The 131,170-nt window shown below is 38.1% G+C and overlaps 2 protein-coding genes and 14 non-coding genes across 16 annotated transcripts in view; 14 read left to right on the top strand and 2 right to left on the bottom strand.

Moving 5' to 3' along the window:
• Nucleotides 1-20,831, bottom strand: part of LOC149283966 (complement component C6-like) — a 32,324-nt gene extending 11,493 nt beyond the window's left edge. The window contains exons 1-9 of the mRNA XM_089497307.1: nt 20,796-20,831; nt 19,414-19,568; nt 17,784-17,940; nt 14,936-15,080; nt 11,690-11,828; nt 11,142-11,289; nt 10,084-10,284; nt 3,847-4,087; nt 491-613 (exon numbers count right to left, since the gene is read on the bottom strand). Coding sequence (XP_089353433.1) covers nt 491-613; nt 3,847-4,087; nt 10,084-10,284; nt 11,142-11,289; nt 11,690-11,828; nt 14,936-15,080; nt 17,784-17,940; nt 19,414-19,568; nt 20,796-20,831 — 1,345 coding nt within the window. The remainder of the gene's footprint in view (nt 1-490; nt 614-3,846; nt 4,088-10,083; nt 10,285-11,141; nt 11,290-11,689; nt 11,829-14,935; nt 15,081-17,783; nt 17,941-19,413; nt 19,569-20,795) is intronic.
• An 18,426-nt stretch (nt 20,832-39,257) lies between these two features.
• On the bottom strand, nt 39,258-84,444 carry LOC149283967 (PI-PLC X domain-containing protein 3-like). Its single transcript, XM_089497326.1, has 3 exons — nt 84,342-84,444; nt 52,565-53,273; nt 39,258-39,411 (listed from the first exon to the last, which is right to left on the bottom strand). Exons 1-3 carry the CDS (start codon nt 84,442-84,444, stop codon nt 39,258-39,260), a joined length of 966 nt encoding a protein of 321 aa, XP_089353452.1.
• Nucleotides 84,445-108,862: 24,418 nt separating this feature from the next.
• On the top strand, nt 108,863-108,934 carry TRNAQ-CUG (transfer RNA glutamine (anticodon CUG)). The gene has a single exon. It is a non-coding gene; the product is annotated as a tRNA-Gln (tRNA).
• Nucleotides 108,935-109,651: 717 nt separating this feature from the next.
• Nucleotides 109,652-109,723, top strand: TRNAQ-UUG (transfer RNA glutamine (anticodon UUG)). Its single transcript has one exon. It is a non-coding gene; the product is annotated as a tRNA-Gln (tRNA).
• A 220-nt stretch (nt 109,724-109,943) lies between these two features.
• On the top strand, nt 109,944-110,015 carry TRNAQ-CUG (transfer RNA glutamine (anticodon CUG)). Its single transcript has one exon. It is a non-coding gene; the product is annotated as a tRNA-Gln (tRNA).
• Nucleotides 110,016-110,139: 124 nt separating this feature from the next.
• On the top strand, nt 110,140-110,211 carry TRNAQ-CUG (transfer RNA glutamine (anticodon CUG)). The gene has a single exon. It is a non-coding gene; the product is annotated as a tRNA-Gln (tRNA).
• Nucleotides 110,212-110,691: 480 nt separating this feature from the next.
• Nucleotides 110,692-110,763, top strand: TRNAQ-UUG (transfer RNA glutamine (anticodon UUG)). Its single transcript has one exon. It is a non-coding gene; the product is annotated as a tRNA-Gln (tRNA).
• Nucleotides 110,764-111,608: 845 nt separating this feature from the next.
• On the top strand, nt 111,609-111,680 carry TRNAQ-UUG (transfer RNA glutamine (anticodon UUG)). Its single transcript has one exon. It is a non-coding gene; the product is annotated as a tRNA-Gln (tRNA).
• A 480-nt stretch (nt 111,681-112,160) lies between these two features.
• On the top strand, nt 112,161-112,232 carry TRNAQ-UUG (transfer RNA glutamine (anticodon UUG)). Its single transcript has one exon. It is a non-coding gene; the product is annotated as a tRNA-Gln (tRNA).
• Nucleotides 112,233-112,452: 220 nt separating this feature from the next.
• TRNAQ-CUG (transfer RNA glutamine (anticodon CUG)) lies at nt 112,453-112,524 on the top strand. The gene has a single exon. It is a non-coding gene; the product is annotated as a tRNA-Gln (tRNA).
• A 124-nt stretch (nt 112,525-112,648) lies between these two features.
• On the top strand, nt 112,649-112,720 carry TRNAQ-UUG (transfer RNA glutamine (anticodon UUG)). Its single transcript has one exon. It is a non-coding gene; the product is annotated as a tRNA-Gln (tRNA).
• Nucleotides 112,721-113,544: 824 nt separating this feature from the next.
• Nucleotides 113,545-113,616, top strand: TRNAQ-CUG (transfer RNA glutamine (anticodon CUG)). Its single transcript has one exon. It is a non-coding gene; the product is annotated as a tRNA-Gln (tRNA).
• Nucleotides 113,617-115,740: 2,124 nt separating this feature from the next.
• TRNAQ-CUG (transfer RNA glutamine (anticodon CUG)) lies at nt 115,741-115,812 on the top strand. The gene has a single exon. It is a non-coding gene; the product is annotated as a tRNA-Gln (tRNA).
• Nucleotides 115,813-116,292: 480 nt separating this feature from the next.
• Nucleotides 116,293-116,364, top strand: TRNAQ-UUG (transfer RNA glutamine (anticodon UUG)). Its single transcript has one exon. It is a non-coding gene; the product is annotated as a tRNA-Gln (tRNA).
• Nucleotides 116,365-117,129: 765 nt separating this feature from the next.
• On the top strand, nt 117,130-117,201 carry TRNAQ-UUG (transfer RNA glutamine (anticodon UUG)). The gene has a single exon. It is a non-coding gene; the product is annotated as a tRNA-Gln (tRNA).
• Nucleotides 117,202-118,045: 844 nt separating this feature from the next.
• On the top strand, nt 118,046-118,117 carry TRNAQ-CUG (transfer RNA glutamine (anticodon CUG)). Its single transcript has one exon. It is a non-coding gene; the product is annotated as a tRNA-Gln (tRNA).
• The last annotated feature ends 13,053 nt before the right edge of the window (nt 118,118-131,170 follow it).

A 131,170-nucleotide genomic window follows, 5' to 3' on the forward strand; every position in this document is an offset into this window, starting at 1 on the left:
CTGTAACTTCTAGCTAATCATGTGTGCTGATCACCATTTGAAGGATTGGGTTGTTACTTTATCCCAGGCACACATCTCAATCACATGCTGCTGATCATCACTTGCTTTATTTAGCCACAGAAGCCTAGTTAAGCATATAATTGATTCCCTCCTGTTAGCATATACATATTCTTCATACTGTCTGGCAGCACTTTCAATGTGCTGCAAACTGTAAGCGTCCATGACAAATGATGAAGGTCATGAAGGTGGCAACCATAAAATAAGAGTTTTAGTTCATTAACAACAGATAATCTCCCCGTTGCCTGTCTTTTTTTTATAGATAATGAAGAATGGAGAACCTGATTTGGAAAATATAAAAAAACATATTAATACACCAGCATTCGGGATTACAGTGATCAGAGATGCACTCTAATGCCCGTTTTCAGGACCTCAACACAAAATCAGAGTTAACATATATATAGAAAGATAGAAATATTTTATATTTTCCTACCTTCATAACGCTCCGACATCTTATTTGTTATACATATCTCTTTAACCTTTTTCTTTTTAAAAAAAAGAATACGATAAGTTGTTTCTGTTCTGCTACATTCAACTGATTCTTTCTGGGTTAATCCTATTAAAAATGAGCAAACGTTATTATTTATAAATACAATTTTAAAGACTATTAAAGTTTAAAATATTAAAAACTATTATCTGCATAGTGCACAATTGAAGGTCAGCAATCCACCAAGAAAACAATTAAAATCTGTCTGACTGTGAAAATTGAATTATGTATTTTTTCAAAGATCTTTGTATACAAGGGCCGGGACTCCCTGTTTTTAGGGAACTGTTCCCTAAGTGAGACTTCTACTGCTCATTTCTGTTGATCTTGCCAGATCTAATGAATATCTACCAAAATCAATTTAAAAAATCCAAATTTCAGTTGAGGAGGGGCCAGCCCCCCTCATTAAATATGCAATATCTCAGTATTTACACTAGATCTAACAAAAATTTTGTCTGATCAAACCTGATCTAACGCGGTGCTATCATAATCAATAACAGTTTGTTGGATTTATTGTTGAGTGGGGGCTGGCTACGGGTTAGCCCCCCCTGAAAAAGATTGTCAATATTGCATATTTTAGAATATATCTAATGAAAAAACAGTTGATCTAACCTGATCTAACAAAGATCTAAAAAATTGAATGATCGTTTGTTAAAATTCTTAATATGGGGGAGCTAACCTGGGGGAGGTAAGAGAGCAGGGGAATTTAAACATGTATCGGATTAGCATAAAGCTATCCTCAATCGAAGAGGAAACAAGGACTGATTAATGTTTGAGCCTATACAGCAGATAAAACTGGGAGAGTAGATGGGCCAAATGTGGCGTATCTGCTGTTTGTTTTTTTGTTATACTTTCTACAGAAAAAGAAAGAATAAGGAAAATATCCAGGGATGCTTTGCCACCAGGCAGGAACATCTTTACATAATACTGGCTAAACAAATGTTATGAATCCAATAAATCTTATAAAAACTAATTATAAGATAATTAATATGCAAATGGCAATTAACCATTTTAGTACCTGTAAGGAAACCTGTACATTAATTTACCTCTACAGCCAAGCAAGGATTATATTATACTGTGTTTGCTAGATTATAAGACTAGGGTTATTTTCCAGAAAAAAAATCACCTGAAAAAAACAACCTTGTCAATCAAGGTCATCTTGTATTCAGATCTCAGATCTGTGCTGTCAATCCTCCAATATAGCACTTCCACCAGTCCGCTTAATTAGCACTTCAATTGCCTCTGAACTGCAAGCCAATATGCGGACAGGCGCGGGTCAAGTGAGTTACGCATTATTCCACCACTAAGGAACAAGCTTTATGAAGTATATGATCTCCCACAGTCCTTCATCAGTTTGTGCTTCTCTGCACATATTATGGAAAGGAGCTGGTTTAAATAGGGGCATATCTTTACGGAATACATATCCCATGATTCTCAGGCTGCATTAAGGTTGATGGAACTTCATGGGACATGTTGTTCCTAATGATGTTCTACTCATCACTGTGCCACTGACAGATACCGGCACGTGAGTATACAAGATTTTGTACTCATAAAATATGGACTAAATTACCACCCCACATTATTATCCCCAGTTCTATGCCTAGTCCTACCTCCACACTACTGTAGATAAATGTGTGCATAAATGAGTCTTAGAGTGTAAGCGTGCATATGAGTGAGTGACGCAGGAATCCAACGGAGTCACATTATGTACGTCACGTACGTCACATGACCCTGCTGCACGTTTGCTTCCCCTGTGCAGTAGAACAGGTTGTCAGCGGAATATCTGAATGAGTGAATAATTATCTGTGAATAACGAGTGAATGAATATGTGTGTGTGATAGCATGGATGTGTAAGTGGGGGGCAAAGATGCCACAGGCAGGCTCTTTTGGTGGCAACGATGCCACAGGCAGGCTCTTTTGGTGGCAAAGATGCCACAGGCAAGCTGTTTTGGGGGCAAACATGCCACAGGCAAGCTGTTTTGGGGGCAAACATGCCACAGGCAGGCTGTTTTGGGGGCAGCGACCATCACAAAGTGTCTGTGGAAACCGTCAGTGTGGCAGAGCCTGTCCTGTTGTGTGTGTGTTTGGGTGTCGGTGTGGCAGAGCCTGTCCTGGTGTGTGTGTGTGGGTGTCAGTGTAGCAGAGCCTGTCCTGATGTGTGTGTGTGTGTGTGGTTATCTGTTTCCTTAATTTACAGTAGGAACTATTTAATTTTTACTTATCCAGAGATAAAATGCCCTCTTGAAATCAAGGCCTTGAAATAATTTAGTGGAAAAGATAAGGTATTGTGTTATTTACGCTATAATATTTATTTCAAGGATTAGTCACACTAAATTGTGGCTTCAGGCTTCCTATGTTGAATGACCAAGTATTATGTATGTGTATGTACATATATGTATTTTCCTAAAAATGGGCTACTCAGTCTGAAATGCCTGGGCCTATTTTTTGTCCCAGTCTGGGCCTGCAAGGAGGGCAGAGAAGGCAGTGGAAAATGGATAACGAGAGCACTAACAATTGCTGAACGTCTCCACTCTGAACAACTCCCCAAAAGGAATGCTGCTCAGTAAACCAAGGGGCTGGATTCAGACCACAAATAAAGCCACAATTGATTTCTGCAAATAAAGCTAGTCCACTCTAGCGGTAATAATATAAATGTCTTTATTTTCAAACATTTCAAAGGACGCGTGTCTGGCTCAGCATCTTTTTAAATGTTTGACAAAGAATAAAGAAATTTATATTATTAGAGTGGACTAGCTTTATTTGACAGAAATCACCTTTGTAGACTGAAAGGGTAGAGTGTGTTCTAGGGCGATATGTGCAGGGGGCACAGACAGTGCTAGGGGAGAGGGCAGGGGGTCAGAGAGAGAGAGATACTTGTTTTTGGGCAACAAATTTTGTTTCCCAATAATTTCTTCCAGATTTACTCTGAACGTGATTTTGGGCCTCATATATATCAAACTTAACATTGCTGCATGGTCAGCAGAGGGCTTCTTATAGAGGAAACTTGCCAACATTTGTCTTTGATAATGCATAATGAAGGAGGTGAGTTGAAACTACAACACACCCTCAAAGTCATAGTTTTGTGAATTACACCTTTTTTTTTTTAACAAGTTCAGTGTTGCAATTTATTTTGGGTGGACATGTTGCATTCATAAATAAAGCTTTATGTTCTGTTTGCACACTATTAATTAGAAAGGTTACATGAAACTATGTAACCAGCCAACTTTATTTTCTAGCACACTTACTTTTTAACGTGGAAACGAGTTAATTGATTTACATATTTAAATGTGCAACTGAGTATTTACCTGAGTTTTTCAGATCTTCTGAGCTAAACTGATAAAGAAGGTCATATGAACCACCCATGGAGCCTGATGTGATGTAATGGGTACCAAAGTCATCAAATATTCTGCTATACAGAGGATAATTGTACTCCAAGGGAAGGTGGTTAAGGGCCTTTAGGAAAATATCCGACAGCCAGAGATCACTCTTTATTGTTTTAAATTTTGAAACCGATATCACTTTATTGATCCTGATAAAATTTGAACTCTAAAAGAAAACAGATTATGTTAATTATGTAAACAATGCTATAGCTTGCATAGAGGTAACACTAATAGTCATTTTGTTAAAGAGCCACCACTCTAGGAATGCAAAATTCAAATCCTAATGTTGGTTCTATTTGCTATATTAAAAAATAATACGGATCATCTCTAATTCATGTCAAGTGGTGCCCAGTGACATTTTAGGTTGGTGAAGGTTATGTTTTGAGGGAAATGTTTTTTGGTTCTAATCATATGCCAAAGCAAACTTAAAGCAACACTAATAGTTTGGATCCGGAAATATTTGGATTTTAATGTGGGAAAGGAAAGCTACTGTATTACCTCTTATTCAATACTTCGTAACTCTAGTAAACATAATGTATAATATAAATTATAGAGACAGTATTGTGCAGGTATGAACAAATGTTTTGAAGAATGCTTTAAAAAATAGACATGTTAATAGATTATATTTATCAATTAACAAATTCAAAGTGAGTGAACAGAAGACATCTAAGTCAAATCAATATTTGGTGTGACCACCCTTGGCCTTCAAAAGAGCATCAGTTCCAAAGACTCAATGATTTGAGATCAGGGCTCTGTAGGAGCCATACCATCACTTCCAGGACTCATTTTTTTAAATGCTGAAGATGGTTTATAATAAATTTGGCTTTATGCAGTGGTGTATTCACTTTGGAGGCTGCCCTAGGCCCGACCTAGGGCAGCTGCCCCAGTCGCCTCTGTCTCTGTGGTCCGATATCCAGTACACTAAAAGGGAACGTGTGTCTTCAAGAAACGGAGAGCTGGGATATGGCATCAATTCACCGCGTGCTGTATCTTAAAGGCACACTGTGGCTTTTAGTGAAGTCTGTGAAGGCTGTGGTAACCTGGCCTCCATAGCGTAAATAAGTTGGTTGGGGAAATCAAAGATCTTCCTTGTAACTAGCCAATTGTTTGGTTGGACACTGGGATAGCTTGATTGCCCCTGGGTCTTAGACAGCCTAGGCTGGGATACATCACTGACTGTATGTTTGGGGGCATTGTCATGCTGCAGGATAATCAGATGCTTTCTTGATGGTATTCCACAAAGACAACTTCTGACCAGACATCTCTTCAGAGTAGATGGGTGTTCCAGAGTCCCACTGATTGCACTGCTGGACATCTTCTGATTGCGAAGGGAAGTAAGCATGATGTGTCTTTCATCTGCTGCACTAAGTTTCCTTGACCAACCAGTGCTTCTACGGTCCTCAACTTTGCCTGTTTATTTGTGTTTCTTCAAAAGAGCTTGTAGAACACAACTGGAAACACCTGTCTGCCTTATAATTTCTGTGTGCAAGTGACCTCCTACACACCTGTTTCTGTTTTAGTTAATGATTGTGTTTTAACCTACAAATTAAATTGATCATCATTGGCACCTGTTTTGTAGAATTGTTTAACCCCTTAATGACAATTGCCGGTCCTGGCACGGCACGGAAAAGCATGTGCTTTAAGACAATTGACGTGCCAGGACCGGCACGTCTTTAAACGGGTGCAGAAAGCGATCTACTATCGCTTTCTGCACCCAAAAAGCGTTGCTGAATGCCTCGACCTCGAGGCATTCAGCAACGCCGCGATCGGCACGAAGGGGCCATCTCTGGCCCCTCCACGGGGCGTCAACATCCGCCATACTTTGTATGGCGGCGGACGCCCGTTTTAAAAGCGTTTAGGAGGCGATCGCCGATCGCCTCCTAAACTTAAATGGTGTCGCTGGAATGCCTCGATCAGGAGGCATCCAGCGACACCAAACACTAACCTTTTGATGGGCTGTGACCGCTCCGGAGAGCGGTCACAGCCGCAGCTGCCGGCAATCTTCGCCATCAAGGAAGATGGCCGCCGTCCTGTAACAGGAACCACAAATTTTAAAAGTTCGCTAGATAGTCCAGACCATCTAGAGAACTTTGGCTCCACTTGCAGGTTGAATACAGGTACTGCATTCACCATGCAAGTCAATGGAGCCCAGCTTTCTAATCACAGTGTGATTAGTAAAAATAAATAAAAAAATAAAATAAAATTAATAATAATTAGAAAAAAATAGTAAAAAAACAGTAAAATGTAAAAATCATTTCCCACTGATGTCACTATCAGGGGAACCTCCAAGTTGAAAAAAAATGTTAAATTTTTTTAAAAAAAAAATAAAAAAAATATATATATATATAAAAAATATATTTTTGTGAGCAAGTCCTAAAATTAGCATATTAGCTTAAAACAATTCTCGCATGGAAAGAGTTAAAATACTGGCATATTAAATGCCCGTGGGGTGTCTACTTTTAAAAAATGTATGATTTGATGGGGTAAATTGAATGGGCCAGGTTCAACAACGTCCCAATTAACACGGGGGGAAGGATGGCCACACATCTAATTTCCAATTAGAAAAATGCACACGTACCAAATGTGGCCTTTTAGTTCCCCCAAAAAATGACACACCCATGCATGTGGGGTATCACTGCACTCAGGAGATGTTGCTGAACACATTATGGGGTGTCGTGTGACAGCGGCATATACCAGGAGCTGTAAATTCATACATAAAGTAGGTGTGTGTGGGAAAAATACACACACAAAAATATTACTGCAAACTTTGAAAAAATGCTGGTGGTAAAATATGTGCATGCAAAGAGTTAAAATACCAGCATTTAAAATACCCTGTGGTGTCTAGTTTTGAAAAATATATGGTTTTGTTGGGCACACTGAAATGGCCTGGCTCAAAGATGTACCAAATAGGGCATGGGCAGTGGATCCCAAATGCCAAAGTTCAACATTGAAAAAAGCGCATGCCCCAAATGTGGCCCTTTTGCCCCAAAACAGCCAGGCAAAATCATTCATGTGAGGTATCGCTGTACTCAGGAGATGTTGCTGAACACATATTGGGGTGTTTTGTGATAGTGACATATACGAGAACATTTTAATTCATACCTGAATTAAAATGTGTGTGGAAAACCAAATGCAAAAAAATGACTACCACAAAGTTTGACAAAGACTGGTGGTAGATATGGTGCATGGAAAGAGTTAAAATACTAGCATTTGAAATACCCTGGGGTGTCTAGTTTTCAAAAATATATGGGTTTATTGGGCACACTGAAATGGCCCGGCTCAAAGATGTACCAAATAGGGCATGGGCAGTGGATCCCCAAATGCCAAAGTTCAACATTGAAAAATGCGCATGCCCCAAATGTGGCCCTTTTGCCCCCAAACAGCCAGGCAAAATCATTCATGTGGGGTATCGCTGCGCTCAGGAGATGTTGCTGAACACATATTGGGGTGTTTTGTGATAGTGACATAAACTAGAACATTTTAATTCATACCTGAAGTAAAATGTGTATGACAAAACAAATGCAAAAAAATGACTACCATAAAGTTTGACAAAGACTGGTGGTAGATATGGTGCATGGAAAGAGTTAAAATACTAGCATTTGGAATACCCTGGGCTGTCTAGTTTTCAAAAATATATGACTTGATGGGGTAAATTGCATTGGCCGGGTTCAAAGATACCCGAAATGGCACATGGGGGGAAGAATTACCAGATTTGGAAAAAATGGCTTTGAAATAGCAAAACGCTACCTGTACTTATTGCCCCATAATGGGTAGAAAAAAGCAAAAAAACATAAAAACATTGGGTATTTCTAAACTCAGGACAAATAGTAGAATCTATTTAGCAGGTTTTTTCATTACCTTTTATAGATGAGTAAAAGATTTTTCAACTAAAAGTTAGAAACAGTCATTTTTTTCTAAATTTTTCACCATATTTTATAATTTTTTTAATAGTAAATAATATGATACAATCAAAACAATGTCATCTAAAGAAAGCCCTTCTTGTCCTGAAAAAAACAATATCTAATGTGTGTGGGTTCAGTAAACGGGAAAGAAGAAAATTACAGCTAAACACAAGCAGCGCAGAAATGTTAAAAAGGCCATTGTCACAAAGGGTACAAAAAGTAAAATCAGCCTTTGTCTCGAAGGGGTTAATCATCCACCTATGTCCCTACAAAATCCATGACTTTCTGCAAGTGTACATAGAAGAAAAAATGCTGTTTTGAGAAGAAGAGCAAAGAAAGGCTGGTCACACCGAACATTGATTTTTATTTTACATTTTGTGAAATGCTAAAAATAAAATGTTAACATGTCTATTCTCGAAAACATTCTTACTTTACTGGATTCTTCACACCTCCATAAAACGTTTGCACAGCGCTGTATATATATATATATATATATATATATATATATATATATATATATATATATATGTGTGTGTGTGTGTATATATATATACACATACTTATATATAGTTATTAGTGGGTCATTATAGATTATTTTAATAGAATTTACTGTTAGTAAGCGTTTATCCAGTTTGTGCCAAAAGAATCAAATTTGTCTGAGCTGACCTGTCTTAACCCCTTCAATCCCAGGGGTTTTTGGTACCTCAAAGCCCAGAGCAATTTTGCCATTTTTGCGGTATGTCGGTTTAGCAATTATTCTCTTTTCCTGTACATAGTGTACCCATATAAACTATATATTGTTTTTTCAAGGAGAAATTAGAAATTTAGTAAAAACTAGCGAAGATTAGAAAAATATACTAGTTTTTTTTACATTTTCCCTCTGAATCCTCACAAAATTAGGTAAAGTGATGGAAAATCCCCTCCAAGTTTATCAATTCAGGTGTCCTGATTTTAGAAATACCTAATTTATATAGATTTTCCAGACTTTCCCAGCACCAGGGAGCATACTATAAGGTGTACAATTTTGTATAATTTTTATGCCTATGGCTTAACGGGTTTGGGGGTTGTGAACGGGGGCAGAAGGGTTATACTGGCTAGATGTTATGCTAGGGCAATGGGATGTAAGGTTTTTTTAAGAATTTTTGATTATCTTTTTTTATATATATATATATATTTTTTTTTTTTATTTCTTATATTTTGTTTTTTACACAGTAATGGTTAGAGGTCCTCCTAGGGACCTCCTGAACATGCCAGTGATGTCACAGTGACATCACAGCTCACATTATATATTTTTTTAGTATTATTTATATTATTATTTTAATGATTTATTTAATATTTTTAAATGACTAACCGTTTTTTTTCTCCAGCTTTTCTGTTACAGGACGGGAGGGGGAGTGAGAGGGATGGTTTCTCACTCCCCTCCCCGCGATCCCCCTGCACCGATCACACTGTGATCTCAATGCAGGTCCTCACAGACCTGCATAGAGATCGCAGCGTCTCTGTGCCTCATCGGAGGGCAGGATATCCCCGCAGGGATGACCTTCCGGGTTACGTCAGCAGTGACGCAACCCGGAAGGGAACGCCCAATCGTGCGTTTGAAACCGCGCGATCGGGCAGTTTACAGTTTACCGGCTTTCATGCCGGAAGCTGTTACAGGCGATCGGACAGCAGAAAGCCGGCAAAGCCGGCTTCTGCTGTCAGTGGGGAGTCCAGGCTGTCAGACGACAGCCTGGTCTCCCGTGCAGCGGCAGGGATGTGTCCCTGACGCTGCACGAAGGGCTGGACGTACCGGGACGTCCATAGGGGTTTCTTAGTGGGCGTTTTTTGGACGTCCCGGTACGTCTATAGGGGATTGAAGGGGTTAATGCCAGCAGCTTAGGATACATGCAGTTTAGAACAAGAACCCTTTGCTACACTCACCCTCTGCAAATAATCAGAACTACAAACAACTCACACCTGTAAAACATAAATCACTTCAGCCATTGCACATTTATGAAGGTTTAAATATAATTTAGCATGTTGTTGTAACTATATATATATATATATATATTTAAAAATTTGCCAGGCAAAAACATTGACATGATTTTTAGAGATTGAATTGCTTTTAAATAATTGACAAGGGTTTTTGAGAAACTTTTAGGTTCTGAGTCTAAGTGTTCACCATGAAAGAATAATACATATCACATATGGTGGTGCTTGCCTTGCTGGGCGCCTTGTTTTTGGGGAGTTCTAATGTATCTAATGTATCTTCTGCATTTACCTTTTTTTGTGAGGCTTTTATAGCTTCCCGAAATGATGAAGAGTAAGTTAATTTGGTATTACTTTTTGCATGAAAAAGAAAAGGGATACCAGCAGAGCCCCCGCGAGACCCGCTGTGTGAGTCCTTCAAGTCTTTGTCATCTTTGAAATCCTTCAAACTATTGTAGAATTCTGATACTACATCATCTTCTTTGTTTTCTAGCTATAAGAAAAGAACGAAAATCAAAATGTAATTTGTTTACATACAATAATTTGAATTCTATGAATAGATCATTTGTGACTTCAGCAGACTTACATAAAACTTAACAATATTAAACATAGGGGTTCCATTTGCCCATCCAGTGGGAAGTTCTCAACTTGGACAAAAATTATTCTAACATAAAATACAAGAAGACAAAGTAAAACAACGCACAGGCAAATCCTACCATTTGTATTGGGTACATCATGCATTTATTTTATTTGTGATGTTTAATACATGTTTCTGTTTTTATAGTTAAAATACCTGTCTACTTTCCTAGAAATAAGTAACTAGTATTTTTACCATTATAACTGTCCAGGGTTCATAAATGGTGTCCTTGATACACAAGTGAACCTTCCTCTAAGACTCTTCAAATATTAACCCTTTAAAAGTCCACCAATAAGATTGTATTATTCTGAGACCAAATGGTTCAAATTATGCTCTCATTGGGGTGTAGAAATTCTAAATTTATTGATGTCATTAAATCAGAGTAAAATATGAGCCAGTTCCAGACTAAATAACCCTGAGAATCTAAGATTGAAGTAAAAACCCTAAGACTCAGGGTTAAACCATTAGAGCCACAGTCTGCTAAGGGCCCCTGTGGTTCTAAGGTCCCCAACAGATAATGTGCAAGGGATGAAGCACAGATTGTTCTTAAAATGTATATCACTATAATTTGTATTGTTTCTGAACAAACTTGTGATCATAACTATTATGTTCCTTCTTTTATGTATTTGTTTTCAGAAATTGTGCTTGAGATAGGGCTCTTAAAGCTGATTGTTTTGGGGGCATAGATACCTGGAACTACCCCTGTAGTTTACCTGAAATTTGATGCTTTCTATATTTGCTGGGATGCGGTATAACTTTCTGTTTAGTCCGGTTCCATTCCCCAATGCCGTAACTTGCTTTCCACCATAAAATGTGTTATCAAGAACTTCTCCTAGGCTTTCGCCAGATAGGTAATTAAACCTACAAACAAGTTAAAACAAAAATGTTGTTATTATTATTTGGATATGTGTTATGAATATAAAAATACTCTATATATCCAGAAGTAGATAAACTTATTACCAGGGACAATTCTTAACCGGAATATGACAGTGAAGGCTGGTTGTAGTTTTATTACCAAATGTTTAGTTTATATACATTATATACTTTATCTAAATGGTAGATAGGATAGGAATATGTCAAGTTATAGTAGGGCACTGTCACACTCTGTTGCTCAACAATTTGTTTCATTATGGAGGCTCAGGATTCCTAATGGAATCATGCAAATTAAAATACCAAGGAGATTAGGCACAAAGTAGAAGGAGCTGCACATATTGGGGCTCCATCTGGTGGATCTGAAATATTAAGATTATAATGAATATACCCATTCCCCATCAGTTGAGATCCGGGTATGTTCTCAAAGTTTCTTTTTATCTCTGGCTTTTTCCTACAATTTCTCTCATCAGAATTATCACCACAGTCATTATCTCCGTTACACTTGAGATTTAAGGCAATACATCGACCTGAAAATAGGGAGAAAAATTCAGTTAAGTAAATAAGTGAAGCAGCCTCCCAGCAGAAATGCTAGATGTTTACAGAGTAAAGGAAAGGCATACGGCTGTCATAAATCTAAGAGAAGACCAAGGACTAATTAAGCTTTCCATTTTTAAAGCAGGAAAAATGGGCAGACTAGATGAGACAAATTGTTTTTATTTGAGGAAATTCTGTGTTTCTAATTGCATATTTTTTTAACTCTTACATTCTCTGTTAGACTACAACACTTCTTTTTTAACTCGAAGGAAATACATTTTTACTGAATTAAACCCATACACCATCAGTGACACAGAGCCCCTACAATATTCTTGAAAACAATTTCCTTTTTTTTTTACATCAAAATTCTGTTCCTCTAACACTGGGGTCCTCAAACTACGGCCCGCGGGCCACATGCGGCCCGCAGAGCGCATTTACCCGGCCCGCCGGGTGTTTTTGCCTCAGGACATCCATGTGTTCCGAAAGATGCTTTCAGAACACAAGGATGCCTCTGTGAAGTCCCTGCGGCACGCGTTTACTTTAAAAACGTGGGGACCGCCGGGAGCAGGCGCACGCAGCGACGTCACTGACGTCCCATGCGTGCACCCATGGCAACCGAGCGCGGAGGAGCGGAGAAGCGGAGAAGAAGCGAAGAAGCAAGGACGCGCGCTGGAGGTAAGTGTTTACCAGCGGCGCGTCCCTACGGTGTTCTGACCACCGATCCTCCAGTCCTGCTATGGCCGGAGCGGTGGTTGGAACACTGAAATGGGGCAGTACACAGGCATACAGCCTCCAGCCATACTGTATGGCTGGAGGCTGTATGCCTGTGGGGGAACATACTGCCAGCCCATATAGTCCGGCCCTCCAACGGTCTGAGGGACCGTGAACTGGCCCCCTGTTTAAAAAGTTTGAGGACCCCTGCTCTAACACATGCCACAGTTTACCATATCCGTGTACATGTGTAACAATGTCAAGGTTTCATAGCATCCTTAAACCAAAGGCATTCATCTGTTTGTATTGACTATGTCTCTATATAATCTTTCATGTTTTGTGAACCTGAAAGTAAATTGAAAAAATATTGCGTTGCCCTTGCTTTGATTGAAGTTTTTTTTTTAAATCCACTATAGGGTTTAGGACAGATGTTCTTAGGGTCAATAAGTCAGGAGAAAACTTCATAATGTAATTTTTGTTGGACCTTCCCAATAGCTCACATCATGAATGGAATTACATTTGTCAGTTTAGGCATCACGCTCCAATCAAGCAAAGTTTTGGCCTGGCGCCATTTTATTTAATGTGAGTTCTTGCTTCCAGTAAAGTACCTTGTGTGGGTGATGGGGTATTTAGAAAAGAAAGAAAGCAAGAAAGAAACAGCAAATTTATCTAAACAAGATGTTACAGGAATTGTACATTTCCAAATTTGTGTTTTTTCTAACTTTTATTTCACAATCACTAATAGCTATACATTCTTTCATGTTGACACAAAAATTGGTGTTGCTGTTTTGGTCCTAGAGAAGATACTTCAAACATTTGGTGAATGTTGGGCCACTGGAAGGTATGACTCATTTCTTTGGACTTACAATATATTAAATGGGGACCTATTTCTTAAATAAAGTGGAAAAAATCCATAATAGACACTGAAAAATGCCCTGTAAAATAATGCATAAATGTTTTAAAACTCCCTCCCCACAATGAGATGTGTTAAATGTGTTATATTGAAATAAAAAGTCCTTTCTGGCAGTCAAAATTAATCCTATGAACTTCTTAATTCTCCACTCAATGTCACCGAACTACCAGAGTCACTTCCCTTACTATGTCCTTTAAAAAAAAAAAAAAAATCGGTGAAAACCAAGGAATTGTCCGTCCTGCAACTCCACATTATTGGACAACTGTGGAGAAGCGCTGAAAGGTGGTGAATATTTAGATTTAAACATTTTTTTCTAAAGAAACAAATATATTTTTGTAAAGAAACAAATATTTATCATTCTAAACATGTTATAAAGTAACTTTACTAAGATATATTAAATAATTATTGTGGCTTTATTCAGGTGTGATGAGAATATTCAGTTGGGAACAGTTGCATGCAGGTATTGCATTGTACAAAGCAAAGTATTGCTCACCCGTCAGACACGTGACATGCTGGGTTATTCTTGTTCTAACGTATAATACACCCGGATGGTTGTATGTATTGTTATAAACATTTTAAGCTAGAAACCCTAATCTAAAACAAGCTTACATTAGACTGTTGTGTGCAAATGTTTTATTTTTACTAACAATTATTGAGGTTTTTTAAGAAGACAATGCAATTTTCACATTGATTTAGTTTAATATAAAAAATATGAAGTTATCTCACTTTTCAAGTTCTCTGCAGAAGGTTCTATTAGACACTTAATTGCTAAACCATTTACTGCTCCAGGCAACCCAAATTGCTTTGCAGGGTATGGTATAAACAATTTCACAGTATGACACTGGTGGGATAAACACTGAAACCAAATGCAAACCTTTTGAGTGATGTTAGAAACCACTGGGTTAGTAATGAATGACCACTTTTAAAGGGGAATTGTCACAATGACTATATCCTGTGTTTTTTATTAGAAATCAGCAAATAGTTTAAAAATGTACGTAGGGAATTGAAGATCTTTGAATTAATTGTCCCTGTTTTCTCACTTCCCCTCCCCAAAAAACTAATAGGAGAGAGATAACTAGAAGGAAAGCTTGTTACTTCCTCATTATAAAAATGTGTCTTTAAGGCATATAGTGTATATAGCTTATTTTAATCTTATCTAGTCAGGAACTGTAAACTGTTCTACAGACATAAAGGAATACCCTGAAATTTTTTCCAATGAGCTGACCCTTAACATTTCAAATATTAACTCCATAACAAATTTTATTGTAGATCAATATTCTACTGAGAACCTGCCCATTCACCCTGTGATCACTTTAGGACCAACATTAAAATATACATATAACAGCATATATCATTAGTTCAAATAATATCAAATGGTCCCAAAAGTCTCAGGAAAAACCCATGTCTACCAGCCACACCAACTAAAAAGACCAATTCAATATTGGGAAGGTACGCATCATGCTTTTGAGACGTTACCTGAGTTACATTTAAATTTTCTTTCACAGTCAAGTTCTTCAATGTTGCAAATCTTTGATGGGATGCATTCTCGGGAATCAACCAACTGTCCTGTACAGATTTCTCCACCAAACTGAGCAGGGCGTTCTAGAGCACGTGTGCGGAACTGAAAGTAATTGACACATAATAAATATGTTTGCGTAACGAGTTGCTTGTTTTGGGGCAATGCCTTTTCACCATTTTTCGTTATTTATAAAAAGTGTCATTTAAGTATACACATTCTTTTAAAATATTAACAATTGTTGTTCACTAAACTATGAGTTTTCACACAACATGCTATGGAATATGAAGTATCAACTCCAGCGGTTCTCCTGGATGACTGGGTAGGGGCTGTAAAATTGCCAGTTAATGTCATGGAGCTTTCCTTAAAGTTCTCATGCCAAAGAAAAATGACAAGGTGTCACTTTATTGGGGGTAACGTTCCACCTATACAGTGTGGTATCCAGTTGGCTAAGAAATGTTTTTTTAAATTAAACCCCCTTCCATTATCTCTGTTCTGCTAATAAGGTTACAAATTACAAATATGGCTGCTTGGCATGGCATGCATATACACGCATAATTACCGTATATACTGTAAATATATCCCTTGTCTTATATTCAAGGTCATCTTATAATCAGACCTCAAATAGAGGTCTGACTACATGACTAAGATCCAGATCTCTTGCAGCGCTGCAGGGAACCTGGATCCTCCACTCTGGCAGCCAGTGGACATCTGTGCGATGCGCACAGAGAACCTCTGCTACTGCCAGCACTTACTCTAGGGCTGCTAGTCTGCATCACATGACCTTCCGGTGCTCCACCATAGAAGCCCCGGCGGAAATGCCGGCAGCAGCAGATGTTGTCATCCAGCAGCCGATGAACATTTGCGGGAATTCGCACAGACAACCTCCGCTGCTGCCTGCACTTCCGCCGGGGCTTCTATGACAGAGCACCGGCATGACATGACCTTCCGGTGCTCAGTCATAGAAGCCCTGGCAGAAGTGCCGTCCAGCAGCAGCGGAGGTTGTCTGGGAGTATCACACAGACATCCACCGGCAGCCCCCACTAGACACCAGGGAGTCTGAAGCACAGGGGACAAGTCTAGGGATGCATCGGTAAGTCGGGGCATGTGGGGGTATAATGGTTTTCTGGAGCCAGAGTGGTATACAGGGGTTAAAAGGCATATCAGGAAGGCAAAGTGGCATATAGGGGTTAAAAGGCATATCAGGGAGGCAGAGTGGCATATAGGGGTTATATAAGGAATATCTGGGGGCAGAGTGGCAAATAGAAGGTTAAAAGGCATGTCAGGGAGGCAGAGTGGCATAAAGGGGTGTATAAGGCATATCAGGGTGGCAAATGGGAGGTTAAAAGGCACACCTCAATCTCAATCACAGTTTGTATTAAATATGAAAAAATAGTTTACATGTGAAATAATATTTACTAGTAAAACTTTTTTTATATTGAGTAGTTTTATATTGAGGCTTTTTCTTTTTTTCCTAAATTAATATTAAAAAATTTTTGGGGGGGTCGTCTTATAATCGGGGTTGTCTTATAATTTAGCAAATACGGTACTAATTCAGCTGCTATTGACTACTACTCCCATTCGATAGCAAGTTCAAAATAAATGCTTACAGCAGCTCAGCTGCCATGAGTTACTTGTCCATAATTGATCAATGAAATTACTGTAATTTATACCGCAACTTGAATTTCTCCTATAGCGTTATTGAGGTCAAAATCTGAATGAAACTGAATGAAATATGTATAATTGCATTTAAACTAATGTATAATTACACAGATAAGAATTATTGCCTTGTTTGAACTTGTTCTTGATTGCTATGAAATAGCTAGTGCTGCAAAAAAATTTTAATTAATCCCTTTTTACCTTTCATTTCAAATTTACTTCACACATTGCTAATGTGAGCCTAGGGAGTTGAACTTGCAAAATAAATTTAGCCTGTATGCAGAGTAATAGAGAACAGTTTAAGACAAATTAAACATTGATATATCACATTGCTGGCATTGTATTGAAATATACGCTCTTGCAAATAATAAGTATTTTTTAGTGTTATGGAAAAAATTACAGACCATGCGTACAGGACCACACATACAAAGTCCACAAATGGAGTCTCCAAATAATTATACCTGTGTACTTGTGGGCTCTGGCCACCCCGAGTCTACCCTTGTGGAACATGGCCAGGATGTCGATGGGTGGTCCCACTGACCACATTCCTGCTGACGTTAGTGGGAATTCTCTCTGACATAGCGGGAAACACCCCCATCTATGGCCAGGGAAATTGGCAGGGAGTGGGGGGTGCCAGGACCCCCTTCCCGTGACCTTGAGGATTCAGATTTTGACCAGCCAAACCCGGAGGGTTTTATTCAATAAATAAGCAGCATGACAACAAGCACCAAATCAATGTTTCGGACCACATCGTGACCCTTTATCGGCCATGAAGCGGTAGACCTCGCACATTCAAAGGATAGGGATGCCTAGTGGTGAAGCCTGTCCTAGCATCACTCATTACAGAGTTCCAAACTGCATCTGGTGCAACATCAGCACAAGCGCTGTGTTAGGAGCTTCATGAAATGGGTTTCCATGGCTGAGCAGCTGCACACGAGCCAAAGCTTCTTACGCTGGCCCTCCATACCTTAAAGACATATAGCTCGTTTCAGTGCAGTCTATAGAGGCTGTACCAGCTCGGGCATGTAACTGGCCCATTAAGGAGCAGCAAACCAAGGTGATGTACCTAGTCGGCCTAAGTTAGGATACCTCACTATTAATATGCTTGCTAAAAATATTTACAATTTACCTACATTTAAATGTATTTACCTGTTTTCTGAGGCAAGGATCACAATCAGACCATGGTCCAAAATCACCAATTCTGCAATTGATTGGACATGGCTGCTCATTGCAGGATCGAGTCTCACGCTTGGTACACAATTGATCACAATTGTTTTTGTGGAAGTATTCATCGTAGACTATATGTCTGGGAACAAAATAAAAAAAAAACCATTAACAAATATTATAGCAGGTTTCAAACAGTGATTTGAGGCTATTATAGTTCACAACAACTGAGTACAGCATACTGTACTTGCTTAATGCGCTGGCTTTTCTGTTAATATAATACAGTATTTTCCAGAATATAAAGCACTTTTTATTTTCAGATACTCTAGCCAGGTTGGTCTTCAAAACTATTCCTTTTTTATATGATTTCTATATCTATGGTAGTAAGAAAGAAAGAAAAAAAGAAAGAGAGAGAGAGAGAGAAAGAAAGAATTCCATCCACAGTCCTCACTGTGGAGAGCTAGGAGCTCTGCTTTTTAAAGGCATGCAGGATATTTTACTTTATTTATGGCTGCATCAGGGTGACTGCCACCCCATGGGACCTAGGCCAGAGTATGTTGCGGCATCCAGTAACATAGACGTTGCTATTAGACAGGAAAATTCATGAAAATAGGGAAAGCTATTACATTTTTTGAAAATGGTGTTTTCTGGCGTTTCTCCTAAGATCTAATAAAACAAATGCAAACATGTTTACTTTTCTATGATTTTTCATAGTATGGGCCATGTTTAAAAAAGTTTGCTGGCTGTTTCAAACTGCTGCATTCCACAGAGATATAATCAGAAATCATGGGAAATGCAATTTACAGAAAATAACCTAGAAAAGTGGACTGAAGTGGTATGCTCTTGCATGCTAACATTTTGAAACCCACTCACTAAAATGTGAATCCGTGAGTTGCTTGCTCTTTTTTGAACTCACATCCAATGTTTAATACTTAAAAACTTTAAATGGACAACTTAACGTCCCTAGAACCTCTACAATAGAAGCATAAATATTAAAGTACTTTATGATCAGAACTCTATGGTCCGATTACTCTTGACACTAGCTTGCTGCTTGACGTGACAGTAAAGTGTTTCCATTAAAATCAATGGGAGTGCTTTCCACGCATGTCCCGAGCCAGGACTGGAGCTGACTGGTGGTAGATATGTCATGTGTGTCTGGTAGAACACATCACATCAACATTCAGCTGTGGGGTGGAGAAAGGAGCAAAGGCAAACGGGGATTCTGCAGAATCCGCCTATGCATTTGCAAAACAGACGTGAGAATTTAAAGGGACTGCACAGCTATCATATATATTAAAGTGCATATGATGGCTGGAGTGTCCCTTTGATAACATTAAAATAAAAATCATAATAATTAAGCGATGACTTTTCAGTGCTGGATTCAGTTATGGTTTATCTCAAAGGTTCCCCATGAAGAAAGTCTGAGGAACACATTACATAGCTATATGGAAGTACACAGTTGTATAAGCAATTATATATTTTGTGTTCTTTCTATACAATTGGATATATAACAGAATATGTCTTGTGCAATTGTAGTTGAAGGTTTCTCTGTATCACCAATATATTTAAAATGTCAGTAAAGCATAATGTTTGGACTGTTAAATATTCAACTTACCGTGATCTGCTCTGTGTCCCATGTTCACATGTTTTCGAACAGCTTGACCAAGATGACCATGGATAATGTTCACAAAAACATGATGATGCTTTTCCAAGCACAGAACTTATCACAAAAAATGCAAAATAAGCATGATAGCCCATTGGTCTTGAGACCTAAAAACAAAAATGAGAAATGTACAGTAAACACATACAACATTTGAAAACATAATAAATATTATCTATTAGACTTGTGCATTTGTATTCGGGTGAACATGAAAACAAACACGAAGGGTGCATTTTCGTTGTTCAGCTCGAATACTGAACATACGAACATGGCAGCTGCAAAACGTATACGAAGACACACAACACGAAGAATTTTAGTGTTCGTCTTCATCTTCGTTTACTAATCTCCCTGGCCCCTTCCCCTACCTTATCTGTGCAGCATCGCAGGGGTTAATGGGAGAAGAAATACATAGGTTCTCCCTCAGGAGTTAAAGGGCTGTGCGAGTGACTCTATTGGTCTCCCCCGGCCAAGTTGCTGGACCAACATTGGTTGATGGCAGAGGAGGCCACTGCCGGTGACCAATAAAGTAGCTTGTAAAGGACCTTTAAAATTCTGGCGCCAAAGTTGCTGTGTAGTGCGTACCGCGTTAACCCCATATGAACCACTTATACAAAAAACATAAAAAAACGAACACAAAGAATGTACATGAATATTCGCCCAAACCGAACACAGGAACAGCCAAATATTCGTGGAATACGAAGATTTTTTTTCACCACGAAGACGAACTCAAAGAGTTGCCCGGCGCCCAAGTCTATTATCTAAGCCTAACAGATAGGCCTTCAAGGTACACATAGTAAAAAAAATATGAATGCTCTTTAAATACACCCAGAACTCTATTCAATAATCCATGTTAAAAGTAGACGTTACAAGAAAATGCAGATAACATGCTAAAATCAGACTCACTAGGGCACTTCAACTCCCAGGGAACAAATCTGAATAACAATCACTAACTGCTCAGATACTCCTAGAGCCATAACCCCGCTGCTTTCTCTAGCCTTAAAGCTCTTACTCATCGTATTCACCATGTACTGTTTTGTAACTAAGAATATTTGCCATAAAAGTGCATTTATATTTTTCCTTGCGCCACTATGTACATAAAAAGTCAGGGAGACTCACAAGTATGTTGCTGGTGTGAAAACTGGAAAAAAAATTACACAAAAAGATGTGTCCAAAATGTAAATCTGTGAATGAAAAGAAACACAATTAATACATAAAATAATAATAATATTTGTTGAACTTTTGTGCAAAAAAAATGACTTCTGCTTTGGAAGTGACCATATTGCATCCACAATGACAAAGCCCTTATAACATGGGTAACAAATCAAAAAGTAACATACCGTTTGTCTTTGTGTGCACGTCTTAGGCATGTCCATACTGGCATAAGTATATTTCATTTGCTTGATCTGAAGCATCTATTAATTCTGTTTTCAGATATCATGATCTCACATTCATTGTGCCATTCATGCACTTCTGACACCTTTATATATCACCTCACACCTCATCCTTGTGTTATTGCATCCAGGACGACTGCTTTTATTTGTCATGTTATGTTGGTTATTATGTCATTGCGGAATATGGCAGCATTGACAGTAGTTTATATAATTTGCATTCGTGCATGACAAACAGAGTTGGGAAATAAATCTGAATTAATGTAAGAGTCCAGTGCCCAGCGAGGTGGTTCAGGTAGGTTTAAAAAAATATAAAAAGTTCCACAAACCTTTAGAAACGACATGAAACTGCTTGTTCCACTGGCCTTGACTTTTGAAACCAGGAAATATGTTGCATTTAACAACTACACAGACACATTTTATTTATTCACAAATGATTTTAACCTTTTTTCATTTTGTACTATGTATAGCGTCATTACATACGTTGCTCCTCTGAGATACCACATAGCACAAAGTTGTACATTTTTTTCGGGGATCATAGGGATAACTGACTGCACTGTATTTTAGAAAAGCAAGCAATGTTTCCCTTGCAAGCTCTGCTTATTTGGTTTCCTGAAGACTTCTAGTTGGCCCAGGACCAGATATGTATGTGCATTGGGAATATTTACTGAATCTAGCATAAGCCTGCCATGGTAGCCTGTAGACAACCAAGATTGATAGCTCATGAAGAGACCTGGCAAATAAATAATTCACATAGAAACAATTCGAATATGTGACTCAAACATTTTGAGTTTTTTCACATTTGTGGATTGTGAAGTCAAATACAACATTTAATATAACCTTCTGGATCACTAAACTCTAATGCAGAAATATAGTAAAATTAGATTTACTACACAGAAACATGGAATTTGAGAGCAGATAACAACCATTCGGCCCATCTTGTCTTAGATTTAGGATAGCTTAAAACTATCCTATGAATGTTTAAATTCCTTCACTGTATTAGACTCTACCACTACTGATAGGAGGCCATTTCAGTTATCTAATACCTCTCAGTAAAGCAAAATAAAATATTATACCCAAAAGAAAAAAATGCAAAAGCTAAATGGTTTAACACAATTCTATTTTGTTTGCTCAATCATGCAGAAGGGTAACATAAAATGGTAGGGCTCCATTCCAAGCTATCTTGAAAGTCACATTTCTCAATTAATTTTCCTGATTTTGAGTTAAATGGTTGCTTGTCATCCATGTCACAATGCATGTGTGAAACCAGCACTCATTTATGCACCCATATAATGGAGCACATAAACACCAATTTTGCAAGAAAATAACTCAGTATTAAGAGAACAAACACCTGACTTGCAACTGATAATAAATTATAACAAAAGCCATTAGCCGCATATGTAGTTAGTGCCAACTTCAACATTCCTCTTGTTCCAGAAATTGAAGTAATAGATAAATAGCTCTGACATGAACATTAATGAAATAGAAACAATATAAAAAAGTACTGATGCATATGAACATGCCTTACATACCTTAATGTCTCATATTCTTGTAAACACTTTGCTGAAGGGTGCCGTAGCAGGGATTCTATCCGTTCCCAAGTTTGAAGACTATATTCTCCTAAATGTGACTCTCTCTATAGGTGACCTACCGTCAGATTTGGAAATAAAAGTCCAGGGTTTCTATTTGCGCTGGTTAATCTTACACTAATCCCCCATCTAACCCACTCCCATTTGCTAAAAGCAAATATATTGTACACAAAGACAATGGTTTATTTATGTAACATAAATATAGTAGGTATAGGTAGAACATTAACTGTGTGATGGCTGTTTATTTAGCGGTGATGATTTTTTTTAACCTCAACTACAAATTTGTGAAATGAATTGCATAGGAAGCCAAAATAAATCTTTATTCAACCCTAAAACAACAAAAGGTTAACCGGAAGAGTTGAAACAGGATATGATGGGAAATCATATTACCCTTTTCAAGATTCAGTCTAAAATCTAAAATTTACTTCATAATCTCACTACACGCATGGGTTTATCTGTATCTGGAATTCTTTAATGACTCTTCTATATTTTAAAATACCATATTTTAAGATATGTTAAACATTCTGTGCATACGCCAGTGACTGTTCAGATCAAATTCTATGCACACATTCCTCTATATTTGGGCACGTTTTAGGGTTCTACTCACTAAAGGGAAAGCTGATACAAAAGTTGTAATTTCTACTTTTTCACTTATTGTGATTAATAGGCAATCCCAGTGAGCGAGTTCAAACTACAACTCTAGAGCAAACCCTCCTTCCAACTTTCCTTTTAGTGAATAATCCCAATCTCTTATTTGTTAGCTGATTTTATTATTGCAGCCCAGACTTTTCAGGGAACAATGTTTGGTCTTCAAGCAATTGGGTCTTCAATTGCGTACTCTGAGATTTAAACAATGCCTCTTTGGTTCTATGGATACATGATTGTATCCTGGCCTAGGTCTATGGTGGCAGGTATCTTGGGTGATCAGGCCACCCAGTGTGCAGCACCTCAACAGGACAGTTACAGGGGAAATCTCTGATCTACCCAGCCAGCCCATATATACTACGGCTTGGCACAGCCTTCTTACACTACACTAAAACCGAGATATGATGTTGAGGTATGCCGAGATATATAAAAAGGAGATGGCGGCGACAGAGAGAGAGATGTTGTCCTAGACGAGGCCTAGGGCACTGCAGTGCCAAATGTAAATACACTACTGTATGGATAGATAGGTGAACTAAAGCAATATCATATCTATCTATCTATCATCTATCTATCTATCTATCTATATATATTGTGTCTTTGTGTCTGTGTTGCTGCCTGTATTTGTGTGTAGTTAAATTAAAACCTGCAAAAGAAGACCTGGCCTTGTGCCCCCTCTATTAAATCCAAGGCTAAAATAAAACTGTTGGCTTTCATCTGGTAAGTCCGCTGAGTATATAAACAAGGGTTTATTTGCCTTCTCCTTGTCTGCAATGTTTACTCGAACTGTCCTGGTGTTCATCCAGCTGGATTCCTGTATGATTTCAGTAACTGATCAACAGCATTGGAAAACATTTACCGTGTATTTCTCAAAGGTTGGGGAAATGTCTGAAAAGCAAATTAATAGAGCCATCTATTAATGAGTTAGAAGAACTGCAGTAATGAGCTAGGTAAGCCTAGTATAATAATTACTCAAGAGTAATCTCGGTTTAATGTACATGTTGAGATTTTTTTACCTACAGTATATTAACTCCACTACCTTCTTCAGTAATTGTATGGAAACTGTGCATAGTAGAATAGGGAAGTGCACCACAATGGGCTTTTAATTGAGTCAGTTAAAACAAATCTATAATTTTTCTAGTTATTTTTTAGTTATTATAAAATATAAGTAATTGTTCCATAAAGAGGATGTTTTTAATTACACTCCAGTTGTTAAAATATGTTCTGTATGCCTGTCTGTAGAAATCCAAATTGTTTGGGATAGGACCAGGGGAGGGCTGGCAGCCTAAGGCCTGGGGGCAAGTCAAGTGAAGTGGCTCCGCCCCCTCGCACTCACCTTTCACCCCTCACGCTGCTCCCATCACTATGCGGCCATCAGACTGCTGGAAAACTTATCTAAACGGCTGCTGGGTGCTGATGCCACCGGCCAGAGGTACTTTAATCCTTTTTTTTATTTATTTAATATGCCGGATCGGCTTGCCATATTAAAAATAAATAAAGTATTAAAGTAGCACCGGCTGGCAGCATCAGCATGCAGCGGCCGTTTAGATTCGATTTCCAACAATCTGATGGCCGCATAGTGATGGGAGCAGCGTGAGGGGTGAAAGGTGAGTGCGAGGGGGCGGAGCTTTCACCCCTCACGCTGCTCCCATCACTTGGCGGCCATCGCATACGGCCGCTGGGTGCTGATGCCGCCTGCCGGCGCTGCTTTAATACTATTTTTTTTCATTTAATAGCCGATCCGGCTTGCCATATTCAATTTGAAAAAAAAAGTATTAAAGTTGCGCCGGCCGGCGGCATCAGCACCCAGCGGCCGTTTAGATTATATTTCGGGCGGCCTGGGGGACAATTGACCCCCTGCCCCCCGGCCCAGCCCGCCCCTGGATAGGACTAATGTAATTATAAAGTCAAGTAATCCCATGTCAAATTATTTTTGTGGTGCTGGACTCTGGTACTTACTTTTAAGCAAAACGGGAACGAGAGACTTTGTTTAAAATGAAACTTAGACCCCTGAATTATAGTTTTACTTTTGATGCATATTGAAATCTATTTTGTATGGATACCAATACATTTAAATGCATGCAAATAAGGATTAGAAACTGAGATGCTCTGTCATACAATACAAGTTGCTAAAAGTGGTGTGAAGATCAGACCACCTCTGGAGCTACAACATTTTCTAAAGGTAAACATCTCTTTTTAAAGCTAAAGAATAAATATGTGCAAATCATTTTAAGATCAAGTCTTCATTGGTGGGGATGCATAGGAGGACCAGAGTTTTGGTTGCTTCCATTGAAAGCAGGAAGTATCAGTTTGTAATTATGACAGGCGCATAGTCGAACTGTGGGCCCTCTGGCAAAAAGCCAACCAGAATACCCAACCCCCCAAATAAGACACAGACACCAGAATTGCAGTGAAAAATTATTTATAAGTCCACAGCTTAAAAAACCTAATTTACAAAAATCATTGTCATACAAAAAACAATAGAATAATAATAGCCCGACACCACCCACACCATGACAATGACCCAAACAATAAATTAACAGTGACCAAAAACATAACAATAAAGTGCCAGATACCCGTACACCCCCAGGTTCTGAGCCACAGACCAGCTCGAAACCTACAAAACATAACAACCAACAACCTTTCATTAACTTTTTCCATGAAAACTCCCATTCAAAACTCTCCAAACTTGCCTCTCCACCCCGCCGCTGTGACAAAACGGGAAACCCCCCCGAAATCAGAAATAGGGAGGGAGGGAGGGAGGGACAACAACACGTCTGACAAGCAGATTATAAATGTTATAACCAAAATGTCTACCACCTGTTTATATAACCCAGCCCCTAATCTAACTAACCAATAAAATTAAAACAAAACCCTATAGGCCCACCTCCTAGCACTGTCAGGGCCCCCTCCGCTAAGCTGCGCTTGCTCCAGTGGCTTCATTATTTGCTTGCCTATGCTGTACTTGACATTTGAACTCAAGGGTTGATTATTCATTTCGTATTAGTTTTAGTATGTAATTATTATTATGATGATTATTATTATTTATTGATTTATGCAGTCCCGTCATATTCTGCAGCTTTGTACAATGGGGAACAGGACATAACAAGTAATGTAGCACATAACAATTATGACTTACAAAATAAGATATGGAGGGCAGTGCTCAGACAAGCTTACAATCTAATTTAAGCATTAGCAAAACCATTGTTCAGATATCATACATGTGATTGACTGCTGCTACTCCCATTGCTTTTAATGGATTGTTGTTGTTTTTTTACTAAGGTATGCTCCTTGCCTTCAGTAGAGGCAGCTGGAGGAGTAGTTAAACAAGACAAAAGTCTTATTTCCCAACTCCAGTAACTCTAGAATGGCTCCACTGATTTGCATTCAGTAACATGCACTGTATTTCATGCCACATTGACTCAAATATGCATTTAGCATGGAAATATCGATATGACACAGAGGTCCTAGAACATTATTAATACCAATTCTGGGAATTTCAACCCCTTAAGGATCAAAGCTATTTTACGCTTCAGGAGAAATTTATGTCGACTTTAATTTCCCTCTTTCTCGTTTTATGTACTGATATAATTATAGTGTCTACCATAATTTTAAATATAAAAAGGTAATACTATGCTATATTAAGCAATGTCATTCACCAAGTACTGTAATATTCCAGATACAGATGTTTTGTTGGGCCAATCACCATTTAGGTTTCTACATCTTACTAAAATTCACCACAAATGTTACCGTATAGCAAATAAACCAATTTGACAGTGTTTCATTTATAAAAAAACCAAAACTTTACTTTTCCTACAGGCAGATGTTTATTTAACTCGTTCAGATGTCAGAATAAGATCTAGAATCATCAGAAGAGCTAATTATCGCCTGAAGATCAGTTTTCTATGTTGGTAGAGACCCTTCACATCCATATTTGTCTTTTGACTTCTTTTATAAGGATAGTTTAGGCTTCATTATATAACTGACACATTTCCTAAATTATTCTCAGCCTGGCTTCTTCTCTCTAGCTCAACGTATTCCCGTCTGTTAATGTATTCATTAATTAATGTCGAGAGACACCTTTTCACTCCTGAGACACTTTTGAAATATGAATTAGAAAAGGTTAACAACCCATTGAGACATTTAGACTTCTCACTCAATCATGTCAAACTACACTTTGGACGCACACAAATACTGTTAATGCTGTGTTACTTAGTAACGCCCAACTTTAGAAGAATAAAACAATATAAAATAGATGCACAAAGACATAACAAGATAATGCCAACAATTTGTAAAAATGTTAAATATTTAAGAAAGCCATAAAAGGAATATGTTTAAAATGTTCAATTGTAAATATAGAATTAAGGAAATATTTGAATGATAACTGCGATTTACAAGAATTCTGGAATTGTCAACAGTGATCAAGATGTTAGGAATTTTGGCCAGAAGTGTCGGCGCTTCAGATAATGGGATGCATGGTGTGTGCATCCATGATGCATTAGAGAAAGACAGTTGGTAAGGCGAGTAAGAAGACAGGGTTAACGGTCAGGAAAGGAAATATAGATTAGAATGTCGTATGTGTATAGGTAGTACTGAGTACCAAAGGTAGCTATTAGTTGTTCAATAGAGCAGGTGTACATGGAGAAAACTAGCCCTAGAATGGAGGTCTTAGGGATACCAATAGATAAGTATAGTGGAGGGAAAGTTCCATAAAAGGAAACACGGGAGGTACAGTTAGAGAGGTATGATTTGATCCAAGAAAAAGTCACATCATGGACGCCATGAGCTGAAGGACGAGGTTGATCAACAGTGCGGGCTGTCTTAATAAAGACAGAAACCATCTATAAACATGGATGTTGAGCTGTGATTACTGAGGTGCATACAATGAAACACCCCTGCCTGAGGAAGAAACAGGTGACGTGAGGGTTGTAACTGTGTTAAAGATGCTAGACCTTATCACACAAACATGAGAGCATGGAGCTGCTATGAAGACATTATTTTAGCCTTCTCCTCAAGGACTAAAGGCAACACACCCATGCAGCAACAGGTACTGTTGGAATATATCTTCAGTGCAGTACGACTTTATACCTAACTGACCGTTACTTGTAATGTGTGATTTTACTGATCTTCTTAGCTAAATTGAGGTACTGCCAAACTCTGGGGCTGTGGATCTCCAGATGGATGTAACGTCAGATTAAGTTAGTCACAGGGCTAGAGTAAAACATTTCGACACCAAGTTTGTCACAAGACCAAACACTAAAACATATCATACGTATTGCACCATGTTCATTCTTTTTGTGACAATTGACCTGGTTTAGGATTTCTGTCTAGCCAAAGATGTAGCAAGTATTGATGACATTAAATGTTATGTTGAGTGATATTAAATGAATAATGAAAAGAAATTATGCAATGGATAACGTGGCAGCGCATGTATTTTGATAAGAGCAATGGTAAGATACAGTATTAAATACAAGTATCGGGAAGACATATGGAAAGCATATATGGACACCTTTTACAAGGGGGTGACCCCAAAAGGTATTTCATAGTTCGGGACCTTGGTATAACCAGGTATTGTGACTTTATCAACCTTACTATATTTGAGTGGCAGTTTTTAACCACTTTTAATCATTTTTTATGATGAATAAATTGTACATTGGGGAACATTTATGCATGGAAAGACAGACAACATGTAATCTTGTTTTGTACACTTAGAAAATCACTATTACATTACATATGAAAAGGCCAACTAGAATGGACACAGCTGACCCCAATGTCCTTTATTTAAGCAAACAAACCAACCAGTGCTGTGTACAGATACCATAACACTAGCTTTTCACTTTATAATCAAAAGAAGTATAATTAATTTGGGAGGATGAACTGGGCAAAAAAACCCAATGATTTTAGTATCATGTGCTGTTAACTAGACCTGCCAGTCTTCAATCCTACATTTTATAATTCTGTGCAGATTTAAATAGTACAGATGTATTAAACCCCCCACTTATGTGTATGCCATGGCAGCATGCATCTCATTTTATTATTCTTGCATATGTTACTACTGTCCTTTAGTGCAAGCCAACTGATGTTCACATCCGCTGTAATGATGGAAAGAGAAATCAGCTAATTTCAATTAAAGAAACCAATTCTTATGTTGTGATTTCTTTGCCATGGATCTCAGCATTTGTAAAATTAAATTGCACCAAAATTTTAAACTATTCCCATAACTAACACACCAATTTTCAAAAAAGCATGAGCTATAGCTAGGTGTAGTTACATTAGGTACATTAGTTTAGCAACTCTAAAAACTGTGTCATGCCCCCCTCACCCTTACCTGCTCTCCCCAGCTGTCCTCCATTACTGCAGGTCGTCCAAAAGCTCCTCGATAGCGTTAGCCTGGAAGCGGTAGAGCGGTAGGCCAAAACCACGGCCTAAGCATTAACTATTCACCAATAGTGCTCACACACATAAACAGTGAACCAGGTGCTGTGGAATCAGTTCTCTCTGACAACCAATCCAGTGAGGAGCTTGTTCAACACAGGGGAGGAGTAGATACCTGCAGCACTATAAAAACCCCTCAGACTGTGACGACTTTACTCCAGTGTTTCAGAACTTTGGTTCCTGTATGTCAGTGGACTCCAGATTCCTGTTCTTCTCTGCTCGCCTTGCTACAGACCCTTTTTTGGATTCTCTGGTATTTGACCTTTGGCTCTCCTATTGGACTACCCCACTTGTCTATTTCCTAACCCTAGCTTGGACTACCGTTTTCTCTGAACGCCACTGCCCCCTGACCTATTGGACTGTTCCTGACATGGACTGCCCTCTGCTCTTGCGCTCCAAACCCAATCCTGACACTATGTGAAAGTTCCCCTTTAAAGTGTATTTCTCCCAAATCCTACATGTCGCAGGTTCCTGATAAACCCATATAGTGCTGTTCATTGGCTACAACGTTCAAGATACCATGGGAGAAGTTTGGGAGTTCTCTAGCTTTTTTCTCTGTACTACATACAGTATACTGTTGATTACATTTTTTGTCAGTCCTCTTTGCCAAATACCACATAATTACATGAAAGAAATAGGAAATTTGAATTTTTAGACGCACCACGGGTTAAATATGGTTGCTTTCTATTGTGTTTGCATCGACTTTTTATCAAGACAAAAGTCTGTATTATATGCTTGGGTAAAAGCATTTTCCATATGTAGCTGTTGGTTTATGACATCATTATTTCCAATCTATTTTCAGATTGTTTCAGGTTGTTTGGAATAACCAACCATGTAAGGTATGGGTATGATATCAAAGTATTTTTCTAAAATAATGCTGGCCAGATTGCCATGCCCTCACTAAATTCCTGACATCATACTGGTTGATTGGCCAAAAAGTTCAGTAGAGAAAGTATGTGTTTGAGCCCAAAATAGGCATATCTGGAAACTCCCTAGGGCCTTTCCTTTCGTGGATGACCTATGGAAGGAAAATGGGCAGGGAGTAGGCAGAACATAAGGTGGGTACAAGAGGTGGCCACATACCATTTTCCTGCGCAAAGAAGAAACGGATCCCCTGAAGCAGTGCTCCACATGGAGAGATCCCAAGGATAATAGGTCTTACCTTACCAAACACCCCACCACAAACAATACTACCCCACACACATACATTATACATGTACCACACATATATTTCATACACACATTAAACATTCCATTAATACATTCCACACCCAATAAACGCATATTATAACTTCGCAAGAAGGGCTTTCTCTAAAATAACAGAAAATAATTCAAAAGTACGTGCAAAACATAAATAAGCAATAAATAAGGTTGATGGAGAGATGGCTTAGATTTCACTTAAGCAAAGTCATTTAGAAAAAACCTGGGCCTACAGAGGGACAAGAAAAACAAAATATGTGAGCTCAGGGCTAGGATAGATCATTTTGGAGATTCAGAATTTTCCTCTTTCAAATCCACAGCCTGTTTTCGGTTTTGTCCATTAGGCAAAATGCAGCATTGTCTTGTTAATAAGTGAGGGATAATATAGCTGAAAAGACCGTGATTTTCAATCTACAACAATAACATTTTGTTTAAAGACATGCGACACATCAACCGAAATTTACAAGTACCAGTTTTAATAGACGTTCCACTGAATACAAATTTTTACATTTAATGCACATTCTTGTCATATAAATTCACATGTACTTTATACAACAGCGGCATTTTTACATATACAGTACCACTGACTTGATCCTAAAGGAACAGTCTTGATCACCAAAGGAAATACCATTTCATCCAATGGTGAACGCATAGCAACATTTTAGCATAATATTTATCGCACTTCACAATTTCTCAGAAAGACAAACACATTACCATAAATAGCAAACATTTCACTCTTACTCTGTACCACTATAAAAAAAACACGTACAAATCAAACCTGGTTACAAAATAGTTTAAATTAACTGAATTATTATGTATGTTTTCTATTCTTAATTTCCACGTGCTAGCTTTTTAAATGTTGTGATCTGATTATGAACAATTACATTAGCAGTAATCTTGTATTTGAGGCATAATTGTGCTTTTTAGTGCTGTCCACTGTATCTATTTAAAACATTTTGGGTAATATACTCTTTGCACCAAAATTTGCAAAGCTATAATTTTACTTGAAAAATATATTTTAATAGTAAAGGTACTCTGAACACGTACAATGAAAGGTTATTACAATTAAATGGAAAATATACATGATCCTTTGTGTTACTTAAAGCATTCAGTTTTGTACCATCAATTTATGGTTTATCTTAAAAAAAAAATTAATAAACTTTTAACAGGGACAACGTGCACAAGCATAATGCAGTATTCATAAGCAGTAATTTCAACTACATATATGAAGTTATAGAGAGGCGTTCCAATGTATTTTATAGGGACAGTATATAATTTGGAGGAGATTCATAGTGCTTATACTAATTTGCATCCCGTGAAAGTCAAGATTCTTTAGATTTCAGTGCAAGGCACCCATTATTTTTGCTGCTAATTAAAATGCCAACTTGGAACCCGTCAGTTATTCTAAGACCACAATTTCCAGCACCCACCACAGCATAGACCAAACGGACCACAGTTTTCTTGTCTTTGTTTTTTATGGACCTGTTTCTTTGAACAGTTCCCCATAAGATGTATGTACTTTCATATTGTGTGCATACATGCTACTAATATGAATTGACTTTAATGCAAGGAGCAGGTAACAAACTACTTTTCAGGGTATGTATGGTGGAAAGAGACACAAATCTAAAGCTTTATCCAGATTAACATTTAAAGCACCTAATAACATATAGTAAAGGACTTACAAAAATAAGGAAAGCAATAAATAATAGGTTTTTGGAGAGTCCAAAACAGGATTGTTGTGGGCCATATACATAAATGTGAAGGTCATGTAAAAGACATACTTAAGCATGCCCAACTCTTAGCTACGCTTACTTAACTTCTAATACTCCCCAAAGTAATGCAACAGGACAAAGTAAGCTGTTGGTAATTGTAGTAGAAGAACCAGCAAAGGATTTCAAGTTGGCCAAGATTTGGAATTATATAAACAAGACGTTAGTCCACTGAAAAGTGTAAATAAAATGGACTTTGTGGGTAATAAGAACCAATTGAATATCCACTCTGTTTAAGAATGACTTGGTATATGGCCCCCATCATATTCTTGTGGGTTGGGGTATTCCAATAAAGGGTATTTGATATGCTTTAGTAAACTGTTTCATGATGATGGGTAATGCTAGCAACATACTGGTACTGATAACACATTCTTAAATGTTTGTAGCTTTGAGACAATTACTATACATGTGCAGTGTGAGGAATAGATTCACTTCCTAATTTAAGGCATGGTATAACAAGACTAAGCTTCTTAATTAGGATTTATTTCATTTCCTTTCTCAAACAGACATACAGCATATTGCCAATAATTACAAAACAACACAGTCAACTAAACTCACATAACTCCACAGACTGCATAAAATTTCCTGACCATGGAAACAAGGTAAGTGGAAGGTCTCAACGTTAAAAAACAATCAGTCACGTATTCTGACTTTATTAACATTACTGCAAATTAACTGAATATAAAGCGTTATTGTTTAAAAACAAGCATTGAATGAGCTCTCTTATTGAAATAAGAAAACTGTTATCATATATAATAAGTAAAAAGCAATAATGAAGCCGTTTGCACTTAAAAATACAGAGCATATTTTTTTATTTTTCGATATTGTAAGTTAATTTTAATTTATGATAGATAAAATTGTAGGCAGGAGCAGCAAAATTCAATTGGTGAAGCAAAGGCTTTACTTTTTTGACCAAATTTATGTTAATTTGGTGGCTAGTGAGCCTTTTAGAATTTTTATCAACATGCACAACAAATCCAAAATATATTTATATATATTTACAAATGACAATGCAAAAATAATTTACATTTTTTTCAACATATCAGAAGAAAGGCAAACTATTGACATTTTTTTTTAAGATAAGCGATACAATCCATACAACGATGTAAAAAATTGAAAGGTATGCTCGCCAACATTTTTTTAACTCTTAGTTGCTTTAACCATACAATTCACATGGTGTTGGATGGCTAATTTTGAGGAGCGTGAGTATAATAACAGTTTAGGGAACAGAGATTCATCCCAGATGGCCGTGATACTAATTCAATACAGACACTGACTTTGTGGGTGATACTTGGATTCAAAGGGTTAAAATGTAGGAGAGAATAGCAAAAATGGAGATGAAAACAGAGAGGAAAGTTAGAAGTAGAGAATCTTAGCAATTCACATTTCCATTCACCTCCTTACAATGCCATTAGACAAGTGCTGTTCTAGTACCGAGCCTGCGCTTTGGGGATTTTTACTGATTTTTTACTGAATAATGAAACATAATTATAAACAGAAACATAGATGACAAAGGAACCAACTTGTTCTGTTTTTTTTTTAAACTGGTAAAAATAAATATTGTAGTAGGAAACAATAAAATGGTTTTCACTGCATTAACGTGATATGGAATTCGGCTCATCCATTTGGCAAAATTGGTAGAAATAACATAGCTGCAGTTGAACGTTATTTCACATGCAAAAACAAAACAGCGAGATAAATATACATTTACTTAAATGTATGCATAAACATGGCTAAATTAAAATGTTACATTCACAAAGTACATAATGAAATAGAATGTTATCTGTTTTTATGCATTGAACCCACTGAGACACAGAAGGCATTTATTATTCAAACCTATGTCACGGAAATGGTTAATCAGTATGCATCAATGAATAACATACATTTTAACTAATTTTATGTTTATTACCACTGATTGCATTCCTGCTTGTCTTCCAAGTTAAGGCAAGTTTAGTTACCCACAATCAAGGGGTAAAAGTTATGTTTTTCTCTTTCTAGTTTACCAAGCCACAGCTAAATTACTAGTACTAAGCTAAATAAAATAAGAATAGTTTCCAAAGCAGAGTTAAAGGGGAAGATTGATTTGTGTATTATTTTAAAACACCTTATCAAGAGTGTAAATTTAATGTGTTGCATACAATTTTAAAGATTACATACAATACCAGGCATTTTAATTGCTATAGGGAAATGTACCAACACAAGGTGCTCTGTTGTTCCAGAATTGAAAAATCCTTATCTAATCCTAGATATTTGGAAACTACACACTTTAAATATCGTCCATCAAAAAACTGTCAATTTGCCAGTAAGAATTTTAGCTATAATAATTAATGTTGCCAACTAAAACTACACAAATAAACATTTAACGAAATAATATGTTGTCTTTGGTGTCAAGTGTAAGTAGTACATAATTAACGTAAGAACACGCTAACATTTTCAACTCCTGTTATAATCAAAGTACTTTGGGTAAATGATCTAGTGGGGAACTGGATAGATAAATGACACATAAGGAAAAATGACTCATTCTCTGACTCAGACTCTGTAACATTCTTAGAATCAACAAGCCGTGTCAAGTTTGACATTTGGTAAACCTCTTTATCAAATAACCAGAATCTTGTATATAAAAAAAAAACTAAATTACTCAGCTCCCTATGGTAAGCTTCCTACAATCATAATTAGATACAATAAAAGACAATTTCCTATCAATCAAAATGACACTTCCATGTCACCGTGGAGTTGTTAAAGAATATTTGTCATTTTACTCAGATCCTACTTTTTACAGTTCTATACACTAAAAACTCACGTAATGACACTTACAGATTTTGTAATGCTCCAAAACAATTATACAGAACACAAAAAGCTTAAGATATATGTTGTTTTAACTAAGATTGTACGCTCGTTTGAGCCGGGCTCTCTTTACCTGTCATTTCTGTAAGTCCAAATTGTTTAAGTGATGCACCACATCTAATTTCCTCTTTATCCATCCTACAGTGCTGTGGAATATGATGGTTCTATATAAATTAAATAATATTAATATCAGTATTTAAGAGTGAGCTTTTTTGAAATGTATTGTTAATATGATAACGCCTTCTCATTAGACTGACATGATGTATATTACAATATGTCAATCTTCATCCAAAATGACATGTGCTTTAAGTTTAATATGTGTATGCCTTATACACTCTTTAGTTTGTGTGCTCCCCTTTCTTTCTCTGTCTCTCTCTCGCTGAATTCTTGCATTGTTTTGTGTATTTATTGGTCATTTTTATTCTAGCAGCAACATGGGAATCTGAATGTGTATGTCTTTTTATGCCTTTTAGGTTGTGCACTCCCCTTTCTGTGTGTATATATATATATATATATATATATATATATAATTTATATATAGAAATTTTTATTTTTATTTTTTTGCTGTGCATATAAGTTTGCCATTCTGCTTCACGTCAGGTGTCGTTGGTCATCCAGAGCCAATCAAAGGCTGATTCTTGTTAGTGTTTAAGAATATATCTGGTATGTTGCATGTCAGTACGGAAATGCCATGTTATATACCCAATAAAAGTATAATGAAATGTTGCAGATCTAATTCCTTGCAGGGAAGAGCTGGTAATCTTTATACCAGAGTCAAGCCTAGCCGAGCGGCCTAATAATACAGTAGCTGAAAACAAATTAAGAGCACAAGCCATACACACTACTCTATGGTTTACAAACTACAAGGATCAGAAAAATGATCCAGTTATTTTTGGCACATGTGTTGCCTAAAGTCCATTTTACTCTAGTCAGTCTAGAACTGGAAGTTTAACAAAAAAAATCCTCTGGACAGATTGAGCTTGAGCTGTCACAAAACCAGACTAATGAAAAAGAAATTAAAAAAGAACATTAGTTCAGACTCATTCGTATGTGATTGATCTCTAAATGTTACAACATTTAGCAGGCATTAATTTCACCAATTAAGGCAAAATTCTACTGGCATAAAACCCAGACAATCTAATCTACCTAACAATCGCCTTGATAACTTTGCAACACTGTAACAAGTTGAACAATAACATTATTATTTATTTATTTATTATTGTCATTCTGTTGGCATGATGCCCAGAAGATAATTAAGAAAAGACATATTTTAGCGAATGCCATAAAAGAGTTTTGAAAATAACCCTTGCAATGCTGCTACAGGATCAAATGTGGTTCAAAATTAAACCCTTGCAATGCTGGTACACATTTAAATTAAGAGTTAAAACACACGTACCAACGTGTATTTAGACTTTTTTGTGCATTTGCTGGGTTTTACCTTTTGAAAATATATGAAATACATTTACAAATTTCTAGACTAGGTTTTTGAGTGTCTGACTAAACTGTACCAATTTAACATACATTATTTGTCTACAGGCCTCATTGAAGTGCCAAAGTGCAGATATTCCCATTAGATTTAATTGGAGCATTTTTACCGGTCGTTGTCTAGTCTTTACTCATGAGGGTTTCATTTTAGAAAAGTACTTAAATTGCAAACCATTCATTATTCATTTCTGTTAAAACCAATAAAGGTTTAGACAGGTCATTCAATCAGGCCCATTATCTTCAAATTACCAGTCCTCCCTTGATTCAAATCATAAATTGTGAGCTCCTAAAAAATACAGATTATATCAAACAAAAAACTATCTCTATAATAAAATAGACTTGGCTAACTGAGTAACAGGAGGCAAAGCCAATAAGCGGGGCTAACGCGGGGCCAAGGAAGGGACAGGGGCAGTATGTCATTGCATTGTGTCAAATGGAAGAGCTCAGTTACAGCTTCAAAGGCTCTTTAAAGTTACATTAATGGCAAAACACCCACTTACCTTCACAGTAAAATACATTTCTTGATAATTGATTGACAACCAAAAAAAACTTTGGTTGTCAGTACATGCATTGTTCCAAATGCCAGGTAATCTAAATGATACAGAACCTGTGGCCGACGACACTGTTTACAGTAGCATGTATACCATGTTGATTTAGCTCCTCAGATTTTGATTTTGAAACAACGGCAACTTCCAATACATTTCAGTTTGCAACAAGCAGAAACAAAAGTCAGCGTCAGACTTTAAGTAAGGCTGGAATATATTTGTCCAAACACGTATTTAGTTTCGGGACAATTGTATTGTAGAGCTATAGCTGAAAGGGCAGTCAAGGTGAAAATTCTTAATTCTTTCACTTGGGGTTGCTTGGTACCCTCAAGTAAAACTGTTATACCCCAACTGTTGTTTACAAAGAAATTTTGGGTTTGTAAGAATTATCATCCCATCCGCTGGGTCCGCAGTACGGTGGGCTTTATTATCTAGTATATTATTAGTAGAATTTGTAAGTTGCAAAGGAGACATTAAACCGAAGGCATTTCATTGTCAAAAAACAAAAAAGGCTACTGAACATTGTACGATATGCAAAGTACAGTACATGTAATTATACAAGAAACAACTGCAGGTGCTCCAGTACAAGCCTGAAATTATTCCAAATATAAAAGATTAAACAGAGGCTTAGAGGATTAACCTGGTTTAATTATTGTTATTCGACTTAACTGACAAATATGGTTTAATTGGTTAATTGCTATTTCCTGAAAGCTAAAGTAATGAAAATGTATCCTGATAATCATTTCATAAATCTGTTTTCTTGTTAAAGTACACAAAATATCAAAATAACTTTGATATTGAGTTATTGAAAGTCTTAGATTTTTGATAACTTCTTAGCAATGTTACATCTAGTTTACATTGAGAAATTAACAAAAATGTGTGCCGAATCATAGCTCAAGATATACCAAATGTAACTGCTGACATACCCTCTTGACACAAAGAAACCTGGGATGGAATGTGTCTGTTTTGGCTATTACAAAACATTGTAGACACTTAAGTCACCTAGTAAGTCAACTAGTAGAGCGTGCTGCTTGATCCTGCCACATCACAAATGACAAAGACACATATTAAATTTCACTTCTGCTGTCATAAAGTCTGCTGAATTTTTGACAGACTGTCCACACAGGACCAATTCTAGGTCCAAGTCACAGATCTGGTTCATTCATCAAACTACCTTATTGGGTTCTACTACCCCGGGATTAGTACTGTTACAGTCCACAGATGCTTTAGTTGACCAAAAAAGAAAATCCAGTCAATGTGCATTAGAAGCAAATTTACTGATGAAGGTGCATAATTAGACAGTAGAAGCTCACTTAGACCATTTACAAGCATAACATTCAATATGGGTTACTGTTTTTTTTGTTGGAATTTGAAATAGGTATAGGAGGTAAATGATACAACAAATAATGTCATACCCTCCTTAACTACATTTAGCAATATTAACTGTATTGGGATTATGTATAAAAAAAAATCAGTTGATATAAAATATCAAAAAGTGCTTTTATCACCATATCAACCAAAGGTATAGACAAATCAACATAGATGTTTAATTGATTGTTATGGTGAAAAGTATTTTTCAACTTTTTATGTATAACCCCTATGGATCAATTTAATAGCTGGGGGGTATAATAATTATAATATAATATTATAAATAATAAGTGCCCTTATTTTAAAAATGAAAGCAGTTGCACCTGCCACTGGTTAATATTTATTTTTCTATTTCTACATGTAAAATTAAGCTAAAATAGTCTGACTATCCCGATTAGCCCTCCAGCAACAAGACCCAAGCAACTCAGAGATTCGGAAGGTAATAGGAAGAATTCTGTGTGTTACATCATAACATTGCTAATACAATTACACTGCAGCATTTTTATCTTATTTCTGAAAAGGTCTCTTGCATTATCAAGTCATGCTGTCCTCTTCATCCAAAAGATAATTGAGTTTTATGACGGTGCTGATAAAGTCACCTAATTCTACAAAATCTGCCGTGACAATGTTGATTCCGCTTTCTCCTGGTTTTTGAGTTCGAACCCATTGCATCATAGAAGGTAAAGCTCTAAAAAAAGAGACAAGACAGAATGTTGTTATAAGAATAATACAAACTTTATGTGGGAAACTATGTTCAAACAGGCATTTGCACACCATTCTTGGGTTTATTACTATTACAATGACTAAATTTCACTCTTTAAGGAGTAAATATAATAATACAGTATATGAGTTAAATGTATATATTTGACAAAAAGAAAACAATTTATATTAATAAAATATTTCCAGTGGCTCTACTTTACTTATGAGGAGTCAAGTTTGACATCAAAAGTTATTTTTATGAAAACAAGACAAAATATGAAATCGAGAAATGAAAGATTTGCTTAAATAACACAAATTGCCTATAATGTGATAATATCCTTGAATATGTTGGAAAGGTTTACCCATAAAATCTAAAGGAAAATAATTAAAATGTCAAATGCATTTCTTCCAACAGCAGAAAACTGCCAAACATATTGAATAGAATGTGTTATCATGTTTCATGTGCACGATTTTTGCTGCTCAAATATCTTCCTATTTTCTTAATGGTGGTAAGAGATTAGACGACCAACTCCCATCAGAAGCTGTGATAAATATAATTATGCTTTGGCTTAAAGCAGAGCAGTGACTCCCACAGTAAGCTGATTTCATCCTTTGAATTCCAGTATCATCTCTATGCTGATGACACGCTGATCTACTTTTTACTCGATAGCCCGATTTTGCTGCCCTTGACTCAGTTCTCTCCCTAGCCTTTCACAGCCATTCACTCATCAAATCCTTCACCTAGGAAATATTTCTCAAATTCTTGCTTTCCTCATACAAGACATGTATGATAGCCTTGGTTGAAGAGACTTTGAAAAATGTTCACTGCTTTAACTACGCAAGAATATCCTGCAGCAGAGGTGCGCCGCAAAATGTAGAGTGAAGTGAGTTGGCACAGAGCAATTCATTCTTTAGACGCTTTTAGAATTATAGTCAAGGAGATAGCTAACAAAGTAAATAAACACAGGAGTGATGGTTGCTGATAAAGGTTCTCTCTATGCCAATGAAGATATTACATTAAAACTCACAGGACTTATATTGTATTCTGCCCCTGCAACACAGTCTCACCTGTTTCTCGACAGCCTGGCAAGAAAAGAGTTCTGAGTAACAACCGCTAAACAAAGAATCTAAAGCGAAACACCGTTACCTAAAAGTAATATCTCTTTATTGACTTAGGTAGTGTCCTTGACTTGTACAATCAGAGCAGTTATTAGACTGGCTGGTTCCTTGAACCATATCAAATAAAACAGGAGTTTAATTAACACACAAAGCAATGGAGATGACATATTCATGTAACCAGAGCCTGTCTAGATAACAAGATATTCACCTAGCAACTAAACAACTTCTTGTCAGAATCAGAAAAAAAATAATCAGTGGTTTTGTCAAAGCTGGTTAAAGAAGCACTGTCAATTTACATCAGCTAAACTGGAGAGCCAAGAGAGTACAGCCCCCCTACCACCATGCGATACATATATATATATATATATATATATATATATATATATATATACACACACATATATACATATTAACACACTATAGGGACAAAAGTCCCCCTCCCCCTTTGCAGCTTCAACTCATCTGGGGAAATTTTAGAGTGTTTCTGTAGGATTTTTTGGCAATTAATCCAGTAGAGCATTTGTGGGGTCAGGAACTGATGCTGGACAAGAAAGCCTGGCTCGCAATACTCCATTCTAGTTCATCCAAAAAGTGTTTAATTGGGTTGCAGTCAGGGCTCTTCCACACCAAACCAGTCATCGAGCCATGTCTTTAGGGACCCTGCTTTCAGTACTGGGGCGCAGTCATGTTGGAATAGAAAAAGATTCTTCCCCAATCTGTTTCTACAAAGTTGGAAGCATAGCATTGTCCAAAATGTCTTGGAATGCTGAATAATTAAGATTTCCCTTCACTAGAAGTAAGGGGCCCAACATCTGGAAAAACAGCCCCAGACCATTACCCCTTCCTCCACCAAACTTTACAGTTGGCACAATGCAGTCAGGCAGATAACGTTCTCCCGGCATCCGCCAAACTCAGACTCGCCCCCATCAGACTACCAGGGAACCGAGATTTGTCACTCCACAGAACACATTTCCGCTGCTCCAGAATCCAGTAGCTTCATGCTTTACATCACTCGATCCGACACTTGGAATTGTACTTGGTGATGTAAGGCTTGTATGTAGCTGCTCGCCCATGAAAACCCATTCCATGAAGCTTCCGCCATACAATTTTTGTGCTGGTATTAATGCCAGTAGAAATTTGGAACTTTAGCTATGGAATCAGCAGCACATTAGAGACCCCGCTCTGTGACATTTTGTGGTTTTCTGCTTCGTGGCTGGGTTGCTGCTGTTCTCAAATAATACCACTTACAGTTGACCGTGGAATATCTAACAGGGATGAAATTTATGAACTGACTTATTGCAAATGTGGCATCCTGTCACAGCACCACGCTTGAATTCACTGAGCTATTCAGAATGACCCATTTTTTTCACAAATCTTTGTAACTGCAGACTGGATGGCTAGGTGCTTGATTTTATACACCTGTGGTAATGGATCTGACTGAAACACCTAAATTCAATAATTAAGAGGTGTCCCAATACTTTTGTCCATATATATATATATATATATATATATATATATATATATATATATATATAATACACTCGCTGGCTACTTTATTAGGCTACTTTATTAGGTACACCTGTTCAATTGCTTGTTCACACAAATAACTATTCAGCCAATCAGATGGCAGCAACTCAATGCATTTAGGCATGTAGACGTGGTCAAGACAACTTGCTGAAGTCCAAATCAAGCATTAGCATGGGAAAGAAAGGGGATATAAGTGACTTTGGCACGCACAACCATCTCTAGGGTTTATAGAGAATGGTCCGAAAAAGAGAAAATATCCAGTGAGCGGCAGTTGTGTGGACGAAAATGCCTTGTTGATGTCAGAGGAGAATGGGCAGACTGGTTCAACATGACAGAAAGGCAACAGTAACCACTCGTTACAACCAAGGTATGAAAAATACCATCTCTGAACACACAACATGTTGAACCTTGAAGCAGATGGGCTACAGCAGCAGAAGACCACACCAGGTATCGCTCCTGTCAGCTAAGAACAGGAAACTGAGACTACAATTCACACAGAATCACCAAAATTGGACAATGGAAGACTGAAGAACATTGCCTGGTCTGATAAGTCTTGATTTCAGCTGCGACATTCAAACTTTGGCGTAAACAACATGAAAGAGTGGATCCATCCTGCCTTCTATCAATGGTTCAGGCTGGTAGTGATGGGGACATTTTCTTTGCACTGTTTGGGCCCCTCAGTACCAATTGAGCATCGTATAAACATGACATATGAGCACATTTTTCTAAAAGCTATTTTTGTGTTAGATCATACCTCCAAAGTGCCGTTATTGCCTAATGCAGGATGTTTGCAGGGCCGCAGCAAATTAAATAAAATGATAGAAATGACATTGAAGGTAACATAAGCAAATCCCTTGACTGCAAAATAAAGGTAATTTTCTTTTGTAAAGTAAATGTCTGCAATACTTTGGCTGGTTTCTGTTATATTGAATGATATTGTCACATGTCCTTTCAGTTGGTTAACAATTTTAACCATTTATTAAGCCCTTTTTATGACCTAGTGTATTCAGTAAAAACGCAACAGCCTACCTGAGTATTGTTGCTGACCGTGTCCATCCCTTTATGACCACAGTGTACCCATCTTCTGATGGCTACTTCCAGCAAGATAATTCACCGTGTCACAAAGCTAACATCATCTCCAAAAGGGCAGACCAGATGGACCAAATGGTTCTTTTTCTGCTGTCACCATCTATGTATGAATCCTACTCCTAAGTAACAGTTTTCTGGACAAGGCAGCCCTTTATATATTAAAGTGGAGATGTCACTGCAGTGTGTGACTTGAAACGGTTAAGTGAGATAAAGGCATGTTGGTGTGGGGTTAACGGTTGAGGAAAGGGTTAATATACTATTTTTCTGTTATTCTCTGTATAAAAGTATAACTGGAAACACACTGTTGTAATACAGAATGTTCTAGTGCAGCTGAACATAGCTAACTGTCCTTGAACCTAGGCTGTTGACAGGGTATAGAGAACAGTGTGGATCCTGTTTTTCTAGCTAAATGCTATATTTATGTAGAGCATGTAGACAGCTAAGTACATAAACTTTCATGTATTACTAAAACATATAAAAGTGGGGCCCTTCCAGCAATGATGAGCCCCAGATCGGTTTATGGTGCCTGGTATTTAACCCTGCAGCCCGTCTCGCACTGCGAAGCAGGGTACAGCTTTGAGGGTCTCCCAGTGCAGGAAAGGATGTAAGCATAATCTGCTTCATTCTTAATTTATCTGGTTATAATGCATATATTTTGATTTGGTTAATAAACTATATGCATGATTTCATACATTGAGTAAAAGTGTCATCTCTGTGTTTGCAAACATGTTAAGCCCTGCCTGTCCACACAGGTGTGCAATCATGGGTTAAAACAGTCACTTCCGTAGTTTTTTAGCATAAATAAAGTCAGTTTCTAAAGTATTGATCGCTTGTGTCTGTTTTGCAAATGACTCTAATTATTTTGGAAATATTTTGTTCTTGTTACCTCAAGCAAACTTAGACTGGTACAAATGCACACTTCCTGGATTTATCATCCCCTAAGTCACAAAGGCTGCCTTAGCCATTTAACAACAATTAACAACTTACCCGAACGGGAACAATAATTTAAAAGTGATTTAACACTTTTAGACCTTTAGTGAACACGGCGTAATACTGATTTATTGTGATGGTTAAGGGCCGGCACACCAAGGTGAAATTAGAATTTACAATAAAATCTTTAATAGTTAGGTAGTTATCCTGACCAGTACTGTGGGTTGAGTTTTTTCACACTTTAAAGATTGTGGTGTTTTAACATTTTTTGTTAGTTTGTTCTGTAGAGTATTTTAATCATCTTAATTTAGAAGGAACTACATTTTAAAATTGTACGTATGGATGTCCCGCTTCCTGCACAGAGTTTATACAGAATATTCTAACAATAGATCTCCGGCATTTTAAAGTCTGTGGTTGGAAGCGCCGGTGGAGAGACTTGATTATAGATATTAGAGGTTCTGAAAGCAGAACACAACTCTGTTAAATAATCTTTGCTTCGTACACAGTGATTTCCAATACGTGAATGTGAGTGCCTCTTTTGTCAGTTAATTTATAATTAATATGAGTACATTATTCTAAAAGCTATTTTTGTGTTAGATCATACCTCCAAAGTGCCGTTATTGCCTAATGCAGGATGTTTGCAGGGCCGCAATAAATAAAAAAACAAACAAAAAAAAACCCTTTTAAGGCTGATAGAAATGACTTGTGACCTTGAAGGTAATGTAAGCAAATCCCTTGACTGCAAAATTAAGGTAATTTTTTTTTTGTTTAGTAAATGTCTGCAATACGTTGGCTGGTTTCTACTATATTGAATGATATTGTGACATGTCCTTTCAGTTGGTTAACAATATTAACTATTTATTAAGCCCTTTATGACCTGGTGTATTCAGTGAAAAGAGCTTTTTGATATGTTTCCACAATCTCATTTAGTGTACCCACAGATAGATCCTATAGACTGTAAGCTGGTTTGAGCAGGGCCTTCCTCACCTGTCTCTGTTAGTCATTTTGTTATATTACAGGCTACTTGCTGTGTCCTGTCTACCCACTGTACAGCGCTACGGAATTTGATGGCGCTATATAAAACAATAAATAATAATAATAAATAGATAAACATAGACAAGAACCAGTTGGCCCACCAGGTCTGCCCATTTCTCTTGAAATAGAGACTAAGACCTTAACCAGTCCTCGGCATTGTCTATAACTCAGGATATATATAGCATTGCTCAGTGCTCAGTTATTGTGCTTCTATACCTTTCCTGCTGTGAAGCATTCTATTTATGTATTTGATTCCCGTGTACCGAACCTGGCTATTCCCTTGGACTTTGCTGACCTCCTGTGCCCCTGACCTTGGCGACTAAACAGCTCTCTCTGATTCCTGTGTACCGACCTCGGCTATTGACTCTGTACTCCCCTACCTCCTTGAACTTGACCCCAGCTACTAAGCAGCTCACCCTCTCTCTGATTCCCATGTACCACCCTTGGCTAGTGACCCCGGACTCCGCTACTGGACCTTGCATTCTAAGTGACTCTTGCTGGTTCCTGTGTTCTGCATTCTGGACTCCTCAGTACCCGTCCACCACTACCGTGACACAAAGTAAATAGTCCTATAAGTCATCAGAGCTTCTGTTTATGAATAAAACTGTTTAAATAATATCTTTGAAATTTCCTACTCAGTTACATAAACGATATAGGTAAACCCACACCCATAGCCACCGCTCCTCAATCAAACGCACTGAAAAAAGTATTGAGAGACTTTTTCTCTTAATCAATTTTTTTCTTATTTTCACCTTTAGAAACTGGAATAAATTTTTATGCAAAAAGAAATTTTCACAAAGTAGAGTTGAGAATGTAACTAGCATTTTTTGATTTGTTTAATCTTTATGTGCTGAGCCCTATAATAGCAAGAAGACAAATAAATAAAGTAGAAAATCTGGGTACTATTTAGGCATTTTTTTATGTCTTATTATATAAATAATGTAAGTAGAACTACCATGCACCCGCCAAAATTAGATTAAGTAATTGTAATATTTACTTATCTTGCCAACGGTTCGGCTTTACAAGGTCTTCATCAGTGCAAAACTGAGTTCTACAGGCAAATTTAGAAATAACCATACCAGCCTTTTATAAAGTCCTTGCCCTTCCAGGATCAAAGGCTATTCAAAAAAAATACCCCTTAATCATAAAAAAAAAAATACAATATGTAGTCAATTTGAAATAATACAGACACATTCAATAATATTACAAAAGACACTAAATTTAATTTAAGAGTTCTTATAGTACTGTTGTACCATAATAATCAAATTTATAAATGCAACAAGTATATAGTTACATTTTTTTATATTAAAAAAACACTTATGCATAAATCATTATAATGAGTCATTTGGCATCACCATATTAACCCACTGGAGATATATCAGTATGATAAACTCTCTGTTTGGTAGCATTATGTTTAAACATACACACACCTTAATATGTAGCCTTCATTCTATTGGTGGAAAAGTCCTTCCAAATGAAAAAGGGCAGCTTTTTTTTCATAAAAGAACCTGCTTAATAAAATCGAATGTATCCCTTATGTATGATTTAATTTTTAATACCCATGGTAATAAAAATACACCAGGGAGAGCTATTATTTCTGCAACTAGATAACTCTTCCAGCCGGTTGTACAATATACAGATGTATTTTTATTACCATGGGTTTTAAAAATTAAATCATACATAAGGGATACATTTGATTTTATTAAAAAGGTACAACAGATCGTACTTGAAACAAATAAAGAATATATTTAAGTCACAAGGGATGTTGATGAAAGACTTCCTAAAATATTTATACTAGATTTATAAAATTTTATTCTACACAACAATTATTTTAAACCGGGAAAAAAATATAAACAACGGGCAGTAACATGGCCCCATCATACACAAACTTATTTGTCTGATTACGAAGAGACATCTATCCATCCAGTGAATATCAAAATATTTTGTTATTTTCATTTTATTAACAATATATTTTTTATTTGGCAGGGCTCTGAATCTATATTGACCAATGTCATAAATTGTCTTAATATTCCTGGAATGATTAGATTCTACTTTACATATATTTTTTGGATGTTATATATCTTTTTGGATGAATATATTATATATATTTTTTGGATGATGCCTTGGTTCAGGTAAACTGACTAAACAGCTACATTGAATCCTAAGAGTTTTGTAACTCCATCTTTTATCCATGGCCTACCTTATTGGCTATAAAGTCTGGTAAAATGGATTACCTGAGACTATAAGATTTGGCGCAGCATATGGAAAATATATAACAAAGATTTGTAGAACAAGATTATGACCCTGTGATTATCGCTTCTGCAAAAGAAAAAAAACATGGACCAGAGAGGGTCAAAAATACTTCTAACCGGTTTGTGTTTGTTAGTAAATACACCACAACAAGCAAATACAAGCAAGCAAATACATCAACTACCGGTACATCATGTGTTTAAAAATATTGGTTCATTCTACAACAGGACCCAATTCCAAAAGATAACCATAATGAATTTTCTTGACTCAGGTGGTCTTTTTTAAAAAGATGTCCTCATAAATACAAATCAATAATGGAGCATAGTTTACCATCCTTTTTCCGTTTGTAAGGACTAGGACTCCAAAACGTATTAAGATGTATGTATGTTCAAACAGAACGCTACCAAGTAGGTACCTTTTCATATAAATATATATATTGATTGGGTTAATACAGTGATGCCAAATGACTCATTATAATGATTTATGCATAAGTGTTTTTCTTATATAAAAATGTAACTATATATTTGCTGCATTTATCATTCTGATTATTATGGTATTCGAGTACTACGGGAACTCTTAAAATGATTTTATTCTTTTTTGTGAAATGTAATATTACTGAATAGGTCTGTATTACTTCAAAATGACTACATACGGAATTTATTTTGTAATGATTTAGGGGGATTTTTGGGACTAACCTTTGACCCTGGAAGGGACTTCTTAAGTGTTTTTTGGTGCACAGGTTATCCCAGTAGAAGCAACATACTGCTTCTAAAATTGCATATAGAATTTAATTTTGCCCTCATGAAGGCCTTGTAAAGCCGAAACATTGGCACGAAACTTTATATTACAATGATTGAATCTAATTTTGTATTTCTACTTACTTCTAATCTAATTTTGATACATTTATTTTGATAAATCTGTATGACTAAATTGGAATGCTGGGAACTTACCCCATACTATTTGCAGTAATCATTTTTCCTCATGTGCACCGCTAAATTAATATGTATGTGTCTTTTTAAATAACATAACATACATTGAAGGGGAACTGTTGGTACCTTTATTGTTTATTATTTGTTATTGCATTATTGCATTATTTATTCTCATTTTTTGTTTGTTAATCACTGTTAATTGTTTGTAAATTATTTTGAAGATGTTTTTTTCCCTGAGTTGTTTATCTCAGGGAGGCTAATGTCTCGAAGAACTAATCAAGATCCTGTTCAGAAGATTAACCATTCTTTTCAATCCATCTCAAAACAGTAAGCAACTTTACAGTAGGGGACAGATAACTCAACCAGGATGAATAATCATGCTGATCCTAAGAACAAGATGTTCTATGTTGTAGAAAAGATGAGATGATATGCATTTCTTATAGACAAGTTTATTGCATTAACTTGTAAAATGTAGGATCTGTAGAAACATTTTTAGTTTTAGAAATTTTCAGTTTGTTGGTATAATTAGAGCAACTTTTAAAGAACAGCTGTGTGGGTGTAATAATAAAAGGGAGTAAAAGGTTCTGGAAAGTGGGGGATAATTGAAGGGCCCTGGGGGAATTATATAAAACAGATAAACCCAAAACGGAAAAGTAAATATTCACAGATACTGGAGGAGAGGCCACCAAGTAAGAGATAATGAAAGGAAAAAGTTAAAATTAACTTTGATCATTATATGTTTCTCAAAGTCTTTGTCAGTCAAGGTAATACTGGAGCAGTACCTGTGCACAGCGCTCATTTTGAAGAAATCTGAAGACTCAGCACATTAGTTTATATGGAATGTGTCTGCTAAACTGCCCAGATGTAGCATTTTAGACAAGAATGGCTACAATTTTTCCTTTGTGAACTGAATATTACCCTAAACCCTAAAGTGATCGCCATCCTCTAGACTGTAAGCACCTTACCTGTGGCTACGGCTGCAGCAACCTCCCGCAGATGCCGTTGGACCTTGCGCAGGCGCAGGCCACTCCAATGATAGCCGACCATTTACTCCTGTGGCAGTATACGCATGTGCAGCCCATTTCTCCGTCTATTTGTGCACTTGGCTTGGGGCGGGGTTATCTGCCTGGGGCCTATTTTAGGGCTCCTAAGCTGTCCACTAGCTGCCTGTCAAAGAGATTCATTGCTTGTTCTCTGGGCTCTGCTCATGCTTCTCAGTTATCCTGTTTGTTCTGGTTCTGACCTCGGCTACGTCTCACGGCTATCCTGACTTCACCAATCCTTGACCTCGGCTACGTCTCACGGCTATCCTGACTTCTCCAATCCTTGACCTCGGCTTCGTTTGTGCACTGCTGTACCCGTGTCCCAGATGCCTGTTCTGGTTTGTGTCTGGGTTCTGCACTGTGGATCCTCAGTTACTGATCCTGACCATTCCTGGCGGTTACAGTTTTGACAGGCCCATTATGGATCCCGCGGATCTCAGTCGTTTTTCATCTCGACATGAACGGCACAACCAGATCTTGGCTTCCCATGCGTCTCATCTCCTTCCCCTGTGTTCCTTGCCTTGTTCCCTGTCCTTTGTTGTGCCCTGTATCATGTATGTCTTGTCTGGTTTTGTTTTGTGCCTGGTCTCCCTGTTCCTTGCTCTGTCCCTTGCTTGTTATGTTTCTGCTATATCCTTTGCTTAGCTTCCATACTCCCAGCCTGTAGCATCCTGCACGTGATTCTAGTAATATGTTTCATGCCTGTTCCAGGGTGCCTGCAGGATATCACTTCGTTTCAGTTTGGACTACATCTGCTGCTATGTCAGGGTGCTGGTATGTGGCTGAACAACCCTAGGTACTCAACACCTCGGTGAGTGTGGTCGCCCTGCAACCAGGCCCTGTCCAACTCCAGTACTGCACTGTGACTCCTGCACTCAATCTTTGGGCGCGCTTGGTCAATGCAGTCATCTGTATGGACCCGGTACGTGACACAAGCTCGTTTGAGCAGGGCCCTCCTCACATGGTCTCTCTGTAAGTCAATTTGTTATATTACATACTACTTGTTATGTCTTGTCTACCCATTGTACAGCGCTACTGAATTTGATGGCGCTATATAAAACAATAAATAATAATAATATCTTGCGGTCTTAAAGATGCTTGCTCAACCAAGTGTGACATCATACACACATTCAGTACCATCACACTCCACTGAAATGGTATTCAAAATTACCTTAACCAGAAATGTAGAGGGTGAGAGGCTTAGATGTAATGTAAGGAAGTTTTACTTTACTGAGAGGTGGTAAATAAATACAACAGCCTACCAGAAAAAGTGGTAGCGTCTAATACAGTGGAGGGAATTTAAACATGCAGGGCATCGGCATAAGCCTTTCCTGAATGACGAGCCCAACGACGATTAGGTCTAAATCCTTACATCAGGAAAAGCCAGCAGACTAAATGTGTTTTATATGGCGTCAAATTCTATGTGCCTATTATAATAGGGATTTCGGGAGCTATATGGATATATATGTTGTTTCATTGGCATGTCTATATGTAGACTTGATTCTCATATTTGGCATATATATTCCTATAAACATTCTCATTATCTGTGGCGGCTTTCTGAGTAACGTTGAGTCCCATATGGCATTCCTAAATAAACTACTGAAGATTTATGGAATTTTGATTTCCACTAAGATAAATGATTCTAGTTTGAGGAAATAAGCCTTGACTGTAAGTAATCTACATTTGTACTCTGAGAAAAAACCTAAGGTGTGTTTTTACTGATAAAGTAAATGGGATTGCATTTAAAATGATTCCAAAACATTATGCCTGATGTAAAAAGAGAAATATGTAGCAGGAAAATTGATAGATTCTAGAAAAAGTTTATGTGTGATGGGTCTAGATTAACCACATTTGTGTTTGGGAGATCCCCAAAAAGAACAACCAATGTATTTCTATTTTGAAATGTTCTAAATTATTTAAAATTAGGATTATTCCAAATGATTGAATTAGTAATTATTTGGATTTCTCTCTGTTGTGCTGATGTAGGGTTGGTTTATATTATAATGATTTAGGATTGTCCTGAATTGTTTCAATTCGGTTTCTGAGAATTGTCCTCAACCACAATTTCTCTGACATTGTTCTGATTTAGGAATGCTTTAAATTATACTGATTAAAAATGGATTTCTAGCTGAGAAGAGCTCCAAATTGTTCTGATTTGGGATTGTTCTTAATTATTGAAATTGCAGTAATTATTCAGTCAAAATTATACGCATTATTTTGATTCAGGATTAATATGAATTATTTATGAGATCGTATGATTACTGTTTGCTAAAGGTGCAGTCCTCCCTATTCTACGTATGACTAAATGCAGCGTTACAAACATCATTCTTCAAACTGTTTACTCTCTAAACCTCCAGAGATAATTTAATCAAGTAAGACTTGCCTCATTACTTGATTGTTCCAGGAATACTTAATAGCCACGTGACACACCACCAGGCCGGTGATAGGTTGTTGCCTTGGAGACTGAAAATCCTTCATAAATTTTTTTTGTTGCTTTTGTGAGATTAAACACTCAGAGGGAAGAATAAAACAGATCTGCTAGGCTTTAGAGAGCATTTAAAATTAGCAGGGCACATGCGTTGTGCTCATCAGGATAGATGTTGTCTATCTCTGTGCAGGTGGCATAAAGTAATATATAAACATTTTGTAGCATGATATATAGATTTATAGATATATAGACAATTTACAACAACTGGAGAAGTGAAGTCTCTATATACACCACACTATAAAAAAAATAACTTTTATTAGAACTAATGTAAAAATAAAAAATAATGTGATTTAAGTGCTTTACAACACTCGCGAAATTGACTCCTTAAAACAAACTTTGGTCAGAGACTCAGCAATTCAAACTCGAACTTGATTGCATGTTTTTGATCGCTTGAAATATTGTATCAGTCTTGTGTTGGATTGGTTATCTGCTAACTTTCTCTGTTTAATCCCCCTCTTTACACAAGTTACACACTTGAGATTGTGATAGCCTGTCTCATTTTACTTATAAATAAAATCCCATGAAACGTATTACTACGTAATGCTCATCCTCAGGGAACATGCAACCAGGGAATTAAATGAAAAGATACAATGAAAGGCAGGTCAATTAGGAAAGTGAGCGACAGAGCGGTAAAAGAGAAATTAATAATCCCCTGTAACATTATCATACATGTTATGTGTATTATGTGTATTAAGTGTGAAAAGTAATGTAATGTTTTTTATCTGTTCATACCTTTCAGTAATGGTTTCTCTTAGGCCACTGGTAACTCCTTTAACCACAGTACTAGCCTTTGGTGTTAATACCACCTGAGAAATAAAAAACGAGCCTTTCTTCCTCCGTTCAGTGATTGACGACTGCAGGAACAGAATCAGTTTTTCAGTGTCTGTGGTATTTGCCCAGGGGGCTGGCATCATTTGCCCAGGCCACAGAAAAGGGATTTCAAGAGCCACTGGGCTGTGATAAAACACCAAAATTTGATAATTTCTCTCCCACAGATACTGGAGACTCACTTCCTGGGCAAATATAGCTGGACACAACTTATTCCCAAAGATGTCCTTAAGCATTTGAACTAAGTTTTCATGATGGTATTTTTGCATCCCATAGAAATGATTAAAGTCCAAAAAGACCACTTCTTTACTGTGATTGGACAGAAAGGCATTAATCTCTTGAAGACCTTCGTTGACTTTGGCACTAAACAATCCATGAGCGAAATACAACTCATTATCAGGGTCTCTAGGCTTTGTTGAAATGCGGAGGTCAAAATATCTTATACCGGCCTCCATTTGACTCGTGAAATTCATGGTCTGAGTGGCTAACCATTTTCTCATCAACTTTTTGGCAACAGTTCCAAACACAGAAACAAAATTCTGGACAGTTTCTGGTTGTTCAGGTCCTACTGGAGAGGCCTCGTCAATGTAGAAGCTGAAGGAGTCATGAGATCCTGTAAAGCATAGGGAAAATATTTCAATATTTTGAACTTCAACAGAGAGGTTTTTTTTAATAGTTTTCTTTTAGAATCATAATGAATACAGTTGAGGAATTGCTCATTCTAGGGAAAAGCATTTGAATCTATGTACAGTGAAGTGAAAAACAACCCTGATTAAATCCTTTTTTTTTTTTGTGCAAAGCTAATCAAGTTTTAGAACTAAAAATCAAGATTAGGGCATTCCTGAAACATATACTTCTGATATTTTCGTTGTTGGACGTGTAGCAGTTAAGGAATTCAGTATTTCAAGGCGATAAATCTGTTTTATGTGATGTACTATAAAACATTTCCTGGTACATTAGTGTTGAAAAGACTTAATATGAATAATTTATGGCTTCTATTAATTCTTCTATGATCATGTCTGGGAAGTTTTCAAAAATCCCAGTTTGCATTTTCATAATATATAATACGGCCCATATTTTTTATTGGGGAATTCCAGACGTATAACTCGTTTTGTCAGTGCCAGTGTGTCAACCTGTAAGATAAGGGTCAGGCTCATGATTTCCTAGCAGGGGGAATGGCACACCCAAGGCCCTTTCTGGCTGTGCCCTGTATTACCCTGCTAAGGAAGGTATAGACTTTATAGTTACTTGTGCCGTAGCTGCTTAGTCAGTCGACAAGAAAATCTTGTAGCTACTTGGATATATGTGTCACTCTTTTACTTTGCAAAAAGAAACACAGAAACAGAATTTGAAAGCTGATAAGAACTGTGGGACTCATCTAGTCTGCCAATTTTTCCAGATGGAAAGTGTCAGACCTTGATCAGTCCTTAGTCTTGTCTTAGATTCAGGATACTTATATATACATCGATCAGGCATAACATATGTTGTGTGAACATTTCGTAAGGATCTGAGCGACTTTGACATGGGCCAAATTGTGATGGGGAGTTCCCGGTCTGCAGTGGTCAATAAGTATCAAAAGTGGGAAGGAAAAGGAAGGAAAAGCGGTGAACTGGTCATGGAAGGCCAAGGCTAATGGATGCACGTGGGGGCAAAGGCTGGCCAGACAGACAAGCTATAAATATATACATTGAGGACTGATACGCGTTTTGTGTACCTTAGGTGGCGTTGCAGGCAGTATTAAATATAAAATTAACTTTGAAACCTGTATTTGTTGAAGCCTCCCTTTGATCTGTTTTTATCACGAAATCCAGTAACTGTTTTTGTGTGCAGCACATTGCTTTGAGGAGTCAATTATGCCATTTCAGGGACATTCGAGTGGATCTAAAAAACTTAGTGTTTGACTTGTTTTAGATTGAGGAGCCATATGCCTATTCAATGCATGTTTAAATTTACATCCACCACATCTGCTGGGAGGCTTTACCAGTTATCTATTACTTTTGCAGCAAAGTAAGGAGGTGTACTTAAAGTCATTCTATGTCCCACAATGCTAAGAAAGGCCCAGACTTATGGCTCGTTTTGTCTGTTACAATGCGTCACCATGGATGGGATCTACACTTATTAGGCATTATGAAAAAAAGCAACTTGTGTCACTTTTGGCGCAACTTGCGTCTATCCATGTAGTTTTATGCTGCATCATTCCTTTGGTCAATGTATGGTTTTTACATTGTGTTGGTTTGTATACTTTAGTGTCACATGAAACGTGCGTCTAGTATTATGAATTTCTTTTAGAAAACAAAACTGGAAACGGTAGAGAAATTGACTTCATTATGAGTTAAAGATTATATTTTGCTGGTCGCTTGCCAGACCTAACATAGCATGAGCAGGATTAAAAATGAACTTCCCGTAAAATAATTACTCTTCTCTTTGTCAATAGAATATGCTTTGCAAAATGCAGGAAATAATTTATTGGAAACATTATCCTGGAGACCTCACGACCCTTCCAGCAGTACAATCAAGAGTACACAGATCATTCATGGTGCATAGGAACACGACAACATGTCTCTACAATCCTGCAAATTTTATAAGCTAAAAATTGAGATTTCCTAAATCGAATGCTTTTTTAAGTGTTGCTGCATATATAAATATATATTTTACACTGCCCTTGAGCCTTTTAACTTATCTAGGTATTCTAAACATTTCAGCTTCACCAGTTTTACAGTAGAGTTCAATGATCTAGCTTAAATTATTATTATTTATTGTTTCATGTATCACCATCATCAGTGAAATATTCACCTTGGCCACAGTACCCCCAGAGGCCTAGTCTATGGAGGCTGTGCCAGCATAGCGTAAATAGGTGTATATTAGGGAGAGCAAAGACACCAGCGGGAGGGGTTATCTGTCTCCCTGTTTTGTACCAGGGGACTGCCACCCCCCTGGATCTGTGGCCCTAGGCCTAGTCGGCCTAGACCATCATAATACGCACAACAGTACATAACAGCATATCCAGGCCACTAAGGGGAAATTCCGGCAGTATTGCAGCACACCCCACTCGCTCCCCACTCCCCCATTTAAAATAACGTCTATCCCGTGAAGTTGGCAGGAACGCCCACCAATATCAGGGGGACCTGCTACCCGTATCACGCAAGGGGGGCTTAGGGTAGCCGGAGCAAAAAAGTTCCCTGGTAGGTACTTTACACAAGAGATAAAGATTCTGATGTTTGTGGTGGACCAGACACATGTATATGTTATAGAAAACAAATATTAGGATGACAGCAGGAAAAGGCTAGAAAAGGTGAAGCAAAGGTAAGTAAGTGGAAAGGAGTTAATCTGCCAGTTGATAGGTGTCCTAGAAGTAGGTCTTGAGTCTTTTCTGAAGATTTGGTGGGATAAAAGAGGATGGGGACAGCCCTAGAGGAATCGTGTATATGTGTTTGAGGACTGGATATCAAATCAGAGGACAGACCACGATTGTTAGAAGAACGGAGAGGTAGAAGTGTATTTGGAGATATGTCAGAAAATGTTAGTAGGGGAACCTCTATGAAGAGTCAGGATTGTAAAATAAATTCTGAAGCGTACAGACAACCAGGAAATAGACTGACAGAGAGGAGCAACATTAGCAGAGCAATGGGTAAAGAAGATAAGTCTGACAGCAGCTACATTCATGATGGATTTGTAAGGAGGCAAGACTGGTATGAGAGAGGGCAGCTATGACACAGTTGCAGTAGTCAAGATGATAACGAGGACAGGGTAATTTGTTGCAACTGTATTGGGAAGGGGCAAATGTGGGAATTTGAGATGTAGGCAGGGTAATTACTATAATAATATTTACCATACATGGTGCTGGGCTTAGACTTCCCAGTTTACATTGTAATGTTTTCATTTAAAGAACATTTATCAGGTGGCTGGGAAAAGGGCAAATGCATTTGTAATATAGATCAAATGAGAATTTAAAGGGATCACACACACATTAAAGTGCACATGAGTGGAATTACCCTTTAATGATTATCACAGGTTTCCTTAATATCAAAAAATATGATCAGCTATGGAGAACATTGCCAATCATATTCTAAAAATTGTTAATAAATGAAAAAAAAACTACTAGAAAATTATGTAAAACACAAACGTAGGCTTCATTGTTCTGAATTTCAATTTACTTGTTAAATGACTTTATGATCACAAAAAGGAAATAATTTATGCAATGTGAGCTTCATTGAAAATTAAACTTAATCTATGACAAATAAAGTAAACAATCATTGGAACACAATTTAGAAAAAGCATATAATTCAGTACAAAAAGACATTTATATAAAATGTTATCTAATATCTGACAGTATGCATTAACAGCAACGAAAGAATACCTAATGTATTTTCACTCTGTATGGTTATTTGGTATGCACATAGTCATTACTGGTCATTCAGAGAATGTTTTAATTACTTTGTCCCTGATATATTCGTAAGTTGATCATAAGGACAATTTAGTAAAAAACTGACTTTTAAGAGGCCATATAAAATATTAAAATGTATTTTCATAATTGAAGAATTGAAGAGCATTTGTCATTGATAAGTTTGTATATATCACACATATAGTCTGAATGTCCGACAAATTAAGGAATCTTGGGAGTTTCCCTACAACCAGACGAAAACATAATTATTGTACTAATCTAGAGCATTTCTAGAGCATTCACACAAACTTCCTTTTACTGGAAAATCTAACGTGATCCTATTTACATAATTCATCCTTGTTAATTTATTCTGTCTGTTTGGCGGAAGCTGATGTGGTCTAGGAGCTACAGAGGAGGAATAATTGGAATTTAAACTAATGTGGACATGCGTCTGCATGGATCTGACTAGGATCATGGTCTGTGGGTCACAATTACTATCTGTAGAATAAAATACCTGCTGATGGGATTTATTTCATCCTGAGAGGAAATATACCAATGGCAACGCTATAAAGACTATGGTGCCTGGGTTATTATTCCCCTAACTTGGGTTAGCAGAGTGTCTGCTGCCAGCTGTCTATGAAACTTACTTTAGCTATGTTTAGGGAGACATACATTTAGTATAAATGAATAAGTAAAAAACTACCTAAAGCTTGTAAGGTTATTCAGTATAATTGTTTTGGGTCTCTCTATTAGAGTCTTCAATTGCCAAGCATAGAGACAGCATTTGGTTACGTCTGCTCATTACATTACATTTATTTCGATAGCGCCAGTGGATTCTGTAGTGCTGTTACAATAGGGGGCAGTGAACATAAATGGCAATTTAAAATGATATACTAAATTAAAACATACTGGTACAGAAGGAAAAGAGGGTCTTGGTCTTACAAGTTTACAATCTATTTGATGATTAATGCTTAACTGAACTCTCTAATAATCAAAACATAAACAATGTAAATATTACAAATTAATGCTATTTATATAACTTGTTTTAATTATTCAACTGAAATTCCCTTCTGTATATCATTTTTTTATATATTTCCAGTCCTAAAGTACAATCCCTAAGGTGTGCTCTCCAACCTTGGACTGGCAATCTGGCACACAAGGCAAATGCCCAGTGGGCCAATGGACAACAGCTCCACACACACTCATCGAGCAGCAGATTGCAAGAATACAGCGTGTAGCTGCTTAAATTCAGCAGACGGCCACCCGTACGTCCCCAGACGGCCACTAGCCTTAAAGTGCCAGGGCCGCCCTACCATTGCCAATCTGGCCTTGAACCCTGTTTTATCAATTTGCAGAATCATGATAAGTGTTCACTAAATTGGGATATCAGCAGGTTTAAACAGACACTGATTACATTACATTACATTTATTTATAAAGCGCCGGTCGATTCCGCAGAGTTGTTACATTCATTAGAACAATTTATAAACACATACAATAACACATACAATAACAAACTGGTGCAAAGGAGGAGAGGGCCCTGCTCTTGCGAGCTTACAATCTAGTCACACCATTGATGCCACACCATTATCATTCTGGTGCTGTTCATAAAGATAATTTGCAAATATTAAACAAATAAAAAGGCATTTTAAACAAGAAAAAGAGAACACATTATAACTGTTAGGCTGTGTGTAATGCAGTGCCTATAAACCATTCATCAATTATAGTAAAACCTCTGGGATTAATAATTTAAGCAGGAATGTTGGTTATATTTATACTTTTTAACATTTTAGCACCAGAATTGATTCTTATACATTACCACCAATATGTGGCTTCATCCTCTAAAATATTGGCCAATCATTGCAAGCCTTTAAATTGTGGAGTATAACCAGACATTAGTGTACAAGAGAGATTTCTGATTGTTATCTATGCTCCTTTTTCACCTTTACTGTAAAGATGATAGCACTCTAGGGAAGTGACAAGATTGATGCTGAAATGGTAGTCTGGTACCATTAAAAGCAACCATCAATGGCAATCAGCTGGAAAATACAACCGAGGGGCCGGAACTGTAACAAAATGTTGTAGAGCAGATGTGTTTGAAAAGGCACTGGTTAGCATAAAGTTCAAGTAACGGCTATTCCACATATACAGAAAAATATTGTGAAAATAGAGATTTTCTTCTGAGAGGCTTATAGATTTACTAGTCTGAGTCGTGTTTATTTGACTTTAAAGGTTGTTCCTTCTCAGCTCAGCTAACTGCAAATTTAACTTTCAGTTACCCAGGTGAGCCACAAATGGTGAGATGCATTTGATAACCATTTGTGGTGTTTGGGCATTATCACAGTGGCATGAAAACAGTTTATAAAATAACTAGTTTGGAAGTAGAAAAATGATGCATATATGGATGCATGGGTACTTAGATTATTAAAAGGGAATGTGCGTTATACATTTCCGAGCATTCTAAAATCAAGAAGCAGTTAATTCAGTAGTCAGTTTCAGGGGCGTAACTAGAAACCACTGGGCCCGGTGCAAAAATTGCCCCAGGGTACCCCAACTTCAACAGCTAGTCTTTGCCATCATTGCCCCCAAACAACTTGTCTCCCCCTTCCAACATTCAACAAATGTAAACACACTTTTACAAATGACACAAACTTACTCATACTCACCAGACATGTGCATTCGTATTCGGACGAACAAGAAAACGAACACGAAGGGTGCGTTTTCGTTGTTCTGCCCGAATACCGAATAAACTAACATGGCGGCAGCAAAACGTATACGAAGACGAAGACACACAACACGAAGAATCAGGCACAAACTGTCCGTTTGACACACCAGGCAAATGCCTGGTGAGCTGCTGGCCAACATTGCGCTATATTCGCTGATCTGCCACTCCAGTAGTGTGCTGCAACTGGCGGGATTTGCCCAGCCATACACTGAGTAAGTGTATCTTCTCAGTTCTCAGCCGCACTTGCGTCCCTTGGTGACCGCCATTTTTAGAGTACCCGGGCCACCTTGTCATACCCACTCCAGACCTGCATGTTATCACATTGCCTGTGGTAAACAATAAAATGGTTCTTTCTTAATCAACCAGTCAAACACTCTGATTAACGATAATCTATGGAGGAACAGGCTTTATTAACATTGCTATAAAGAATCAGCTAAGTGTTGTGTTTCGGCACAAAAGGTCACCCAGAAGTTTACATGGCAACAATGGCAGCCTTTGCTGATAAAGGAAGTTCATTAAAACAATTTAGAGAAAACCAAATGTCCATGCTCAAGGACAAAATATTGTTTCCATGAGAGTTCCCCTTTAATTTATAGATACATTTCTGCTGTTATTACAGAATTTTGTATATTATTATTGGGACTTTTAGGGTTGCAGGATTCCTTTGGGTTATTGGCTTATTGTTGGGATTTAAGTTACAGAATTCTTCTTAGAGCTTGTTTCAACAATGCATTACACATATTAGGAATCCACACGTTTAACACAAATATCCCTTTTCATTGCTTTTAGTCCAAATTGTATTCATAGTATTATAGTTTGAATATGAACCATTAACACCCTGAATGAGTCTGAATGTATATAACGTCCATACGATAAGTAACAGAAATCTGTTTGACATTAATGTATAGATGAGCTCTGTTATCCTACCACATACTTCTAATAATGTTTGCTTCCACACCTGCTGGCTTAGCAAACAAAACCGTCTAAATGCATACAATAAACATAGATTAGTATTGATCAAGGTCAGTAGTACAATTCAATATGTAGTGTAAATATATTAATCACACCCTGGCGTGTGTTCAGTCTGCTGTTGAAGCAGAAAGAAAATATGAATAAATTTCTTGAAATTTGGCAATTTCTGTTTACAGATGGGATCTGTTATTTAGATGAATAAAATGTAGAATTCATAAATATAGATGTGATACTATAAGCTGTGTTACATGCTGGGAAATGACATTACATTTTAAATGTAGACATTAAGTAAAGATTGATTGCTTGCGGTGAGTGTGCTTCTCCTGGGGCGTAGTTTTGCCATTCTCTAGGACCAGGTCCATAATCTCAATCATGTTGAATATTTGTACCCTTATGCCCACTGCGGAATCAGATAATCATGCATAATTTTATACATATTTATAAAAAACAAAAAACAATAAACTTATAAAAGGACCAATGAAAAAAATAAAATACAGTCTAAATGTGTAATAGCATCTCTAGACAATCAATCAAGTTACAGCATGACTGATGCATAAACTATGTAACACAATAACAAAAAGTATTTTAAAATAAATACATTATAGTCACATAAATATGAATGTATATCACATACTTATAAGTCTTTGACCTTCATGCTCTTTGACACAACTCCCAAATTTTCAAGTCATGAAAAGCGAGGTGGAGGTTTTGTTTATTTTCCTATACACATGATTGTGACTTTTACACTTGTGATACGCTCATTGTAAGGAATTGTGAGTTCCCAGAAAAGGAGGTACATGAGAACTCTGAGTTTACAAACGATTCCATGAAGAACACATGCACATAGACCCAAACATGGAACCAGAGGAGGCGCTTCCTTTCTTGCACACAACTTGGGTTCCAGCTCAATGCCAGCTCATCAGTTCTACTGCTAGGTAAGTAACAATTCTAAAGGGAATTTGCTGAGTTTGCACGAAGAAAGGAATCTGTTTAGTATAGACAACTTATTACTTTTCCTCTTAAAGTACATCTGCAAAAAGACTCTACACAATTTCATGCCCTACTATAAATACATTAAAATTTCAGCCCAAAACTAAAAGCCTAAAACTAAGAAAGCCCTTTATTTGTGTATGTGATTGTTTTATTTTTCTTAAGTTGACAGCCATACTTATAATGTGTTATACACTTGTGATTTCTTGCTACCGTTTTACAGAAAACTTGAGTTTAAATACAGTATTTAGAGTTTCAACAAATTGTGTGGGTGGGTGACAAGTGTGCCACTTATTATAGGCTTAGAGTAACTAAGATTGAGTTCTACTTCTGCCTCAAAGCAGTTACACACCAGCTGGATTTTGCAAATTATTATTGTCTAAATTTTGACATTCCAGAAATGTACATTTTAAATTGCTACCTCTACGAAATATTGATTCAGTACGCATAGAGAGCCAAATAAGTATATTAAAAAATTCACTGCAAAAACACATTCTCATACAGAATAAATGCTAGAATATTGTTTATAATGTAATGAAGATTTTACATTTATGTTCAATTTAATTTCACGGATAAATTGGTTTGATATTTTGATGTAGAATATTAATTAGCTATATCTTAATGCTGCTGAAGCTATTGGGGGAATTTAATTTACAATGTTTTTTTTAAACCTATTGAGAAAATTGTTTTATGTTGTTTGTTGGGAGGATTTTGCTTAAAGATATCAAATTTTGCATTAAAGTCAACTTTCCACTAATATTTGATGTTTTTTTACTTCTTATCAAAAAAGTTAGGTTATGAGTTAAGTATTTTTGCAAGTTTTTATGATAAATATTCTACAAGCCTGCTAAGCTTTTTTTTAGCTCCTCTAACAGACGGCATCTAAGCCAAAAGGTGAAAAAAGCATTGGAAATGATCAAACCGATTTTTTATGGATTTTACCTAAATATTTCACTCACTCACACTGTTTTTCCTTGTGAAAATGTTGCCCAACTCCCTCAATGACAAGAACTCCAGAGGGTAGTGGAAGTCAACTCTTTTGACATGGAGTCTTATGATCTCAGGGGCAAATACTTTACATCACAATTTAAATCACTGCTTGAATAAAAAGGATTACCGCGATTAAGAAATCACTACAAAAGAACCTTTGAAACAGACTATTATAGGATTATAGTTTGAAAACTCCCCAAGCGTGATGGTACCTTGACTGCAACATCCAGCTGATCCATTGTTAGCTATCGATACCTCGTTAACATCGGACCCAAATCTATGAAACCTCCTGGCAAATGTTAATTCAGGATCCAATCTATACAATTTAAAAACCAATAACCCTCTGCAATGAATCTGTATAATGCTAATGGTTGTCAGTCAAATGGAATATGCATTGTATGTCAGCCAGTATAGTCTTAAAATGAGTAATAAAATTAAGCTCTACATTACGAAGTAAAGAGATAAAGATTGATATGTGGATGGATGTACAGTATATAGGCAACATCAGATGCACAGGTTGCCTCAAACTAGGTATTTATGAATCGTTTAACTTGTCCTGAATAAAAAAAAAATATATATAGGTTTCCCTAAATAAAATGTAAACTGTTTATACAATGTAACCTACATTAAGCTATAGAAAAACAACCAAAATTGTTCCGTTCTCCCAAGAGGATATATAGGTGCCCTGCCCTTTAGCCAAAAGGATTAAAAGTGTTTTCGCGGTCGAAAACTTTCCCACATACGTGTAAATCTGTAGAAATCATACAACGTCATTCTTTCATTTCTCCATCAACTTCCTATAATGCATGTTGCTGAACACTCATTTGCTCACAGAATGGGTGCTGTCGCTGTAGAAAACCCAATTTATATCCAGTAACATCCCCTCAAGCACATTAATATGGTTAAGCTTATGTTTTAAAGACAAACAAAGGCTTAACCATAAATCACACCATTTTTATTTTTTTTAAAAACACATTTGCCTTGTTGGGCATTTCTTCCTTAAATGTTCTATTTTTATTGAGCATAGACATTAAATAGATTGACAATAAAATAAGAAGCAAATAGATAATGAAGTGTGGCATGCCACAGGGAACATTGATCAATATGTGGGAGCTCTTGTATTCTTTTTGCTTTCAGTCCATCTGTAATATCATTAGTAGAGACAGTAAAGAGGAACAGCCTCAGGAATGAACCTTGCAGCCCACTGTCAACCTTATTTCCCAAGGAGATAATATCATGTACGGCCACTCTCTGTCTCTTATCCGCTAAGCAATTTGTGATCCATATTCACCATATGTTTTAAATTATTACTATATTTTGTTTTGGTTTGTTTTTTTCCTGGCCTGTTGTATTTAGTTTTGATTAGATTATGAAGCTCTTTAATGAAAGATCATATCCATTTGATAAAAGCCATTTACAATGTTCAGTCTTTTCATGCCAGGGATTGCGATTTTGCTTTAGAAAACAGGATTAATAAAATATTGTAAATAAATAGAATTAGCATTAAAGGGGGAAAGGTAAAGTCCCAGTTGCCAGTAGAAAGGTAGATACATTCAGAATAACCAGATTACAGCAAAATTAGCTTGATGATATAAAAAATTAATTTAGTAGAGGCAGTCAAATTATTATTATTATTATTACACATACTATTAAATATACATATATATCCAATTCTTCCAAATGGGGAGCACATCGACATAGGGGGAAAAAGATTTTTGAAAAAATATATAGTGTGACTCTGTATGCAAATAAGGCTTAGCAATACTGCAAGTAAGCAGTGCACTCACATCTCCAAGGATATAAATGCGCTCATCATAAAATATTCTTTAATTCTTTGTGGCTAAAAAATATAAAAACACAGCAGCAATGGCACAGTATCACTTGGTCATGTGGATAAGGTAAAATATTGCACTTACAACAGATGAAATGTACAAAAGCGTGCACAAGGTAATCAGCTTTTAAACCAGGCACATGAAAGTCCACCGTCCAGCAGCAGGCACTTTCCCAATATATCCCTCTCTCTCAACGCGTTTCACCGGACAACCGGCTTCCTCAGGAGATGAATCAGGATTTTCTTTTGCAGCTTGCCCGAAGATCTAACATAGACCACCTTCCTTATAACTCCACAAATCCAGAGTGGTTCCATAACTCAACAAATCCAGAGTGGTTCCAGGAACCACTCTGGATTTGTTGAGTTATAAGGTAGGTGGTCTATGTTAGATCTTCGGGCAAGATGCAAAAAAAAATCCTGATTCATCTCCTGAGGAAGGCGGTTGTCCGGTAACTCATGCGGGGGGGACCGATAATGAAGAAATCCCCCCAGGGCCGTAGGAACCCCCCCCAATAGAAATGCCGCAAATGCGGCCCGTGTAAGATCAGCAGCCAGGGCATCCGATCTTACGCGGTCCGCACCTCGAGCCCTGCTACAACAAGAACCCTGCTACTTACCTGTGGGAGGGTCTTCTGTACTGCCCAGAGGAAGCGGAACCCAGCAGAGTTCACGTGACATCACATCACATCCTGCTTCCTCCGTGCAGTACCAGATAACGCGGAGGGAGGCCGCGCCCCCTGCTGAAGTCTGTGAGCGGCATCGAGGAGCTGCAGTGCAGGTAAGGGGGGTGGGGAGGGTGTTTTAATCAGTATGCATGATTGAGGGAATAAATCTGTGTGTAAGGCACCTACCTTAAACAGCTCCCGGCCGTCCTCTTCTCTCCCCCGGCAGAAACGCCAGCACCGCAGACTGGAATTCCGCTGGATTCCGCTGCGTCGCTATGGCGACGTAGGACGCGATCACGTCCCGGACGTCGGGGAACGCCCCCCCGGGCTATTTAAACCTCTCACACAGTGTCCTCAGTGCTCAGTTATACTGATTCTCTCCGTATATCGTGAGCTCCTCCTGTATTTCATTTATATTTACCTTATCCTTGTTCTCCCGGTATCCGACCCTGGTCTTCTAAACGGCTTCCCGTGTTTTCTCTGGTATCCTGACTCTGGCTCTCCCTGCTACGTTGTGTTCTTCTGGCATCCTGACCCCGGCTATCCAACCGACTACGTGTACCTCTGGCATCCTGACCTTGGCTTTCCATACCGACTACGTGTACCTCTGGCGTCCCGACCCTGGTCTGCTTAACGGCTTCTCTCTGACCACTCGTGCTTACAGTTACACTACCAAGTGCCCTGTTACCCTCACCAGGCTCTTTGCGTGTGTTCTGTTTTTGAGCAAGTGTGTTCCAGTCCTGCATATAGGATTCCTCCTGGTAAGACGAACCTCACACTGTGAATGAATGAGTATATGAATGAATGAGTGTGTGTGTGATAGCATGGATGTGTAAGTTCTGGAACCTAGGCATGATGGGACTGTGATTGCTGTTAGCAATCACACTCCTATCATGCCAAGTCAGCCAGTACATGCTGAAACCTAGCTAGCTGTCCCCCTTGTGTATTGATGCTGCCACCAATATGGGGTCTGCACATCACTTACAGCCACCCTGTACCAGCATGTACTGGCTGCCTGGGTATGATAGGAGTGTGATTGCTAGTGGTTGATAGTGTGAGAAGGGAGGGTAGGGAGGGGGTAGATAGTGTGAGAAGGGAGGGTAGGGAGGGGATAGATTGTAAGAAAGTGTGAGAGGGGGTAGATAGTGTGAGAAGGGGTAGATAGTGTGAGAGATGGGGAGAAAGTATGGATCTGATGGGGGAAAATGCTGTCCCCCCAGATTTTTAGGGGTTCCTACGCCCATGGATGTGCGCCCCATTTGGAAGAATTGTATAGATCATTAACCCCTTCGTGACAAAGGCTGATTTTACTTTTTGTACCCTTCGTGACAATGGCCGTTTTAAAATTTCTGCGCTGCTCGTGTTTAGCTGTAATTTTCTTCTTTCCCGTTTACTGAACCCACACACATTATATATTGTTTTTTTCAAGACAAGAAGGGCTTTCTTTAGATTACATTGTTTGTGTCATATTATTTACTATTAAAAAAAGTATAAAATATGGTGAAAAATTTAGAAAAAAATGACTGTTTCTAACTTTTAGTTGAAAAATCTTTTACTCATCTATAAAAGGTAATGAAAAAACCTGCTAAATAGATTCTACTATTTGTCCTGAGTTTAGAAATACCCAATGTTTTTATGTTTTTTTGCTTTTTTCTACACATTATGGGGCAATAAGTACAGGTAGCGTTTTGCTATTTCAAAGCCATTTTTTCCGAATCTGGTAATTCTTCCCCCCATGTGCCATTTCGGGTATCTTTGAAGCCAGCCAATGCAATTTACCCCATCAAGTCATATATTTTTGAAAACTAGACAGCCCAGGGTATTCCAAATGCTAGTATTTTAACCCTTTCAAAGCACTAATTCTACCATCCGCCTTTGTCAAACTTTATGGTAGTAATTTTTTTTGCATTTGTTTTTCCACACACATTTTACTTCAGGTATGAATAAAAAGGTTCTCGTATATGTCACTATCACAAAACACCCCAATATCTGTTCAGCAACATCTCCTGAGTACAGCGATACCTCACATGAATGATTTTTCCTGGCTGTTTGGGGGCAAAAAGGGCCACATTTGGGGCATGCGCATTTTTCAATGTTGAACTTTGGCATTTGGGGATCCACTGCCCATGCCCTATTTGGTACATCTTTGAGCCGGGCCATTTCAGTGTGCCCAATAAAGCCATATATTTTTGAAAACTAGACACCCCAGGGTATTTTAAATGCTGGTATTTTAACTCTTTGCATGCACACATTTTACCACCAGAATTTTTTCAAAGTTTACAGTAGTATTTTTTTTGTGTGTATTTTTCCCCCACACACCTACTTTATGTATGAATTTACAGCTCCTGGTTTATGCCACTGTCACATGACACTCCAATATGTATTCAGCAACATCTCCTGAGCGCAGTGATACCCCACATGCATGGGTTTGTCATTTTTGGGGGGAACTAAAAGGCCACATTTGGTACGTGTGCATTTTTCTAATTGGAAATTAGATGTGTGGCCATCCTTCCCCCCGTGTTATTTGGGGCATTGTTGAACCCGGCCAATTCAATTTATCCCATCAAATCATACCCATGGGTATTTAATATGCCAGTATTTTAACTCTTTCCATGCGAGAATTGTTTTAAGCTAATGTGCTAATTTTAGGACTTGCTCACAAAAATATATTTTTTATGTATATATTTTATTTTTTTTGCCTTTTTTAAAAAACAAATTTTAATTTTTTTTTCAACTTGAAGGTTCCCCTGATAGTGACATCAGTGGGAAATTATTTTTACATTTTACTGTTTTTTTTTACTATTTTTTTCTAATTATTATTAATTTTATTTTATTTTTTAATTTATTTTTACTAATCACACTGTGATTAGAAAGCTGGGCTCCATTGACTTGCATGGTTGAATGCAGTACCTGTATTCAACCTGAAAGTGGAGCCAGAGTTCTCTAGAGGGTCAGGAGACCATCTAGCGAACTCTTTCACCTTTATTGTTTTTTTTCCCGGGCCGCCGCCATCTTGCAGATGGCGAAGATCACCGGCAGCTGCGGCTGTGACCGCTCTCCGGAGCGGTCACAGTCCATCCAAAGGTAAGTGTTTGGTGTCGCTGGATGCCTCCTGATCGAGGCATTCCAGCGACACCATTTAAGTTTAGGAGGTGATCGTTGACGCCCCGGGGAGGGGCCAGACATGGCCCCTGGTGCCGATCGTGGCGTTGCTGAATGCCTCGAGGTCGAGGCATTACAGCAACGCCGTTTGGGCGCAGAAAGCGAACGTAGATCGCTTTCTGCACCCGTTTAAAGACGTGCCGGTTTTGGCACGTCATTTGTCATAATCGACTTGTTTTTCCGTGCCGTGCCAGAACCGGCAATTGTCATTAAGGGGTTAAGTGTTGGAGGAACGCTTATTTGGGTGCTGCTGCCTAATTAGGGAAAGTATTACTTATTCACTTACACTAGTGGTGCGTGTTTTCTTTTCTTGTGTTTTTGGTTTATATATATATATCCACAGAATGCGGCACTTAAGGGTCTTAGGACTTGATAAAATTACCCTGTGTGGATTGAAATATTGATCTGCACATGTACTTCAAATAAAACATGAGGTTTTTTTACCTTTAGGACCCGTCAGTGCCTCTTTTTTTGTATCGTGAATTGATCTGCACTCGGGCAAAATGTTTGGGACCTCATTAATTAATGCATGCATGGGACATCATTAATTATTATTATTATTATTATTAAATAAAAGTGATAAGTACATAATCATTGTCAATTAGTGTATGGACACAGTCCTTTGGTATCCAATACATTGATGAATAACCTACTGCCTATAGGTATATTACAGAAAACATAGAAACTAAAGATCACAGGGAAACTGGAATGGGGCTGTTCCTTTTCTTAAAGGGGAAATCCTATGGGGAAAAAAATATTTTCTCCTTTAGTATAGAATATAGTGCTTTATTCAGTAAACTAGTTTTATCAAATTTTGTTTCACTTATCTTTCTTTATCTACAACCATTGTTGTCAGTCATGTGATATTTGAGTGACTTTCTTTGCACAAACACCACACATGGCTGCTGACTCTTTATGACAATGGTAATCTAGTCCATTCTTCCATGGACTTTCTTTAATCAATGTGTGATTGACTGGATCCCAGTATTGTTTACCACAAGGCAGTGTCATGAGGAATCAATGTTTTTTTTTCTAATAGATTGAGCTAAAATCACATTGAGCTACAACACAAACAAATGGCTAATATGCTAATCTGAAACCACTATTTTTTTTTTATTTTTTTTTTTAAAAACAGCACAATCTTTTGAAAAAGCCTAGTAATAAAACTATTTTGCTAACCTTTTTTTTTAAATGACTGCTCCTCTTGGAAGGAAACATATTCTGGCAACTTTGCAAGAGTAGGGGTAAGGAGAAGAAAGGTGAATAAAGGAAAGGAAATCAATGCGGGCCATCAGGGACACAATTAATGGAGCCTTCCCTGTCTTCACAAAAGACTAAAGATTATGAACATCGTTATAATAGTCAATTAACTGGCTTGCATTTTGCATTTGTCACACAATATGTGATACAATTAACTGGGCTATACTAAAACCTGTACCCTTTAAATGTTAATATTGGTCTCATGTCAGTGATCTGACCCTTTAATAGTATTAACAATGGCTAAAAATGCATGGTTTGCAATGAGCTCCCTGGCTAAACCCAAATTTGCGGACCACTAAAAAAAAAGCTACCTTGAAATCAATAGGAAATAACTTTGTTATTTCATTCAATGGGGTGCCTGAAGTGTAAGTGTGAATTTAATAGACATCGCATTCCCTCGTAAACAGCAGAGACTTAATTAGCATGTGTGCCAATGTTTGTTTGTTTGAATAATTTACCTGTTTTGTAAATATTTGTACACTTTTTATACAAAGTACCGTCTGACGTCACTTATTTTTAACACTTCACTTGGCACCTCTATAAAAATAGATTAATGAATAAATAAAAGATGATACATTTTATATTAACTACAGCCTATTGATTTCTTCTGAACTGAGAGGCCTTTATGGCTAGTTCTGGAAAATGGTTTACATATTTTACACATTCATTAATGCACATTTGGCAGCTATACATTAAAAAAGGTATTAAATATCAAAATAAAAAAACAAACAAATTCTGCTCTGCTTTAGCAGTCTGCAGACTTTATCAGAAGCCTCCACAGCCTTAGCAATGGGACAACAGCTGTAGACAGCCTTTTTACACAATAGGGTGGTCTTAAATTTATTCAGATGCAGCAGAGCTATTGACAGAATAAGACTGCAGTTGCTTAGCAACAAGGGACTTAACTTCCATGATTTCAACACTAGTGTGTGTCTTAAGTCAGTCATTAATGACATAACCCATGAACAGTTGGCAGCTCCAAGTGCCATTATTAATAATGATACACATACTATGGGTGGCTAAGACAAGCTGGAGCAGGAATCCAGATTCATAAGCAAGACCGGTGTTCCTAGCAAATACCCCTGCCATGGTAAATTGATGCTTTGATTAGGTATTAACTATAACTGATTTGATGAAAGGAAGCTTACAATGTATCCATATGTATTGTACTTCATATTAGCCCACTGTCTCAGTTTGTTTGGGACAGTCCCAACAGTGGGATTAATACCCATAAATACCAACAATCTACCAGTCCCTGGATGTGCATGCATGGTGAACCAGTCTTTTTGTTATTTGAGTTAGATGCGTGTAGGATCAGGTCACAACATCGTCAGGATGTGAAGTCACTTCAATTGTCAACTATGATTCAAAATAACCCCATAAGGCATGTACTTTAAGTGAAAAAGCTGCCTAGTTGAAAGGATGTGTCATTGTTGGTGTGGCCAGTTGCTAGCTTCATCAAATTCCAGATGGGAATTATGTTGAAGCTGTACCCACCCCACATACTTTGCATATTCTGAAATACGTCTCCTTCTTTAGAGGTGCCTGTAGTATTTGGATAAAAACATAGCTCTTGTTGCTTAATTGAATTCTATGATATGGTAAGCAAATAAACCTTAGAAGATATGTCACTGCATGTCTTCCTCTGGACATTCAGCATTAGTAGGAATGCTGTTTCTAATGCTACATTTGGTAACAAAATGGTTGCATTCAGCAGAACAAGTGGAACAGCACCTTTAATATGATACTTATATATGACGCTGTTTAAATCTGCAGAATCCCTTCATATGCATTTGTGTTTCCCCCCTGCTACCATACTTTGGCAGAACACATCTCCTCCTGCCTGTGCCCCCCATGCACATGCAATCAATAGGAGTGCTTTCCTGCCACTGCTTGGTTGCTTTAAGCAGTCAGTCAGTGACCCAAAAACTGGAACCATGGAGGGTCTTGTGCTGCAGTCACCAAAGCTGCAGCTTCTACCAAAGGTAAGGACTTTATTTATTTTAACAGGTTAAGGAATGCATATTAAAGTACTTACAAAGTGCTCTTGTATTAATCCTTTGTTGATGAGGCTGAAATGGGAACACTAAACCATCCCTTTTCATCCAGTATCTTTGGTGTAAAACTGAAACGTGTTTTGGTTAAGAAGAAAAATACTAATTTAGTTTTGTATGGAAATATAGCTATTTACAGCTTTTCTTGAGGATGCTTCCAATGTGACTCACTCCTAATTAAACTAACCAGTTCCTGAATTAGTATAAAACAGACTGAGAGGTAGTTTGCAATTTCAATTTGTAAGTCTAATTTCAAGTTATAAGAAAACATAGAAATAGAAACATCTTTTGCCCTGCTTGCTGCTTTTAATCCCGTGAAAAACCCTGGAAACCGGCTCTATAAGGGATAGCGACGCAAAATCCATTACTAATTGTGTTTCGAGTTAGAAAACAGTGTAAAAAGACAAACACAATCAATTTGCAATTATTATTCAAAGGCGCACTTCAAAAAAAGTAACATTTAGAAGCAATTCCTTTCATGTTATTAAAAAATATAATCATTTGTTTTCATTCAGATTAATTCCCTTGTAATTACAAAAAGGTCTCGTGGACCGACACAAGTTAAATGCGCTGCAGCTGTTGCCGCACAAAAAAATTGCCCGTCTTTTTATGTCATAGTAATGACTCTCTATGTGCATCTTATGAAGCTTGTACTCTAGACACCACTTTGCTGATATATTGGAGTTTTATATGTGCATTTTAATATTATTTATATTTGATATGTTTCACAATGGACACGTAACTCACCAAATCTTGCACGTTACCGTTGAAATCCTATGTTCTGGTACTTTATAATGGATTTATGAAAGTCAGCCCCAGCCTTATCACAGATGTAGTATATATATATATATACAGTAGATATAGATATACAGTATATATATATACAGTATACACACACTATCACTCAAAACTTCGGGGTCACACATAGAAATGTCCTTGATTTTATTTTGACTAACGCCTATTTTAATGGAATATCTTCGTAGGTGTACAGAGGCCCTTTATTATCAACCATCACTCCTGTGTTCCAATAGCATGTTCTGCTCACTAATTCAAGTTTAAAAAGGAAAATGTCAGAAATGTCCGTGTTTTCCATGAAAACAGCTGAACGACCCCGAACTTTTGAAAGATAGTGTATATATATCCATCATATAGTAACAAAAGTTTTTGTCACGTTAACTATGCATAATGAATGGTAAACGTGGTCGATCTTAAAGTTTTAGTTGGGTCCTTGATAATGGATAGTGAAGTTAATAAGCTCAACTCTCCTGCAAATATCCCAAATTAGTTACCACAAGCCATAACATCTGCATACTGTACATATCGCGACAGAGTAGGAGGTCAGATGTTGTTTAAATTTAGAACCACAAAGTAATGCTAAAGTATGCAACACTGCATTAACAATTTAATTGCCTCAAACACCAGGGGATGATTGGCAAGGGGAAGAAGGGGTAGTTGGGCCAGTGAGCTGCTCTGATTTAAATATTTTGGGTCGCAACAAACAACCAAGTTGCCTAGAGAAATGTTATAATGATTTATCAGACCTTGAGCAACTTAATTCGTAAACCAAGAAGAGACTATGCAGTGACATCAGCATGACCTCATGATAGATCACTTTAAAAGTTTTTTAAACATCAAGGGTTACTGTACATGGTCCATTTGTTTTTACTTTCTCAGAGAAACTGCAGATCAGAAACAAAGCACTCAGCATTCTCTTTCAACACATTGGAGGCTTACCATTATGTGATCATGCAACGCATACTGCTTTAATTGAAGTTTCACATTTAGATTCGACCAATGGGTGTAATGGAAGAGTGTACATAGGCAGCCCTAATAAACTACAAAAATTATCTTATAGCCATACGTAGCTGGACCTCTAAAGGTTACCATTGCAGCTCAAAAATATACAGTTAAATTATGCTCCATTGGGATTAAAGTCTTGAGCCTTGTGCTCTGGTGGCTTATCCAGCCCCCAGACAAGATTTACAACCATAAAAAATATAGAAAAAATACTTTATTATACCAAAAAGCATATTTTAAATGAAAAATCATTAAATAAGGTAACAAAAGCATGCAGGTCTCAACAGACCAATCAAAATAATGTAAATGCAAAAAGCATGTAACAAAACAAAAAATAGCAAAATCAATACAAAATAGAAAGACCTGAAACATTATCCTGCTTTGCTCCTTGCATTCCTGTATTTGCTTGGCATTTTTCCTGAATTCAGACTTTGGATTTTTGTTTACATATTTTTGTTTCATCCATTGTTATCTCTGCTTGGGGTCCATCTCTTATATATGAATCGAGCCTATGCTCTGACTATGCCTTTGTCTCTTCCAGCAGTTTTCAATTCCAAATCTCAAAGTCTTCAAACAAGTCAATATTTGTTGTTTACCCAAAAATTGTGTTTATTTGTGACCCTGGAGACTTAGAGCTGGAAATCATCAATAAATTCCTTTGGAACCTTGCTTTGTTGGTTTTATGTTCACAGACCCCCTATAGATTCTTTCTTACAGGACTTTGTTGCAGGCTTCCTGTGCTCAAAATTACCATTAGGACCTGTTTAGGTCTGCTTCCAAAGAAGAACTCCAAGGCACCTGCACGTGACTGTTCCAGAATCAGGGTCAACCTGTCCCCGCACCACAACTCCAGGCTTGAATGTGTTACTAGTAAGGTTTTTAGAAAAAAAGAGTTTTCATGGATTCTTTATACCTACACACTTATTACCTAATAGTTTTACAATATGACACTATTATTAACCTGTATACCGCAGGCTTTGCATTTGTATGACACTGGACCCCTTTCCACTCTCTATAGTTCACTGTGAGGATGAGCACCGCGTTGAAATGTACAGTCATTTAACTTCAGGAAATTACTTTGATCATAAGTTACATCAAAGTTACATTTTGGAAAGAATTCTGGTCTTTTGTGCCCTTTTTTCTGTTCTTGCATAGTAGTTGGTGCATATAGACAGCATTCGCAGAGCATACACATGAGTAGCGAAGGTGGAAAACCTTTGTATTTTTGCTAACCTTGCCAGGATCCTCTGGTCATGATTGAATGAATGTCTATATAGTGATATCGCCCTTCAAAAGTAACAAAAAACCTCTACCAATCGATAAAATAAATGCTTTTTACACACATAACATCATGACGGATGCATGAGACACGTGACATTCTCACCACTTGATGTGTTTTGCATGTTTTTGTTACTCATCATAGGTAAAATGACAGAGGGAGCCCAAAAAGACATTATGGCCGCTCCTACTCACTACAAAGCAACGCCAAGCCAAATTAGCACCCACACTGGAAACAAAAGGAATTACTTGTAACATAAAAATAAATAAATTAAAAATACATAGTGCTACATCAAAAGAAGACAAATGTGTACATGAAATCAAAGAGTGGAAGGGCAGTTTATTGACGCTGCAGTGGTAAGATTAGGAATATGTGGATACATTATACCTCCAGCACTTTCTAAATGTCAATATTCTCTGTACTTTAAATGGATATGACATCCAAACAATAAATAAAAAAATATATACAAATGAACCCCTAATATTAACAGTATTTTTCCATCTCTGCTGTATGTGGGACTTATCCTTGGTGTAGTTGTGTATCCCTTGATACACTCTTTGGTTTTGATTTACACTTCTAGTTTTCTTTTGTTGGTTACTGTAGACTAAGGCATGACAACATTGTTACCAAAATAAATAAGAAGAAATAAAATAAAAAACTATTTCCTCCCTTATCAACTGAAGCTAGGATCTCACAGCTTCCGACCAGGCGTGGGTATGAAAATGAAAGTATCTACAGTTGAGGAACTTCGTAACGCTTCATCAACACACTTTAATAAGCACAGTGGAATTTTTTGTGTGGATAATGGCAAGGATAAATGTGGGTCTAGTTATAATAAATCAACTGAAAACTAGCTTTTGTGGCTTTTGATATATAGTTTGCAAACAACAACAAAAAAATAATGTAATTATTTTACTCTTATTTTATAATAACTCTTATTTTATGTACCAAATTTCCAGAGATTTGGTATTCGAATGATAACTACCCATGTGTTACCATGCACCTATTGTAATATCAATACGGAAATTGCTAATAAATTATAAATAAAGTGTAGTGAGGTGCGAATTAAGATTTTTCATTGGATGATTATTTGCTGAATAAATATATATAATGACTTTACAGTATACCGTACATCATAATACCGTACATCATATTGTTCTTCTGTAAGACTTCTTTGTATACAAGTTTTCATCTTACCTTTTCACTTTATTTTAGTTATTTATTCGCGTATGATTCAACTTTCATTAAATATGATTTACTCACTAATATTCCATCTGAAATATTAATATTTCAAGTCAAAGTAATAAAAAAAGCTTAACGTATTTGGAATAAAATGAGGGCCGTAGACAGAATGATAGAGGCTCTTTTGTATTCATCTTGCAAACGGAGCTTAGGACACCAGCTGAATTTCTAATTGCTGTCTGGTTAATATTTTTAACTTTCATCAAATATAACAGAACAGACTACAAATTAGATACAAAACTACAGCCCCTTCCTAAAAAAAAATCAATATAAGCTATTAACAAATAAAGCCGTTGGTATTAGTGGCACAGCAGTCCATTTAGGTATTATTAGACGACACAGTGGATCAAATGGGTCTGAAGTGTGCATGAAGCTCACTTAAATTTGTAATATAATCAGGTTTTCAAGATATGTGTTATTATTGTTGTTAATACCATAAAATACAATATAAAATGTATTTAAAATTCATATAAATTTTAATTTTTTTTTAAATTGGTTTTAGTTATGGATTTATGGACGCTGCATGTAGTGTTGGCACTACTATAAAAGATGATTAATTAGATCCTTAGGGTCCCCATTACCCTAAGGCGCAGAGCTGGGTAAATTTTCAGGGTTGGCTGCTTCACTCTTCTCCACCATTGAGAGTGTGGCTGAGATTAGGGGGAAACACTACAACCAGTTAAGACTAAGCAGAACATAAGAGGTAGTGAGCATGACTACACTTTTCCTCAGCCCAGAGAATTAAATCGGATATGTTTCCAAGTATGCTGTAGGGCCACTTAGATGAGAGGAGTTAAACATAGATTCCTGATAAAGTTACAATGTACCATTTAACAACTATGAAATGGATCTTAAAAAAGAATAAAAAAAAACATTGCGATCATAAGTGTTGTACAAAGACATTTTGCTGTGCGCAAGCACTTTAACACACAAGTGAACCTAGTGGAGATACCTGACACCAGCATTAATTTGACGGCATTGGTTCCCAGTACCACTTTTCATCTTAGGCAACAATAGTCCATTTCATAAAGCGCTCATCACAATGGGACATGCAACTGTCCCAGAACTGAGCTGTACTGTACTGTACATAGCAATAAAATTTACTAAAACACTACTGGCTGCAGGGCAAGTGCAATTTCACATTACGAGATAGGCAATGTATCCATCTCCTAACAGTCAAAATATTATTATATTATTATTATATTATTAGGGTCATAATTTCAGCCTACCGTGTAGATTTTTCAATAGCCTACGTACCAGTGCATTAGTTTCAGCTGGATTTCAAATTTATATTCCAAGAGACTTTTTCATTTGAGTAGGTTAGTTCAAAGGTCATGGTGGAAAACCAATACAAATGCTCTGACTTCAAGCATCTTCTTTAAAACCAAAACAGGAAGCACTGGATCCTTAACCCACAGTACAGAAGCTTCTTCCGCCACAAAAAATCTATAATATGTATTTTTTTTTTTTAATGGAACCCAATGCATTTTTCTGTTTGTAGCTCGGCTTTTGAAATAGTTAAACATATTTGTTTACTTCAGGGCAAATCATTTATTGTACAGCTATTCCTAGACGCCTTGCAGTGTTAGTAATGAACGAAAATCCATTTCCGATGCAAATTTTGAGATAAAAAAAAATACTAATGAATGAAAATGAACCTACGGATTGGTTTAATGAAAATTAGATTATTTGTAGCTTTCACATGGAGATTACTTCCTACAGAGAGAACAGTCATTTTATTTTATGCTAATAAATACTGTAGAACAAAGCACCTTGGAAATCTGTTCACCGCCTAAGTACCGAGAGTAGGGCAAGGCTACCATACCAACCACTAAAGTGTATGCTCAGGGTCCTTATTTGTCCAGGAAGCCCCACATATGGAAGCAAAATCTGAGTATCCCAAATGTACACAATGCAGCAGCAAAATTACCACACATTTCCCTGCTGCTTGTACATGGGCCTTCATTCAAAGTGCAAATGTAAGCACGTAAATGTAAGTTAGAGTAAAGTGCCATTACCGTAACCAGTAATCAAGCAGTTTGAGCAATAGACCCAAGGACACAGCATGGATGGCCAACCAGAGTGGCCTCACCCTAAGGACACTAATGCATGCTAGGGGGCTGTGAGCTGCCCAAAGCTGATCGCGGTGGAAGAGACTTCACTACAATTGTTTGCTGGCAGTGTCTTTTTGCATAGGCTTTCCTGAGAAGCTTGAAAAATAAAAAGACTCCGGAGAGTTTCTCTCCTACCACTCTTATCTGTATGGGCATTTCCATGAACTAACAGAAAGGGTACAAATGAAAAAGACTAATGTGTTGTATTAAGGACACTTTCCGGTTTTCCATAAATTGCTTGATCCTAAGTAGGGAGCACACCCCTGTCCAAGTCACAGGCTCATCATCAACTTCTATAAAGATTATTCCATCTTTTCCACTTTCCATCCTACCTTAAAATGCTACTAAGTTGCTCATTTAGAATTTGTAAAATATATTTTTGTGTAAGAGTATGCTCATTTGGACCCCCATGAATTTTCACTTTGGCGTCTTTGAAACAGAGACCCTTGTAAATTATAATACTCTGTTTTCTTAACAATACTTAATCCCAAACCAACAAGTTTCAGCCATTTCCAGCTGTCATTTTAAAAACAATTTTATGATAGACGTTCCTGAAGATTACACTCAAACTCTGTAATTTCATCTAGTGTTCCTTTTATGTGCAATTTTCAATGGAATTAATGTATACATACATAATGTTCACTTTAGAAATGAGAGCCTTGCTTGAAAATCGGCACTGGAGAACGCTCAACATCCTCCCTATTTAGAATAAACCTACATAATTATGCCTCTAACAAAGCCATATCTTTCCTCATCCTTGATATCCATAATTGTATAAACACATTTTAACCCCTTAATGACAACTGACATACCAAGTCAGTTGCAGAAAAATAAGGAGTTAACAGCAATTGACATGCCTGGCTTGTTATGGGGTTAAATGAGCTTAGAAAGACGACACCCTTTGCTCAGCCGGTGTTCCTGCAGTGTCTTAATATTGAGGCATTCAGCAACACGCAAATGCAGGGGCGCCGTGTGAGCAATCACATTTGCCATATGGAAAGGCTGTTTACCTTTGGTTGACCTTGGTTTATCCTGACACTTACTAAACTTCAGATTACAGCTTTGCATTTTGGTTGTGAACTACTCATCTGTCATGGTCCTGTGGTCCTTATGTCCTGCTGACAGCAATGTAGGTTATTAACCCCTTAATGACAAAGGCTGTATATGTACGGGCTCCTAATGCATTGTTTTCAATGGGTTTAGGGACCGCCCATTGTCCTTAAGGGGTTAATGTCAAAAGAACCATAAACCTTAAAATCTCTACCCACCCATTTTCAAACTTCTAGATTCTGGATTGAAGTTAATAAAGAGGGCACCTGCACTTCATTGGTTGATGCTAAAGTAGGCCCCTACAGGTGACCAATAGAGTTGCTTGCACGGCCCTTTAATTCCTGACGGTGAACCTACGGATTTCCGCTCCCGTTAACCCCTGCGATACTGCGTAGATAAGGTAGGCTAGATGGGGAAGGGGCCAGAGAGATTAGTAAACGAAGACGAACACGAAGATTCTTCGTGTTGTGTGTCTTCGCCTTCGTATACGTTTTGCCGCCGCCATGTTAGTTTCTTCTGTATTCGGGCTGAACAACGAAAACTCACCCTTCGTGTTTGTTTTACTTTTTCGTCCGAATACGAATGCACAAGTCTAGTCAATACAATCTTCACCCTGTATTTGGCTGCTTGTACCATATTCTAATTTGGAACAAGATCTAGTTGCAGGGTGACAGAATATGATTTAGATTAAACATTAAATAATGTGTTTGCAAATATATCGTTCAAGATGAAGTGTGGTCCTATTTTAAAAGGTAACAGTCAGTTGATCCAAATATAACATTTGCATATTAATGAAGCATTCCTGAATATTCAGATAAATGAAAGTATCATGAAAAAGGTCAATGTAATTTAATAGAAAAATCGGTTTCGGTTTAACAATTAGAATAAAATAAATGCTATTGGAAGTTTCAAGTTTAACAAACGTTTCTCCGGGTGGCACTGATGACATCCATTTTTTCCACGTATTCTAATGAGACGCCACATCTGATACAGCACGTTTTATATATTTACCAAATATATCTTTGTGAGAGCGACATCAAACACTAACGATAAGAATGGCTGCCTATTTCTGACTATAATGACATATCTGATATAATGACTAAGTTGGCAAGATCTTCATTCGTTTCTCATTTACTCTAATGGAGTCTCCAGGCAGAAAAAAAGTATTGAAAAAAAATATTTTACTGTAAAAGTAAGCAAGGGCAATGCCACGTCACAAATGTAAGTCCTTTCACAGCCCTATTCCTGCTTCCACACGAACATTTCAAATGCAGTGACACATAAATAACCGTTTTGTCAAATCCTTGTTAAAGTAAGTGAAGTTTAATGAAAACTTTGAGTAGATATGTCTCCAACCCACCCTGAAATGTACATTGCTGTAATTTTCTTGGTATATTCTATCTAACGTTCTACAAGCTCAAGTCACCAGGTTGTGTCAATCACTTTGACTCTCCTGTCTTCTCAATGATGGCAGGGTGTCCTTGGGATATGAAACATTGGAGTCAATACAATGACTTCAAAGGATGTAGGTAAGACAAGACTTTTTGGAGCTGTACCCCAAAGGGTCTTGTTCTTCACTAAAAATTTAGGAAGTGAATTTCAGGAACAACGGGATGGCAGGAAGTTCAGAGACATGCAAAAGATCATTGGAATAGGGGTGAAGGAGTGAAATATATATATTTCAGTCATATATATATATATATATATATATGTATCTGTGAAAAATATACATGTTGCGATGTGGCAATTTACATTTTTGTCAAAAATTTGACTGTTCCTATCCCTCACTTTCCAAACTATCACACGTGTAACTTCATACAGTGTGTATAAACCAGTCTAATCAAATATTTATAGTATCCAGTGTCGTCTGGCTTGAATATTGCACATGGGAACACATATATGAATCAATGTGCATATGGTATTTCTTATTTAGTGTCTTATGTGGCTTTACCGTCCCTTTATTACTTAGGACTTGTTATTTTCCGGGTTTAATAATCTTTAAAATTGTGCTCCATTAACTGTGAGAAAACAGTCTTTCTGTGCTGTATTGTCAATCAGCAGCTGCATATTCCAGCTGTTAACAGTAATTTCAGAAGTGCTGCTTATCAAGCTGATTACCATATATTTAATAAACATCAATTATCTATCCACAAATACAAAGTTAGCACCCAAATGCAAAGCAGAATAAATTATGTTGTGCTGTCACTCGAAGATAAGCCTCACCATTGCTTCCATATTATCATATGTGCAATAACATAAAAGGACTGAAAATGTAGATTTTCATCAATTTGGCTGGTACTGAAACATGAACATAGAGAAGATGTTGAAATCAATAATAAAGCCTTTACATAGCATAGTCCAGACCGCTGGGCCTCCAGTTCTCAACGCTGCTAACTGTTCAGGTATTAAGGGGTTAATTGCAAGAAAAAAAATAAAATCAGTGCAAATTAAGTTTTTACAATGAGTAGTTAGCAGATCATTTATTTGACAAAGCAAATTAGTATACATTTTGATGGCGGAAAAAATTACAAAAGCACATATGCAAACATATGTATTCTCTGTACAATTAGATGGATGTATTCTTAAAATTTAAGAGAAAGGCAGTTTATTTCTTTTTTTTCTTTAACTATGCAGTATGTGAAAAGCTGGCAACATAGGGTATAGAATATGGTGGATTGTTAGCTCCTTTGCGCAAGGTTCTCGTTAACTTTCTGAATGTCCACGTTGTTACACACAACTTGCTATGTCCTATTTATCCATTGTACAGCACTGTGGAATATGATGGTGCTTTAAATATCAATAAATAATATGCTGATGCTCTATAAATAAAATGTAATATGACATATATATACTAATATATGCTGTTAAGCAGTTTATTTATCCTTGTCTATTGATTTTATGTAATCATTGTCTTTAACAATAAGAAGCATTTAGCTGGGCTCATAATTTCTTTAGTTTTCATCAGGTGTATATAGAGAACAGTGCCCCCGAGTACATTTCATTTATCTGAAAATTGGTTGTTGTTGTTATTATTATTTGCATATACCAGTAATAATGTCAGGGTAGGGCAGCATGTTTTAATCACCGCTTGTACACACAGAAACATAGAATTTGATGGCAGATAAGAACCATTCGGCCCCAGCTAGTCTGCCGTTTTTCCTGATATTGAGACTCAGACCTTATCAGTCTTGCCTGAGGTTCAGAATAGCTTTATGCATTTCCCATGCACTCACTGCATTAGCCTCCACTACTTCTGATGAGTGGCTGTTCCATTTATCTACCACCTTCTCAATAAAAAGTAACATCACTTAAACTGATCATTTATATTTATTATAAATGTATCCTAAGACATGCTTTCATATGAATATGAATGTATATACAAGAGATGTGTCAAAAGGGAAAGCTCTAATAACAGATTTTCATGTTAAAATGTACATTTCTACATACTGCATTCCTTTTTTTTATCCTGGGGTACTACACGGCATGTTAGGCAGATGCAGTACTAGTAATGTCTTATTGTGAACAAACTAGGATTACTGGGTTTTTTTATATTAATCCAAACTGCTAATGGCCTCTTGAGAACAGGAGGTCTATGTGCATCCTGCTGGCATTCAAAGTGTTAACATGACCCTGGAGGTCTCTCATATTATCTTTTAACCTTGGATACCCTACAATTTAGTCAGCATTTTACTGCCTACTGTGCAAGTCACCTAGAAGATTACATACAGTCTTGGCGTTGGCTTCAGGCAACAGATTCACATTTCATTTATTTTGGAACGCTCAATTGTCCATTTCATTTCAGAGGAGAGGAGGAGGTGTTACTTGGGGGTTAATACAGGCTGCCTTGTGCCTGTTTGATGTTGGGTGTCTTTTGTCTTATATCATTGCACAAAAAAATAATAAAAAAAAAATCATTGTCAGCCGGAATTGTCCACAAGGTCATTCATTACATTACAGTTATATAGCACCAGAAGATTCTGTAGCTCTGTTACAATAGGGGACAGTGAAAATATTTAACAAAAACAATTTTTAATTACAATAACTCACTTTAAAACTGGTACAGAAGAGTACCTTTCTCAAGGGATCTTACAATCTATTGTCTCCACATTCATGAAAGTCAAGGGATCTTGTGTTCCATACACTTTAATCCCAACCAGTATTCCATCTGTTTTTATCTTTTCCATTGTACAGTGATGCAGAATACGACGGTGCTTTATAAAACCATAAATACTAATAATAATGTTGGACCATGACTCACAATGTGCTGTAGCAAACTTATCTAGCAGAGTATTATTATATGTTCCTCTAAATCTAAATGAATCAGCTCAATCCTATGTCATAGAGAATAATCCGCTCCTATTGTCACCATTAAGACGAAAAGTCACCTTCCATTAACAATCTGCAGAAGGGAAATGCTAGGACTATAGATGGACACCAGGAGATAAGGGTTAATATCAACCCCCAGATCTTAATTACAGGTCAATTCTAGATCTTTGCCCATATGTAAATAAGTCATGCATCATCTGTCATCCCATATGTTCATGAATTCTCAAGATGTTTTCAGTTTGACCTCATCATGAAAATAATTCTAGCCAAACTCACAAGTTGTGCAGTCATGACCCCCCCCCCCCCAACACACATGGATAAAGGACAGGCACAATGCATCATCAGTCACCTAGCAATAGCATTGTATTCACTAATGTGAGCCATGGCAGCTCTGTAACATACAGACCTCACATCAAAACCCCAATCTGCACAGATTTATACACAGTACTCGCAGGAGGCAACAGAACCCATGCAGCGCCGATAATGCACACACATACACACACAAACACACACACATAAAAAGACACAAACACACACACACACATATATATATATATATATATATATATATATAATGTATATATATGCTTTGAGCAGAATACATACATAGACACATTTCTTTTTTGTAGGCACATGGCAATTCCTTTCATTTCAGATTCTTTATTAAATGCTGAAATACTGGCATTTCTAGCGCAGAGCCTCCGAATCCCATATAGTCTACTGATGCGCAGAGAGACGCTGTCATCCACAGAGAAGGACACACTGACACACATTAGGACGCACACTCTCAATGCATAAGATCCCCTTTCTGTCGATATATATAACCCGGTTGACATGCAGCCTACCTGGGATGGCCAGGCTGGTGAGGGGGACCCTGTGGATCCTTTGTGGCAAACTTGCCATCCAGTCTGCGGATTGCAGATCGCTCTTCCCTTGAGATGAAGCCATTGTGCCGTCCACACGCTGTGTCTGACTCCTGGATGTGCTCTGCATCCACTGTTTGCTCCTGCACCGCTAGTTTACAACTGATCTGTACCACACCCACAGGATGGCGCAGAGTCAGGCATAGGCAACCTCTGGGGCTCCACTTGCCTTGGCCTACGACTCTCACGATGCTCAGCCAACCATTCTGATCAATCACCCTTATTTGCAAAGTCATGTGCTTGCCTAGCCTTGGCACAGACACATGCTGATCTACATTATTAGTCATTAGCTTCTAATTCAGTCAATGGAGCTGCATTCTGACAGTATAAAAATCTCTATTTCTAATACCTCTGATTACCTGCATTTTTTAAGGTATTGTTAAGGCTCTGTTTAATTTACTTTTTTCTCTGTTTAGAAATACACCCTTGTCAGTTTTTTTTCTTCTCCATCTCAATCAACTCTACAACTGTAGAAGGTGTTGGTATAATGTAAGCTAAATGCTTACTTAAAAGTTTACATTTTTTTTATTATTGTTTAGCCTCTGTTTATTTTGCTTTTTCTTTAGAAATACCCCCTTGCCAGTTATTTTCTTCGCCATCACAATCAAGTGTACAACTGTAGAAGGTGTTGGTATCATGTAAGCAAAATGCTTTCTTAAAATTTTACATTTTGTATTATTATTTTTAATTTTTAAGTCTCTGTTTAATTTATTTTGCTCTCTGTTGAGAAATACTGCCTTTTCAGTTATTTTCTTCTCCATCTCAACCTATTGAACACGTGTAGAAGGTGTTGGTATAATGTAAGCAAAAAGTTTAAATTTTTTATTATTATTATTATTATTATTATTTATATTGGTAACTCTCTGTTTAATTAATTTTGCTTTGCTTTGTGTTGACAAACATCCTATTGTCAATTAGTTTCTTCTCCATCTCAACCAATTAAACAACTGTAGAAGGTGTTGGTATAATGTATGGCAAATGCTTACTTAAAAACATGACATTTTTATTATGATTTTTATTGTTGAGTCTCTGTTTAATTAATTTTTGCTCTCAGTTGAAAAATACCCCTTTGTTAGTTATATTTATAGTTATATTTGTATTATATTGGTATAATGTAAGTACAACGTTTTGTATAACTTTGTTTTATTTTTTCATTCTGCGTATGGATGGCATGTCACCCGTTGTGTAAACTATTAGAAACCCGACTTGTTTCTGTTTCTGTAGTTATCAGAAAACATTGTTTCCATATGTCTGTTTCTTATTGGCACTGTGCCTGGGTAATCTCACTGAGATCTCATTTATTAAATAAATAAATAAATAAAACAGGTGTCTTTTCTTGCAGAAACTGGCTAGTGCATCCAGGGAGAAATGTTGCTCAAGCTCCATCCACACTATGATGGTTGCAGGGGCGTAACTAGACGCCTCAGGGCCCGGGTGCGAGAATCTGTTAAGGGCCCCCCCACCCCCTCACCCCCCCCAAAAAACATGAGTTTTACCCAACAATTTTTTTTCAACTAATTCAACAAATTCAATTTACATATTGAATCATAATCAAAGAAAAAGGGGCGCATGTACAAAGGGCATAATCCAGGGGTGTCCAAGTTTTTTCTGCAGTGGGCCACTTCATCAGAATTGTATACGTGCGCGGGCCGCACTCATTTTTCACTGTGACAAAAAATATGGCCTTTAATAAAATATGCAGATTAAAATAAAGTAAAATGACACAAAACCTTTACTCTTCCTCTCACTGATTTCTGGGCCTTGAAAGTTTTGCGACTACAAATTCAGGATTCCCTAGATTTATTCTAGGGATGAACTAAAATGAAAATTCTGGACCAAAACATTCAGGGTTCACTTAGCCAAAACCGAAAATGACCCCCACCTTTAAAAATAATAATAAAAACTCACATATTTAATAAAAGTAGGTAACACACAATAGGACAAAATTAGCAATATGACTTGGCATGATAGGAGTGTGATTGCTGTTAGCCTAGGCAACCAGTAAATGCTGGTACCTAGGCATGATGGGACTGTGCTCGCTGTGATTGCTGTTAGCAATCACACTCCTATCATGCCAAGTCAGCCAGTACATGCTGGTACAGGGTGGCTGTAAGTGATGTGCAGACCCCATACTGCTGGCAGCATCACTACACGAGGGGGGCAGCTAGCTAGGTTTCAGCATGTACTAGCTGACTTGGCATGATAGGAGTGTGATTGCTAACAGTAGTCACAGTCCCATCATGCCTAGGTTCCAGCACTTACACATCCATCCAGTAAATGCTGGAACCTAGGCATGATGGGACTCTGATTGCTGTTGGCAATCACACTCCTATCATGCCAAGTCAGCCAATACACGCTGGTACAGGATGGCTGTAAGTGATGTGCAGACCCCATACTGCTGGCAGCATCAATACACAAGGGGGGCAGCTAGCCAGGTTTCAGCATGTACTGGCTGACTTGGCATGATAGGAGTGTGATTGCTAACAGCAATCACAGTCCCATCATGCCTAGGTTCCAGCACTTACACATCCATCCAGTAAATGCTGGAACCTAGGCATTATGGGACTGTGATTGCTGTTAGCAATCACACTCCTATCATGCCAAGTCAGCCAGTACATGCTGGTACAGGGTGGCTGTAAGTGCAGACCCCATACTGCTGGCAGCATCACTACACAAGGGGGCAGCTGGCCAGGTTTCAGCATGTACTGGCTGACTTGGCATGATAGGAGTGTGATTGCTAACAGCAATCACAGTCCCATCATGCCTAGGTTCCAGCACTTACACATCCATGCTATCACACACACACACACTCATTTATTCATATAATCATTAATTCACAGATTCATTCCCTCAATCACACACACTCATTCAAACACCCTCCCCACCCCCTTACCTGTACTGCAGCTCCCTCGATGCCGCTCACAGACTTCAACAGGGGGCGCGGCCTCCCTCTGCCTTCTCTGCTAAAGCACAGAGGAAGTAGGAAGTCACGTGAACTCCGCTTCCTCCGTGCTGTCCAGAAGACCCTCCCACAAGTAAGTAGCAGGGCTTGAGGTGCGGCTCGTGTAAGATCGGTTGCCCTGGCTGCCGATCTTACGCGGGCCGCACCTCGAGGTCTCGCGGGCCGCATTTTGGACGCCCCTGCCTTATTTAAAAAAAAAAAAAAAAAAAAAACGTAAAAAAAAAAGATTTCGGGCGGCCCCTTGGCTTGGGCCCCCCTGCCGCCGGGGCCCGGTCGCAGTCGCGACCCCTGCGACCCCGGTAGATCCGCCACTGGATGGTTGGCTTTGAGTGATATGATTGTTTGCATTCCTTGCATAGTCAAATTCAGAACTAGTTACAATAATTGTATTTGATAGCTCACTAGCAATTGGCATATCCCTGTTAGCTTCATTTTGGGATATAATAGGCATGCATGGATTTGTTATTTATGCCTATAGTATATACAGGATGTGTTGTTTTTTTCATGATGATGTGAGGATGACTGTAACTGTAATATCCAAAATAAAGAAGCAGAGGCTCAGCACTCAAATGGTAAGGTGAGTTTATGCCACACAGGCGAAATAAACTCACCTTACCATTTGAGTGCTGAGCCTCTGCTTCTTTATTTTGGATTTATTGAAGGACTTGGTGGTACCCTGGCTCGTGCACCATCTCACCACTGAGTGCTGCATTCCAACCTTTTTTTTTCTGTGTAACTGTAATATATCATAAATATATTTATGCAAAGAAGATAAAGTGACCACTTTATTGAAGAACTTACTACATAATTAGGAAAATTATTGAAAAACAAGAAATCATCAACATTAATTCTAAGTAGTTTATTCACCAAAATGTACAGTGTTCCATAAATAGTTTATTGCATGTTGGAGTCAATTTTGGACTTTATTATATAATACTGCATAGAAACTGATATGTGAGCTTGGATGTATAGCACCCAGGCAGCCATAGTGCATAACCCTGGCATTGTTCAGGAACATTTATATATACATGTAATATTTACTTCCAGTGAACTATGGCATCAATATTTTTTGGATGAGAGGTAAAGTTTAAATATAACTCAAGGCCTACTCAGCCAAATTCATAGGTAAATCATGGGCTATAATAGTTGGCGTCTTTGGTGATGTTGGACCACTGTGAGCCCAAGAAAAAAAAATTGCAATACTGAGTTGATGTCCTCAGGGGGCACCCAGAATAAACATAGAGCCCATTAATGCATCTGAGTACCACTGAGATTAAATCTTGGAAACAGTAAATATGTCGATATTTTAATTGAGAAAAGTCTTATATCATTCAGAATCAGGTGTAATTAATATATCAATCAATAATGTATAAGGGGAGAATACTGGAATTTATGAACCGAACTACGCGAGGCCTTTTGACTCTACATTGTAAAATTCTATCTAAAGTGGTTAGATCTTAATGTAATCATTTTCATTTTAAGCAGAAACTGTTTTATTAATTCAACACATATAAAGAATTACAGTAAGTAGATTCCAGATTAGAGTGCTCTTATTTAATGGCTAACATGGGTATAGTGTAATATTTTTATGTGGAATGCCTGGCTCTGGTGTTTTATAATAAAAATGGACATTTGGTATTTTGAATTTATGTTGTGCATTTCTTAACCTAGTCAATCAAGCTGTTTTTTTTGTATTTAAAATGTCAATACAAAAATGTATAAATGTGTGGCAAAAATGTGTGGGGGAAGCACTGTTTCTCCAGGTAGGGGAGTGCCGTTTGGCCATGCCCATCCCAAAGCACTAAAGACTTGTGCATTCGGATTCATCTAAACTTGTTTTTTAAGGAATATTAACTTTTTCATACATTTGTATAAATCTCTCAAAATTATGTCAATCCCTGATGGAAAGGAATTGCTAAAACCACTGAAATGTTGTTAGGTTTGTTCATTTGTTTGCATGCTGTAGAAGAGTTCTCTCTCTCTCTCGTACATTTTCTGGGATGGTTTCCAGTAATTACAAGATGTTTCTTTATCTGGGGTCATACAGATTTTAAATTAGGTTAAGGTTCAAAGTTGGTACATGTGTTAAGCATTTAGAGTCCAATAAATCTAACAGGTGCAGCTTATTAAGCATTAGCAAATGCAAACTCCACAGGAAACAATCAAGGCCAAGGTGTGAAAGGTTACCTACAGCAAAAGAGAAAACGAAAGGTGCACTTGTGCCTATCAATTAGGATGAATTCATGGTCTTTTGATACACGGCCTGAACGCGTTTTTCTTTGGACACGTTTTTAGTTTGGCGTTTTTTTGGAGCACTGTATCGCAGTGAAGACTGGTTTCCGGTCATTCATTGGGAGAGGTGGGGGATGTCTTGTGGCTGCCCACCTTTTAATGTAAAAACAACTTTTAATAATATCTTTAAAAATCGTAACCAAAACACCAGCTTATGTTGGAGAGGTGCAAAGATGAGGAAAAGAAGAATAAACATGTTAGGAGTTCTGTATACTGTTTTACATATCCACCACCCTCTCAGTAAAGTAAATCTGCCTTACATTAAGTATAATGTTCTTACATTAAATAAAAGTACAAATCTCAGGGGTCCAGTGGACCGTAAGCTTCTTTTGCTTGGAGGTTGTTCCACATATTTATCACCCTCTCTTTAAAGTAAGTCTTTCTTACATAAAGTAAAATTTTATTACGTTAAAGTAAAAATCTCAGGAAGAGCATAATTAATATGCAAATGACAGTTAACCATTTCAGTGTCTGTAAGGAAAGCTGTGTATTAATTTAAAAGATATTCCTGCTGTTCACTAAACTCCTGAATCGTGCATAGCAAATGTACCTGTTTTTAATGAATAATACTTACAAATGAAAAATGCAACAAGTGAAATAGTTCTTGAGTCCTAGTATTTAGCTCATTTGTTTATTAAGGATTTAGGTTTTGCTAACAGCAAGGGAAAAAGGATATTAGCATTTTTCCTCTATCTTACAATAAAGTTAAGAGGAACAAACTGCTGTGGAGGGTCTAACATTTAATAATTCAAAATGTCTTTTAAATGTATTTTCCAAATCTAAATATTAAATTGATAACAATTCCTTTTCAAATGTATTGTAACTATGTAGCGGTCCTATAATACATGCTACATTTACTGCATGTCTCATAGAAATGACCAATGATAAGTACCAAAAATGGCATTTCAGATTATATTCAATGATTTAGAACATCAATGGAAAGTGCAATTTATACTATTAAGTTTTCTATTCAATGAATATATTCCAATACCCTCATTATTGTGAAGATATTTACGCTTGAAAGCCCATTTTACATTTGGGTGTTTTTTTCTTTTGTACTTGTTAAGTAAAATACAGAGTTTTAAATTATAACACCATAAAACTATAAAGCAGCACAATGTTCTTCATGTCAGCATTCTTAGCAATCCACCAATGTCATAAACTAGACTCAAATACACACAACACTAAAAGCAAAGTCATCATTTTTAATTCTAAATAAATAGTCTATTTTAGGGAACTATGTTTTATATATTTTTCTCTTTGGCGCCGTTAAGGAGGAGGCAGGTTAAGTGGGATCATACTACGTTGCGTGGCCTTGGTCTGGGTATGTTAGTGCGGTGACTGAGTATGTTCGTTTGTGTGTTGGTTAGTGTGTGTGAGTGTGTCTGTGTGGGTATATTAGTGTGTGCCTGAATGTGTGAGCATGTCAGGGTATGTTAGTGTGTGTCTGACTATTTTAGTTTGCGTGTTTATTAGTGTGTGTGTCTGTGTTTGTCTATGTTAGACTGTTTACTTGTGTGTGTGCGGGTATGTTAGTGTGTGTCTTAGTATTTGGTTGCATTAGTGCCAGTTTGTGTTAATGTGCCTGGTTGTGATTGTGAGTGTCTGGGTGAGTATGTGTTAGCATAAGTTTCTGTGTGTTTGAGTATATAATCGTGTCTGCTTATGTGTGTGTGAGTATGTAAGGTTGTGTCACTGTGTGTGTCAGGGTATGTTAGCGTGTTTGTTAGTATGAGCGTCTGACTGTGTGTGTTAGTGTTGTTGCGGCTGATTATGTTGGTGTGAGTGTCTAAGTGGATGTGTTAGTTTCTGTCTCTGGACAGTATATTAGTATGAGATTCTTTGTGCATTAATGTGGGTGTCACATAATAGATGTAGGCGTGGTTTTAGTGGGTGTGGTTTTAGGGGGCAACATTTTATTATTGGACTAAGGCAGCACAGTATCTTGGACCAGCCCTGGCAGAGGAGCTGCTGCCCCCCTGGACCTATCACCTTAGAATACTCCACTGGAGGAGGATCTGACAAAACAAAGTAGGCAATTGCATGGGATAGGTACAGTGATGTTAAGTCATTGGTGGTTAATAGAGTATTTGGCGATAAGAGCAGAGATATAAGGGAGTGCAGTTTTGTTAACCACTCAGCATGTAAGGGTCAGGAGCTTAAATTTATTTCAGGATGACATGGTAAGTCAGTGAAGCTTCAGGAAATGTGAAAAAAATGCTAGCAATCATCAGGCCCTCAATGAATTTGAAGTCCAAGGGGTTAACCATCATGCCGTGGAGCCTCTATTGAATTCTGGCCTATATGATCAGAAATAATTCAACATACTAGCATGAAGCTGTTACAATCAGTGACATTTTCTGACCTAGACTGCCTAGGCCCAGGGAGGCAGGTCCAGGGGTTGGCAGATGGCTTGGACGATCAAGCCCCCCCCCCCTGTATCCCACCGCTCACTAGCTGGTTACAGGGGAGATCTTTGATCTCCTCAACCAGCCCATTTACACTTTGGAGGCTGTGCCAACTCAACACAGCCCAGTAGAAAATGCTGTGCACCTTTAAGACACAGAGCACAGAGATATGATGTCATATCCAGGCCCTTTGTGCCTTAAAGGCACGGCACACCTTTTAAGGCAGTGTTGACTCTGATGAGGAGGAGACGGCTGGGGGTACTGTCCTAGCTCAGACATAGGGCATATCAGAAGGTAAATGCATCACTGTTTAAAGGATCTTGAGATGATACGTACATAAATTGATTTTAAAATACCAAGGCATACTGACATTTAAAATCACTTGTGTAATATATACATAAGAATGAAATCTGAATGTTATTTTGCCTACAAAACAGAAAGGATTAAGAACACAAAAACACAAATCATAGCATAGACATGGCTAAATACGACTTTATTGAAAAATGTCTCTTATGGGGTGAATTTGTTGGCTACATTCACTTTGAGATATCACCAAGAAAGACGTAACTTACATATTCACCATTACAAAATTTAATTTGCATACATTGCCACTAGGTGATGCCATGCGACTTGCTCTGATATAGTAGCACATCTGAAACCAAGCACACTGTTAGCCATTTGCTTCATTATCTATATAGTGTGGGGAGATTTTTCCAAAAAAAAACTCATGCAGTCATATATCCTAAAAACCAACCTTGTCAAGCAGAATGTGAGCTATGTCTTCAAAAATGCTAAGACATGACAGACATCTTTATTTATATGTCCCTTACGAAAAAATTACTGCAGTTTTTCTGAAGTAATACTGCAGTTTTGTGGACATGAAAAAACTGCAATACTGCACTTTTACTGCAGTATTACTGCACATTTACTGCAGTTGTACTGCATTTGTACTTCACTGTACTGCAGTTTTACTGCAGTTATTTTTGTACGGAAGTACAAATGCAATAAAGCTGCAGTACATTGAAGTACAACTGTAGGTTTGCAATATAAAAAAAAGTGCAGTAAAAGTGCAGTACAGTGAACTACAAATGCAGTAAAACTGCAGCAAATGTGCAGTAATACTGCAGTAAAAGTGCAGTATTGCAGTTTTTTCAAGTCCAAAAAACAGCAGTATTACTTCAGAAAAACGGCAGTAATTTTTTTGTAAGGGGCTAACATAAACCATGAAATTAGATTATAACCCCAGTAACAAACCTAAATGCAATAGCTAAAACAGTAAATTACAATTTATCTACAACAACACAGGCAAACGTTATATGTGTGGTGAGGGCCATGTTAAGTTATGAAAAGGCATGGCATAATATTAAATAAAATGTAAAGATGAACTAATGTAAAACACTTAAATGAATCATGGAAAACAGAACATTAACTTAATCTTAAACAGCATGCTGCTCAATTACATTATACCACCCAAGGCTAGGAAATACTAGCTTCTGTGGAAGTAGAAATGTCACTTAAAAAGGTGCCCATAACTATATCAGATCTCCTTCAGCACCAAACAATAAAAAAAAACAAGAGTTTATATACTTTTAAATTTGGCTCACATTGGGTAACCTGTGAAGGATGCTGGAGTGCCCATTTAATATATAATAAATCAAAACATTACAAACATACAGATATAATATGGTGGTATAGGAAACTCATCACTGGGGATTTCTGAAAAGTATTTTGTGACTTCTAAATTGAATCAACAGACAATACATATAAAGAAAAACAAACACAGCCAAAGGGTTCCACCTACTCCAAGCAAACAAACTGGAGTACAAATTGGTACTCACGGATCATCCTCTATTGCAAGAATCCCTTAGAACAAATTAGGTGCCCTTGTTATCTTAATCACTAACAATACTGGTTGCTGGGTCTACTACCATTCATTGTTCTCCACAATTTCTCAATCATCAACAGTATATAGTTTAGAGAAAATCATAATCTGCAATTCTGTTTTATGATTCTGTTTTAGTTGCAATCACAGGAAGTGCAGATGAGTATGATATTTTAATCATTTATAAGAAATAACCATGTTCAGTTTAATTAGAGGTCAACCGAATATAGCAAAAATGCTGAGAGCGGAAATTTTGTTGGATGTTTTTAACAAATGTCTTTAGTCTCGATTGGACTCAGGGACTTTTTTTTTAATAATGACATTCAGGGAGGTTAACTAAAGGAGTCCCTGCCACCTTCTGGACTAACCTTTCATTATAGAAATGTAAAAAAGGTACCCCCAGAGTTCGATCAAAGAGGATCAGCAGTAGTAGTGGGGCACTGGGCCTGGGCAGACAGACATTGCCAGATGATAAGAACTATTTTCAGAGGAAGTAAGACCTTGTAAAAGTCCTAGAAGTAATGGTATGGCCTCTACAGGCCCCTGATCTCAACAGCCTCAAGTCTGTCTGGCATATCATGAAGAGAGAGACTCAACTGAGGCTGAAGGAACTGTGGTTAGTTCTCCAATGTCTGGATAACCCTACCTGCCGAGTTCATTAAAAAAACTGTGTGCAAATGTACCTAGAAGAATGGATGCAGTTTTGATGGCACAGGATATTCACACGAAATATTAATTTGATTTTGTTTTTTCTTCTGTTCACTCACTTTGCATTTTGTTAAATTTTAGAAATAAGCTTTTGACATGTCTATATTGGAAAGCATTCTTACTTTACAACATTTTTTTCACACCTATAGCATTTGCACAGGACTGTATACACATCATTGTCTAATGTGCTGCAAATAAAACAGATAAACATTTTCTCTGTAACAATACATATGACAATACAGTTACACAGCAGATTATTTAAATTGAAAAACATTGAAAAGCCAAAATCCCTTCTTAAAGCTATTGCTGAAGGTCTCAATGGACAAGGATAATCCATAATTTGAAACACATAAACCTGTGTTTTAATTGAAAAGCAAATTGTAAAAGATTTGTTCCATTCCCCATGGACACAATAATACTTAAATGAGATTGCAGGATTCAGAACTTGGAAGTGAAGCATTCATGCAATAATAAATTAACCCGCTTCAAAGTGAAACAACACATTCTCTTTAATAGCTTGTACCAAATTTCAGATGTTTTTTATAAATAACTCCTTGCATAGTTGACTAAAACACGTAAAACAAAGAAAATGATGTCTGTAATTGAAACAGTTTTTTTTTAAATGGTCAGCATTTTAATTCTCCACAATCTCATTATCAAAGTAAAAATATCACCATGATTGACCTTACCAGTCAAACTGGTGGCTATGTCCAGTGCCTTAAGATATCCTGTCTGGACAATTGCAACTCCCTACTAACTGGTCTCCCCCTCTCCTGCCTTTTACTGCTCCAATCCACCCTCAACACCACAGCTAGATTAATCATTCTCACCATAATTACGGAACTCACGGAGGTTTTGGTACATTTAGTAGGTTGTGGTCTGACAGATAAAAGGGACCGTTGGAGAAGTGATCAGTGGACTGATTTAAGATTGGAGGGATTGTTGTAGTTTATGTTAATTTGGAAGGCGTGGGGGCAGAGGTAGGTTGGAATGGTGGGCCCAGGGTTAGATTCAATGTCCCATAACCACAGAAGGAGTAGGATACAGACAGATAACAAATGGGATTGTGATTTGTGGGGTTTGGATGCCTTCACCTGAGAGTTGTTAGTGGTGTGGAGGGTAGGTAGAAAAGAGAGAATGGAATTTGAGCTAAGGTGGGGTTATGGCAGAAGGGAAGGAGAGATGTGGACTGTGGAGGGGTTGTCAAGGGGTGAGAGGGAAGAAATATGTTTAAGGAGTAGGGAAAGAGAAAATAGAAATAACATGTAGGGGTTCATAGTATGAATTGGGGTGATTGGGGTCAAGAGATTCGGTGTGTTATGTGCTGCCAGTGGTGTCTCCAGCTTTCATATTTAGGGGGGGCACATGGGGGGGGGAAGGACCAAAGTGGGGGGGGGCAATTATAAAATGCTACATATATACTATATATATATATATATATATAGAGAGAGAGAGAGAGAGATATAGATATATAGATGTAGATATATATATATATATATATGCGTTAGACATCCATTTTTAACTACATAATATGTGCTTATCTCTTTGAAGTAAAGACTGTGATTGAAATAACAGCTGAACTGACAGATATTTTTCATTCTTTAATATTAGACCCTGCTGCCAATATATATTAATATTAGCCCCTGCTGCCAATATATACTTATATTAAACCCTGCTGCCAATATATATTAATATTAGCCCCTGCTGCCAATATATACTTATATTAACCCCTTCGCGACCTTTGCCGGTTCAAAAAAGGTCAAAAAATTAAATAAGCTTAGAAAGTGATAAAGGATCACTTTCTTCGCTTAAACGGCCTTGCTGCAATGCCTCGATGTCGAGGCATTCAGCAAGGCCGAGATCGGCATCGGGGGCCATGTCTGGCCCCTTCCCGGGGCGTCAACAGCCGCCATACATTGTATGGCGGCGGACGCCCGTTTTAAAAGCGTTTAGGAGGCGATCAACGATCGCCTCCTAAACTTAAATGGTGTCGCTGGAATGCCTCGATCAGGAGGCATCCAGCGACACCAAACACTTACCTCTGGGTGGGCTGTGGCCGCTCCGGAGAGCGGTCACAGCCGCCACTGCCGGTGATCTTCGCCATCAAGCAAGATGGCGGCGGCCCGGGAAATAAAACAATAAAGACGAAAAAGTTCGCTAGAGGGTCTCCAGACCCTCTAGAGAACTGGCTCCACTTGCTGGTTGAATACAGGTACTGCATTCAACCATGCAAGTCAATGGAGCCCAGCTTTCTAATCACTATGTGATTAGTAAAATATTCTAAAAAAATAAAAAATGGAAATTTTTTTTTTTTAAAAATGTGCTAACATTTAAAAATAATTATGCAGTGATGTCACTAGATGAACCATCCAGTACCAGCAAAATGTGTAAAAAAAAATATAAAAAAAGTATTAAAAAAATAAAATAAAATTAAAAAATAATGTTTATTATTTTGAGCAAGTGCTAAAATTTCTCAAAAATCTCAACAAAGAGTTAAAATAAAAGCACTTCAAATACCCAAGGGGTGTCTAATATATAAAAAAAATGGCTGATGGGGTAAATTGGAGTGGCCTAGCTCAAAGATAGGGCATAGGTACAGACTGACCAAAATGGCGAAAAAAAGCGCACTTCCCAAATGTGGCATTTTAAATCTGAAACAACCCGACAAACCCATGCATGTCGGGTATCACTGCACTCAGGAGATGTTCCTGAACACACATTGGCGTGTTGTTTGACAGTGGCATATACCAGGACCTGTATATCTATAACTAAAGTACAATTTGTGTGAAAAAAAAATAAAAAAAATTACTATTACAAAGTTTGACAAAGTGTAGTTCTATAATTGGTGCATGGAAAGGGTTAAAATAACAGCATTTGGAATACCCTGGGGTGTCTAGTTTTCAAAAATATATGGTTTGAATGGGTTAAATTGAGTTAACCGGCTTCAAAGATATTCCAAAGAGGAGAGGGAGGCACAATGACCAAATGACCACCTGAATTACGCATGCCCCAAAAGTAGCCTTTTACCAGCCAAACAATCTGACAAACCCATGCATGTGGGGTATCGCTGTACTCAGGAGATGTTGCTGAACACATATTGGGGTGTTGTTTGACAGTGACATATACCAGCACCTGTATATCTATAACTAAAGTACAATTTGTGTGGAAAAAAAAATAAAAAAAATTACTATTACAAAGTTTGACAAAGTGTAGTTGTATAATTGGTGCATGGAAAGGGTTAAAATAACAGCATTTGGAATACCCTGGGGTGTCTTGTTTTCAAAAATATATGGTTTGAATGGGTTAAATTGAGTTAACCGGCTTCAAAGATGTTCCAAAGAGGAGATGGAGGCAGACTGACCAGATTTGTTAAAAAAGATTTGGAAATCATAAAACGCTGCTTGTACTTATTGCCCTATAACTTACAAAAAACAGCAAAAAAACATAAAAACATTGGGTATTTCTAAACTCAGGACAAGTAGTAGAATCTATTTAGCTAGTTTTTTTACTTGCTTTTTTAGGTGAGTAAAAGATTTTTCAAATAAAAGTCATAAAATGTGTTTTTTTTTCAATTTTTCACCATGTTTTTTTATTTTTTTTTATAGTAAATAAGATGATACGATCAAAATAATGGTATCTGAAGAAAGACCATCTTGTCCTGAAAAAAACAATATATAACTTATGTGGGTACACTAAATGGGTGAGGAGAAAATTACAGCTGAACACAAGCACCACAAAAGTGTCAAAACAGCCTCGGTCCCACAGGGTACAAAACGAAAAATGAGCCCGGTCCTTAAGGGGTTAAACCCTGCTGCCGATATATATAAAAATTATACCCTGCTGTCGACGATATATATATATATATATTAATATGAGACCCAGCTGCCAATATATACTAATATTATACCCTACTGCCGATATATATAAATAGTAGCCCCTGCAGCCGATATATATAAATATTAGCCCCTGCTGCCGATATATATTAATATTTGCCCCTGCAGCCAATATATACTTATATTAAACCCTGCTGCCGATATATATAAAAATTATACCCTGCTGTCGACGATATATATATATTAATATGAGACCCAGCTGCCAATATATACTAATATTATACCCTACTGCCGATATATATAAATAGTAGCCCCTGCAGCCGATATATATAAATATTAGCCCCTGCAGCCAATGTATATTAATATTACCCCCTGCTGCCGATATATGTAAATATTAGACCCTGCTGCCAATATATATATATATATATATATATATATATATATATACTGTATATATATTAGCCCCTGCTGCCGATATATATAAATATTAACCCCTGCTGCCGATATATATTAATATTAGTCCCTGCTGACGATATATACACCATATTAGCCCCTGCAGCCAATATATATATATATATATATATATATAAAACAGTGTGCGTTTGTGCAAGTGCCTGGGTGTGTTAGTATGAGTGCCCCTCCCAAGGTCGGGCTCTGTGGGGGCTTGCTACCCTCATGACCTTCCGCCAGGGTGCATCACTGCTCTAAACTAGTATAGGTGTTTGTCAGGTGTTAACCACAGTGCTGAGATTGGCGATACCTGCATTAACACAGCAAGCAAAATGAATGTAAATGAAGCTAAGGTTTGTTTATTCGTACATATAAAAGTAATGCTTAAAGGGGTTAATTACTGTATATGCTGCATATTTCTCAAGCTAATCCATACATGTTGTCGTAGCAACAATCAGGTGAATTTTAGGTACCCTACAGCCCTTAAATGTTTTATATGCAGATCCTTTTTTGTATCCAGGCAACAAAATAAATTGTCTAGCCATTTACCAAAAAAGAAATACATTGTATGAAAAGAGCCCATGGTTTTTGACCATAACTGTTAGATTTAAGTATATATACCTGAGGTATCTTTAACATCAAATTACTTTATAGCTGTAAATCCCAGTTAGAAACAACTTACCCTTAAACTAGGAAAACCTATAGATACATATATTATTGTGTGCATTATATGTGGCTGTACATGCATGCAGATTGCCCGCATATTCCATGTAGCTCACAGTACACAAAATATTACAGGGTAGACATAGATAAGGAGTTAAATCATATCTATGCTAAAGAAACTATTGCTAGGAAATGCTAGCATACTTATCCACAGGTATTGCACCATTGTTGCGTCGCTGGGCAACCTCAGGGGTGAGCCTGGGGCAATTGGGACTGCCTGTAAGTAACACATAAACAAACTCTTACTTACACAGACTAACACATACATATCAACATGCAAACCCCAACACCACATATTAACACACTCACATGCACACACTCTAGCACCATACGCTAACACTAGTAACACGCGGAATATTCTTGCTCACACCATATGATAACACACACCAGACTCAGCATGGCAGTTGTGGTTCAAGTATGTGGTTTGTGAACTCTAAATATAAATATATTTAATTTATCTGTTCTTGTTTATATTTTAGATTATTTTATTGGAAGGGGTGTTTTATGGTGGTGGTGGGGGGGAGCATTTGCAATGCTCCAGTCCCTGAGATATTCACAGCAAGTATCACAGTTTTCTTCCTGCATGCTAGCCAGCTGATCTCGCCATAGATCCACAGGCAGCATGCTGCATTTTGTGTAGCATAATTGGTTACCATGGTAGCAATATTGGATTTTTTACTTCAATTCATTTTATTTTACTTAAATTCTCTTCTCCTCGGACATAGCCTAGTGTAATGGTGTACTTTTAAGTTTTTGCTGAGGGCATTATAGTACAGAAACGTGATTCACTCACCAGAAAAACAGAGTGTTGCTACTTATGAAATAAGTAGCTGGCCATCTGATCACTATTTGCCTGCTATGTACAGTATATCCAATGCAGTTGGAACATTTGGGACTAAACAGCTTTCTAACTAGAAAATCACCAAGATTTTCAGACTGGTCAACAACTTGGTGCCTTTTTTGGCTTGGTGCACCAAGAGGCCAGAATAATGCAGATTCACAGAGAAGGAGACGTACAGAAATGTTTATCTCCGTGAATCTGTCTTTTGCAGAAGTGCACCAGATGGTCAAAGAAAGAAGACAGAAGAACACGAAGAGTCAAGAGAAGAAGCAGAGCTGGGGGAACAAGACAGGGACATGGAAGCGGCCAGTAGAGAAGGTAGGGAGGCATTAAGAGAGAGCGTGAGAGAGTGTGAGAGAGGATGAGATAGTGAGCGAGTGTAAGAAAAAACAATAAAATGAAATTGAAATTATATATATATATATATTTATTATCTGATCCGTAATCCCATAAAATCAATTCAAAATAGTTGAAAAATATCAAAGTGTAGAAAAATATCAAAATATAGAAAACTAATATAGGTGAATAATACTCAAGCGCATTCCCAAGTGCATCTCACAAATTCATCTTGCAAATAAATTTTGGGATTTGAATATTCACAGAGCATCACAACATTTTTCCTACATGTCCGGATGTGCTGCTTAACTACAAGGAATAAGAGCGAAGGCTCTTTGACTCGATATGCAAACCATTTACTATAGGAGCTCATGGAAAGTTTAAAAATCGTTTTTGTTTACAAATATTTTTGGGAAATAATTGATGCTAATCATATATATAACATATATAAGATATATATAACAAAAATTGCATTTATATTTGTTATAAATTAGAAATTAGGGGCTAGCTTTCTTCTTTATTTTTCATGACTATATAGACTTCTGGTCTGTATTGAAAACCTAAGGACAGATGTGGAAAATTACCTATGTTTTAGTGTTGATTGGCAAAGTTAATAGTCTTCACTATTCACGTTATTAATTAAACTTATTAATGAGTTGTTGTGCACCCACCTACATCTCTACCTGCTTATCGAAATACACCTATAACCGTCATGCTGTACCTATGCTCTGGAAATCTCTACCCTGTTCCCTCAAACTTTCTCCCCACACACACAATTATACATCCATGATCACATACACACAATTACACACCCAAGCTGACACACACAATTACACATCCATGCTGACACACACAATTACACATCCATGATCACATACGTATATAAAAACACATATACATACATCCCGCCGACCAGCGCATACTTCTCACCGCTCCTGCAGCCTGCTGTCTGGCTGCTCTTGGGCATAAATTGGGGTCACGTGATGCAACTATACGCTCCTGGCCCCCTCTGTGCCGGTCCAAAATAGTTTTTCACCGTTTTGTGTGTAATCATTTTCACGTAACCAAATGAGCATGAGAAAATGAACTCAACATATATTTACTAGCATTAAGTGCTTTAAAAAAAAAGTATCTCTCTTCTTTCAGATTTCTTCTATTCATGCATATCACACTTATTATGCCATGTTTCAGATCATCCTAGTTTTTTTAATAAGGCATCATATCACTAGACACTAATAGTACACGGGCATCTCACTTAGATCTCCCTATCGGCACAGATTTATATTAGACTATCTAGTTAATCCTAGTAAACGTTGCCATGAGGTCACGCGCATGTGCACATTGTTGAGATACACGCCGAGCTTGGTGATTGTGAACACTTCAGGTGCAGTAAGTTCTGTTCCTAATGATTGTAATTACACATAGTATAAATGTTAGACACGCTATGTCTCTGTTATGTCCTGATGAAAGTCTGACAATAAAAGACTGAAACGTTGACTTGTAACACAGAGCTTTGAGAGATTTTTGGAATCTATATGGTGTCAGATATAGATATAGTTAATTTTAGGTAGACAGTAATGCAATAATAAAATGTATATGACATAAATAATACCAAATGTGCAAGCGAGCGCTACCAATTTAACAAACTTTGTTCTAAAGAGTAATAGTAAAAAAACCAAAGGAAAAAAAACCAGTGGAGTCTAAAAAATATGAATAATATTCTCTGTATAAACATGTGCATGTACATAGGAAATAAAACATAGATATTCCATACTACACAATACTTTATTTCCTAAGTATATGCACAGTGTGAGATGCACATGTCTAACCAAAACACCAACTTAAAGATGAGGAAAAGAAAAAAAGAAATTACAGGGCTTCTGTGGACTTTAAGCTAATTCCACTGTTCCACTTATTCACCACCTTCTCAATAAAGTAAGTCTTCCTCACATTAAGTAAAACTGTTTTACATGAAATAAAAGTAAAAATATCAGAGGTTCTGTTGACCGCATGCAGCACAACAATAGAAAGGTAGGAGACTTGCGCAGGAGCCAGCAAATCAGGGTACAAACTCCTTAATAGGTAAAAAAAAATTTTTATTTTAGATCAGTAATCCACCACATAGAACACAGCAGGGGTATATTGCCTCAGACTTAGCTCTTATTTATAGGCATGTACCATTGGATTTTACAAATACTTTAGTTGGGAATGTATTTTATAGGTGATACCAAAGTAAAACATTAATTACAATATAAATAGAAAATAAAGACAAAAAGAGAAAACAATTAAAGAAACCTAGCTAACATTAACCTAGCTAAAATTACCATAATACACTGGAGAAGCTTCCTAGGATAAATATACTCATATTGTATAAATATAACTACATTAAATTAGATACAAAACAATGTTACCATCAAAATAGAGATAGAGAATAATAGAGTATAAAAATTCAGATACATGATTATAAGTTGATATTCATCTTTGAATATCAAATTGTTACATATCAACAAAAACTAAAACCCATCAACTGGACAAAATTGTTGTCTTTTGATCTTTGATTTTCCACTCCAAATTACTACCTCTACACGTACAAGACAGTGTCAGTGCACATATCAACAAATCCAGTTTTTTTAATTAAATGGCTTGCTGATCCTAATGGGAACTGTAGTCCACCGTAGCTGGTGTGTCAAAGTTAGTTACTAGGGTTGCCACTTTTTCTTTAAAAAAATTGCAGGCTATAGTCTCGGGTCATGATCAGTCCACAGGGGCGGAGCCAAAAAGGCAACTCAACATTAAGTTTCACTTCAAGATTGAGCTGGAGCCTCCTCGTTAGAGGTAACAGGTGTCAAGAGCTCAATTCTTGCCTGTTTAGGCAGTGTATGTAAACATATCTGGTCTGTCACACTACTGGTCCTCTCTGTGCCATGCTAGTGGTATGGCTGCTGATCCTGGTTCATCTACTTCTCAGAACTACAGTGTATCCAGGCTTCATGCATCTCTGTCTACCCACCATAGCCTGCTCTGCTCCCTGTGCGGGGTAAGCAGCTTGCCTCTGCCATCTTTTCCCCAAACAGCTTCCCCAATAAGAACTCCTCAGATCATGCTCTGTACCCCTCCATACAACAACAAAAATCGTCAATGTATGGCCCATACCACTCAATATAATTACGGTATGGGTTCGGATCTCCCACAAACTCATGAACAGTTTAGTGTAGGGTAGTGTGAAACATGCATCCGTGATCGTGGCACATCTTTGGCGATAATAGGAACCCTTAAATAGAAAACAATTATGATTCACAAATCTACACTGTGAATTAGAAATAACTGTAAGTTTGAACTATCTGAAAGAAGAAATGTAAGTGCTTCCAAACCCTTCTTATGTGGTATGGAGGAGTACAGAGAAGACACATCTAGTAAGGCCCACTTAAACTCTGCATTCCATGAAACATGGTCAAGTAATTGCTTAGTTCACACATATGTCTCCCTTGAGATTTTGAACCAGGAGGTGGTAGATGAAAGTCCATGTCTCTGATTATCCTTCACCCAATCAGTGACTTTTGAATTTTAGGCAGAACTGAATATTATATAACGGTCACTGACTAACCACTCTGCTTGCCCACAGTCTAAAAGCTGGTAAAAAAGACTTCAAAAGAGACTGGAAAAAGAATATAGCTGGATCCGGCAGTAACTTAACAAACGTATCACTGTCTCTTAGTTGTCTAAGAGCTTCTTTGGTATAGTATTCTGTGTCCGTGACAACAACCTTAACCCCTTTGTCCAACTGATTTATTGTTATACAATTATCAACTAAAATTTGCTTTGATGACTCACATTCTTGGTTGATGAGGTTAACTGACTTTCTGGTATTTCTGGTATTTCACCAGAGCAATTAAATTCCTTTCCACCAAAAGTGTGGTTAAAGGTGGATTGATCATATTGATTGAAATTTGGATTTTATTTAAGCAGACTTCTCCAAATTTGTTAGATAACAAACGTTTCTGAATATCAATTTCTCATTAGAAATGTGTGAATGAGTGAGAGAATGAATGAAGATATGTGTGGATGAATTGTGTGAATGAGTGAGATAATCAATGAATTAATGTGTGGATGAATTGTGTGAAAGAATGAGAGAATGAATGAATTAATGTGTGGATGAATTGCTTGAATGATTTCTAAGAATGCATTAATTGATATGTGTATCATGGATGTGATTTAGGGAAAGGCAAAGATGGCACAAGCAGGGTGTTTGAGCCTTGGGGACCAACATGGCACAGATAGGGTGTTTATGGGACAAAGATGGCTCACACTGGGCTATTTGGGGACATAGTTGGCTCCCACTGGGCTGTTTGAGGACAAAGCAGGACTGTAATCTGTATAATCTGGGTGCTGGTCAGGTTTTGGTGCTGGTCACAGTGTGGGCAATGTGGACGCCAGGGCTGGCTTTGGGTTGTGCAACCTGTGATCTATGTCTGTAATTTAGGGGGTTTTATATAAACCTTTGATGCTGAGTTTACAGTTGATTTATACCTACAAAGCTGGATTTGTGTGTTGTTCTGTTGATCTGTATCTACTATGCTATGTTTCCGTATATTATTTATGTATACCTGCAAATACAGGGTTTGTATGTCTTATTCAGTTGATTTATACCTGCAGTGCTGTTTCCTTGTGTTGTTTATTTGATATATTCCTTCAGTGCTGAGTTTACATGTGATTTTCAGTTGATCTATACCTGCAAAACTGGGTTTGTGTTATTCTGTTGATCTATACATGCTATGATATGTTTCCATACATTATTTATGTATACCTGCAAATATAGGGTTTGTATGTCTTACTCAGTCGACCTATACATGCAAGTGCTGTTTATATGTGTTGTTTATTTGATCTATACCTGAACTACAGGGAGTAAGTAAAAGAGAGGTACGGCTTAGTGAATGAGGGGACAAAGGGACTCTGGGGATGATTACGGGTGAGAGGACCTCTCAAAGTCACGGTCAGGGTCAGAAGGAGGGAAGACTGCACTGACTGTCACAGTCAACCCCTAATCTGCAGTCAGTGTGGCAATTTTGTTTTTGGTTTGGGAGCAGGGAGTGATTGCATGCTAGGGAATGTGGAGGGGACCCAAGGAAATGCTAGGGTCCAATTTTTCAATATTTAAAAAAAAATTTTTGCTACAAAGATTAGCTGTTTTTTCCTATATTTAATGTATTAAACATACATTATTTTTTACCACCTCTCGCTCCACCTAATGTATCGATTTGTCTGTCAATTCTTGTCTTGTCATACCCCTTGAATTTATGCATTGTATTAAGCGCTGCGTAAACTGTTGGCGTTATATAAATAAAAGATAATAATAATAATAATATTAACCAGTGTTTCAAGTTATATATTATTGTACTTTTTTACAAAAAAAGAGATGGGGAGAAAGTGGGGTAGAGGATATTGAGGGAAGAAGTATCTGATGAAGAGAAAAGGTATCCCTCCAGATATTTAGGGGTTCCTACGCCCAAGGTTGGCCGGTACTTCCACTGGGGCTTCTATGGTGGAGCACCAAAAGGCTATGTCTCACCAGAGCTCCGTCCTACAAATCCCGACGGAAGTGTCGGCAGAAGCGGGGATCGTATGAATCGCACATACTTGCACCAGCTGCCAGAGAGGGGGATCTAGGTGCCCTGCAGCACTGCAAGGGTATTTAGCAGAGCTAAATAAAAAAGAAAAATACCTGCCTGGCGCCGGAACTGCATGTCCTGGACGTCGGGCAACACAAATTGTGCATCACTGAGCTAAACCCCGACTATAGGCCCCACCCCCACTTTAAAGACTTAAAGTGTGGGGGGGTGCAGGCTATAAACGGGCCAATATGGTATTAGTTATGGAATATGGATGACTCAGAGTGATAGTAGTCTGATTTCAGCAGACTATTATGTTTCAAATTGATGTATACATTCCACGTTTTCCTGGCTGACAGGCTTAAACAAGCTATGATTAGCATTTTGGCAGCATTCCCAGAAAAAGTGGTAAAGATTCAAAGCAGGTACACAGTATTAAACATGAAGAAGTCCAATAAATCAACAGGTGTTGCTTGTTTAGTATTAGAATATGTGAACTCCCCCAGGAAACAATCAAGGACAGGGTGCAAGAGGTTACATACAGCAAAAGAAACCACAACCCATGTATATACTGAAAAAAACACTGAAACACTGAAACGGATCCCTGTAAAACTAAACTTCTGATCTTTAAAATATCAACCCCAACACCAAGCTATCAGAGAGAGGTGCAGAGATAAGGAAAAGAAAAAGTAAAAAAATCTCAGAGGTTCTGTGAATCTCAAGCTACTTCTGCTGAGAATCTACTCCATATATTCACCACCCCTTTAGTAAAGTAAATCACCTTTACATTAGGTAAACCTTTGTTACATTAAATCAGAGTAAAAATGTCAAGAGTTTCTGTGCACCTCAGGTTCCACATATGAACCACAATCTCAGTAAAGTAAGTCTTCCTCACATTAAGTAAAACGTTCTTATATTAAATAAAAGTAAAAAGGACAGGGGTTATATGTACATCGAGCTACTACTGTTGGACAGTTATACCACATATCCACCACCCTCAGTAAAGTACATATTTCTTTACGTTACATTAAGTAAAACTTGATTACATTTCATAAAAGTAAACATATCAATGGTTCTGTGGCCCTCAAGCTACAACTGCTGGGAGGCTTTTCCATATATCCACCACCCTCCCAGTAAAGTAAATCTGCCTTACATTAAGTAAAATGTTCTTACATTAAATAAAAAGCACACGTGTCAGAGGTTCTGTGGAATTCAAGCTACTTCTGCTAGGAGGCTGTTCTACATATTTTTCAATCTCTCAGTAAAGTAAATCTTCCTTACATTAGGGAAAATGTTCTTACATTAAATAATAGTACAAATGTAGTACAAATAGTACAATGTCTGTGTACTACAAGTTACTAAAATGAACTGTTATTACTGCTCGGGGAGGGCAGCAAAATATTCCCCAAATTTAACAAACAGTGGCTTGAATAGAAAACTAGTGTTGCCTCTCTCAGATGCCCTAAAATCTGATCTAATCCTAATTTAGCCACGGAGATTCAATATCTAACAGGGATTCATGTGTAGGAAGTGTAAACCATTAAGCCTGACACATTTCCCTGGGGCCATCCTCAAGGTTTTTTAACTTAATGCCAGGAAGATCTACTTTACTCAAATGTGGTAGATAAGTGAAACAACCTGCTATCATAAGTAGCAGATTAATTTAAACATGCATTTGGTAGGCATATGGCTCCCGAATCTAAGACAAAATCAAGGACTAATTAATGTTTAAGCCTTTACAGCTTTTTTAGGTAGGCACATCTTTCTACAATACTGGGTATTTGAGTTAAACATATAACTTAGGGCTGCAACTAATGATTATTTTCATGATTGAAAACAAACAGCAGAATAAAAAACTTAAAATTTATATTAACATGTGTTATTGACTTTTATCCCTTTATCACAAAGGCACTTTGTCTTCTTATTACAAGTCTTGCAAGTCTCCTTCACAAGTCTTGCCCACTTTTGACCTTCTTTCCATTTGTACAGAAGGACAGTAAGCAGAAAACCAAACATCATTGAGGGAATATTTTTCTGGACGGGGTTGTGTGATGTTTCCTGACACGTGTGGTTCCATGGTGTAATGGTTAGCACTGTGGATTTTGAATCCAGCGATCCGAGTTCAAATCTCAGTAGAACCTTATCTTTATTGATATGTTCTAACCACACTTTCACTCCAGCCTATTTTCCACAGCACAAAGAGGGAATCACAAAATGTCAGTTCCCAATTTTCACTTTTTTACTTTTCCTCAGACATACAGGAAGCTAAAAGACTAAACGCAATCTGTTTGTTCTTGTGTTGACCTTGTTTGTTCTTGTGTTGACCTTGTTTGTTCTTGTGTTGACCTTGTTTGTTGCTCTGCCCAAGGTCATTTGCTTTTTTTTAAACACAGCTTGTCAGTGGTTCCATGGTGTAATGGTTAGCACTCTGGACTCTGAATCCAGCGATCCTAGTTCAAATCTTGGTGGAACCTCTATTTACATACCTTTTAGCTTGCGCGCAACCTTCCCTTCTGCATCTCGAGTTGGAAGTGACCAAGAAGAGTTTATGTTCTTATGATTTGTTCTCATCGCTTTTGGCACACTATAAAACATATTAAACATTATGTGAAGTGGGGCTCGGCACCATTGCAGTTTGGTTCCATGGTGTAATGGTTAGCGCCCTGGACTCTTAATCCAGCAATCTGAGCTCAACTCTCAGTGGGACCTCTTCTTCAGCGTTAACTCGCTTGCACAGTACCTTCCTTCAAAAACCACAAGAGTCGAATGATCAAGGAAAGCTTCTTCTTACCCTGTGTAATATCACTCATGGCATGCTATTAAACCCTTTTGAACTTTCCAATGATTTTTTGTGAGTGTGTTGCTCAGATCGTATTATAAACCATGAAACATCATGTAACAGTTTCAGTCTTTGGACACATGTAAAATGAAGACATGGTTAACATGTGACTTCTTTTTTCAGTGTCTATAACATTTGGCCCAGTAGAGGAAGCACATGGACAATCTCTTGTCTTTTCTCTCTGCCAACATCCATTTGAATAATTTCCTATTATTTGTCTGGTTGTCCTTTACAAGTCTTGCCCACTTTTGACCTTCTTTCCATTTGTACAGAAGGACAGTAAGCAGAAAACCAAACATCATTGAGGGAATATTTTTATGGACGGGGTTGTGTGATGTTTCCTGACATGTGTGGTTCCATGGTGTAATGGTTAGCACTCTGGACTTTGAATCCAGCGATCCGAGTTCAAATCTCGGTGGAACCTTATCTTTATTGATATGTTCTAACCACACTTTCATTCCAGCCTATTTTCCACAGCACAAAGAGCGAATCACAAAATGTCAGTTCCCAATTTTCACTTTTTTTACTTTTCCTCAGACATACAGGAAGCTAAAAGACTAAACGCAATCTGTTTGTTCTTGTGTTGACCTTGTTTGTTGCTCTGCCCAAGGTCATGTGCTTTTTTTTAAACACAGCCTGTAAGTGGTTCCATGGTGTAATGGTTAGCACTCTGGACTCTGAATCCAACGATCCAAGTTCAAATCTTGGTGGAACCTCTATTTACATACCTTTTAGCTTGCGCGCAACCTTCCCTTCTGCATCTCGAGTTGGAAGTGACCAAGAAGAGTTTATGTTCTTATGATTTGGTCATGTGCTTTTTTTTTCCCACAGTTTGTCCGTGGTTCCATGGTGTAATGGTTAGCACTCTGGACTCTGAATCCAGCGATCTGAGTTCAAGTCTCAGTGGAACCTCTTCTTTAGCGTTAACTTGCTTGCACACTACCTTCCTTCAAAAACCACGAGTCGAATGACCAAAGAAAGCTTCTTCTTACCCTGTGTAATATCACTCATGGCATGCTATTAAACCCTCTTGAACTTTCCAATGATCTTTTGTGAGTGTGTTGCTCAGATCGTATTATAAACCATGAAACACCATGTAACAGTTTCAGTCTTTGGATACATGTAAAATGAAGATATGGTTAACATGTGACTTCTTTTTTCAGTGTCTATAACATTTGGCCCAGTAGAGGAAGCACATGGACAATCTCTTGTCTTTTCTCTCTGCCAACATCCATTTGAATAATTTCCTATTATTTGTCTGGTTCTCCTTTACAAATCTTGCCCACTTTTGACCTTCTTTCCATTTGTACAGAAGGACAGTAAGCAGAAAACCAAACATCATCGAGGGAATATTTTTCTGGACGGGGTTGTGTGATACTTTTCGACATGTGTGGTTCCATGGTGTAATGGTTAGCACTCTGGACTTTGAATCCAGCGATCCGAGTTCAAATCTCGGTGGAACCTTATCTTTATTGATATGTTCTAACCACACTTTCACTCCAGCCTATTTTCCACAGCACAAAGAGGGAATCACAAAATGTCAGTTCCCAACACCAAGAGAGCTGTAGTAACTCCCAGAGATCACCCACATGTATCCTCCTGTTGTCCCCAGAATCACTTCCAGCACCAGCCAGCATGCGCACCTTGGAACCCTGCTATGTATATCCAATAAGTAGACACAACTACCTTGAACTGAGTACAGCAGGAATGAACAGTTTATTGTTGTAAAACATAGACTGATATAAACCACAGACCTTCATTAACATAAATCAACATATCAATATATCAATATCAATATCAAACAGGTGCATGTAGACAACCCAACCTTTAATCCCCTTTAGCTACTGAATATCCCCCTGGTAGCCATCCTGTTAATGGAATTAGTTTACACAATGGAGTTCCTGCCTGTTTGGCAGCCAGGCTGGAGCCATCTCTGAGTACCTTGGGCCCCTGTATGACAGGTCATTCTGTCACATTCCCCATTTGCTGTTTTCTTTCTTGCTCACACAGGAAAATTCTATTCTTACCCTGTGTAATATCATTCATGGCATATTATTAAACATCTTGAACTTTCCAAAGATCTATTGTGAGTGTGTTTTTCAGATCATATGATATACCAAGAATGCATATGAAAAGTTTCTCGCTTGCTACTACTTAGCGAGTCTTCCCCAATTTTCACTTTTTTTCCTTTTCCTTAGACGTACTGGAAGCTTAAAGACTAAACACAATCTGTTTGTTCTTGTTTTGACCTTGTTGTTTGTTGCTCTGCCCAAGGTCATGTGCTTTTTTTTTTACCATAGCTTGTCCGTGGTTCCATGGTGTAATGGTTAGCACTCTGGACTTTGAATCCAGCAGTCCAAGTTCAAGTCTCGGTGGGACCTCTTCTTTAGCGTTAACTCGCTTGCACACTACCTTCCTTCAAAAACCACAAGTCGAATGACCAAAGAAAGCTTCTTCTTACCCTGTGTAATATCACTCATGGCATGCTATTAAACCCTCTTGAACTTTCCAATGATCTTTTGTGAGTGTGTTGCTCAGATCGTATTATAAACCATGAAACATCATGTAACAGTTTCAGTCTTTGGATACATGTAAAATGAAGACATGGTTAACATGTGTCTTCTTTTTTCAGTGTCTATAACATTTGGCCCAGTAGAGGAAGCACATGTACAATCTCTTGTCTTTTCTCTCTGCCAACATCCATTTGAATAATTTCCTATTATTTGTCTGGTTCTCCTTTACAAATCTTGCCCACTTTTGACCTTCTTTCCATTTGTACAGAAGGACAGTAAGCAGAAAACCAAACATCATTGAGGGAATATTTTTCTGGACGGGGTTGTGTGACATTTTCGGACATGTCTGGTTCCATGGCATAATGGTTAGCACTCTGGACTTTGAATCCAGCGATCCGAGTTCAAATCTCGGTGGAACCTTATCTTTATTGATATGTTCTAACCACACTTTCACTCCAGCCTATTTTCCACAGCACAAAGAGGGAATCACAAAATGTCAGTTCCCAATTTTCACTTTTTTTACTTTTCCTTAGACATACAGGAAGCTAAAAGACTAAACGCAATCTGTTTGTTCTTGTGTTGACCTTGTTTGTTGCTCTGCCCAAGGTCATGTGCTTTTTTTTAAACACAGCTTGTCATTGGTTCCATGGTGTAATGGTTAGCACTCTGGACTCTGAATCCAGTGATCCGAGTTCAAATCTCAGTGGAACCTCTATTTACATACCTTTTAGCTTGCGCGCAACCTTCCCTTCTGCATCTGGAGTTGGAAGTGACTAAGAAGAGTTTATGTTCTTATGATTTGGTCATTTGCTTTTTTTTTACCACCATTTGTCCGTGGTTCCATGGTGTAATGGTTAGCACTCTGGACTTTGAATCCAGCGATCCGAGTTCAAATCTCGGTGGAACCTTATCTTTATTGATATGTTCTAACCACACTTTCACTCCAGCCTATTTTCCACAGCACAAAGAGGGAATCACAAAATGTCAGTTCCCAACACCAAGAGAGCTGTAGTAACTCCCAGAGATCACCCACATGTATCCTCCTGTTGTCCCCAGAATCACTTCCAGCACCAGCCAGCATGCGCACCTTGGAACCCTGCTATGTGTATCCAATAAGTAGACACAACTACCTTGAACTGAGTACAGCAGAAATGAACAGTTTATTGTTGTAAAACATAGACTGATATAAACCACAGACCTTCATTAACATAAATCAACATTGATAAACAGGTGCATGTAGACAACCCAACCTTTAATCCCCTTTAGCTACTGAATATCCCCCTGGTAGCCATCCTGTTAATGGGATTAGTTTACACAATGGAGTTCCTGCCTGTTTGGCAGCCAGGCTGGAGCCATCTCTGAGTACCTTGGGCCCCTGTATGACAGGTCATTCTGTCACATTCCCCATTTGCTGTTTTCTTTCTTGCTCACACAGGAAAATTCTATTCTTACCCTGTGTAATATCATTCATGGCATATTATTAAACATCTTGAACTTTCCAAAGATCTATTGTGAGTGTGTTTTTCAGATCATATGATATACCAAGAATGCATATGAAAAGTTTCTCGCTTGCTACTACTTAGCGAGTCTTCCCCAATTTTCACTTTTTTTCCTTTTCCTCAGACGTACTGGAAGCTAAAAGACTAAACACAATCTGTTTGTTCTTGTTTTGACCTTGTTGTTTGTTGCTCTGCCCAAGGTCATGTGCTTTTTTTTACCACAGCTTGTCCATGGTTCCATGGTGTAATGGTTAGCACTCTGGACTCTGAATCCAGCAATCCGAGTTCAAATCTCGGTGGAACCTGTATTTACGTACCCTTCAGCTTCCCTTCTGCATCTTGAGGAGGAAGTGACCAAGAAGAGTTTATGTTCTTATGATTTGTTCTAAATATAAAACATATTAAACATTATGTTAAGTCGGGCACTGCACCTCCACAGTTTGGTTCCATGGTGTAATGGTTAGCACTCTGAACTCTAAATCCAGCAATCCAAATTCAAGCCTCGGTGGGACCTCGTCTTTAGAGTTAACTCGCTTGCACACTACCTTCCTTCAAAAACCACAAGAGTCGAATGACCAAGGAAAGCTTCTTCTTACCCTGTGTAATATCACTCATGGCATGCTATTAAACCCTCTTGAACTTTCTAATGATCTTTTGTGAGTGTGTTGCTCAGATCGTATTATAAACCATGAAACATCATGTAACAGTTTCAGTCTTTGGATACATGTAAAATGAAGACATGGTTAACATGTGACTTCTTTTTTCAGTGTCTATAACATTTGGCCCAGTAGAGGAAGCACATGGACAATCTCTTGTCTTTTCTCTCTGCCAACATCCATTTGAATAATTTCCTATTATTTGTCTGGTTGTCCTTTACAAGTCTTGCCCACTTTTGACCTTCTTTCCATTTGTACAGAAGGACAGTAAGCAGAAAACCAAACATCATTGAGGGAATATTTTTCTGGGCAAAGTGTCTGGGGTGAGGGAAGGGAGTGGGCAGAGGCCAGTTGCGCTCTGCTCGGATGTTTGTGCTTCTAGTGGGGGCACAATACTCACAGGATCCACTGGGGCACACTGCTGAGCACGGTCAAAGAGTTCTCGGTAGGCCTGCTCCAGGAACCATTCTTGGTAAACCAAATAATCGAATTCAGCCCACAAGTCGAGCAGGTAACAGGGCACATCTGCAAGAATCCCTTCCCTGAGCTCTCGGATCTCCTCGCACCTGTATTTCGATGGGCTCCCAAATTCTCGGTCCTCTTGTAGGCTTTCCATTATCAATCCCGGGCCGCCAAAGTCATCGCCCTCTGGCATGTAGTCATCCTTCAGCTCTGGACACCACTGCACGGCCTACCAATACAGGGCCCGGTATCCACAATCCACAGTCATTTCAAGTGGAAGCAACTTCTCCAACTCAGCCACCAAGTCCTCTTGAGGCTGCTCTCCCAGGTACTGCATTCGCCAATCTAGTTGTAGCACGTACCATTCCTTAGAGGATGGGAGGACTATTCCCCGGACACCCTGGTCCACTCTGAGAGCCTCCATCCATGCATTTATGTAACTGGCGAACCTGCTGTGCACCAACACGTCCTGTAGTGCTGGAACCATCTTTGGCTTGCTGCTGGTATACCGGCTGGTACTCCGCTGGGACGTTTGCAAGGAGGATCCCGCCGCTGCCGCCAATGTAACAGGTTCACCAAGAGAGCTGTAGTAACTCCCAGAGATCACCCACATGTATCCTCCTGTTGTCCCCAGAATCACTTCCAGCACCAGCCAGCATGCGCACCTTGGAACCCTGCTATGTGTATCCAATAAGTAGACACAACTACCTTGAACTGAGTACAGCAGAAATGAACAGTTTATTGTTGTAAAACATAGACTGATATAAACCACAGACCTTCATTAACATAAATCAACATTGATAAACAGGTGCATGTAGACAACCCAACCTTTAATCCCCTTTAGCTACTGAATATCCCCCTGGTAGCCATCCTGTTAATGGGATTAGTTTACACAATGGAGTTCCTGCCTGTTTGGCAGCCAGGCTGGAGCCATCTCTGAGTACCTTGGGCCCCTGTATGACAGGTCATTCTGTCACATTCCCCATTTGCTGTTTTCTTTCTTGCTCACACAGGAAAATTCTATTCTTACCCTGTGTAATATCATTCATGGCATATTATTAAACATCTTGAACTTTCCAAAGATCTATTGTGAGTGTGTTTTTCAGATTATATGATATACCAAGAATGCATATGAAAAGTTTCTCGCTTGCTACTACTTAGCGAGTCTTCCCCAATTTTCACTTTTTTTCCTTTTCCTCAGACGTACTGGAAGCTAAAAGACTAAACACAATCTGTTTGTTCTTGTTTTGACCTTGTTGTTTGTTGCTCTGCCCAAGGTCATGTGCTTTTTTTTTACCGCAGCTTGTCCATGTTTCCATGGTGTAATGGTTAGCACTCTGGACTCTGAATCCAGCGATCCGAGTTCAAGTCTCGGTGGGACCTTTTCTTTAGCGTTAACTCGCTTGCACACTACCTTCCTTCAAAAACCACGAGTCGAATGACCAAAGAAAGCTTCTTCTTACCCTGTGTAATATCACTCATGGCATGCTATTAAACCCTCTTGAACTTTCCAATGATCTTTTGTGAGTGTGTTGCTCAGATCGTATTATAAACCATGAAACACCATGTAACAGTTTCAGTCTTTGGATACATGTAAAATGAAGATATGGTTAACATGTGACTTCTTTTTTCAGTGTCTATAACATTTGGCCCAGTAGAGGAAGCACATGGACAATCTCTTGTCTTTTCTCTCTGCCAACATCCATTTGAATAATTTCCTATTATTTGTCTGGTTCTCCTTTACAAATCTTGCCCACTTTTGACCTTCTTTCCATTTGTACAGAAGGACAGTAAGCAGAAAACCAAACATCATTGAGGGAATATTTTTCTGGACGGGGTTGTGTGATACTTTCTGACATGTGTGGTTCCATGGTGTAATGGTTAGCACTCTGGACTTTGAATCCAGCGATCCGAGTTCAAATCTCGGTGGAACCTTATCTTTATTGATATGTTCTAACCACACTTTCACTCCAGCCTATTTTCCACAGCACAAAGAGGGAATCACAAAATGTCAGTTCCCAATTTTCACTTTTTTTACTTTTCCTCAGACATACAGGAAGCTAAAAGACTAAACGCAATCTGTTTGTTCTTGTGTTGACCTTGTTTGTTGCTCTGCCCAAGGTCATGTGCTTTTTTTTAAACACAGCTTGTCAGTGGTTCCATGGTGTAATGGTTAGTACTCTGAATCCAGCGATCTGAGTTCAAGTCTCAGTGGGACCTCTTCTTTAGCGTTAGCTTTCTTGCACACTACCTTCCTTCAAAGACCACGAGTCGAATGACCAAAGAAAGCTTCTTCTTACCCTGTGTAATATCACTCATGGCATGCTATTAAACCCTCTTGAACTTTCCAATGATCTTTTGTGAGTGTGTTGCTCAGATCGTATTATAAACCATGAAACACCATGTAACAGTTTCAGTCTTTGGATACATGTAAAATGAAGATATGGTTAACATGTGACTTCTTTTTTCAGTGTCTATAACATTTGGCCCAGTAGAGGAAGCACATGGACAATCTCTTGTCTTTTCTCTCTGCCAACATCCATTTGAATAATTTCCTATTATTTGTCTGGTTCTCCTTTACAAATCTTGCCCACTTTTGACCTTCTTTCCATTTGTACAGAAGGACAGTAAGCAGAAAACCAAACATCATTGAGGGAATATTTTTCTGGACGGGGTTGTGTGTTTCTTTTTGACATGTGTGGTTCCATGGTGTAATGGTTAGCACTCTGGACTTTGAATCCAGCGATCCGAGTTCAAATCTCGGTGGAACTTTATCTTTATTGATATGTTCTAACCACACTTTCACTCCAGCCTATTTTCCACAGCACAAAGAGGGAATCACAAAATGTCAGTTCCCAACACCAAGAGAGCTGTAGTAACTCCCAGAGATCACCCACATGTATCCTCCTGTTGTCCCCAGAATCACTTCCAGCACCAGCCAGCATGCGCACCTTGGAACCCTGCTATGTATATCCAATAAGTAGACACAACTACCTTGAACTGAGTACAGCAGGAATGAACAGTTTATTGTTGTAAAACATAGACTGATATAAACCACAGACCTTCATTAACATAAATCAACATATCAATATATCAATATCAATATCAAACAGGTGCATGTAGACAACCCAACCTTTAATCCCCTTTAGCTACTGAATATCCCCCTGGTAGCCATCCTGTTAATGGAATTAGTTTACACAATGGAGTTCCTGCCTGTTTGGCAGCCAGGCTGGAGCCATCTCTGAGTACCTTGGGCCCCTGTATGACAGATCATTCTGTCACATTCCCCATTTGCTGTTTTCTTTCTTGCTCACACAGGAAAATTCTATTCTTACCCTGTGTAATATCATTCATGGCATACTATTAAACATCTTGAACTTTCCAAAGATCTATTGTGAGTGTGTTTTTCAGATCATATGATATACCAAGAATGCATATCAAAAGTTTCTCGCTTGCTACTACTTAGCGAGTCTTCCCCAATTTTCACTTTTTTTCCTTTTCCTCAGACGTACTGGAAGCTTAAAGACTAAACACAATCTGTTTGTTCTTGTTTTGACCTTGTTGTTTGTTGCTCTGCCCAAGGTCATGTGCTTTTTTTTTACCACAGCTTGTTCGTGGTTCCATGGTGTAATGGTTAGCACTCTGAACTCTGAATCCAGTGATCCGAGTTCAAATCTCGGTGGAACCTGTATTTACGTACCCTTCAGCTTCCCTTCTGCATCTCGAGGAGGAAGTGACCAAGAAGAGTTTATGTTCTTATGATTTGTTCTAAATATAAAACATATTAAACATTATGTTAAGTCGGGCACTGCACCTCCACAGTTTGGTTCCATGGTGTAATGGTTAGCACTCTGGACTCTGAATCCAACAATCCGAATTCAAGCCTCAGTGGGACCTCGTCTTTAGAGTTAACTCGCTTGCACACTACCTTCATTCAAAAACCACAAGAGTCGAATGACCAAGTAACGCTTCTTCTTACCCTGTGTAATATCACTCATGGCATGCTATTAAACCCTTTTGAACTTTCCAATGATCTTTTGCGAGTGTGTTGCTCAGATCGTATTATAAACCATGAAACATCATGTAACAGTTTCAGTCTTTGGATACATGTAAAATGAAGACATGGTTAACATGTGACTTCTTTTTTCAATGTCTATAACATTTGGCCCAGTAGACGAAGCACATGGGCAATCTCTTGTCTTTTCTCTCTGCCAACATCCATTTGAATAATTTCCTATTATTTGTCTGGTTCTCCTTTACAAATCTTGCCCACTTTTGACCTTCTTTCCATTTGTACAGAAGGACAGTAAGCAGAAAACCAAACATCATTGAGGGAATATTTTTCTGGGCAAAGTGTCTGGGGTGAGGGAAGGGAGTGGGCAGAGGCCAGTTGCGCTCTGCTCGGATGTTTGTGCTTCTAGTGGGGGCACAATACTCACAGGATCCACTGGGGCACACTGCTGAGCACGGTCAAAGAGTTCTCGGTAGGCCTGCTCCAGGAACCATTCTTGGTAAACCAAATAATCGAATTCAGCCCACAAGTCGAGCAGGTAACAGGGCACATCTGCAAGAATCCCTTCCCTGAACTCTCGGATCTCCTCGCACCTGTATTTCGATGGGCTCCCAAATTCTCGGTCCTCTTGTAGGCTTTCCATTATCAATCCCGGGCCGCCAAAGTCATCGCCCTCTGGCATGTAGTCATCCTTCAGCTCTGGACACCACTGCACGGCCTACCAATACAGGGCCCGGTATCCACAATCCACAGTCATTTCAAGTGGAAGCAACTTCTCCAACTCAGCCACCAAGTCCTCTTGAGGCTGCTCTCCCAGGTACTGCATTCGCCAATCTAGTTGTAGCACGTACCATTCCTTAGAGGATGGGAGGACTATTCCCCGGACACCCTGGTCCACTCTGAGAGCCTCCATCCAGGCATTTATGTAACTGGCGACTCTGCTGTGCACCAACACGTCCTGTAGTGCTGGAACCATCTTTGGCTTGCTGCTGGTATACCGGCTGGTACTCCGCTGGGACGTTTGCAAGGAGGATCCCGCCGCTGCCGCCAATGTAACAGGTTCACCAAGAGAGCTGTAGTAACTCCCAGAGATCACCCACATGTATCCTCCTGTTGTCCCCAGAATCACTTCCAGCACCAGCCAGCATGCGCACCTTGGAACCCTGCTATGTGTATCCAATAAGTAGACACAACTACCTTGAACTGAGTACAGCAGGAATGAACAGTTTATTGTTGTAAAACATAGACTGATATAAACCACAGACCTTCATTAACATAAATCAACATTGATAAACAGGTGCATGTAGACAACCCAACCTTTAATCCCCTTTAGCTACTGAATATCCCCCTGGTAGCCATCCTGTTAATGGGATTAGTTTACACAATGGAGTTCCTGCCTGTTTGGCAGCCAGGCTGGAGGCATCTCTGAGTACCTTGGGCCCCTGTATGACAGGTCATTCTGTCACATTCCCCATTTGCTGTTTTCTTTCTTGCTCACACAGGAAAATTCTATTCTTACCCTGTGTAATATCATTCATGGCATACTATTAAACATCTTGAACTTTCCAAAGATGTATTGTGAGTGTTTTTGAGATCATATGATATACCAAGAATGCATATGAAAAGTTTCTCGCTTGCTACTACTTAACGAGTCTTCCCCAATTTTCACTTTTTTTCCTTTTCCTCAGACCTACTGGAAGCTAAAAGACTAAACACAATCTGTTTGTTCTTGTTTTGACCTTGTTGTTTGTTGCTCTGCCCAAGGTCATGGGCTTTTTTTTAACACAATTTGTCAGTGGTTCCATGGTGTAATGGTTAGCACTCTGGACTCTGAATCCAGCGATCCAAGTTTAAATCTCTGTGGAACCTGTATTTACGTACCTTTTAGCTTGCGCGCAACCTTCTCTTCTGCATCTCGAGAAGGAAGTGACCAAGAAGAGTTTCTGTTCTTATGATTTGTTCTCATCGCTGTTGGCACACTATAAAACATATTAAACATTATGTTAAGTCGGGCATTGCACCACTGCAGTTTGGTTCCATGGTGTAATGGTTAGCACTCTGTACTTTAATCCAGCGATCCGATTTCAAACCTCAGTGGAACCTGCGTTTACATACGTTTTAGATTACGTGCAACCTTCCCTTCTGCATCTCGAAGAGGAAGTGACCAAGAACATTTTCTGTTCTTATAATTTGTTCTCATCGCTGGTGGCGCACTATATAACATATTAAACCTTAGGATGTTGTTTTGTCACATCCAATCATGAAACTGCTATAAATCTTCTCCAGTTTCCATCTTTATCTACATGTAAAATGAAGCCATATAAGCCTGTGTACCTATGCCACTTACCATGGCCAGATTCAGATGGATGGATTTTGTTTCAACTTGAACCCTGTGGACACTGGCTTGTCTCACGTTGATCTTGAGCTGTAGATAATGTTTCACTTTAAGTGAAACGGAGTTAAAGTGCTCTCAGAAATGAAGACCTGTATATTTTAACAATCTGGAGTCAATATCACAGTTTTTTACAACATATATGTAAACAAAATTAATTTCAAGTGGATATCTGGCATTTACTGTAAACATGTCCTTAGCACTTGACTTCTTGCGGTAATGTCAATCACATTTGGCAAAAGGATGAAGGCTATAGCACAGTGACAGTCTGTTGCCTTTGCACTCTGTCAACATGTATATGCGTTAGTTCTCGTTGCTTCCTTGTTCTTTGCGAGTCTTCTTCCGTTTTCATGTAATTGCTTTCTGCAAAGATGGACTGAAATTTGAAGGAGAAACATAATTGAGCGGATCTGTTGAGGCCTTTCTTACCCAAATTGTTAATTGATATATGTTAAGTTGGGCATTACAAAGCTGCTGTTTGGTTCCATGGCGTAATGGTTAGCACTTTGGACTCTGAATCCAGCTATCTGAGTGAATGTGTCAGTGGGACCTTATCTTTAGCCTTAACTCGCTTGCACACTACCTTCCTTAAAAAATCACAAGAGTCCGCGATCTCTCCCGGGCCTATTCTAACCACTTACTAGCCAAGTCCGCTAAATTTATAAGGAGGCCAAAGCTCTATGATGCTTGGGCCACTGAGAAGGCCCAAATCTCTTGTGATTATGTGCGTAACAGGTAATTTCGCTGGGGTAACAGAGCGGGGAAACTCCTGGCTAACTTAGTGACTCATTCTAAATATGAGAGACAGTTTGTCACCCACTTGAAAGATGATAACCATGCTCGCACCTCGTCACCTGCTAAAATTACCCAACCGTTCGTAAAATTACTTTAGTAGTTTCTATACTGCGGAACCTGTCGCTTGGCGCAAATTCTTACGCTCACTCAACAGGATAGGGATTTGTTGGAAGCACCAATCTCTTTACAGGAAATCCGATCCCTTATAAAATCCCTGCCCACTCATAAGACGCTGGGGCCTGATGGCCTCAGTGCAGAATATTATAAAATTTTTGCGCCCCATCTGTCCTCTCATCTTCGTGAATTATATAATCGTCTCCTTGCTGGTGAGCTGCCCCCGAAAGACTTCAATCTTTCTAGGACTGTGCTTATTGCCAAACCTAATCGCGATCCTGAATTGATGTCTTCCTACTGCCCGATCTCCCTCCTTAACCAGGATTTTAAGATTTTAACAGCTATAATGGCCTCTCATCTCCAACCCATCCTGGCAAGGTTGATAGGTCCGTCCCAGACGGGCTTCCTCCGCGGATGTCATTCTACCCAAAATGTTAGAAGTATTATCTCGGGCCATTGCCTCTACTAAATTGTCGAAAAGTAAATCTGCCATTATCCTTAGTTGTGATGCGGACAAAGCATTCGATTTCGTATTTCGTGGCATTATCTTTTTTCAAATTCCATCATTTTGGTATGCGCTTTACTCATTTATTCAGGCACTCTACAGATCCCCCCTCACTCAACTACTCATTAATGGGCTAAACTCACCCCGATTTCTCTTGGGAAGGGGCACCCATCAGGGTTATCCCCTCTCCCTGTTGTTATTCAATTTGGCCATTGAGCAGCTGCTGCGCTTGATTCTTCACTCTAATCGGTTGAAGGGAATCCCCGTGGGTGGGTCTGAATTGAAGGTGGTCGCTTTCGCCAACGATCTGTTTTTGTTTCTCTCCGATCCCAGGAAGTCAATTCCTCCACTTCTAGATCTTTTTGCTCTGTTCCATAGGGCTTCGGGGTTTTTAATTAATGCTGCCAAAACGGCCAATTATAGGTATGTGGTGGATTGGATTTTGGATCGTGATCGTTTTGCTACCACTAGGTTAGAGTCCCAACTAACTCCTGATATTCGGTTGCCCTCCCTTCTGCATCTCCCTAAACACCTATGGCCTCCAGACTTACGCTCGAACCCGCTTTTATACCACACGTACAGGGCGTGGACCCAAGTACGGAAACGTTTGGGCTTGGGGTTTTTGCATACTATCTATATGCCCTTGGTTGGTAATCCCAGATTTCAACATGGCAAATCTGCTCCTATTTTCAAGAGACTGGAAATTGAAGGGGGCCGCCTCATTACTGACTTTCTAAGCCCCATGACTTCTCGTCCCCTTACCTGGCAACAGTTTTGTGACAAGTTCTCTTCTCTTTCTGTCCATCCATTACATTATTTACAACTTCACAGTTTTATTGTCGGTGTTTTGGCTGTGCTGTCCCCTAGGGATCACAACAATCCTATTGACAGTGTAACCCTTCGCAATCCCTCCAGCCCCCTTACCATACCCTTTCTTTATTGGCGCATTCGACCTGTTATCACTTGGGGTTCCCTTAGAGAGGGTCTACCTGTTTGGAAGAAAGACCTCCCAAATATAGACCTGGAGGCACTAGTTGACGCTACAGTATTGAATTCCAAGCTTTTGGTGTCTCGCTCCTATAGCGAAATGTTTTTAAAAATCCTCCACAGGGCATACATGACCCCGAAACTCTATGTCACTACACGGTTGAGCGATTGTTCTAAATGTTTTAAGTGCGCGGCGCCTGACGCCGATCTGTATCATAACCTTTGGAGCTGCCCCCATATAGCTAAATTTTGGAGTGACATTCATCACTATATTGTAACCGTTTTGGGTATTCCTTTCCATTTAAATGTGGAATGGGCTCTTTTGGGAATTTTACCGCCGTCAGACACTCGCCTCTTCACTGCCAGGGAAAAAACACTATTGCTCACCATCTCAGCGGTTAGTAAAAAGGCCATACTGACGCAATGGATACAACCTGACCCACCGCTTCTTGATATGGCTGTGGGCCGATTACGTTGTATTTTTCGTCTGGATTGGCTGGAAGCTGCCCTACACAGGGAGGTGAAGGCTAAATCCTTTTTCCAAAAATGGTCTTCCTTTATTGCTATAATGGATGATTCCACTGGTTGGTTTTGCCTCCAAATGCTGAAGGGGACCTCCCCTATCCCTGGTTTCCAACCTGCTCTGACTGCGGTTGGGCTGGAGTCTTTATGTATCGCTGCTGTTTATATTACAACTTTTATGCCTATGTGTTTTGCACTTTATCTGCCGATACTTCCTATATATTGTGCTTCCCTCTACCGTCCAGGTTGTTTACATTATATTATTATATAGTCTCTTACTACTGATATGTACCTTGTATACCTCCTGTGATAATACTACATGCTTACTGTATTTGTATCTTGTATTTTGATTTGCCCTCCTTTCCTTTTTATGTACTTGGCTTGTACAATTTCCTCTTGGAATAAATTGTTTAAAAAAAAATCACAAGAGTCGAATGACCAAGGAAAGCTTCTTCTTACCCTGTGTATTATCACCCATGGCATACTATTAAACCCTTGTGCTCTAGTCTCATTTCCACAGAACGAAGAGGGAATCACAAACAAAAAGTCAGTTCTTACCTGTTGGCATACAGTTAAACAAACCATATTTTCCATATTTGCTCACACAGAAAAATAAACTCTTTTTTCTCTGCCAACATGCATTTGGAACATTCCCTATTATTTGTCTGGTTCTCCTTTACAAATCTTGCCCACTTTTGACCTTATTTCCATTTGTATAGAAGGAGATAAATCAGAAGACGAAACATCAGTGAGGACATAAATTTACACTTTTCTCATCATTGTGTAATGATCTGGATAAGGTTGTGTCTGTAACCTCTGGCCCAGTATAGGAAAAACAGCAATGGTCAGTTGCCTTTTTTCTGTGCCAATATGTATGTAAATACATTCTTATTGTGTGGTTCCACTTTGTGAGGCTACCCATCTGGACTTTGAGTTCTATTATTGAAGTTCAAATATTGTAAATTTCCAATATGTAAATTAATTAGCACTAGACTTGTGTATTCTGATTCCTATGGATTGCAAATTTACCAAATTTTGACACATTTGTCAATTCATAAGAAACTCCAAGAATAAGGCCAATCCCAGTCGACAAATCGAATGAAGCAAAAAGCTTTGAATTTCCATCTGAAATTTGTGGGTCCACATTCACCCAGAGTCTCACTCACTCTCATGTACTCTAAATGTATCTATCTTTTCTGCCAAGCACTGCAATATTGACCTCAGTTCGCCCAAAACAAATTGGTAGGGAACTACATTGATTTGATAATGTTTGCGGTTGCCTAGAAGTATCTTGATGGAGTTCATTTATGAAACTCTTGCATGCTTGCAGACTCGCTGTCTGTCTACCATAGACAGGTTTGAACAACATACATTCTCCAGTAGTTTTCACGCTCATATGTTGTAGTTCATGGAAACCTGGAATGCCAGTTGGTACACCATAACTGTTATCGTTATATACTGAGTCAAACATTGAGTAAAGTGAATCGGTTGATTTCGAGTGAATTATTCAAATGAACTGATTCATCAATGTGACTCACAGCAGTTACTGTTTCCCAGTCCCTCGCTGCAGTCACCACTGATGATCGCCCCCACCTCTTTCATTATAGTCTATGAATTCTCCTATTCAGCAACTAAACTCACAGTAAGTATAAGATTAACATTTGGGGTGCTGAAAGTTAGGGGAGGTGGGGGTTAATTTAGGGGCAATTGTGGTTAATGGGGTCTTTAGGGTTAATTTAATGGTGAGGACTGAGGAGTTAATTTAATTAATTTAATAAGGTTAACTTAAAGTGCAGTTAGAGGTAAAGGGGCGCAGACTAAGGGTATAATCTAAATCCTGGGGGAAGTAAAGATTAATCCTGTATTTAGTTATAAAAGTATAATTGTGTTCAATTCAGATTTCCTCTGAATGATTCAGTGAACTGATGAATCAGAGTTCCTCTGAACGATTCAGTGAACTGATGAATCAGAGTTCCTCTGAACGAGTCAGTGAACCGATGACTCATGGTTCCTCTGAACAGTTCTTTGACTCAGTGAATCATTGACTCATAGTTCCTCTGAACGCTTCTTTGACTCAGTTAATCAATGAGCTGTAACCTGATCCCTGAGTATGTGTACTGTGCAGATGACTCACTCTAGGATCATATTACTACTGCAGTTAATGATTCACAGACTGAACTGTTACAAATGAATCGTTCAGTCTACTGAACTGATTCATCCGGATCATTGAAAATAATCGGTTCAAAAGAACTATTCGTTTATGAACCGGACATCACTACCAGATCCTTGTTCAGTTGTTCATACTATTGTGTTTCAACAGCCAAACAATTTTATACTTTTATTTAGGTTGCCAACTCTTGCTTCGCCTCCCAACTGCTTCGATCTCTGGCTTCCTGATCCCTGGCTACAATCCCCTATCCTGATTCTACTCTCCCTGCCCTGATCTATGTATCAAAAGATGTTTTTCTGGCTTTAACCCTTTATTCTCCGCATCTGAACAGCTCTAACATAAAGCAGATAAAAAAAATAAATTCTGGAAATAACTTCACCTGCACCTTTTTAGTTTTGAACCGTAGTTCCAAATGTTTCCTCTTTCTGTTTCAAGGATGGATCCCCCCAGTAAATCATGTGGGGGGGACAATAATGAAGAAATCACCCCCAGGGCCGTAAGAACCCCCCAATCAAAGCGCCGTACAGCACCTAGTCGGAGGAGAGAGAGGGACACCGAGCTGTCACTCATAAAAGAGTTTTCAGCAACTGCTCTGTATATACAAAATATTTTGAATAAAATCAGAATTAAAATAATATTCCTTTAAATAATTTAAACTAAATATTTTTTCCTTTTTTTTTATTTATCCTGGTATCTAGAGCCATTTTGGAAACTGAACACCAAAGGAGTCATTTGAAATGCTGATACTCTCTGAAGTTAAGTACATATGTTATTACAATGTTATTAGAATATAATTGTTGACTGTCTGTAACTTTGTTATGGTAACCTTTTTCGATATATTGTTTTTACCGCTAGAGGTATTAATAAAGTATATCATTATATATCATAACATCTGTTGGTATTCGTCTTTACATAATTTAACTGTATTCCTGAATCAAATGTATTGTATTGTTAGATGTGTTTTGTCTAAATTGTGTATTTAAATATTAGCATAATTTTGCATAAAACAGGCCACGACTACAACAATTGGCGTAGTCGGCAGGATTCAGTCAAGATTATTAATGAGAATACCGTGTATTTACTGTGCATTTATCGCATAAAGTTACAGATTTGTATGTTTACGATCTAGTGCTCTAAAGCCATGTGTTTGTGTGTTTAAACTCTAGTGCATATTCCCTGTATTACAGTACAGAGCCTAGTGCATAGAACTTGGTTGTAATAGTGTGTAAAGATGTTCACAACACTCAAACAGAAAGCAGCTGTAGCAGGGCAAGAAAGATCAAAATATGGAAGAATTCCTGTATGGGCAGAATTTAGTAGTTGGAAAGCCATTGCTGAGGAACTGATAAAATATGCAGCTCCAGTCTATCCTGATGCTGGTACTGAACTTGGTGCGCAGGCGTTATGTTTAGATCTAGGAGTTTACTCCAAGAAAGAGCGGAAAGCCGCTGCCACCACAGGCTGGATAGTTGTGCAGGCCCTTAGCTACGAGGTACAGAGAAATGAAGCATTAAAGAAAGAGTTGCAGGAAGTCAAGGATTCTTTAGTTATGACCAAAGAATGTATGCGCAGTAATGCATGCCATGTGGCTGCTCTAGAAGAGAAATGTACTAACTTAGTGGTAAGCAAGATCAAGTGCAGGAGGTTGCAGAGATGTAGAAAACTAGAGCCTGTAAGTAAGGTGCGAGCAATGGTTGCAGATCCCACATGGGATCCTGCAGAGACTCTCCGGTCATCCGATGATGCGTATGTGTCCTTTTCTGAAGATGATAATGAACTGGACCGGCGACAGGCCTGTCCTATCATTATACAACAGCAGAAAAGGAGAATACACTGCGACCAAGATAGGGAGCATGGTTGGAGAAATGGTGCACGTGATGAGATGAAGGAAGTGGTAAAGAGTTACACACATATGGAGCTCATGGAGCTGGCTAAGACACATAAACAGCAAGTGGGTGAAAATGTGGGCGAGTGGTTACTACGGATGTGGGATGGAGGAGCTGACGGTGTGCTGTTGAGTGCAAGAGAAGCCATAAGAATGGGGCAGCTGACACTGAATCTGCAGCTAATGCAGGCATTACGGAGGGTGATTAGGGGGAACTTTTCATTGGTAGACATGGTTCGCCATGCTTTTTTACAAGTTTATCCATCACACTCAGATATTGAGCCATCGACCCCATGGATAACAATTAAAGATGCCATAAATCATGTAAGGATTATGGGTTGTGTTGCAGGATTGAACAAGGGTAATTGGGAAGGCCCTGATATGGAGGATTTTACAGCTAGCATGCGGTCAAAGCTTCTAAAGACTGCACCGCCAGATCTAAAAGTTCCCCTGCTATCTCTGCTCTATGGAATGGGAAACAATAGAAAAATACACCATGTAACCACCCTATTGGCTGAGACAGAAGAGTTAAACATGGAAACCAAGGAGACTAAGAGTGTTTATACAGCAGAAAAGGCTAGAGTGCAGTTTTCGGCGCAAAAGTCAGATGGGAATCCGAGTAGGATGACTAGAAGGCAAATGTGGCATGACTTATTACAGAATGGTGTACCCAGAGAAGAGATAAATGGTATTCCTACCGCAGAGATGTTTAAAAAGTGGAAATCAGTAGTGAGAAGGCTTAGGCAGGTACACAAAGTTGCTTACAACCCTTGTAGTATTAGTCGGTTACTGACAAAGACTTCTCCACATTTAAACATACATACCAATGTACATTTAGAAGAGCCACCCCTACCTAATGATAAAGATGGCAGGACGATTAACAGGGCCATGAACTCCCCATTATTACAAGATGGTGTGCTCCCAGTGGTAAATGTGGCAACAGTATCAACTAGAGATCGGTGCCAACAGGTTGCTGGGGGGGGGGGTTAAGGCAAGGAAACAGAATGGGGTATGGAAAAGGGGGGCAGAAACTAAAGAGGTGTTGCAGGACAGCCCTTTGACAATTGAAGTCCCTGCAGGTGTTTTAACTCTTTCCAAATTAGCAAGTCAGAAGTCGGGGGTTAATCATTTGAAACGGGACAGTACGGAAACTATTAGTGAGGAGTGTATGTTTTCGTGCGTCCCTAGTAAAAACGACTTAAGGGAACATGTAAAACCTGTAAGTGTTTCTTCCCCAGCCATGCCGGTTTGCCATGTGCAGAACCGACAGCCTGGAGGACAGAAAAGAGTTAGATATTCGACCAGCTGACAGCTCTATTAACACTTTTGTCTTGCCTGTTTTAAAAGTCGGATGACTCTGGGTTGACTGCTGACGATCTGGATGTGGATGCAGCAGCACCATTAGTGAGTCCTGCGGTTCAGAGTAAGTCAATGCAGATGAATGTATATGTAAACAGGCAGACACGTGGCAGGCTGGGTTTGAATAAGCGAATGCTCTCTCTTTAATTCTCATTGCACCAGTAGTGAACAAACAAGCTGGCTCTGCCTGGAAGAAGAAATTTGTATCCATGCATGTAGTGCATCAAGACACAGTGGACTGAGTGTATTTGAGCATAGTGCAAGAACAATTAACAGTGGCGGATTATCATCAAGCAAGATTGCCAGCCACATTGCCATTACATTGTAATTCCGTACTCCTGCAGCTGCAAACCTGTTAATGGGTCACAGAAAATGTAAACTCACTCAGAGAAAGAGAATGAGAAGTTGATTCCTCATGAAGAGGGTGGCCGCACAGAGTAGCCCTAAAGAAGAAGATGGGCAGATTTAGGCAGTTAAGCTGTGAAGACCAAGAGGTGGATTGAATTCCCAGAAGAGTTGTGGCTTGTAGTGGACCCAGCAAGAAGACACTGTTAAAAGAATTCAAGGAAGAACCAAAAGAGATGAACTTTTGCATATATGGACTTTTGTAATATCCAATTACCACTAAGCATATAGTGGTCCCTTGCCTACCACCTAAAGCTACTAGGATGGTAGAGTGGTGCAAAGAGTTTTTAGGAGAGCTCATTCGAGTACTGTCCCCAGTAGTGATAGATTGAGAGTGGGAATGGGTTTGCAACCATTATTCTTTAGTAAAGTACTGACCACAAAAGATTATAGTGTGGGAATTTGGGTTGAAGAGGATGTCAGAGTATGAAACATGAGGGGTTGATGTAAAGAAATGAAACATTGATGTTTGCTTTGTGGAAGGGGGTTGTATTGTTTTCAGAACCCCGGGAACTGAATTGGATTAGAAATTTGTTTGGATATCCAAATCAGCCCTGGGAGTATAAGGATGACCGAGGTATAATTATATTATAGGAAGATGATCAAATGTACTGTTGTGCATGATTTGTAGTGCAATGATAAGTGTGATGCTTCACCGTCCCTTATTTTCTCTCTAGCAGATTGGTGTCCTTTTTAAGAGATCCTGGCTTTCTATTGAGGATAAGACATGTCACGCAGCAGGGAGCATGGAGTACCACTTCCAGGGATTTTATTGGAATTGCTGTCTTGACAGGATCAAGATCTATCAAGATCAAGAGGAGTGTCACACGAGGGAAAGATTCAGTTGGACAATTTTGGGAATAACATTTAGGGTTATTATAACTTATGTTTTTTATATGTTTGTATGTATAAGATATCTGTGAAATGAGTACCATAGTGGGGGGATTATTTTCTGGAGAGATACATTTATGTATCATTGCTATATGATGTGAATCAAGAGGTGGAATGTTGTGGACATGGATTGCATTGTCCATTATTAGTGATTCACGTCACAGACACAATATCTGTATCTCCCTTTGGATAAACCACTCCCCTAACTGTGGCATACATTACAATACCAATTAGTTCTATTGTTTAAGAAGTACCTTACCTCTACCACCAGGAAGCACTAGAGAGTGAGTGATGTGTACATCTATTGTTTATCTAAGACCATAGATAATGGCTACCTACATGAAAAGCCATGTGGGCTATGCCAGGAACAATGGGATATCAGGAACTCCAGGAAGTAGGAGGAGGGCAGAGGAGACTGGAAGGACAGGAAGGAAGCAGCATGGCAGAAGCTAAGGGAGCTGTGAAAGTTTGCCAGAGAAAAGTATGAAATAGAAAGCTGCTCTTCCATCTTGGCCTAGTTAAGTGCCAAGAAGCTAGGACTAGTTTAGTGCCTAGTATTGTAACTAAGAATTAGAAAACAACTACTGAAAGAATCCTTTAAAGTCTTCTATATGATCCTGGTATCTAGAGCCATTTTGGAAACTGAACACTAAAGGAGTCATTTGAAATGCTGATACTCTCTGAAGTTAAGTACATATGTTATT

Source organism: Sceloporus occidentalis, unplaced genomic scaffold, assembly GCF_023333645.1.
Source record: "Sceloporus occidentalis isolate IW3139 unplaced genomic scaffold, rSceOcc1.0.p SCAF_101, whole genome shotgun sequence".
NCBI lineage: Eukaryota > Metazoa > Chordata > Lepidosauria > Squamata > Phrynosomatidae > Sceloporus > Sceloporus occidentalis.

Coding starts and splice junctions, on each gene's coding strand:
- LOC149283967 (XM_089497326.1), bottom strand. CDS start 84,444: ATGGCTTCATCTCAAGGGAAGAGCGATCTGCAATCCGCAGACTGGATG. Junction 53,274..84,341: donor CACCAGCCTGGCCATCCCAG/GTAGGCTGCATG, acceptor TATGCTTTACAG/GATCTCATGACTCCTTCAGC. Junction 39,412..52,564: donor AGAGAAACCATTACTGAAAG/GTATGAACAGAT, acceptor CTCTTTTTTTAG/AGCTTTACCTTCTATGATGC.